This window comes from Strix aluco, chromosome 2 (assembly GCF_031877795.1).
Source record: "Strix aluco isolate bStrAlu1 chromosome 2, bStrAlu1.hap1, whole genome shotgun sequence".
NCBI lineage: Eukaryota > Metazoa > Chordata > Aves > Strigiformes > Strigidae > Strix > Strix aluco.
The window spans coordinates 43,751,753-43,868,929 of NC_133932.1; the positions used below are offsets into that span (position 1 = coordinate 43,751,753).

The window sequence follows — 117,177 nt, forward strand, 5'->3', positions numbered from 1 at the left end:
GTAGCATGGAGTGCTTGGATAACATTTAAAAATGGTGTAAAGGGAGAACATGTCTAGCAAGTTGAGGTGTAAAATATGCTACATGCAACCAGATGGCTGCACAGACTTGTCTGAAATTGCAGGAGACACCACTTTCTTCTGTGACTGTAAGAACCTGTCAGCAAGGTCTCGTGCTGTGTAATAGCTATCGCAGGGCTTGGCTGCAGAGTTTAGAAGTCACTAAGCAGGTGACTGAGCTGAACAGGAGACCCATGGTATACTAAACTGTAGCTTTTTCAAGGCTTTTTGCACTTTTAAAAATTTTTTTCCTATGCTGCTGCTTTTAATGCCCCCCCCCCCTTTTTTTTTTCTCTGCTGCTGCTATTAAAAGTTTTGTTTCCTTTTTTTTTTTTTTTTTAAGAACCTGTTACCTGTAGTGTACATACAGAAGTACTGTGCTGTGTATGGGTGTCTTGTACACATCAGAAACTTTATTTGTAGCTATTCCAGCTACTGCCCACATGATCATTGCTTTCTCAAACATGTTTCACCATCAAAGAAGAACAGCTGAACAATAGGTCCAAAAGCACTGTATGCACTTGAGAATGCTTGAGAAAATACCCATTAAATCATTAAGCAACAAGTTTTTTCAGCCTTGAAAATCAGAATTGGCAGTCTTGAAAACACACGTCTTCTTGTTTGGATCCCTGAACCGTGAATTTGAAGATGTGAAACTGAGAGTGTTCAAAGCAGCCAAGCAATGGCTCACATGCCAGGTGCGGGACTTGGTTTGACTCCGTCCTTGTCATCCCCTGCAGCTGGGGTGGGGGTGGCGCTCAGAAATCCAGGTGATTCCTTCCCAGTTCTCTGCTTTCCTAAAGAGGAACGGCTGCTCTTCAGCTGCCTGCATTATCTCTTGGACAAGACGTTTAGGCTTGTATTCGGAAACTTGAAAGATGCTGGTGTGCAAAGGAGATTTCCTCTTGTAAAGAGCAATCTTTCCCCGTCACCCTTCCCACCCCCCGCCTCATTTCAGGGACTAGCTGCAGCCAGGATAAGCTGTCTCCTAATAGCAAGCATTATGCTAGAACGCTTTATTGTTTAATAGCATTAAGCTTTATCAGTGTGAATTGGCTCCCAAATGCTTATGGCTGCCTAGACCCTCCAGCAGTCATTATGAATAATAGGAGGATAAAGGCAGTTAATTGAGGGAAATCCCCTCACACAGACAAAGAAAATAGATTTCTATGAAATTGCCAGCATGGGAGGGCAGTGCAAACTTCCCTAAGGTAAAACTTGACTCTGATTCTACCACAGTGCTGAAATATTTCCCAAGAAGCAAAGGGATTTGCTTTAGTGTAGCTGACATCAGAAGCTGGGCTGTCCTTCCCAGACTCCAAATAGAAAGAGAGATCCAGTCTTTAGACTTGCATTGAACGACTCCCGCCTGCTTGGGAGTTAGAAATTTTCCTTGTTAAAAATGAAATGTACTCCTCGCGGGTCAGCTTCTGAGTTGCTGATGCTCTGCTTGTTGAGTGTGTCAGCTAGGCCTTCAGGTCCACAGAGAAAAACACCTATTCTGGAGCTGTTAGGAAAATGAAAATATGGTCAGAAACTAGGTATGGAGCAGCTGGATGTTCTTTATGTAAATCAATCTTATATTCTGTATGTGCAACTTTTTTTCTCAATTACAGGAACTAAAGTAGAGCTGGATGTCTATCCTTTAAAACTTATAACCCCTTAAAATTTGCAAGGCACTTACTGCTGCTTCTAAAACAAATGGTGGACTAAATCTCAGCTCAGCAGAAGTCAGTGAAGACAGGTTTAATGACCTCAGTGGAATCAAGGAAGTTGAGCTTCAAAGAGCTTAGAGCACAAATTCTTGAAAGGAACTGCTCTGTTTTTTTTCCTACTAATTTTGGGTGCTCAGCTAAAGGTCGTCCATATTCAGGTTTTGGTTTTTGAGGTAGAAAGTATTTTTGGAGGTATTTAGACATCACCTGATATTCTTACCTACTTCAGCTGGAATGATGGGGTATGTTTTTCCTAAAACTTCTGCTAGTAATTAGACACTCCATGAAATACCTCAATTGTTAGAAAAAACCCACTCCTCAAACTTTATCAGCCAAAGGAATAAGATTGTGCTATTATGGCATTTAGATGGAGGAAGTCCATAGATGCTATCAACTTATACAAGTTTACCCAGGATGCTTCCCCGCAATAGTTTTGAACTCATTTTCCCAGTTAGGTCTTCCATACAGGGTTTTCTGTTTAAGGCCTGTAATCACATCTTTCTCTTCCTCATGATGCACTACAAAGTGAGTGGCCTGTGGGAAATGAAACACAAAGGACAGCATAAAGTCAGTTAGATATGGCAGCATTATGTCCTGTTTAAAAAATTATAATGTCAGTACACACTGAATTATTTCCAAATTGAGAATATGGAATTTATGGTGTTTAGCAAGGAAAGCTAACATTGGTAAAGTCCTGACTATCCGTGTCTGTCTCTTCCTTTTCCCCAGACTGGGTGATATCAAGAGTTAAAGCTTGAAGAATTGAACACAGCAGTTAATTGCATTTCTTTTGCAGTGAACTGGTTTACTCTAAGAACTGTAAAATAAAGCTGTAAATTAAAACAAAACTTCCCCTTCAGGTAGAATAATACAACTCCCTTGACCTTAATGAAGTCCTGCCAGTTTGATCTCTCGAAGGTTTGATCCATATGAGGAAGTCTTGTCCACTCTCCCCGTGTAACTTTTGCCTAGACCAGCTAAGCTAAGTAAAGGCAGGAAGAGAAGATGTGGTTAAGGGCATAAGTTCAGGCCTTGCAGAGTTCTGCAGCACTTTTAGATGAGAAAAAAGTTACAGGTAACTTTCTCCCCAAGCAAAAATTGTGTGACTTTTCTTATTTCCCTCCTGTTTTTCCCACTGCGTGCGTGATGACTTCCTACCTTGCTCCTACCCCTCCCTGTTTGTCTAGCTGAGCTACGGCACTTTAGGCACATGGTGAATTTTGCAATGGTGAGATATAAGTAAAATAAAACATCACTAAAAGTAACAGAGTGGGCACCTTTCCGGACTCAACCACACATTCACAGGTGGCTCATGGAAGAGCTGCTCCTTTGTAATCCCACAGTGACCTATATGTGTGGGACCAGATAGAGAACTCATGAGAGTCCTGAAACAAATATTCTGCCATCACTCAAACTTTGTGCATTAACTTCTCCAGTCCTAAATGCCATTAATTATGCTTTAAGCAGTATTAGCTGTCTTAGAGATACTTGCAAGGTCAGCTGAGGTTGCTGCTGTGAGGAAAGACTGCTTCCCAGAGTACACAGACAGAGTAAACCAGAAAGGAAGTCAGAGAGCACATTAGCAGCTGATCCCATGTAACTTCTGATGGATAATACCTGTCTGCATTTAAAACCTCTGAGAGCCAGACAGAGGCCCAGGATAAAGACCATTTTTTGAATGTTTATCAAAACATAACAGACTTGCTAACATTGACCTCAGCGCATACCGAAGCAATATTTTCCACCATGTTGTTACCTGAGATTCATCCCAGCCTGTAAGGTAGATGTTATAGCTGAGAAACTCTGCGTTATTCCTCTCCTGCATTTGAGCCTCCAGAGACTGCAAGAGGTCAGCAAACCATTCAAAGGCATGAGTATCCCTGCAAAGCCAGTAAAAATAAATCTGGAAGAGACAAGAGTGAGCTGTCAGGGGACATAGGCATTTATGGTTTCTGGTTTTATGTCTGCAGATAGAATGAGGATTGTAGAGTTCTTGTAGAAATTGCCCTGACCACTTGAGTAGATGGGTAGGCTGGTATCAAAGCTATGCAAGAATTTTGATGCTGGAAGGGTTGTGAAGCAGAATGAGTGACTGCAAGAACAAGGAAGCATCTATTTCTCTTCCACCAGCAGGTTACATTTTTTAGTTCATTATGTTTCCCCACTTACATCCTTGTAAAACAGTTTGTTAGGACATAAATTAATGATTTAGAGGTGGACTCTATCTCCCCTGTCTGCTGTCAGGCAAGGTAAATTAAAACAGGTAACAAAACCAGTTCTGTTCTCTGAGTATAACCATAACTGCAGAGTGTGACCCCACACGTATGCACAGGGAGTTTCCAGGGGCAGGAGGGGAGAGGAGGATGGTAGCAGTGCTTTTCCACTGACATAAAGTTGCTCCCTCTGTGCTTAGGCGAGGAATGCAATGTTTGCATGGGCTGTATTAGTGCCTTGGACTTTGTGTTTCTCATGCAGATTGAACAACATCTCCATTGCAAGTGGAAACCCCCAGGGCCACAGTCAGGATTTGCGTGTGTGATTTTGCTCATAGACATCTCCTTTTGTTATGTTTTCACTTTTGACCCTCCTGCTTCCCTGCCTTCTAGTATTGTGAGGTAACTGGACTCTTCTCGTAGGACTCACACATGTCTGCAGCCAGATCACCTTTGCTGGACCTGTTTTGTTTTGGGTTGTTGGCCCTTGAACAATTACATGGGTTCTAGAAAAGAGGACACATACCTTCTTGAGTTTTAGGTTGGTCGCATCATGGCAGTATTTGTACCAGACAGACTTGAGTACAGATGCAAAGGGGGTAACCCCTATTCCAGCTCCAACAAGCATAACAGTTTCATAACTGAATACGTCCTCGCTCGCTGTTCCAAAGGGGCCATCCACAGCTATCCTGAAATTGAAAGTACACTTAATAAAGCAATAGTGAGTATTCATTAACACCATTTAAAATCACAATAAAAAGGTATTTGTCTGCTACAATGCACATCTGGACTGAATACTAGTCAGCAAAAGAAGAGGTGGGGTTGATAGGAAGAAACTGCAAAGAACCATTTAAGGCCCACATCTGATAGAAGTAGTTAAGGATTGTATCACAGGTGCCACCAAACTGGTTGAGTAAAACTCAAACCTTCAGAGGTGTTAGTTGACTTTATCATGGAGACTCTTTGTACATACTTGGGCAACTTCCATGCCTCCTGGAATTCTTGCTTATCACATCCGCAGGCGTTGAACAAGCCCTCTGTCCAGTCTCCTACAATACGGACGTGAATGCTGAAGTAATCTTCTTCTGGAGCAGAGGTTAATGTAAATGGATGCCATTCCAGTTTAGACACTGCTGGACATTTGACAAAAATGTATTGCCCGACCTCCATCTTGAAGCCCTTCTTCATCATCTGGAGCTCAATTGTCTTGAAGGGATGAATGACCACCTACAGTGAGAGGGACAAGGGAAAAAAGGGAAAAGGAAAAGGCTGTCTTCACTGTTCACTGGATGTATCTACATTCTCCATCACTAACATCATCCTCTGCTATGAGAGCAAGGCAAGCAGGTGAAACTTTGTTCCCAGCAGAACTGGGAGTGAGAAACAGCACCTGACAGCCAGATGAAAGACTGCAGAAGATGCTGAATTTTTGGTTGGTATTTCTTCACACCATGTTTGTAGTCACTCCAAAAGGGACAGGTCAGACCAGCGCATCTTGTAACACATCACCAGATCTATGTGTGCACATAGTTAATTCCAGATGCGCCTTACACAGCGGCACAGAGCACAGTGTTAATGGATCTGACCGTATATATAGGGGCAAAACCATAGGGCTATCATACAGATAGGGAATTGGATAGATAGTACCACTGGAAACTGATGTTTTTGTGTTATATCTGGGTGAGACCTATAATATGGGCATTTGCATTCTGCCTGTCTTTAGCCAAGAATAAATAGAAGCAATATTCTAGAAGCAAGGCTAGTATTTCCGTCACTATGATTTTTTAATCCTAAAGTTGTCTGCCAAGGTTATTTTCATTTTTCAGGAGAGATTTGCAAGAGGGAGAATCAAGTCTCTATCTATTAATGTAGGTTTTTAATAATAGTGCTTAGGATTGTGGAAGAAATTTTCTGCCAACACAGAACTAAGCAGATGCCATAGACATATGGTGTAGAAATGGCTCAGAGATATTTTGGTTAAATTACCAAAAAGCACACTAGTATATGGGAGCCTTCCAACATGTCAGCATCGTGCCAGAGCACAGTAGAAACATCTAACGTCATCCCCCAAACCCTGCTATGATTTGAACAGGGTCTGTCCACAAGATGCAGCACAGTGTCATGGGAGGAAATTACACCAGGAATTTTATAAGTTTGAGCTTAGTGCCATGCTGATTGGGCTGTCAGACTTTCAGAACTAGCGTTAATATCTCTGCTACACAACATGAGGAATGGAAGCTCAACATTAGCTTTGGCTGCACAAGATAGGCACCTCCTAACTCTCCTTTTCAGGCGTCATTTGTTCTGCTGAAAAATCAGAATTCCTAAATATCTGGGTAGTTTTAAAAACAAAGATTTTGTATCTTATATTACTCTGAAGGCAGTGAAATTTCTACATTGTGGAATTTTTCACTCAATACAAAGAAAATTAATTTCTCTTTCCTAAGATTCAGTCCTGTGCCTTAGCTAACTTCCTCCTCTTGCTCTCTTCTAGAGTCAGGCTACATTTAGGTATTAGAGGTTAGCATTACAATAGCAGCCAGAACATTCTTTTCACTGATAACACTGCCTGTTGTGTAGGAGCCGCTGGCTTTGCTGCATCATTTGGAAAAATTGGTAATGTTTTGCCTGGTGTTAAGCGTAGTGTCAACACATACCTTTGTGATAACAACCTTCTGCTGTGACCTCCAAAACCGCACCAGCCTCTCACACAGGTACAAAAACATGGGACCTACTACCCACTTCCATGTCTGTAAACAGAATAAAATGAGAAGTCAGATGATGAAGATGGCAACTTAAATTAAGTCAAGTCCTGGAAATGCTATGAGCAGACGTGAAATTCAAGTAATCTAGGTTCTTTATCAACCAGAGTAGAGAACCCTTAAGAGATACGACATTTTCAAAATTACTTATGGTCACAAAGGGAATTTCTTTATCTATTGAGAGTTGCAGCTGGCTTTTTTGTTGCTACTAGAGTTTCAGCAAGGTATTTTCCTAAGAGGGATTTTGCCTCTGTCTAAAAGTTAAGGTAACTAAGTGAAATGTGAAGTAAAGCTCTGAATGTATTATTGACTCAGGTCTGTATTACTGCAGAAGAAGATGTGGTTTTTGTTAACAGATCAGTCTGAAATGTGAACAAACAACCAGACTGGTTAATCAATAAAAGCTGAAGTTTCAACGCCACATTTCCAGAGACATTAATTTTCTGTTAATGATCATTAGTCTATTAATAATGTGTAACTATTTATTGTGTGGATTATAGCACTTCTAGAAATCCCCAAAAGTCACAAAATACATTTTGAGTAAACAGTTCTCAGATACAATTTGCTCTTTTGCTTTGCCTGTTAATTGTGCTCATTTTATGGCACACTGGAAGTGGGTTGTCTGTCCGTCTGTAGTCCATTTCTGTTTATAATCCATTGTGTCAAAATCTGTTGCTTTATGTAAAGAAGGCTGCTACTGAAGAGCTTTGGGGGTTACATAGCTGCTTTTCTACAGCAAGTGCATACGTTATTTAACAAAAAGAGTAAACTCTAAACATTTTAAATTGGATTTATGCTCAAGACAACTGTTCTTACCATAGGAGGATTCCCTGAAAACTGAGGGATTGGGCAAGAACCCTTCTTCCCCCAGTGAGTGAAGTTCTTGTAGCAAATCTCTGGATCATGTTCAGCCAGACTCTCAGCTGTCTGCCCCCGTACAATACGCCTTGAAAAAAATAAAAATCATTAAGGCAATGAAATGAAAATGAATGTATCTGTCCCTTATTGTTATTCTATTTATGTACTGTATTTATGTGGAGTTGTGGACTTCTGCAGTGCTACAGCTTTGATACAGCTTTACCTTTCTAATCAACCCACAAATTTGCTATTAAAGTGATAAAAATGGGGAGGAAGGTTTGTGGGAGAAAATACTGACTACAAGACTAGGCAAGGAACTGAGAAGTATGTCCGTTACCATTTTCAGGATGTGGTCACAGTAGGAAAGCTTCATTCTTTTCAGAGGTATCCTACCTTTTTCTTCAGTAAAAACAAAACCTGGAGTGGGCAAAGTAATCAGTTTCCTAGTGACCAGTACAGAAATTATTTCTGTTGTTTACCTTAGAAATTTGGAGACCCCTTTCCAACATACATTCTTCCTTTGACCCTTCCTCTCTCTCTGAAGCTGTGGAGCAGCTGTTCAGTTGGTGCGAATGAGCACAGACACTTCTGACGCAAAGCAGCTATGGCAGCTATACCAGCTTGCGTCAGCTGATCTGGCTCTATATTCTTGCTTGGTTAGGATTTGTTGTTGTAGCTGTTGTTTGTTTTATTATAGAGAAGTCTGACTGCTCCAGTTCAGCTGTATTTCCAGTGGCAGAGCTAGGGCTGAATGACAGTTTCAGTTTTGAGGGGGAGAAATATGTTCTGATCTTGTACATGATTTTCTGCCTCTGGAGTTATCCTCAGAGGTGTGTGAGAGTCCCAAAAATGTTGGTAATTAAGAGGCTAAGGGTCATAGTAGAAAAATGCAGATTGAGATCTGACTTTCCCTAGATACAGTCTGATTCCGATTAGGCTGTTCAGTTTTATGCTGATATGATTCTGTTGACATCTTCTTCCCATGACTTCTCCTTCTGCTTTTCTAGCTCAGTTGCTGTTAACTAGACTACATTTCTGATGTTTCAAAAAAACATGGTATCCAAGTCATATGTATGCCTAGCTTTAAATGACAGTTTATCAGAGGATTATTAGAAAGCCTGTGCACAGTCTTGAAAGTTAAAAGATTGCACTGCTCATAAATATTACTAATGAACCTCTTCCTGATGAAAGGTTTGATTAACATCCTGTCTGCAAAATAAAGGGAAGGAACGATACTGTCCCAGGAGCATCACGAGTTGCAATTTGCAGGAACATCACCAGTTGCATTTTACTTCCCCACTAATGACAATGGGCTCAGCTGAGCTGCACTCTGGGATGAGTTATGGGAACAGGAGCAGCCCATTTCCTGTCACTCCTCACCCCGTTGCTTAAGGGAAAATGGGCCTGGGGCTTTGGCCTTGCCCTGTGCTCCATTCAAGGTCTGACAATGCCAGTACCCTGTACAAGAGAAAGAAAGGACTTACTTTCTCTTACTACTCAGGGTAGATGCTCTTCCAGTACTGTAATTAAGCTTTCAATAGTACAGCCTTATAATTACTTCTTTTTCGGCTGAAAGGTTTACTTTAGCTTCCAAAGCAGGGTGATCTGCATCTCTGTACTCTCTCCTCTTTACATTTACTGTGATGGAAAGTTTGGGACATTTGTCTGTGACATACAGCTCATGCACAAAAAACAGTGCTACAAAAGTGTTGTAACAGCTTGTAACAGACAAGAATCTGCCCCTTCGATTCTATTAATTGTCTTTGGTTCAGTTTTCTGTATATACATATATGTATGCATGTATATATACATATGTATGACACACAGCCTTCTGTCTCCTGAGATAAACTGACATCTATGCCTCTCTCTAACATGTTACTTTGAGACTGTGAGATCATACTTACTCCATAACATCCACCTTTTCACATCTAAGATGTCTTTCTTGAGTGTAAAAAGCCTGTCCAATATTTTTTAGTGTATTAGTATGACTCAAAATGTCATTCTTGCCTTTAAGACCAAATAAGTGAGGCCAGAAAGCATCCTTCCCTTTACAGATAATAATATTCCTGTGTTTATCTCCTTTCAAAGGACATCTGAACTTCTCTGACAACCATGTTCCACCACACTGTTGCCCAGACTTTTGTCTTTTCAGTACAGTGCAATTAAAATGGTGGAAGTATAACTGAACATCCAAGTGAAAAAAGTCAACTTTTATGAAATATATGTTCCTCACTGACCTCTAGAAAGAGCAGTGCTTGCTTTCTGGTAGTATTATGTCATAATTACTGGCAAGTTTGGACATTTTGTCAGTAACTATAGAATATTTGCTGCAAGAAACACAAACCACTTGTTTTCCTTCAACAGATTTTGCTCAAACCTTCTTGTTTTTGAAGTTGGAATGGACAAATACACTGGTGGCGATTGTCATCTGCCTTCTATTTTTGTTCTTCCTGTTGTGGTCTCAATTCTGTCTTTTTTCTGGCACTACTGGACTGAGAGGAAGTGTTTTTGAATAGTCATCTTTGCTGGGCATTTTTAAAGCCCACTTTCTAGTGCACCTAGAATTTCCTTTAAAATGGACAATATAGTATAATGATGAACTACGAAATATGGCTTGGATACTTCAGCCTTTTTTTCCTTTATGCATCTGTTCTGTGGTTTTATAAAATGGAGCTAAAGTTCGTTTTTCTAAGTGCTAAAATTGTGTTTGCATAGTGCTAGAATTGTTTCATTAGACTTTTCAGCTATTTCAGAAGGTATGGAATAAGCCAACAGTAGAAAAAGATGTTTGGCATTTGGAAGGTACAAAAACTTACATTTGCCTATATTTGAGCTGCAACTGCTAAAGATCTATTCTGAAATGCTGCTGATATTAAAAGTTAATCCCAGTCTGAAAGATAAATCTGTGTTATTATAGTTTTTGTTTGGCCAACAAAATCCTGGGCTCTATATAATTTTTATGGTGCAGTCTCCTTACATGCGTGTGTGTGATGCAATTCCTTCTAGGAGAGAAAGATAAATTAACAGAAACAAGAACCTTAGAAAAGAGCTTTCCCATTAAAATAGCAGAAGTTGAGTATCAGTGAATTTAGGTATGCCAGAATCACGTAAAGCCTCATGCGTGTGAATAGCCTGTTGCATGTATCAGTGAGAACCTTTTGGCTCTCAGAGCCTGTATTGGCCCAACATTACCATCAAAAATCACTGCTGCTTAGTGACTTAAGTCCCTACATTTATGTGTGTAGAAGGCTTTTAAGGTACAGTAGTTATCATGTACTGTTAAGTGCGAATACTCACCCAGCACCATGAATGACAAGGCCAATAAAGAAGATGACAAAGAGGTGGTGGGTGTACCAAAATACTTCAAAATATGACCTTCGGATGGTTTTGGTGGATGACGTGATGATTAGTATGAGGGCCAGCGTGATGATAACACCAGTGAGACCAGCCAAGTACGTGAAAGCCACATACAGGCCCCCCACAGGATTCTGTGAAATAATTGCACATGTTAGTCTAAGGAAGGGGTTGCATCAAAGCAGAGCCAGCTGAACCATCAGTCCATCTCACTCACCAAATCCTTTACCTTGCTGTAAGTCTTTAAGTCACCCTCTATGAACTTGCATGCCAACAATGCCAAAATCCCACCCCATTTTTGTTGCACTGCAGATTTACTTGTACTAAAGTAAGTGGAAGTAGAAAGAAAGGGGTTTCCACCGATTCACAGACCAAACATTTTTTCTTACTCTGTCACTGCTCAGCAGTATGGGCTTGGGGAAATTGAACACTTTTGCACAGCTCTGTTGTTACAACCATATTTAGGGAGCTAAATGAAAGCTCTCCTTTCCAGTGGCATTGTGCGGCTGTGGGTCTCATAACACATATGGAGGTCGGATGCTTGGTGTTTCTGAGGAAAGGGGAAGTTCCTTATTCTGTTGTGGTTTTTTTAACCAGAGTTAAGGAGCCCAAGTTCAAAACTTTTGCCTTGATTTCTGTGTGCCTTTCTGTATGCCATGTTTACCTTAGTCAGAAGACTTCTTTACAGGGTATTTGCTTTTATGTAATGTTTTAAAACTACTTTGAATTCCTGAGGTGAAAAAGTTTATACTACCAAAATTCAGCATCAATATTACTGACAAATATAGAAGAATGAATTGTGCAAAGTTTTGCTGCAAGATGGTCCAAACCCAGATTGTGCACACCAGAAACAGGCACTCTGCTCAGATTGTCTTATATGGTCATCTAAACAAAAGTAATACTGATTTTTCACAGCCTGATGTCACTTACCCCAATAGATTTTCTGAAAAAGTTGACATAGCTTTCATTTGGGTTATCACCAAGGCTAGAAAGCACAGCTGCCAGAGTTCCTTTCTCTTCAACACGGGCTTCCACACTCCACTCTACATTGAATAAGTGTGCGATGGTGTGAATTGCTAGGAGTAACAGGAAAGAAAGAATCAGGATTAAGCACAGGAAAAGTACTCAGTGGTTTTGGGTAACATTTTAAACACTGTAACATTTGTCAACTGCAGTTTAAGACCTTAGCCACCTTCACCCTCCTCATCACAATTTCAGATCGCTGATATGTTTTACTCTTAAAGCTTTACCATCTGAAGTTTACATCTTTTTGAATGGGGGAAGGAAGGAAGTAAAGGGAAGAAGTTTCCAGCACATCTTTGTTCAACAAAGGCTTTCAGCAATTCAAGTGGGAGAGCAGTACCCTAATTTTATACCTGGGAAACTGAAGCATGGAATGGCTTAAATTATTGGTCAGAGACCATCCAGGATTTCTGTAGAAGAGCCAAAAAGTTAATCTGTATGTCTTTGGTGTCACATTTGCTAGCGCTGCTTTGCTCTGCTGTATTGCTAATAATCACTAATAATGTTCTTGCTGAGCTGGATGCATCCCATAAACCTCATACAGCTGAGGTGATTCACACTATTTCTACTACACATTACTGCAGGGGTAAGCTGTACAACACTTCTTAAAATTTTCCCTTTTTTTATTACCAGATACTTACTCACTTTCAAAACAGGGCCTCATGGGTACAGATCTCGCACCCCTGAACAATTCGACTCTGCTGCAGACCTCCTCTGTTACGTTAATTGCATCACCCTGCTCCTTTTCGATGAAGTGATAATGAGATTTCAGCCACAGCTTAGGAGGGGAACCTGCTCAGGTCAAGCAATCTACTGATACAAAGACTGTTCTAGGATATATGATTTGTAAGGTACTTGCATTGAGAAGTAATAAATTTGATGGGGGGAAAAAAAGATAAAACCCCCTTAGTTTAGAAAATGAGAGCTCAAATATGAAAACATTTCTATTGCCTGTCCAAGCTTTTTATATCCTTTTCTTTCATCATTTCTATTATTTGTTTCAGACATGCCAGCTAAGAAATAAGTCTAAGCAAGAATTAAAGCCAGGGTATCTGATTCTCAGGGCACTGATAAACACCCTTTATTAACCAGTGTCACAAATGGTGCTAACGGTCCAAGAGAAAGGTATCTTACTTATTGATATTTTGCTGTCTGCCAGTTGCAGAATAATATTTGGAAAATGATTTAAGCCTTGGCCCATGGTGACTCCTTTAGGTTAATGAAATCAGGTCTACTGCTCATATCCTTAAGAACTTGAATCCCACCTGAATACTGTGTAAAATGCATGAGAAAGCAATAAACAAAGAAACGTCTGAGCACCAACCAGTATGAAGGGCGATCATCCATGCCACCATTTTGTGAAAGGTGAGGTTCCTGTCCAGCTGTCGTCTGACACGGGTAGAGCAGCACTTTGGGTTTGAAGCAAAAAGTATTTGTGATGTCTATGCACACTTATTTAAATGCAGGTAAAAAACCAGAGGCCTGAGCACAACAATTAATGGCATTGCTGGTAAAGATTTAGAATTCCTAAATATAGACAAAAATATTTCCCCCATACTTCAGAATACAGTAATAACAGATTATGTTTAAACACGTCCCATTGAAACAAAGTATTTGATAATGAGAAAAAAGCTTAGCATCCACTATGGCAGAAGTATATATCTTATCTGTGTTAAATTTAAATTGTACATTATGAACAGGAGGGATCACACTCGGCCATGGCAGGTTGACTGTTTTGTTAGAGTCTCAAATTGCCACCTAGCATCAGGATTCTACATGGTTCACACTGTAGAAATGGACTGTAAAGCTTGGGTGTAACTGTCTCAGGGAGCTTCCACCCCAAACATGCTAGTCACTTATGGTCAGTAATATGAAGTGATTCCTTCTCCAAAAAGCTGGGTGTACTTGCCTGGCATTTACTTACAACTTCTTGTTGGAGTTACCCAAAGAGAAAAAGAAAAGAAAATCTCTGCTGATACAAACTGAAGAACTTGGTTGTTGAAGAAAACGGAATAATATTTTCATTAAGAATGATGACAGGTTCCTAAGAGGCCCCATCTGAATTGTGGTGTGGTCAGTGGGAGTTTTCCTATAACTTCCAAGTTCCTGTAAAGCTAGCATTTGCTGTCTCCACACAGCAGAAAGCATAATTATCCTGTATTGTGTCTTTATATTGCTTTTGCTGTCTGGCAAAGGGAAGAAAACACTATGCAAACTAACACAAACATTTCCTCACAAGAAGTATGTAGATGTTTCCCACAACAAATTAAGAAGGACCAAAATATTCTCCCAGCTGTTTGCCAGACATTAACTTTGTAGATGGCAGGGTAAGGTAAAGTATCTTCTCAGCAGATAGCGTGAAGCTGATCACCCCACCCATCCAGGAGTGAAACAGAAGAAGGGATGATGAAACACCAGAACAATTTAATTTCTGATTTGTTCTTTACTTAGTAGAGATACCAGCAGTGGCCTTAGTCTTCCATACCAGTCCATTTCTAAATATCTCATGAGTATGAACTGTACAGATAAATAGATAAGCAGGAAACAGTTCTTCAGTTATTCTTCAGCTGTGATACATTGATTAAAGGGCAAATTCTAACACACTGGGGCTCTTGCAATGACTTCAGTAGACTGTAACAACACCCAGGAGAAATTTGGCCTTCTCTGTATCGTTTATCCTGAGACATAATTAAAAAGATTGTAGAATAAACTGTAGCATAGTGAGAAAATGCCATCTCTGCTTCACTGCCTTGATCTTTCTGTTTAAGAAGCAGAAGGCCAAGCAATGGCAAAATGCCGTAGCTAGATTCAGTAGTGAGGCTCATTAACAACAGCGGTGAATACAGCAATAAAGGGCATGCAAAGATGATACAGCTGTTCTTTCAATTAATAACAAATAACTTTGTAGTGTGTGATTTCTGGGTGGCAGGATGTAAAGGGCAAGAGTTGCCAGCATATTCCTATTGAACAGTGGGTTTGAACAATTCTCCCCCTCTCCTTAACCCCAGTGACATTGCTGTTGGAAAAGTCACTACCCTTTTGGTAAGTTATGTGACATTTTAAAATCCTGATTTTTCTTAAGAGATCCTCACAGGTGTTATGTGCAGAGCATGGCTAATTAGAGACAACAGCAGAACAAGCATAAGCAGCTGTACCCCTGCACTAAGGCCAACACAGCCCTGACACTACCACTGGCACACTGGGGTGTGCATGTTTTGCTTAAGATATAGAATTACCTCCTTCCTGAATATAGCTTTGTTGCAAAAAGCAACAGAAGTTAAACAAGCTCCAGCTGTCTGACAGTCCTATTTTATGTCCCTCCCTCACCTCCTTGCTCATCCTCAGAGCCCTTTGCTTCCTCATACAGCCTAGCACTATCAGCAAGATAGCAAGCTGCAGGCAGGCAGCAGAAATGGAGCTGTAGCTCTCTGCACGGTTCTCACTTGCAAGTTGGATGTAGCCTGAGTGGGACTGTATCGCAGTGCCCAAGGCAGAAGGACTTACTCTGTAGCTTGGACACAGAGATAAGAGGGACAGCTTTATTGGGATCCTGGTTAGAAAAGTCAAGCTGTAGATGATAGGAGATGAGCAATTCAAGACAAGTAGCATAAAGTCCTGACTGGAAAACAGTTCTCTGATTCCTTGGAATCAGTTTTTAGCCTTCCAGTACTCTCTCCAAAAGTGTCTTCAGCTCTTTCATTGCTTTGACCTCAGAAGACCTCTGCCTAACCTACTTTCTGCTCGACCTCTGGGGAAACTATTCCAGACCTCATGAAGGCCTTGTATGATCAAGGGTTCATTGATATTTTCCAGTTGCATTCATCCAATAGCAACATCAATTCTTACTAAATTTATGTTCATTATTGACTTCTGCATCCTGGGGACTCAGCTCTGAATTTTGGCAGATACTAGTTGATCTTTCTCAGGGTGGGGAAAGAACAGCTTTAACCCTAGTTTTACTTACTATTCCTTTTCCTTTTACATACATGGGGGGTACAGCTGTCTGCTTTTGTAGCATCCCAGAATCTGAAGGGGTATAGCACAAGACTGAAAGCTGGTCTGTGTAGTTCCAACTTTATATTCCTAAGTGTTATGCCTTTAAAAGGCCAGGGCACTGGCCTTAGTCCTAAATGTAATTTAGGAGCTTGATGTAGCAGACACATCTCGTTTATTCAGCCACGCTGACTGTCAGGATATATGTACTGTACTGGATATATGTAGGAGGTACAGCCTGGCTTGTCTCTGATTATTTTCTTACTACTGTGTATCCCACTCTCTTCTCCTATGAAGGACTCTTGAAACACTGCATCTACTTTATGGCTTCCTCTTTTGCTCTGCTTTTTCAGCCCCCTCAGGCTGTCTCATTTTCGTGAAAGAATTTATACTAGATTTACAGATGAAAACCAACTTCTGTGAACTGGTTTTGTTGACCATGTGTATATTAAAGAGGTTAGAAAAAAAGGAGGAATCATCATATATTTAGAAGGAGAGATCATGAGCTTGAGAAGAATATTGCTTTTTCACTGCGCCATGGCATGCATTGTCTGCATGATTTCTGCTGTAACAGCCAGAGATCTAGATTTCAGCAGCGTGATACAGTTAGTACTATCATAAGAAGCCTCTCCAGCTGTCACGTAGAATCAGCTGCCCTTTTCTTAGTGGTGGTTCCTTGGTGCTGTATGTAACATTTGCATTTGGGAGCTAGAAATGGTGAAAACTCCTGTTAACTATTTCATCCTGAGATGGAAACACAGCTCAGACAAGAAAGAATGTAATTTATGAACCAGCTGAAAAAAGTCCCTTTCTGAAAGTCTGTGAAAGACTACCTTTACTTTAAGAACTGAACATGCAAAGACAGAAGACGTGGGCTAATATCTCCTGCTATAAATGGGTGTTGCACCAGTGACAAATAAAGCAAATATGTGTAAGCACCAGCTAGGGTTGCTGCCAGCCAGAGGGACTTTACATCCAGGGCAGCATGATGTCCAGGAGGCAAGCAAAAAGGGAAGACTCAAAGAAGACTAATTCAAGGCTAAACCTCTCAACAGAGCTCTAGACACACCATTGGCATATAGTCCTGAGTCTTGCTCATAGCAAAACTCCAGGCTTATCTACTTCTTAAAAGAGGACATCCTCAAAGTACAGTATACTTGGGGAACTTGGACAAAGTTGCTTGGTATATTTGCAAGGCTGCTTGGTTTAGTGTCTTTCATAAATTTTGAAATTCTTTCTTCATCTTACCGCACTTGATCCTCTGAGGAAGGAGAGCAAGTTTCGACATACTGGCAGCAGAATCAGCATGCAATTGAAATTCAGACAAGCTGCAGGGGCCCTTGCCAGAGCCAAAGCACGCTGTAATTGAAGAGATGCTGTTATTAAATGCATTACATAAGACATTATCCAAGACAAGGATAGGCACAGATTTCATTTATGTATTATATCACAACTTTTCATGAGTGTGAGCTCTAGAGTTAATTAACAATGTTCACATTTCAGAGTAGTCAGACACATATGCAGGCAGAACACATTCCTCCAGATAGACACCTTCTATTTCCAGTTTTGAAATAATATGGCTGCGCAAAAAGCTCCCTGTTATGTCTGACGTGGACAAGCACAGATGCAAGTGTAAGCCATTAGTAGAGTTTTCTGTCCCAAGGCTGTAAAGAAAGTCTCACTGCTGTGGTTTCAGTTGGCTGAGGCCTTATGGTAGACAGAAGGCCAGCTTATGAGGGAAGTGGTTTTATGATCTCTGTTGTCAGTAAAAAGAGTCTAGGGAAATGTTTTGCCTCATCTTTTAGGAATATGTTCCCTTAATGTTGTTCTTCACATTCTGAATGATTTCAGATTTTTGAACAGACTGTTTGAAAGGAAGGAATAATGAACATATTAATCCAAACACAATGAAGGGAAGGAAAAGTTAATGTTTGCTCTCCTCGCACTGACTGGGACTCTTTCTGGTTTCAAATCAGTTACTGACTTGGGGTTACACTGAACTTTAGTTATCTAAGCACAGGTCTCTGTGACTTCAAAGGCAACTGCACCAGGTTTGCAAAGGCCAGAATTTGATCCATAGATCTGAAGCTGTATGCAGAATAGGATTTCATGATTTGTTGAATTAAACCATGGCTTTACAAACCTTTTACAAAGTGCTGTGTTCTGTAATTTGAAGCTTAGACTGATTTTTAAGTCTGTGATCAGGCTTCTAGAATATGTGAACAAATTAATTTTCCCTGTCAATTGGTCATGACCCATGGTAGCTTTGGAAGCAAATTTGTAGTAGGACACATAATGCTGCATTAACCAGTTGGATTACATTGAATAGCCCAGGGTCCAGGGTCACTTCACTACTTAACTGCTATTCACATGCTTGATGACTATATGACTGATGATTGCTTTTCAGAGCTAATAGCTTTGTAAACTTTTCATGCTATGAAAAATAATTACAAGGGGAAATGACTGCACAATAGTTCAATGGCAATACTTTATTCCTCTTTGGTTAATAAAGCAGCCACAATTCACGTTCACTTTAATTACCAGGAGCATAATAGTTACCTGAAAGCATCTTTAGAATGGGATCTCTCTATTTTGAGTAGCAGCTTTCTATTCAGAAGCACTGGACATCTGTCTGCATTCAGTTACCTGTTTGCACATGACTGTTAATTCCTACGTGAACCTGCTGCTCCAGACACTTGATCCTGTTTCAATCAAATAAAACAAGGGAAAAATGTTCTGTGCTCTGTCTATGCCAAGATAATACATGTTTTGTACTTACGCCAAGGAGTACTCTGGTGTAGAAGAATTTTGGTGGGACATCATATACAAGATAGTACCACCAAAAGAGGAAGACATTTAATCCCAGCCACACAAGCTGAAAGAGAAAGAAACAGGAAGCTTTACAGTTTGTTGTTAGATATCATACATCTGAATTTATACAGTTCAGAGAATGGTCAGTTAGTTCATTGTGCTCCTGTTTGCATGGAGAGGCATACTGCAGGGTATAAAGTGTTCAGCAGGGGTGATGATTGACATTTTTCTGGTGGAAATGGGCTCTGATGTGTGCACACAGGAGTACAGGAGTGGCAATAAACCAAAATACAGCAATGGGTAGCTGAAAATTTTGCATCGCTTAAGGGGTTTAGCCATGATTATATAAGGACCATCGTATTACAGCTGTTTAGCTAAGTCTGTGAGTCTAGTTGAATCTCCGAACATCATTAAAGGTTAGGGCCTCTTCCAAATGGCAGTTCCTCAGACATACTAACCTATGTAAGAGGAAGACTTAAGAGCTGTGCCAAAAGATGAAGAAGCTTGAGATCTAAGTATAGATGGCCTAAATAACATGTAGGGCCTAACTGAGTAGGAGGCTCTGAAGGTCTGAAATCAGCAGGAAATATTCAACACAGCTAGTTTGGTAGTGGTTACACTACCCAAAACTGGGCTTCTTTGTAGCTGTACTGCAGTATTCTCTCACACTTGCACATCCTATGGTGCAGGTTTCTTTAGGGAAAGAGAAGTTATTAGCCCTTCTCAAAGCTATCTAAAGCAGCTACAAGCCCATCCAGCCAAAGAGATCATAGTGAATCTGGACATTTGCCCTCCTGGAGCTGGTCGACTGATTTCACATCCCATAGTGAAACCAATCTGTATCAGTGCACCCTCAGCCTAAGATTTACTAGGTGGTGCATGAAAACAGAGGAGAGAAAGTCTGAGAACTGGGAGAAAACCCAGTCTCTGGTTATAAGTTAAGGATGCCAGAAACTGTGACATTACAATCCCTCACCCCTCCTAACCCATACGTTTTGCTAGTTCTTTGGCCCAGCTGACAGTGTGAAAAACTTGGGATTAGTTTAGATCTTGAAAATGTCTGATCCTTGTGGCATAAATACAGGGAAATGAAGGGATTTCCATCAGGGTAAGGTAGTATATGGGAAATCCCCCATTCCTCATTAAAAAACCAAGCACATCTCAGGATTAAATGCTTCAGATATGTGTTTAAAGTGAGAGTGTGCCACTCCCATGTACAGTAGCCTGACAGCATGTCCAGAAGACCTATATGTTTGTCATGACCCTTGACGGTCTCTCACAGTTCTTCTTGGTGTTGACCCACAAGGAACATGGACCCTTTGAGAAGCACTGTGACACCCTCTGGGAACTTGGGTTGAGTGGCAGAGTTAGCAGCCATCCGTGCTCTTTAGCTAGGGCCAGTGGAGGCAGCATAGGCTGGAGTTAAGGCTGGCATGTTTCTGTTTTGTTGAGGTACATCAATAGAAATTGTGGCTGTCCTGTTTCTATCAAGCACTGGACAACCCTGTACCTAGTCAGTGTACAGTATAGCTGTAGAGGACAATGCAGAACACTTTGTTAAGGCTTCCAGTGAACAGTCCTTTTAGCTGGTTTCTTTATCAGTGACTTTGTTAGTTTCCTTCCCTATTAGCTGCCCTTATTAAAGCTTTGAGGCTCTAAACCCAAATTCCTTATTTGAACAAAATAAGGGCTTCTTACTTAATTCTTTTAATATTTCTGTTCTGGTGGGAAAAAAAAAAAAAGCCAGAATTCACCTCTTGGCAGTTTCAACTTTCTTAAGTCACTGAAGGTAACAGCAAACAGTTACTCCTTTTCAATGTGCTGAAGTGCCAGGGTTATGTTCCTAAACTAGAGCTACACATCTTCAATGTAATATCTAAATATCAATTGTTCATAGCAGAAGAAACACCTTTTTGAATAAAGATGTTCACATTTCAGTCACCACAAATATGTAAGTTCTATGTCTTCTTTTTCTTCCTCTCAGTATTTACATCTACTAACCACACCTGGCAACAATACCTAAAGTGGTATTACATTTTGGTGTTGTATATGGTTATATATACATATATGTAAATTGTAAAATTGTATACCTATAGCTCTTTTATCACACTGAGAAGTGAAAACAAAAAGAAAACACTGAAATATTAACTTCTGTCTAAGTTTTCTCCAAGGAGGACTGCCCTCCTTTACTGCACTTTTAAATGCAACTGGGATTTTCAGTACTTTAATTTTTGCTCAGAATTAATTTAACCTACTTTCACAGCCACTTTGTGCAAGCTGTATACAAACTCAATTCAAGTACTAGTCGTCTTAATGAAGGATTAATGAATCTCTGCTCTAAATTCTGGAATCTGACACTAATACAAATTTTATATCATCAAGACACTGTGCTTTCAGTTACACCCACTTTTGTTTATAAAAGTGCAAGAAAGGGTAATTGCTTTCTCTGTTGAAGTGCACACAGTTAAGTGACATAATGTTTTCCTTAAGTCACTGTTGCATCCAAAAACCCCAGACACTTAAATATTTCTAACAAAGCAAATGAAAGTGAACATAAGATAATTTCTCAGTTGACAATGAAGCCTACAGCAATTGAGATACCAGACAGAGCTCCTTAAAAATTACTCTCTTGAAGCATTTCAGTGCACTTGCTGCCCTAGTTTCAGCATAATCAGATGCATCATTCACTGGCACAGTGAGATCTGCTTAGTACAACTTTCAGTAGAACTTTTTACTAGACACAAATCACAATAAAAATTGTACTTACAACGACGAAGATGGACAGTCCTTCATTCTCCACACAGTTACCCATGATTGCCTGAGACGAACGTGCACAACAGCCCTGTTCTTTCTGGGACAGTGTCTATGTCTTCTCTCATAAGGAAGTGAGAGCAGAAGCTTGCAGCAACCTGTTTCCTTTCTCATTCATTTAGGAAATGTTAATCATTGAATCATGTCCATAGTTCTGTTTCAAACATGTTTCTGCCATCTTTATATATAACTTTTCATGACTCAAATATATATAAACTGTTGAAATAATAGACTATTTTTTCCTTGTGACACAGGGAATAAAATAAATAACTGGTCAGGTTTTCTGTTAAAAAATGTATTGCCACTTTATATAACTTTCAGTGCTGAAATGTAATACAGAATGTACAGAACAGTTATCTCTTCCCAGCCTTGTCTTTTTTTACCATCTCAAGTCTGAGTTGCTGTTCCTGCTGATACTCTTTGATAAATAATCACTAGAATTATTTCTCTTCCAGTAATTCAATGTCCACAGAAGCTTCCAAATGTAATCTAACCCCCTGTTGTGTGGTACATCTGGGCCAAAACTGAGAACATATATCACTAGATAGGCTATTTTTCGTATTTTGCACTCCTGCAGAGTCCCCAGCCCCAGGAACCATGTCACTATATAAGAAAAAAATTTAAGTAAGCATTTTGCTTTTTGTGATTAGAGGCAAAAATATGGGAAATTGCCCAAATGTATTTGAGAGTTTATAAGACGGAGGATATTTATTCTGAGTGTATTTGTTTAAAAAAAAAAAAAAATTAAGGGCGTTTAATGATTTCTGAATGTTTTGCCTCTGTGGTGTCACAATTCCCAAACCTGCAATAAAGAGTGCAGAATGGTAGTTTGGAGGAAGCTTTGGGATTAAGAGAGACAATTCTTTGGCAAGGTCCAGGCCCTAGGGAGGAGCAAGGCATCCAGACCTGCCTCCAGCTGGCTCAGTCTCCTGTGTATTCCACCCACTGTGCCACAGAAATACAGCTCTCCTCCCAAAATGACTGACACAAACCTGTCTCCTTTCCAAAGAGGTTAAGTGTATGTACGTATGGTGTTCTTGAAAGATCTTTTCAGGCTTTAGAAAGTAGCAGAAAGGCAGTTTGAGTATTGGTATCTGTCTGCCAGAGCTGCGACACCCTGTTGGACCCTGCAGAATTTCACAGCTCTGAAAGCCCGAGCGAGCCCAGTGTAGCCTTGCACCATGCTAACAGCTTTACAGCACAGCAGCATTTTCCCAGGCCTGATCCTGCACCTACTGGAGTAAACAGCAAGCTTCTTACTGCATTTGCATGACTGAAGGTTGCTCTCCAGAGTAAATGCTGATCTGATCTACAACTGAGAGCAAGATGGTGAACTGCTAATGAGGGCAAGAGCTGGAGAGGTGGGATAAAACCTGTGTGACTCACATCCATCAGAAAAGTGACTCGGCACAGCCTACCTTACTCTGAACTCGCTTAGAAACTAGCTTTCTTAGGGCCTGATTCTGGCAGTGATGGGACACTTGGTCATGATATAAAACTGAGGATGAGGGGAGCCGGGGCAAATACCTGTGTTCTGGCTAGTGGCTCTCTTCCTGCCTCTACTTCCAACATACCACTGCCTTCATTAAATTTCTCCTGGAATACGGCCTTCATAAGGTGGCATAACTGGGACTTGAACAAAGATCCATTACAGAAGAAAAATCATACACTTCTACATTTTTTAAAAACAAGTTGACAAACACAGCTATCTGAATGATACAGGTGACTTCTCCATTATTATTCCTTCTTGAGATGTATAGAAGTAACAGCTCAAACGTAGCCCAGGGACAAACAGCAGTCCTTCACCTCCTCATGTAGGCAGGACTGGCAGTGTTTTAATCATCCTCCTCCACAGAAGCCTCCCAACCTTCAGTAACTGAAAACCAAAATGAAGTCTTCAAAACCTGTTAAATGGGGTTTGCAGCAACCTCGTTTGACAGGCTCTGTGATGGGCCAGGCTCTCACATGGTATCAGTCGCTTTGATGGCTGTTCCAAACAGATGTCAGCAGAGGGTCTGGTCTCCATATTTTTGTTTATGGAGGTAGCCTTTGGGAGCTAAACAGCTAGAGTGGTTGGGAAAGGAAAGGAGGGAGGCAGTTATGATATGTGGATGTCCATTCTTGCTGTGAAGCCTAGCCCATTCTCCCTGCCCAGAAATGTCAGTACTCTTTCTGCCTTTCTTTTCCCTCTAGTTTAGGCTGTTACTTACAGCTCCTCTGGGGTGAGCAAGTGTGGGCATCCAGGGGGCTCTGAGCTTTGGCAGCCCTGCCTTGCCTGGCAGCTCCTCAGGCACCAGAGCCACTGAAACATGGATTTACTGGCTCAGGAGGTTTCTGGCAGGCCAAAAACCCAGCAGGGGCTGATCTTAGATCAGTCACAACAGTTGCAAAGTCTGATGTCCTCTTACAGCCTGAATACAGGTCATGAATCAGAACATATGTCAGCAGCTCCCAGCCTAGCAGTTACCAAATGCACATAGCTGATCTCACTGCCTGAACTCCAAAGAAAGGGTAGGGGTGCTGCACCCTTCCACAGCTGGTGAGTTCTGGTGCTCCCTGATGTTTGTGATGAAACAACGCACAGCAAACTTTGCCTGGTTGGTGCAAGTGACAGGTGTGAGTAGAACTGGTATCAAAACCACCCATGCGTCACCCCTGATTAATTCTGGTGCTTGCACCTCCTGAACGAGTGAAACATCTTTGTTGTAATATTACAAAGACCAGCATGTTTTGTACTTTGGTCTAATTTGAAAAATCATTCCTGTACAAGAAAAGGCAACATTGGCAGCTGTGTATTAATTACATAAGAGTGGTAAAACTGGAGCATGGAAAAAATTAAACACTATCACATTTTCTGTTTCTAAAATTTCTTTCAAGCTAGCTGATTACGCACAGCACTTTTCATCCTTCTTTACACTGAAAAGTTCCGTGAACGGTGATCCTTTTGCAGCATGACAGTTTTGCAAAAGTATTCAGGTCTCAGGGTTATTCATTACCTTGCAGTAATTTTACTCCCTTGCTTAGGAATTAATTTAGTTCTTCTCCCGCTCTGTGCAACAATGTTCTGTGTATTCCTGCACAAATTTAGCGCCAGACAGTTGCAATGGCCCTAGGTGTTTCACACTTCACTCCTTAAGGGACAGTATAAAATTGTGCATCTATAAACCCCAAAAGAGAGAGTGATACAAAGAACAGAGTGAGAGACCCAGCTCCTGCACTACTGAGGATGTTGCTGAGCTGAGGTTGCTGAGCTCCTTCCCATGTAGCAGGAGGAAAGCCAAGGAGAGACCTTGATTAGCCTTTTATTTTGTAGGCTGAAATCTTTTATTTTCAATGCTGTGCAATCCTTGTTTACCAATCTTACCTTGATTCTACATCAAAGAAGCAGACAAGAGACTTGTCAAGCTCTTTTTCCTGAAGGGACTGCCTTCACACATAGCCTGAAGCTGTCACTGTATGCACCTGCCTTCACTCAAGGGAATGACAGTCTGAAACTTCTGTTCTTTCTGTTTTGTTTACAAAATAAATGGTTCCACACTGAGACGTGGGCAGAAAAGTGAATAGATGTGAGCCAGGGAAAAAATGTCAGTGAGACCCCAGTAAGGACTGGCAGATCCTTCTATGTCTTCGCTTCACACTACAACCCTCAGTGTAGGTCCCTGCTCCAGTACTTCCTCACGCTGCCTTTTGCAATGATCATGAGAGACCCACATGCTGTATTCAAAAAATCCATGTATGATCCAGGCCGTATTTGCCATATCATCATGGCTTGAAGTCAAACAGCACTGTCACAAAGCAGGCCAGAATGGCTGCGCACTGCTGTTATTGGAAGGAAGAGCCACCACCAGCAATGTACCCTGTCTAAGTATAGATAGAAATTTTATTATATTAAGCTGGCAGTAGTTTCCAGGTAGAGCCAGAGTAAAGTTAGGAAAGCATAACCTCCCATGCATAAAAGCAGTGGCCAAAATAACCTGACTTCATGTGGGACTGAGGGGGAGGGAGCCCAGCTTGCAGCCTTTCAGCAGGTACCAGGATGCATGATCTGCTAGTCTGGCTCTGGGACTGGAACGCAACTATCATCTACTTGCTTCTCCGTGTGTAGTAAGACTTCTCTTCCCATGGCTTCAGATCCACTACCTTTACACATGCCTGTGACAGCCCGGGGTAACTCTTCTCTGCCTGGAGAGAGGGACTTCACCAGAGGCAGCTGACCAGTCATTTTCCACTCAAGAAAACATCTCAAAAGATGTGAGAGGGAGCGCAGTTTTCTCCTATGCTCTTACTGTGCATCGCCTAGAAGACTTTCAACGCAGACCTAACAAACAGATTTCAGCAGACGAGCTGCAGCTAGGGGGAATTCGGTGGCTCACCAGGCCGTGACCGCCGGGAGGGCTGCATGCAGCGGCAGGCAATGCCACCCACTGGGCAGCGCGGGCCAGCCCAGGCGCAGCACCGCGGCCGGGGCCCCGCATCGCTCATGGGGTACAGCTCGCCCATTCTGTCCCAGACCTTCACACTGTATGCACCTGCCCTCGTGTCCACTTTTCTATTGCATCGCTGTTCGAAATCTCTTTCCTACTTTTCCCTCTTTCAGTGCTGGGCTGTCGAATCCCATTCCTAATTATCAGCTCACGATCACAGTCTGGGAAAGGACCTCCAGAGATTCATCATCCCACCTCCGTGCTTCCAAATAGGCTCCACTAGAGCTGTCACTCCTGACACATGTCTGCATCACCGCTTCCACAATTAGAAATGCGTGAGGTGCCTCACAGCCTGCTATAGCTGTGCTTTAGTAGCTCGTGACCGAGTGTGCTGTGTGGAGTCCATTTAAAAATGCATGAGAGGAGTGGTCTGCTCAGATGGTGTTAGGGGACTGGGCCAGGCATTGGGGAGTGAGACCTGTGTGGCTCTGCACCTATTGCCTTTTCCAGCAGTCTCTGGATCGATTCTGGCAGTTAATCTCCCATGCTTTTCTTTGGGAGAGACCTCATTGTTCTGCTCCCCAAAGGATCCTGGCGTTAGCATGCAGGGTCGTGGGCAGTCGTACGGGATGAGGCAGGTTTTCCTTAGGTGTCTGTTGGGGCACATTTTCATTCATTAGGCTACACGCAGTACTTCTACAGACCCTGGGCAGGCTGTGAAATTTTTCTAAATGAGAAGAAAAAAAGCCCACTGTCACTAAATGTTAAGTTTACATTTTGTATTAAATGTTAATTTACCATTCAGGGTTCTGCACTTCCATGGGGAAATATTTTAGGTGATAACAATTCAGAAACAAGAATGAAAGTTGCTGGTGTGAAACTTAGGCATAGTATCAGCACAGTGTCGATCCACTGGCCACCATGGCCTACAGTCTCCAGGCAGCAGCTTTTTTTCTAACTAAAAATGCTGCTTCCTCACTGTTTCCCTCAGGATCCTACCTCCCACTCACATGGCCCACTGCTGACTTTTGCAGCTATATGCTCCCTGATGGATCTGAAAATCTAGCAGACTTGACTCATCACAAGCCTTCTGGTGTTAAAGAGAGGCAAGCTGTCTTGTGCTAGCACTTCCCTATTGCTCCACATCCTTCCCCTGTCTCTCATCTTTGACTCTGAAAAACAATTTTTGAAAAAGAATGTCTTTTTACTGCATTTGCACAGTGGCTGGAGTTGGATCCATGACTTGACTGTCAGCATGTTGTGATATTATACAGGGAGGCAGCCTGGGAGCATACACCCAAAAGCCATCACTTCCCAGAACGGTCTGTAATCCCAGGTCTAAGCAAAACCTGCACCATGCCCTGATACAGCTTTATCCGTTGGCTAGCTGGGTGTCTTAGCATCTGTGTTACAGCAGCGGAAGAAATGGCTTCAATATAACTACACAGCCATGAAGTATTCCAGTATCCCCCTTCACACACAGGAACAGCTACCCACATGTGAACGCCTTAGTGCCTACACTCTAACTACACAGGCCTATATTACTCTTCATTGCTGCAGTTCGTCTTCTAAAATACAAACGAGTGCTGTGATATCTTTTTGCTGATTCTTCTCTCTCCCAGTCCTTAGCATGTGGGTGAGAGGGTGCCTGTCCACCACCAGACACCTGACAGATACAGCCTCTGGCTCAGTCCTGTTTGTACCAAGGACTTTTAGTTTTCAGCAGTATCAGCAGGGGAAACACTCAGGGATGATGCCATCTTCGATGGACATGTCTAAGCAAGGTAACATGATACAATGAACTGTGGTGCCAAGGAACAGGCTTTTGCTTAAAAATTATCCTTCAGTTAGATTACTAAAATGTGGTTCATCCCTGTGCCAAGACTCATCATGAAGCCTATATACTGCTAAATCATACTTAAAACCACCTCTTAATATAGAATCACACTGCTCCAGCCATGCAGTCACTGGATTTTTATGTCTCCCTTCACTCATTTGTCATGAGAAAGCTTTTTTACTTGTGGATTTGCCCTGAAAACTTGGACACTTGCCTGAGTGGCTTGCAAAGCCCTACCTGGCTCAAGTTACACTCAGGAGAAGCTTGGAGGCATCCATCCCTCTCTTTGGAAAACCCAATGAAGACACAAATGACACACAACCTGGGCTTTGAATAGGATGACTTTCTTCCAGGCTGAATTACCATTGGATCAATAGCTACAGAAGCCTCCCGCTGCAAGACTGTTTACAGCACTTTATGCATACGTACCTCCCTCCTTTCAGTAATATTTTTAGCACTTCCAGAGAAACCACTATTAAAACTGAAATTAAAATGAGTGGATTAGATTGGGGAATACAATTTCCACAGTATTATTTATTCATTCTCTCTCTTCCTTTTATGATCTTTAATGTAAGGTTTGATGGTTTAATGACATTCTATTTTCATTGCTCAAGCTTTCATGGGAGCAGCAATAGGCTGGAGATACCTCAATTCTTTCTCAGTTGGATTTAGAGATCCTTCTTCTGCATAGTTTTCTGCCAAAGCTAAGGGAACTGTGTCCACCTGGAATCAAAATTAGAGCTTTTGACTGCTAATTACAGTGACTTACAACACTTTCTTTTGTATTCTGGGACATAACCCCACCTCACCAAGACTTTCATTACCTGGCAGGGAGAGTCTGCCAAATCATACTCCAATCCTTTGCCAGTATTTTTTTTTTCCATACAAATATGCTCTTCCACATGCTAAAACTACCTTTAGCTTTCTAGTACACTGGAATTTCCCATGAATGAGTGATATGTTTAAAACCATAGACAGTTTGTAGTTTTTAATTTTAGATCTCCCATTAGTAAATCTTCCCTTTCCCTTGCCAATTTTTTTGTTTTCTTGCTTGAAGAGACAACTGCTCATTTGCTGTTGTACCATGGAAAAAACAGTGATGCATGGTTTATCAAGACAGCAGCTCAAACACATAAGCCTTTGATTGCTATAGGATAAGTGATTTATAGGTGTTTGCTAATGGATTCCTGCGTGGGGCCCTTGGTGGCTTCCATTTCATTTTGTACCAATGGTGAATTATGCTGAAGAGTCAGGTGTAATTGGCAGTTGAGTCATTTGATAACTTAGTGGTACAGCACTCTTTAGCCTTCCCTGAATTTGCCTTACTATCAATCTTTATGGCACAACATCAACATCATTACTGAGGTCCGTATTTCATGGCAAGGCGGAAGTAATTTTTCACTTCTTACATTCCTTGCCTGTTCCCATGCGATAACCTGTCTCCCCTGGAACGTCTTCACTTTCCTCTTACTCTGAAGTAGTTTAGTTCATTTCTGATGTACACAGTCAAATCACCACGAATAAGACTTAGTATGCAGTGTCTTAGGTTTCTCCAATTGACTGTACTTTTATCTTTCTGTAAAGAACAGACACTGATTTTTCAGGACATCACATCTTGTCAGCTGATGAAGCAGGAACCAGCCAGCTACCACAGTGTTAAAAATTCTCTGATATATTGCACAGGTCATTGTTTTTGTTTACATGCATAAGGAAGGTGGAATCAGCTAAACAAACTGCACATGACAGTAGTAATATTTCTGTTCTGACCATTAGTATGGAAATTACTTGTTTGTGCTGAGATGCAGAATCAAAACTGCAACACAATGTACATAATTAAGACTATGCTGGTATTAAAACAGACAAACAACAAAGATAATTTTTTCAAAAAATGAGGCTATGGCTAGATCAGGTAGACCTTCTTAGTTTCTGAGGCTGGGCACGCTGCCTGGCTGAACCCAGACTCCTTCCTGGGGTTTGCACCATGCACCTTAGAGAGCACCAGAGGATAAATCTAGGTGCACCCTCAATGCAACACATTTCTGAGATGCCCTACATATTTCTGTATAAAAAAAAAAAGTCACTGCAAAACTTATTTATTTTTCTCATGTGTTTTTTTGTTTTGTTTTGGTTTTTTTTCTCTCCTTGTTGCTTAAAAAAATAAGAGGGGGAGGGGAAAGCCCACAATAATACACACACACAATGAAAAAAATGTTTAAGAAACACCTGATCACTCTGCAGTTGTAAGGCTCCCTTGCTTTCCTTGTAGTTCCAAAGTTGATGCTATTCCTTTTTGAAAATTTCCTTTTCCATTCTATTTTTTAATTTAGACGTCAACTGCATGCTTTTGATTTACTGTACTGCCCACTATTATTAAAATTTTCAATGTGGCAACGAAGAAGTGACGCACTCCATGAGTTCAGTCCTTTTCATGGACATGCAACTTCGGCTCTAAAGAGCAGCCCTACTGAAAAAATGCAGCTGAGTATTTCACTGTGCCTTGTTTCTCCATTTGTGTTTAAAGTGACGACCATGAAGCAGCATAGAGGAAGGAGGAGTAGCTAGGACATATATTCTCAAGAACATAACTGGTGTTATGAGGGCCATCAACTGCAAGACTGAAGCAATTGCAAGCACCTCTCTTTCCTGTTAACTGCTGAGTTTAGCGCACACCTTACTACAACACAGGTTTACAAGAACTGCAAATCCATGCATAAAGACAACAAAAATGCAACACTGCTACCTTGTCTGTAAGGTGCTATGCTGCTGTTTTGATATTTAGCTCCCACTCTAGAAGCCAGATATGAATTAATCTTCACCTTGACTACCTCTGGCATCTCTCTCCATCTGAATATATCCCTGATCATCTTCCTGAAAGTAACTGGCTGATTAAAGCTCTGTACTGACAGGGCACATTAATAAGATGAACAGACTAGCTGATGAAAGAAATTTCAGAAGTTGAAATATGTAACATTTATTCCCTGTCACTTTGTTCTGTCAAAATAGGAACTTAAGCAATTATGAACTCACTGAAGACACAGAACGTGTGTTAAGACAGGCCGTTTCTAGTTCATTAAATCAGGTCTCACCTTCAGGGCCAAAAAGTTACAACTGTGATGCTATTCCAGAAGGATCTCAGAGCAAGCAACATCCAACTAAATAGCATCCATCCCCTGCTTAGAACCATTTACCCATTAATGCTAGTCTGTGGTTTGAAGCCTTTACACACAGAAGCATTCACATCTGAATTTCACACCTGAAAGGTGAAATCTGCACACCTGAATACAGACACTCATCATTTCTGTAAAACTTAATTTCAGTGGCAAGAGATTTTCCTTATGACTGTGAGAAATCCAAAAAATTATAAAACCATTCTTTTTTTCCAGGATATAAAGCTGTCATTCATTCAAGGGAGAGATTCAGTAAACTTTCGCATTGTCATTTTGAAGCACTTACCTTTCAATTTTACTCTAGTTTTGGGGTGAACCCAAGATCTAACAGTTTTATTATACTTATTTTTCTTGGTCAGTAAGAAATTACATAATCCTTAACACCTCTTACTTTTCAAGTCTTCTGTCTCCAGTGAATCAAACTTACCATCTCTGCCCAATTACCATATATTCATGTTTCTATGATGATTCCTGAGTGACTAGAGGCAGTCACTTCAACTACATCTTAAAATACAGGATTATAAATATTCACTATGTTTGGCTTGCAAATATCTCAGTTCAAAATCCTATTTTCTTTGGTACATGAGCCTTTCAAATAGGCAGGGAGTAATAGAAAATGGTTTATTTTTTTTAGACTAGATATTATCAGATGCTATGGGAAAAAATACAGGAACTACTGGGGAATTTAGAAAAAGCCCCCCATTTTTATTTTTTTTTTTTAATTAGATTGCAGTTTACCAACCCCAAGTATTTACCAGTTCTGAGTCAGGCTGCAAATGTCAGCAGATTGGCTTGCAAATAATTAATCTTTTTTTTAAAAAAAGGTTCATTTTAGTTGTCATGCATTTTTCAAGTCTAATAAAACCCTGTCCTTTATTAGAATTGTTAGAAACTTACTTTAAATAAGTTGTTCTGCAATCAGTGGAACAACACAGAAAGCATGATGTCCTGTAGAGTCCATACTGTATCCTTTAAACTGAAGTGACTCCTATTACCTCCCATGACTTTATGATGTCCTCCTCTTCCTCTTTCCCTCTGTATCTTTATCCCCACAACTTCTAGTCCTCTTTCATGCTAAGGGCAAGAGGTAGCAGGGGTGTAGATCCCCGAGTGATACACAGGTTTATAACACTTAAAGCATGCTGATTTGTTGGCTTGCTAAGTGGTCAGCAAGAAGGTCATGCTGAAACCTTTCTTATCAGTAGGACCATTTTATCAATTCTCATCTTTTCCTTCTGTAAGCTGACAGTCTTCACAAAGCTTGTATAAACTTGTTTTATCTCCTCAGATACCTGCCCTCAAAAAAATTGTTTTAATGTGTCCAACGAGTTCACTATGTATCGGGGAGAACAGGGCTGACAGAGAAACTGTGTGGTCACATAAGCTTTTCTTTAAGAAACCACATTGAAAACTGAATTTATCAACATTGTGCCTAAATCCGAAATTTTTCTCTAAGGTTTTAATCTATATTTGATTAAAAAAAAAGTGGATACTCATTTTAAAATCATCCCTTGAGACTAAAAATAAGATTAATTACTTTTTATGCTTTAGGGAGCACAGCTCTTACTAGCAGGTAGTGGTGTCCATTGCCACCAAGCCTTCTAAAATCCTTTCTCACTGTGACTCATTTAAGTGACACGCATGCATTACAACTTGTTACAATGTATCTATTTACAGCCATATTTTTAAATATGTACCTTATCTACATATATTTACAAACACTTAAACATGTCACAAAGTTTTTATGCATTCATGCCCCTTCACAGTAGTCCTCAGCATGGATGTTGCTGGCTACTCCCAAGGTCAGAGACAAGCACATGGTAAATCCAGATGAACATGAAACAAGTGTGCAGGAAAAAGTTATGAGATCTTTTATAAGGTAATAATTTATGATTCCCAATGTAAGTCAACTAAATATGCTCATGCTGATAATAAATAACCTGTACTGATCTTGTTTTGTGTAACATTTGTCTCTTAAACTGCCTGCCTCCTACAAAATTTTCTGCTGAGACTCCAGCCAGCTAAACAGCACTGTGAACACCACTGGTTGAAGGTAAGGAACTCCCAAATCAACCACAGATTATTCTTCTGTCAGGTCTGCTCAAAAACATTTCTTCTACTGCGTGGTAACAGATGATAGTGTGCTATGTAACCTTTACTTTGGATTTCTGAAAGCAGTGGACTAAGAACTGATACCAACACAATTTAAGGGAGTGTTTCAACATTTTAATTTGTGTTGTTTTACAAGTATAAAATAAAACCTATGTATCAGATCTTGCATACTCTTATACACATGAATAATCCTTATTGAGCAATCCTTTGTGCAAGTCAGGACTACTCAGGTACAGTTTTCAACGGTAGCCCTATACCCTTCCATTGAACACACACCTCTAACATTCACAGAGAGTAGAACTACAGTAAACTTGCAGCAAGAGATCAGTCATTCATACACATACATCCTTTGTAGCTAATACTGTCCTCTCAGTGCAGCCACTGGGTGTATTGATAACAACACTGTCTGGACTGTCATTATCCTGAGAAAAACTGCCTCTCCTAGCATTATAGCACACTTTAGAAAAATAAGCTTGTCTTTTAAAACAATGATCTTAACAGAATATCTTTGTCTCTTATGTCCCTCTCTCATACCCTCCTTCTACCAGCAATGGCAGCACAGCACAGATAGATCAAAACATACACTAGAGCAGTGATACTGTTAATCTGCACTCCATGCTGTGGTGACATGAGGCACAGCAAAAGCAACTGCCCTCATGTTCATGGAGTGTTTCAACTGTATTTGGTTAGTCTGCACAGCTAAGGCAAAACCGTATGACAGTAATATAACCCATACACGTCTTTCTTCTTTTTTCCCCTCCCTTCTCATAACAGTGATTTAAATATTCAGTTCCTTATGCATGCACTCCAGGAGACTGGTATAAAAATAGGAAGTAATATGGCACACTCTCTAAAATTATGCATATACAGCAGTCTTCATCACTGGTATGTGAAGTTAAATGGTACTCATGATGTATACATACTGGACTCCTGGCTGTGTAACTCTCCTACTGTTGACTTCACTGTAGCACAGACATTTCACTGGCTGAGGTTTGTGAAGTTTCCACTGTTTCCAAATGGCAAAATCACAACGATAACATCTCTTACAGTGTCCAAAGTCTGCTTTAAGGATTTGAGAGTGCTCTCTCTTTAGAGATGAAGTACTTCTACATATGAAGCCACTTTTTTTTTTCCCCAAAGACTTAACATTTCAGACCTAGGTACATCTGTAGATAGGCAACCACCATAATTCCCTGATCGTTGATGAGTATATCCAACTATACAGTCAGATACTGAGTTTTAGCTAAGAACACCTGAAAATTTGGCCCTGTGTGCTAAACTCTGCAGGTTTGGAAGCAAGGGTTACATTCTTTCTCTTCTAACTCACTACTGAAGAAAAAAAATCTGAAATACTCTTCGACATCTAGAAAAGTACAGAGAAATACTATACTGTACTTCTACATACAGAAATACAGAGAAATATTGTAGTGTCTTCAAGGAGTAACTTCACCATTCTGTGCTCTTCAGAGAGAGAAATTAGAACTGAGGTGTTTGGTGTCTTCCCCAGATATGTGAGGTACATTCCCATGGCAAGCTCAGGCCAAAATTACCCATTACCACCCACCAATAATTTAATGAGATCTACATACACATACCACACACAGATACATATTAAGCAAAATAAAAAAAAGTAAGTCCATTCTAAAACTGAGGTATGAAGACATTCACTTACAGTGCAGTAAAGAAAAAAAATAAAAACAGCTTAGCTCTTTGTGACATATCTCAGCTTAGCATTGCATGTAACATATTTCATTATAAATGACCTCAGACCTGAACTTGAGACACTTTTAAAACAACAATGCTGATGTCATCCCTACTGAAGAACTTCACATACTCCATGATGATAGGATGGAGGCTAAGCTTAGGACACTAGGAGATGCTTTGGGTCATGAATTATTTGTTTCCACTGATGGCCATAATGTGTAATACTCAAAAGAAATGCAAGGTGCTAAGCAAACAAAGCGCAAAAGGATTTCACTTAATTTTTGAAAATGCAGTTGGTTTTATGTATTTCCACTAAATTCTTGGGTGTTCATCTGCTAAAGTTTTCTCAGCAACTTGCAAAACAGAAACACTTTTGTTTGTGGTGTTACAGTGCATAGAAGAAAAAGTCAATGACTTCCATTTCTTCCTTCTGATTTCAAGCCTGTGATACTTCTGAGGTAAAGTTATCAGAGAATTTTGAACTACTGATATTAAACCAACCACAACATATCACAGCCTCAAAAAGAAGGACTCAGTGTCTTCTATCCCCACATAACAAGTCACTGAGTTGCCTGCTTGGTGTACTACCAACTCCCTGACAATCAGGGTAGTGCTTATCTCAACTGCAGCCATCTAAACGGGAGATGGATAGTCAAAACTAATCACCAAGGCATCTGGTTAACTCTGAGTAACACTGGTCTCCAGAGAATAACCTCATACCACCTGCCTTAGAGGACGTTTTAAGATGGGTTGAGTTACTTCCTGGAGATGTGCTCTGAAGAGCACCTACATGACTAGTTCACACTATGTGCCCAACTTCTAGATATTTAGAGTCAAAGTGAACACCACCCTAATACCAGAACATCACAAAGTATTAAATAAATTATGTCAGAAAAATTAGCTATTCCAGAACATCACAATTAATGTGTTAAATTTAATTCCCTTACTAACAAGCAGCAAATATGAAGGATAAAACAGTGCAAAGCCAATAACCCCTCTGTTCATTCTCAGTCCCATTTCAGTATTAGTGCTGGCTAATTGGCTGTTTCTTGGCAACCTAGACTACACTGCACTGTAGAAGTCCGATTCTGATACCACAGAGAGAAGTATTATCTTATTACACTGATTAGAGTATAAAAAAGTCTGCAATTTGATCAAAGCAGACCGCAGCTACAGTCAATATATAATCAAGGTCTATGCTCTGTTTCCATGCTAGGGTGGCATGCCATAATGACATCCTATCTGAAATAAAATGCATTTCCTTCCATCGTCAGATTTCCTGAGTAAGACGAGCATCAGGCCAGTTTTTGAACAATGTCTCCTATAATGATTTCAAAATAAGCAAGTGATAATAAACTTATGTGCAAAAAAACCCTCTGAAGTAGAAGTCTGCAAACAATGACTGCTCTCTTGTACACAAACACACACAGATACACATACTCATACACTAAGTTTTCCACAAAGGTAGGCTTGTCAGTCGTCATGCAGGGCTACACCTGCAAGAAAGAAATCCCATCCACAAGACACAATGTCCAAGATACACAAGGTCCCCAGCAGGTGACCTGCCACCTTCCCAAGGCACCTACTTGCTTCCAGTTGTACTAGGCATTGGAAGAAACACTTTGATGAGGATTCCCCTTTTGAGAATCTATTGTCTTGCTACTGCTCCATGCTTCGTCAGCATTTTCAGGAGATTTCACCTCTGCCTTGTCCGTCAGTACAGTCGATTTGGGAGGCTTGCAAATAAAGCAGAGGAACTTGAAACAGGACAGCAAACCTTCGGAAATGCTGGATGAGAAAAGCTTTTTGCACGGGTGGCAGAACTGGTAGAACACCAACATGAAGAGGACAGCCATGCAGTAACCTATCAGGAGTTGCAAGACCAACAGCGGGGCGCAGACATACAGGTAGATATCGGTTTTATAGATGTACCACATCAGCAGGAGGAATGCATTCTCGATGAACCGCAGCATGTAATACACAGTCAGTCGGTACCAATTTTGGGATTTGTTAATTAAGTCAGGATCATTGAGCTTCACCTGCACTGCTGACCAGCAGAACATGTTAATGCCAGCATACAGGAAGGTGAGAAGGCACAAGACGATGGTAGTGCCAACCCTGCTCAACGCCTTCTCTATGTTCTCAGGAAATGGGGACTTGCTTTGCCAGAAGAGAATCCAAGGGTAGAAGAAAAAACCAAAGAAATTCACTAGCACAACGGGGAGAGTCCAGATTTGAAGGACAGAACTGAAAAGGACCAACACTGTAACCCGAGTAGCAATCTCAAAGCTTCTCCACATAAATATGCAGAGATAGGCGGCTGGTTTCACACTGACATCATAATCATCATACTTAATCTTAATAGCCAGGATGTTGCAGCGTAAGGCGCCATATACAATCGACAGGAGAGAAAGGACCATAAAAATACCTACAAAGAGAAAAGACAAATCAGGACCTTCAGCTTAGCAGAAGTTAAAGACATTACATCAGAGTAGTGCAGATGTAGTCGTCTTCACAGTATTCCCTGAGTATTCCCAGCAAGGTAATAATGCCAAAAAAGCCATTCCTTGTACACACTTCTGGTCTTACTCTAACCCTACCTCCTATTTTGTTCCCCATTTGTTACTTTTCTGAGTACCTAGAAAGAAAAAAAGGCACTTAACAGTCACAAGTGTCTCTCCTTACTCTCCCCACTGAGGGCTGTTCATACATATACTGTCCTTGGTAATTATACAGCTCAGTCATAAGAGTATCCAAGTTGGTCTCAAACTCTCACAGTACTCCACAGGGCACAGGGGTGCTACTCCCTCTCTGTACGTATGAAAAACTACAAAACAGAAGCTGAAATTTTGGAGTAACTTGGGCATGCAGACACCTCAGTGCTTGTGAAGTTCTATGGCAAAGCAAATTGTCTAAGCTCACAGAAAAGCTCCTTGATGGAGCTCAGAATTGAAAGCCAAAGCAATTTAAACCCAGAACCATCTGCTCTTTCTCTGCCTGTGTAAACAGAGATTTGCTGTGTTTTCCTATATATCTATTTTCTTTATACACCTATCTGTATCATGCATTTAAAACACAATGCTCTTTTTAAAGATGTCTTTGAATTCCTATCAACTTTCAGTATCTCCCATCTACCCAGAGTCCCTCAAGTGAAGGTTTCATGGCCTTTAAATTCTGCAGAAAGTGAAGACAGAGGCCTGTTGTTACCTGGCTTCCCCTCCAGATGGAATAGGGGAAAAGCTTTCTGGTGATGCAGAAGGGATTCTTTTCTTGCCACATTTAGTAGGTACAAATGTACAAGAACCCTGGACGCATAGAATAAACAATCACTGAGAAGTACCTTGATATTCAGAAGTGCTAACTGCCCACGGTTTTGTTAGTATTTGCATACTTTCTTCACAATTTTTACCAACATACTTAATAGCTGATTTAGGGGACTAATTTTAGGCACCCCCAATCAACACTTCTAGTTTCAATCTTAGCATTTTGTCCACGCAAGGAAAACTTCGAATGCAAATGAGTCAAACACAGTAAAAATGAGTCAGTTTTTTCTTTTAGAATTTCAATGAAACTAACCAAGCTAACTGGTCATGCTACAGGGTTTTGTATTGCATCAGATAAAAATCAGAGTTGGAAATTCTTGATTACATCAATTACTTTTGCAATGCTTAGCAACCAGCGCTTTCTGCAGCCTTCAATTAGTTTATATGTCAATATCCTACAAATGAACTGGATTCCCTGCTTTGCTATTGCTATATAGCCATGACTATCAGGTTTTTTTCCTAATTAAAGTTATTAATTTTTAGGCATGACTTTGAAAGAAACAAGTGTATTTTAGGATCTCTAACAACTTTCTAACAGGATTTTTCTCTATCATGTTAGTTAACTTGTCTCCCACCTCAACATGCAAACACCTCTCAATTATTTTGGAAAATAATTAATCCTTTATATCTAATTTTCCAATAGCACTCAATAAGCTGAAAAACATTTGCCATTTTATATGATAATTCTGTACATGTCAGTTTGATGGCACATATATTCTCTGAAAATGGTTATATATTTGCTTGTTTAACATTTACATTTTAATAGGTGTTTTTAAACATCTTTCTTACAGCGTTGTACTTGATCTGAGAATTTTAAAAGGTTATGTCTTATAAAAATATTGGCTGAAAGCAGAAGAGCAAGCAAGTACAGTCAACAATACTGCTTGATATCCTGTGGCTCTTTATAAAATCTCTCCTGTAGTTTTGAGACAATTCTAGAACTGTGAAAGCACAAGTAAACTCCAGCAGCTAATGAAGCAAAAGAATATTCTGAGATAAAGAAACAAAAAAACCTACTCACTGGGGACAGCATGCTGCTGTCCTGGAACTCTGCTTCCTTTCTGCTTTGATAAGCAGAGACATTTATCTTATTGTCCACTTTAATTTTAGGGATTCTGTATTAATCTCAAACTTAGTCTTAAAAATTCAAGCCTTCCAAAGAGGCATTTCTCCATTGACAGAAACCAGGTCATGCTGACTCTGGTTTAATACAGTAGTCCGGTCCTGCTCCTTCCCCAGAAGCTCAGTACTGTCACCAACCTTCAGTTCAAACATCACTTTTAAGTCTGTGAGAAAGATGGTTTGAAGCAACCACAAAGGGAAATGTGGGAGGGTGAAATTATTGTTGCTTTTACTCATCCTGAGCAAGCAAAGAAGTGAAAATTTAAAAGGCAAAGTATCTTCCCCTGGAACAGTCCCAAATCCCCTAACAGTCCTTACAAAGGTGACATTTCATTTCTTCCTTTCTACTCCCAGAAGGCTGTACTTTTCTTACAAATCAGAGGTGCACACTCAGATTCATTCAGGAAGGCACTGTTTTTACTTTGTTATGGTTTTTTATTATGTCTTAAGTTTTTTCAAGACCTAGTCCTTCCCACTTCATAAATTGCTAAGAGAGTGAATTCTGCTCTAGATGAGCTACATCACAAACACCTGTTACTGAAATCTTACATTCAGCCAACAAATCATAAGTTATCTATTATATTTATCTACTATAGTTTTCTAAACTGATAATGAGAACCCTTGAAAAAAAAAAAAAAGGCACTTATTTTGTTACTTAGGGCAAGACACCTAGATATAATTTTTTTTGCCTTAAGATGTAATAGTTGTTTCTAAGTGTTGAAATTATTACTCAAATTATGTTGTTCAAACAAGAGAAGTATTCTGAGATTAATGAGTTGAAGAGAGGCAACTGTAGAAATATCTTAAGATATCTAGTGAGACCACCTACAGGGATGAACATTAGGAAAGTGACACTGCAAACACTAGTAAGTTGAAAAAAAAATCACAGAACCAACATTTCTATTCTTGAAGATGGCAGTCACTGCAAAGGCCTTTTTCAGCAGAATAATTTTATTTTTAAATGGTAGAAAAACTGCCTTTTGAGATTATTTTATCACTGTAAGCAACACTTGAAAAAGGTAACTTGACTGCTGTTAACAGGACAAAAATCTTTAAACTTACAAAAAGATCTGCATACTGAGAACTGGCCCTTTTGCAAGGGTAAGAGGCCACACCACACATCCCCTGCCTCCAGCTAGCTGTTTTTGTAATTAACACTAACTCAGGTCTTTTTAGCACCTCCTGACCTTACACCTCTCCAGGTGGTACTACCAAAGGGAACAGGTCTGGGTAGCTGCTCAACAGCGCGTAAGTGGACCCAAGCCTGATGTCAGACACCTCTTTTAAGCAAGGTTACAGCTGGCTCTAAGGCAAAGCATGATACAGAGATGCTGAAGCATTTAGTACAGGGCAAAGCCCAAATGCACAAGAGAGACCTTGGCATCTGTTCTGAGAGTGGCAATTAGAAAGTCAGACTGGGCATTTCATACAGTAACAAGTTAGGAACTTCTTCCCAGTAATGCTGTAACCAAATAAAGAGCTGAATGTCTCGAACCAGGACTCAGGTTAGGCTATTACATGTGGGTTTTCAGTGTTGCATTTCATCCAACAACATTTCTTTACATTTCACGCTAAACAGTCACCAAAACTTTATGTCTTTCATCACTAACCTAGGGGCTTTGTCCTGCTTTTGCAACTCTCTTTAGTTCTCTTGATCTTACATTCTTGGCAGACAGCGAAATGACAGTTTTGGAGAATGCCAGACATTGGCAAGAATTTGATCACCCAGAAGAAAAGCATCCAGAGAAATTAGTGAATGCCATGAAATACACAAGATGCAGCGAGGCTCTGGCTGACAAAGGGCTAGGCAAGGATGCACACTCTTTTCAGAACTGTTCAACTCAATACTGGAAGCAATAATGAGTTTCAAACAGATCTGAAAGGGACAAACCGTGCTAAGTAGCATGACAGTAAACAGCTCTAGGTTCCCAGGTGACACTGACCTCATTACCACTGACCAAGCAGAATTTACACAAAATAACAGACACGGTAGGGCAGGAATCCAGAAAAGTAAGAGACTGATGAGGAGAGAAGACAAAAAATGCAGAAATCAAAATACAAGAAGAAAGTGATAATTCTAACTGACACAAATGGAAAAAAGCGTGCACTTTGGAGGACCAGTGTCAAAAAATAGGGAAGACATCAGAAGTGTGGAAGAAGAGCTGGACTGGCTGTTAAATTACTCTGATGATGCTGCATGATCAAAAGGTTGAAGTCAGGTCCCTATACATGAGAATCCCCATATACACTTAACAACAAGAACTGTGCTATGCATCATTCCTATTTACTCTGGAAGCTGAATAATCCTGGTGGACAAAAGGCACTACTGCAGAAATAAGCTGGCTAAAGAGATCGCAGAAAGTTTCAATATTTCAGAAGGTGAAATACACACAAGAGGAATATGATTAGGACTTTTGTTTTTCTGATGAATGAGCTCTAATAGACATTGCCATTGTTCCTAAATCACTGATTAAGAAAAAAACACCAAAACAAATCAACATGTTTTCTTTTTCCTTTTCATTTCTATATTTTAGAATTACACCTGCTATGGAAAAGGCTTCTAGGAGACATGAAATAACTACTGCATTTGCTGATGGGTTCAGTGAACTCCCTGGTGAGCAAGCTTATCTCTGGTTGTTTAAGTGAAGCACCTCATGCATAGAAGGTCACTTACCAGCCTGTGATTCAGAATTTCTCAGCAACGACTGATAAAAGTCAGCAGTAATAGGGTGTTACAAATCACTACTAAATATGCAATTCTTTAATCATCTGGAACACAGCGCTTCTCCTTGGCAATCAGGACCAGTAAGGTCAACACCAGTAAATAGAAGAAATACAGTAAGGTGACCTTTCTCAAGCAAATGCCATCTGCAGTGAAGGGATTGGAAATTTTGCTAATTGCACTGCTCAGCAAAGGATTCAGCTGCTTTATTCTCATCCCATGTCACAGATGCCATAGTTATTTAAGAGCCTACCTTAGTGTGAAGTACTCAGAAACTGTCAGGAGCAACATCTTTCAAGTAGCTACTGCTATGACCTTAAACAAGTACTTTTGTGTAGACCTTAACCTGTTGTAATACCCTTATGTGCTGACTTGCCCTTTGGTATACTAAAGTTTTCCATTCCCTGAGTTGAGGGAGAACCTTGATGTTATTATAAAGGTTTCTCCAAAAATCTTAGTTGTTTACCTTGGTACACTGCCAACCAAGGTACCAGAACTAAAGAAAGCAATCAGATTCATAACATGTCACCCTAGCCTCAGCCTCCCTAGCTATGAAGCTGGTAAAGGTCCCTGGCCTCTCAGGGCCTTGGAGATATAACAAGAGCTATTTTGTATTTCAGTGGAAACACACCTCCAGTTCACACAGGTGCCAAAAGTCCTTTCTTAAACCTCAAAGCTGGTTGTCCTACAACCAGCTGGAGTAGGTTCTTCATTTAGCAGCTAGCCAGCAAATCAGGACTCTTTTTTTCAAGGAACTGGAGCACATCATGGATCAAGATGCGGAGACCCACGATAAGAGAGATGTGTCCTGGTAAGTCCATGTGGTGCATCGCTGCTTGGTGAAGGTTTAACAGCTTAGATCCAGAGATGAGATGGCCACATTTGCATACCAGCTTACTGAGTCCTGCCTTTTGATTCCAAATTCAGAGCCTGGCATGAGTTAAGACAGTTTATGTTCTCAGTCCATATTTGAAACTGCATTTCTGAAAGTACACCTTCCTTAATGCAGCACCGCAAAACATGCTCTGCACTGCACCACAAGGAATCTTCCAGAGTTTGCTCAAAACCCAAGATGGAACAGAGGTAAATTTTTTCTTTCCTCTTCATGGAGACATCTTAGTCCCTCCAGCTGCCTCCCTCTCATGCCATAACGGCCACTTATCAAATTAATGTTTTTTTATAACAACCCAAGTATGCTACAGGAAGCATCACAGTCTAAAACACAATAGTATAAACTTGTGAGCAACATCACCATCAAAAGCTGCCAGGGAGGTGAAACCCATTGCAATATGTTTGGTTCTGGCCCAAGGCAGCTACACCTGACTGCTGACCCTTCTCCTCTCCCTCCCCCAAAATATGGAGGTGATGACCACAGCTCTACCTACTTCTGGCAGCTGTGATCTCCTGCTGCAGGACACAGATGTAGAGCTGGAGCGTGAGCTGGGGTGCTGAGCCAAGGAACGCCTGGATCACAGATGCCCTGCTGAACGCAGACCTGTGTGTACACAGCTTGCCTTCAGCCTGGCCCACTTCCTTCTCAATTTCTTCCGAGTACCCATCCTTGGGCATCTGCCTCTTCTTCGTGATGCTGACATAGGGCTCTTCAACTCTGCCAGCACGGAAGTAAATGTAAAAGACTTCCACACACCTACAAGCAAATCAGTAAAGAGTAACAGGAAAAAATGAAAGAAAAGCATACGTCTTTCCATTCTTAGTATTTTAAGCCATTAGATACTAAGTCATTTGTTCACAGAGTAAAGCCTGTACATTTTCTCCTCTTGGTAAATTTGGAATATGACATGTTTCACCCTTTAAAACATGAACTACATGTGACTGGAGAGCAAGAATTGGGCAGTGTCCTTTGGGCTGCTTGTAGCACTCAGACACATAAGGTGGTTTAGCTGTTTCCTATGAGCTGCCCTTGCTCTCTGCTGTCCTATTGAAGTCCTTAAACTACCCATCCACTGCAATGTTCGTAGGCTCCCAACCCAGGACCCAAGTTGGAAGTGTTTCTTCAGATTCTCAAGTCTTTCTCTTGGTGTTATCCATACATCTGTAACATGTCAATAAAACCACTTCTCATACCTTTGCCTTAAACAATCTCAGGACATTGGAGAGAAGCTCAGGGTATGAGCGGGTACACACACCTCACACAGCTGGAGTCTAGCCCTTGCTTTACCAAGCAGTGGTCCCAAAACACAAGTAACAAGCCATTGCAGCAATAACAAGCAGTTTAGAGCCTCACAACTCTGGATATTAACATTTTTTTTCAGAAGACACAGAAATAGGAGTTTTACTCCTTACGTTTGCTTACGCTTATTGCATTGTTTAAGGAATATTAAACATAATCTTGCAAAAATATTCTAAATAAGAAGATGCAGTGTTTTCAGTTGCTGCAGCTTTTTGTACTTTAAACACAGGTGAACCAAACCCTCTTGTTTATATGGGTCTAACTTACAACAGACTAACTTCCAAAGAAAAAAATGGTGCCAGCACATACATTTCTATTCATAAATTACATATTGTAATACATGCTGCCTCTACTCATGCAAAAAGAATAATCCATACATTTGGGGGGGAATGAAAAAGGGCTAAAGGGGTTGGCAGCAGCAAATGCTGTAGCAATGAGAACAAGTTGGCTCCTTGAGCATTAAAGAAGATAATACAGCCTTAGACACTTTTATCAAAGGAAAGTTTCTGAAACTTCCTGCCTATGCCTATTTTTAGTTTGGCAAAAACTTTAGAAAAACTGTTCTAAGAGAGTTGCTTGGATATTAAGGGGTCAAGGGTGGGCTTAGGCATCAAGCAGGACCCAAATCACAAAGGGGAACAGTCAACCTTGTCTGGGAAGTAATAAGCAAGGATCTACTGAGGTACAGATGAAGTCAGAAGCTGAGGGGGAAGGGAGAGAAAAGAAACACTATTTCTGTCATATTGCATAGGGTCCTAAAAATACAGAGCCTGCTGTAGAAGAGTCCATACACAGCAGGACTATAAAGGATAGATGGCATTGATTACTAAAAAACCCCAAAAGCCCAAACCCAGTGCAGACACAATCTGTTTTCTCTTTTATGCCTAACACTGGTACAGGCTTCAAGAAGAAAAACAATCGCAGTGTGAGCAACAGGACTGCTGAGGGCTGGCTTCCAGCCCAGAGGAAAGCTCGGGAGAGAGAAACCCCCACTGCAAGGGTGACCTGTGGCACCAGCTCTGGCCACATCTCCTCCCATAGCTTGACACACACGGTATCTTCTTCTTGTGTAGGCATCATCCTCTGATGAGGACTAAGCTGTCTTCTTTCCTTCCATAGTGCCTGCTGGGGTTCATCTCCTCCACCTGGTTGCCTCTGTAGGTAATACCGGCTGGAATGCAGCGTCTCCAAGTCTCCGACAGGTCAGATTTGGCCAGTGAGTTTTTGTAATGTACAAATAAGGCTTATCTCCTATTTAAAAAGATCTCACAATCACAAAGCACAGAGCTATGCTTGTCTGAGACTTCGAATTCCCATTTCCTGTCCTCAGCCTGATTTTTTTCAGTTGCCCAGAGTCTAACACAGCCTTTCAGTGGAAAGCTCACAGACCAAAGTGTAAAGCACCACTGATAGAAACTGAAATAAAAGCATAGTGATTTTTGTTTTAATAAACTTCATTTTTTCCCATAACTGGACCACCAGCAAGTTTCACCTGCTCTAGATGGAGAGCAGTTTTAGGATCCTGTAGTACTATCCTTGATTCACTTGCCTTCAGCTACTATTATCACTAAAGCTATCTGAAGCGCCTGTTGCACTGGAGGCTCCATTCACAGTGGTGACTTTCTATCTTCCCCTTGTTAATCTTTTCAGTCCCTGCCAGTCTTGTTCCATGCGAAAGAATCCACACAGCCAAAAATAAAGTGTGAAAAATTAATAAAGCACAACAGCTTATGAAGCCAACAGAGATTCTGAAAACACAAACTGATTTTATTCCAAGAAAGATCCCAGAACATTTTTGTCTCTCTTAGTATTCACAGCCATCTATTCATCCTGAGCTGAGGGCAAGTCTGAGGCTATTATGGAAAATGAGATCTCAGCATAAGCCTCTGAACTCTTGGTGTGTGTGACTAGTAGCAGATATAGTTTAGGGACCCATCTAATGAATATGCAGTAATCCCATAAAAGAGATTGTAAGTGACTACTGAGTATAGCAAATATAATCAACAAAATGTTGGGTTTTGGAGCAAGCATTTGATTTGTATTTATTAGCTACGTATTAAGTAGCAGCATATTGTTTATGATGGGAAATTTTATATCCATACAGAAGAGCAAACACAGTGTGAAATGAATGGTCTGATGAGCAAACCTTAGGGCCAAAGGGGACTTTTACCAGTACAACAGAGTAATAAAAATGGTATGTGCAAGCACTCAGATTACATCAGTAATTATGCCCATCTTCTTCCAAGCCCTGCCCATCCTGTGCAAGAGTGTCTCTGGAGGTCATGCCTTCTGGGGCCAATAACAAATGTACTCAAGACTCTGGCTGACACCACTGCCCAGGCAACTGCTTCAAACAGGAGCAGACTGGCAGCTGATAGACTGGAAAGAAAGAGTACCAACTACATGTTTAAGTAATAGAGTGTAAGAGGGGCATAGGCACTTGAAGACCCACCCAGGTGAGAAGAGTTCAGAACAGCAATGAAGAATCAATTCAGATGACGTACCTAGGCCATGTTACAACTTTGTCTGTGAAGTGCATTCAGAAAGGTTGTCTTTAAATGAACTGGCTTGTTCTTTTCTAGTATGAAACAGAACTGAAAGACAATGCAAGAAGGCAATTGCTTCAAGCCAGTTTTCCTTCAAACACCACTACAGAACATGGAATTCCCCCGAAGCCCCAGTTGCTCACTGCTCATTGCTGCTCTGCTCTGGAGGAACAGGAATGGGAGATCCCAACTTCTGAACAAGCCATCTCCTGCAATGCAGTGATGTTTAGTGCCCTTTCAACAGGTACTCACATGGCATCAACAGCAGGCGGCTTGCAGCTGGCCGGTTTCACTGCAGGTAAAGCAATGACAGTCACAGTATGGGCTCTAAAGGAACTAAAATTACTTTGAAGAAAAAAAAAAAAATCAGACCTACTCTCTACAGTGAAAGTTAAAAGGTAAGAAAAAGATGGTGCTGCTTTCTCCCCTGCTGCCAGATCTTGGCAGAGAAGAGCTATACTTTTTCAAGGATCCTGATGGTGCCTACAAAGAGTGATTCAGCAGCAACACATTCATCTTCTACACAGTCAGTAGGAGGAATAATCCTATCCTTATATGCCTGTTAAGAACAAGACACCTCATTCCCTCTTTTAATCACGAATATGTGGGATTTAAATACAGGCAAAATAATGGTGGTGTGAAGAGGGAGCAGGCAATGAAAACAGGGAACTTCCCACAGCCAGCAAGCGCTCCAAGAGCAAACGCCTATTTGAGAGACCTATCCACACACACTGCAAAGTGCAAGCAGATTTCACTAATGACTCAATGTTTAGAAATTCCTTTTCTTTAGAGAAGTGTGCAAAAGACTTATCAGTCCTGCAGATTTACTTACCTGTGTCAGACAAAGATTTGTTCCTCACTCATTCTGCACTGACTTTCTGTTCATCGCATCTTGGACACCTAACACATCTGCTCAAGAATAAAGAAAAAAAAAAAAAAGCCTGAAGAAGGTCTAGGCATATTCTTCCCATCTGGAAAAGAGGGAGATGCATCAACAGTTGTAAAGTTTAGAGCTAGCAGAATCTCCCACAATAAGATCTGCCAGTGAAAGTCCTACACGGAAGAGAGGTTTTTAGACCTATGCTATTCTAAACTATAAAGCAGGTCACTAGGAAAGAGAGACTACCCACGAGAAACAATGCTTCTGCACAACGTGACTGAAACATTATCTGTACTGTTATAGTTTATTAGATTTCAAACTGTAGAATGAGGCATCCAAAACATGACTCCGATAATTTCGGCCTACAGGTGTTTTGTTTTGGGTTTGGTTTTTGGGTTTGTTTTGTTGAGTTGTGGGTTGGTTTTTTTGTTTGTTTGGTTTTTTTTTTCTTTTTTACTTTTACTTCCTGCAGCTCACAGAACCTAACTTTGGCTGTAACAGCAGCTCCTCTGGCAGTTTGATGCAGACTTCCTACTGCATCTGCTTTACTGCTGTCTGCATGGTACACACACACATGTAATTGTTTCTCCTTATGCCTTGAGAAACAAAGCCTGATCCCATTTAAAGAAAAAAAGTCTATTGTTTATATCCTTGTCCGATTAAAATCTGAGGAAAACAGTCATTAGTGTTCTATATAGGGGCCTGTTCTATTGGCTTTTGATTTTTTCACAAGAAAAGTTCATCATCCTGCAGACAGAGCCACCTCCTAATTGCATGTTCCTCATAAGGAAGAACCTGTAGGCCCACATTCAGCTAAGAGAGCACGAGGGACAGTAGCTTCAAAGACACCAGCAGTCACTTAGCTTTCCTCTCCATGAAGCTAGTATCAGAAGGAAGCACTGCCAAGTTCACACCAGTCCCCTCTGGATAAGCCACTTCAGTACTGCCTTCAGTAAATCAGATAGTGAGGAATCACCCCACCCAGCAGATGTGAGGTATAATACCACCCCCCCCCGGCCCCGCTCGTGACTGTAAGCCCCGACTGTTCAAGTCAGTTTGCTGGAAATCTGCACTCCTCACTTCAGCTCCTGACTTACTTGTTGCTTGCAGAATAGAAAAGGGCAAGCAAGTTAACAGGGGTTTCTCTGGCAACCTTCATGAAGAGCTATTTGCACTTGAACAAATCCGTAAGTGCAGAGCAGTATGCTAGCAAAAATACACCCAGTTATTATTTATCAGAATTGTAGCAGCACCTAAAACCTCAAGACAATGTCGCTGCTACAGGTGCTGTCCAAATGAACAGGGAACTAAGACACAGTCCTTGGCTCAGGAGTAGTTCATAATGAGCCAAAAAGCTCATCATGGTCCTCTCTAAAGAAAAGAAAAATGTATTAAATCTCTCATTGACATTGGCCATCATTTTAATTGTTTTTTTTGTGTAATCAATTACTTTATGTGGTAAAAGAATGTCCTTTTACAAAAAAAAAAAAAAAAAAGATAAAGTATCCAAATATATTTTCTAAGCATCCAGACAAATTAGTGCACTCACAAGAAGTGGCACTGACCTGAAATGCTGCAGGAATCCCCCCCAGTGTCCAGAAACCTGCAGTCACTTGGTTCCAGCCCAGTCTCTGCATAGTCTCCAGCATGTCTGCATCCTGGGGACCAGAGCCAGGCCACCAAGGGGGGGTAGGAACTTTACAAATTGCTCTGAGTTTGTAGAGAAACTTTTAGGGAGTGGGAGAAGGAATTTCAAGAGTGCATGTACTCTCCCAGTACAGCAAAAGTCCTCTCCAGGAAGAGGGATGCTTCCTAATTTTAGTGCTTCCAGTGGCAGCAGCAGGACAGCAAGTGACTCCTGAACAGGTGGAATGTGGGTGTTAGGGGAAGGTGGTGGTATGCAAGAAGGTTTTATATGAGAATGTACTTTTTTCCCTGTCACACAGAGGATTCAAAATAGGCTGGATCATTTGGCTTGCAAAGCTAAATACCCTCCTTCCCTGCCAAGATATTTCCATACCATTCCCCAAAATTTAAACTTAACATTTTAAGGGAAAAAGGAAGGGGAGAAAAATGTTTAGCTTTTAAGAGGATGAAGAAAACTCGCACAACGTACATGGGCTGTCTGTCAACCAGTGCACTGACATCTGAGTATTTGAGTCTGAGCAGAGAAACAGTAACTATCCTGTATCATGTCACAAACCCAGTAGAGATGGTTAAAAAGTTAGTGTTAGCTTTTTTAAAGCCAACCGAAGCAGACTGCCCTCTGTTGAAGCATGCTGTCTCACACAGCCTGAAGCCTCTTCAACATTTCATTCTGATGCCACAAGAGGACAGAGGCTGGGGCAGCTTTACTGTCTATGTGTCCTATTTGACCCAGCCCACCCTAAAAGGCTGTGCCAGTGAGACAGATGTAAGAGAGACCAAACTCAGGGGATGGAGCAAGGCGTCATACTGGGGAAGCAGACCACTAGCAGCAGGACTCTCTGGTGAAAAGGTTTGCCTAAAAGGATGGCACAAAATGGCTCCAGGGACAATGGTACTTTTCAGCTTAAATGGTAAAAGCCATAGTTAAGTGATGATACAGCCAAAAAATATTTTGCCTTCTAGCTATCACCTCAGACTCGTGTGTGTTCCTGTCCACACAGCATAGAAAGCCTCCTGTGCAAAGTAGGGAAACATAAGGTATTTCATGTGCTGAAAACACCTGAACTCTTACAGTGCAGATCTATACCTAATGGGAAGCAATCGGTTTCCTCCTCTGACAGATACAGTGATGTTTAGTGGCAGTGGCTAGGAAGGCAAGGAAGAGAAGAGAAGCCCTTTAACGTCTGTCTCAGAGAGATCACTACACCTGCCCACACTTCTGTACTGTATATCCTACAAACAAATCTATGTCTCTGAATCTAAAGAGAGGTTGCTTTCTATGAAACTTTTCCTCTTGATTTGTAGAGCCCTTCCAACCTTTAGCAGGCAATAAGTTTTTCAGGTGGCATGAATGTACTACGCCCTTTTTATTAGTAATTATAATTCCAGTTATCCTGTGTCTACAGAGAGGTTAACAAGCATCACTTAGCACTGCCCAAACCATGCCGTGGAGACTGTGGCACAGGGATGCTGCAACACTTCCAGAACATATTCAAACCCCCTGGGAATGCCAAGTTTGAAAATCTTTGAGAAAAGCAGAAATGCAGATCTAGTGACACACTCATACACTACAACATCATGGAGAGGAGCGGGCTTCTGTATGCCCACTAGTTTTACAGCAGCGGCTGCAGCTGGGAGCTCACCAACACAGCAGAACGTGTGTTCTGCACAAGACGAGACTTGTATTGTAAACACATAAAACTTGAGAAAGAAAAAGTGGAATCATGCTTGGGGGTTAAGGTCAAAGCAGAAATCTATGTCTCTTTCAGATAATTAGAAAGAAAATTGTCTAATTTGTTGTTGCTTACATCCTTTGTTTGCTTATTCCCATTTTGCAACTTGACATGACATTCCTTCCTTGTCTGACCTCAAGAAATTGATTTAGAATGACAACAGTCACGAAGATAATTTTTATTTTGATAGTTGCTTTCTCTTTGATTCCACTCTTATTTTCTAAAGAACGTGGAAGTATTTTGTTCTCAGCTTTTAGAAAAATCAGAGCTCTCCAAGAACTTAACTGTTAAGATATAACTTAAATCTCTTTAAAATATTAACAAACCAACCAAAAAATATCCATCCATGGTTATAGAGGAATTAAATGTTTCTGAAGTGTAAGATGTTTTGTCACATCCAAACTGTTCACACTTATTAGTGTGAACAAATCTTCCTTTTCCACACTGTCCAGGAATTTCAAAAAGCTGGGGATACTTCTCCTAGCCTCTACTACAGAGATACTGTATTTCATTCCCTTTCTTTTTAATGAAAAGATCTGAATGCAAGTTTAAAATCAAAGCCCCCAGCAAACATTTTGTCACGGGGCTGCACCATCTCTGTAACTTTTTATTTATCTGGCTTTTTTTTTTTTTTTTTTCCTCCTAAGGATATCTTCAGTCAGAAGTTGAAAAATCCCCAAAGCAGTTTGGGGCAAGAAGCTCACTTTCAGAAAGAGGAGACGGACTAAGCCGTTACTAGGATTTCCAAGATGCACGGATGGGATGGGTACTATCGCTGTTTTGAACTAGCGACTGGGTAGGTCCTCCCTGGAAGTAACCTCAGGGTGAGGCGTTACGGATAAGCCAGCAGTGAACAGACACAGACATTTCCAAAAAGCCACACAGCGAGGAGACAGACGAGCGCAGCGATCGCCTGCAGCCGGCGGGGCCGCACCGAGGGGCCCTGGCCGCCCCTCCCGCGACCAGCGCCCCGGCGGTGGGGCAGCGCCGCGCCCCGGGCATTTACCGAGGCAGTCACCGCTCCCGCTGCTTCAGAAATAAGACCGGGGAGGACCCGACACCGGCGTAGAGCAGCAGCCGCCGCCCGACACAAAGGCCGGGGCGCTCCGGGCGAGCACCGCGGCCGCCCCTCGGGCTCTCCCCGCGCCGGGCCGGGCCGGGCCGCTGGGGTGGGGACGGGAGGGTCGGGTCGGGTCGGGTCGGCGGGGGACGGGACTCACCGACCTGACGAGGGGCCCCAGCTGGAGGAGATGCAGCAGCAGCACCAGCGGGCGGTCGCGGCTCACGTCGCGGTGGATGAAGACCAGGCTGAGCTGCACCAGCGCGCAGGGCAGGAGGGCGAAGAGCAGCGTCAGCCACTGCCACATGCGGTCCCCCGCCGCGCGGTACGCCCCGCTCAGGCACAGCGCGGCCGCCGTCTCGGCCACGAAGAGGACGAGGGAGACGAGGACGGAGCCCGGGAATTTCATTGCCACCCGCGGGGCGCGTTTTCGCCGCGCTGCAGCCGCCCCGCCCCGGGCCGCCGAGGCGCGGCACGGCGCGGGTGCGGTGTGGCAGGGCGCCCGCTAGGGGGCGCCCGCTAAGGGGGAGCCGCCGGCGCAGCCGCCGGCCGCGCTCAGCACCGCCCCGCGGCTGCCTCCCGGGAGGGGCCCGGGGGTCGCGGTGGCCCGACACCCCCCGCCCCTCTCCCCGCCCGCTCGGCGCTGCCGCGGCTGGAGAGTCAATGGAGGAAGGGTCCCCGGTGGGCTGCACGGGGAGCGCCCCCTCGTCACGGCCCCTTTGGCTGTAAGGTACATAACCGAACTAAGGGGCGGGGGGGGCGGTGGTCGGTGGGAGGGTGGGGCTGCTCTTCAGGGCGACTTGGGCAGGCTGGAGGGATAGCCTGGAAGGAGGAGGCAAATTCCTGCACCTGGAGGAAAATAACTTTGTGCAACAATAAAGGCTGAGGGACAGCTGATCAAAAAGGAAAAAAAAAAAAATTAAAAAAAAGGGGGAAAAGGGGCTGTGAGTCCTGGTAAGCCTCCCCTGATGCACCTAGTTCAGAGCCCTCCTCACCAGATTAGCGAGCCTGCTGGCAGAGGGGCCCTTTTACCACTTTGTCAGGTGGATCTTACCCTGGCTTGTCAGGACTTTTCCTTCAAAGGCTCCTAGGATCACAAAATGCAAAGCCCTGCTGCGACACCAGCTGTTGGGCAGCAGCGTTTGCCTGCTGCCCCATGGCCCTTCCCCGGGAAGCAGGAGCCAGAAGACCACCCCGTGCCTTTCTCCCATGCCACCAGAGCTCCAGAGTCACTCTGGGTATGCACAGGGTCACCCTGGCAGTATCACTGATGCCCACATGGACAAGCAGTAAAAGGTAATAGCCCCAGGGTAGGACAAGTCTTTGCAGTCTCTCCACAACATCCTGAATCTGAGCACCTGCCAAGAAACAAAGTTCCTGAGGTACCCAGTCAGGTTGCCAGATGGTGCCTGTTTCCTGCACAGGGGGAGCCTCCAATCACAGCCCCTTCTCTTGGTGCAGGCACTTGGTTGGTGCTCAGCTGGCTCTGGTGATGACAGATCTTGTTTTTCCTTGCCTGTTCCCAGGTAATTGCAGCTCAGCATGTGGAGGTTAGCTACAGACCTGCCAGGAGCACAACAGGAAGGCAAGATACGGAGTTTGAGATGCTGTTAGCCTATTAATGGGATAACATGAAGGGCTACTTCTCCATGTCTGCTACTGGTCTTTAATGCAACTTAGGGCGTTACCAGATTTACACAAAAATGTCAGTAACACCTTGTTGAGGCCATTTCCTGAACTGCTGCACTGGCAAATCTGGAGTCCCATTGCTCACCTTTAGTTGAGCTCAGCTCAGGATGGCATTGTTATGGGTGGGCCAAGGTGAATTTAATGCTCTAGTGCTCTTCACTGGAAACGGAGGGGTCTTTCTGGAAAGAGAAGAGGCCACGTGTACTGAGATATAAGCAGTCTGAAAATAAACATGTCAGTGGGAAACTTTAATCTACAGGCCAAAAACAACCTGTATTTTCTTATCTTGTGGGAGACTACCATGAGGTAGCTTTACCTAATCGCTATGTGCAGCCTGGATGGTTTGTCTAATTCTAAAATGAATGATTTTACCTTTGATAACACAGTACCACTGAAAAGCTTTTGGAACCCTGAGTCATGACTGCTCCGGAAGGAAAAGTTGCCAGGACTGTGAAAGATAAGTACAGAAATAAGCAATCCAATGCAAAATCATACTGTTCAAGGTTGGGCTTTTATTTAAGGCAAAATATAATCACAGCTTTAATATTCATAATATGGATATACACTGAGTTTGTTCTGCCACTATGAAGCTTAGTACTATCACTGCTTTCAAAAAGCTATAAAATCTAGTTTCTATCATAATCTACAATACAAAACTAATACAATAAACACATTCTGAAAGATCACAGTGTTTAAAACATTAGAAGAGCAGGGGTCCTGCTTTTAAACAATAAGGTGCATTTCTAAAGAATCAAATCAACCTTGATTCTAAGGGCCTGTACCATATTATGGCTGCAAATGGCTATTACACTGAGAAACCAATCTAGGGTGCGGCACGTACTCAAGAAATGAACACCATATGCTGGAATATACTGAATAATCAAGTGTCACCAACTCAAACTAGACATGAAATAATGTAAGTTCCCTGTACTTTTTATTGGTATTGGCATTCATGTCTATTGCAGACATATTGAGGGAAAATGGGTATAAAACTGCTATCAAATAGGGCCCTGCATATGCAAACACCTGTGCTTTCCTCTTGCTATATGAACAAGCCTTAGCAATTCCATGGGACTTGTGTAAAGGAACGTCTGTAGTCTTGGGGTCCAGAATGATGCAGGTTTGCCCCTATTTTACACGTGGAAGGACCTAACCTTGCAGGCCTGAAATAAGGTGCAGATTCACCACTGATGTCAGCAGGTGGCATATCAGGACCTTAAAATGAGCGCAGGAGGCCAAATAGGTGGCAAAATCAGACCATTGTTAGAGAAAATCTTTCTTTTCTCATGTATGGTCATGGTAATGAAGACAGAAGCAGAGTTCAATTTCTGGTCAGACAGCCTTTCTATTCTCTATGAAGTAGAAATAAATGAACAGCATTTGTTTTCTATTCACTATGGCATATAATTGACTTCAGGTCTTCTTAGTAAAATTTTCTGGGGAGTATGCATGTATAGTCATGCAGTGCTGTTGCTGAATATCACTGTATTATAAAGTATCTTTTATTCAAATATTAAACCACTAGGCAAAAAGAATTAATAATTCAAAAGAATTTTGAATTAATTTTCTGCCATTCTAGTTGGTATTGCTGTACTTGACCTAAATGCCTCCACCTTCTCTTTGAGTTATGCAATGAACAAAGTCAAGGGACTCCCTTGTAAGTATTAAAAATAAATATGGCCTTATGTATTTTCAAGCAGATTGCTATTTATAAATTGACTTTTTTCAGAACATGATGTAAAATTTTAAATATACAGGGTATAGGATCATCAGTGACATGACAAATTAGTCAGGAGGTTTAATAACTCAAAGGCAGGTCGAAAAGTTGGTGCATGTTCGCTTCTTGGATCTATTTTTTTAAACTGCCTAAGCATCAATAGTGTACATCACTTCGTTCCATTAAATGATAGGAGTAGGCAGCAGGTTCAGCTACAGGCAACTCCTTCACAGGCAGACTTTTTTCAGCATATGATGACTTTGCTATAATGGCAATGAAGCGCTTGCTGTTCAAGGCAGCTAAAACCTGTACAGTGCACACTGTACCACTATCTGTGCAATGAAGCAAACTGTGCTATTCTCTTGGAAAATACTTATTCACATCCCTAAATTGCTGTATTGTTTTGTGGGCCCTGAGAATTTTTCATCTTATGGCTTTGAAGTATGCTGTTCCCTCAGTAATGTGATTTTTGGTCATTTTTTAATTTCTTTCAATTTAGCTTTCTGCTGCTTACTACTTAGTCCAGGACATATTTATATAAACTGAAATGTCTTCTCAGAGCAATCTGTACTGTGCTGTTAGCCAGTAATTGCTCATCAGCGTAGTTCTTCACAGGAAGATTACTCTTTAAAATCTGCAGGGCAATTCCTATTCCTGATATACTAATCTTCCTACAGATTAGAATATGCACTCATGCCAGTGAATATTTAAGGTATGTAGGAGAAGATTACCGCACCTGAGATTTATTTGGCAGACCTCGGAGATACACTCTGTCCATGGATCTTATGGGTCCAAGTAACAAGGATATATACTCAAAATGCATACATATGCTAAAATAGGTCACTGTTTGCATAAAACATGCAATATGTTGGCAGATGCTATAACTGTACATGCAGATAATGATGTAAATACAAAAATTTGATTCCTTACAAAAGTTTCCATTTGCACATATTGCACCTGTATACTTCTGAATACATTAGATACCTGCATTTCATTTTTCCACAGTATTTTAAAAACTAATCAGTAGTATTATCATATTTTCTACATGTCCATATAATTAGAACATCAAAGTGGCATTACTTAATTTCACAGAGTAGCAAAAAAGGTGACCACTTTACTTGCATTAGTTTGTGCACATTTCCCAGAACTATCTAAATGTGTATTTTGGGATGTTTAGCTATTTCACTTGTTTTTGATTGTCTTAATAGAATTGAGATACTAGAGAAGTGAACATGCTCCCTAGGAAGTCTCTCTTTGTTTTATTTAATGATATAAAACATCAGTGACAGTTGTTATACAGTATAATGAGTTTTCCTTAGCAGGTGGGAAATGGCAGAGCCAGTGAGAAGAGAGCATGTAATAATGTAATGCAAGTAAGTGGAACACCCCTCTTAAGCAAAATTAATCAATCTTATTTTCAAGCACAAAAGACCTGGGCTGCTGCTTCAGTCTTCTGAAGTTATTCATAGGCTGGGAAAGAAAGGCAGGGAAACTGAAGGAAACAACGATGCAAACAAAGCAGATATTGAAAGCAGTGTCCCAAGGCGAGTATGTTACGATGCTGAGAAGTTGCAAGTAGCAGAAAAAAATTAAGGTATATTTTTTAGAACTGTACTGTTAATGTATTGCATCTGGCTCTATGAAACCTGAGATCACTAAATCTGGACATACAGATCTAGTTTTCCTCAAAATTATTCTGTGACGTTAATCTATGGATGACCTACTGAAAGTCATGAATAATACACAGCTCCTTAAACTGATTTGTAATCTACAGATTTACTCACAAACAGCACCACACAAACACAGGTACATCACAAATAAGCACCAATATCCACACAATGCATCCTCTTTGCTTTAACAGCATAATCAGAAATACTATTACATCACTTAAATTCCTACTGCCTACACTTTAGAAACTAAACACCATCAAGAAACTAATGTGCAAACGTGACGTAGTAACTTGTGTTTTACACTTTGAAAGAGGCTTCTCAAGTTTCCAGTAACACAATCCTTTGTCACAACACCATGGCAGAATCTGTTTAGGAATACACTTTTTCAGTCTATCAGAGCCCAATTTGGGAGCAGGAGGAACCAGCATCCTGCTGAGAATGTCTAGCAAAGGTTGCGTGATTGATTTCCTGAAGCAGTAAGGAGGGAACACAAAGGACCTTATTTTTTTTATTACACTGAAAAGTGCTGATGGCTCTGCTCAGGTTGCTTTCCTGTCAATGTCTTAAAAGCAACAAATAAAGGTTGCAACAGCATGTACATTAACAGCATATATAGTACAAAGGAAAAAAAAACGCAGGTAAGACAATTAAGGGGAGGAAATAGATGAACAAAACCTGCTCATTTAATCATTGGCATTTTCAGAAGAGCCCTGGGGGTATATTTACACCATGTTCGGAAGCTGTGACTACAGCATGTCTGTCGGCCACCTTAAACTGGCTAGGTCAGGTAAGAAAAGCCACAAAGCTCTAAGAATGAACTCAAACTGACATGTCTAATGAAACAGATGAATAATTATGTTCCAATAATTTACAAGATATATCCCATGAGACTGAATGTTTATGTTACTGATCTTAAGTGTCAGTAAACAGAGTTTGCATGCTGCCCTTGCTGAAGTCAGTGCCAAAGTCGTGTAACTTGCAGGGAGATGTTTGGGACTTAGATTTTGAAAACTGTGTGGTTGCATGGGTCTTCCCAGTGTTGAATGGACTAACTCTTACTCATAACTATTTTTTTCCTCACAGGATTAGTATCAAATGAAGCCAAACACATGGCTTCATATATGGAGAATGGTTGCAGAGAGATTTGTTTTGCAGGTGCTGTTGAACCCAACACAGAGCAGATCAGAGTCTCCTCTGAATGTAAATCAAAAGGAATTAATTCTACAAAGAGACACAGAGCGAAAACCACTAGAAAACTGACAGGGAATTCTTGATGTATATTTCCTGCCATTTATGAAGAATTACATTAAAAGATAAATGCAAACATGACTGTCAGAAGTTAATCATCATAAAATGGAGTGATTTTATCTACTGCTAGTATGGTAAATTTTAACATACACGTGGTATATGTTACAATATCAGCATTCCTGACTTGGTCAGGATCTAAGTTACTGTAGAGATTTATTGTGCTCTAGATTTATTGAGGTTTCGGAAAGTTCTTCAAGAATCTCCTGAGAAATAACTAACTGGAAACAATTAAATGTTGTGGCGCACTGATAATTAAAAAGTAGGCACTGGGGACAAAATCAAAAGGTCATGACTACTATTCTGATATGCGCAGATTCTGTTAAGGCTTAAGTTTGGAGTTGCTTGGGTTTTTTTGACAGTGTAGTTATCAAACCACTAGGCATTTTTGTTTTATGTTTGCATCTTTAAATAAAAGGGTTGGCAATAAATGTAGGATTGCAACAGCTTGAGTCTAGGTCATGGCAGAACCTATTTCTCTGTCTTACAGTAAGAAAAAAATACAGTTACAGTAGCTATCTAAAAGCTATGGCACAAATGTTGTTACTTACATGTTTTAGCTGAGTGACATCACCCTACATTAAAAATTGAGACTGAAAAGCTATTGACCACAGGGAAAAAGTGGACAGGCCAAGTTTTACCTTCCTTAAACATGTTTAAAAATATTCCAGTTATGAAAGTATTAGACACCCGCATTACAGGAAGCAACTAGAAAAGAATCCTAATAGACTTAGGATCTTCACTACTGACAACTGACTTTGCTCTGATCTCACAGTGAGCATTGCAACCTGGCTGGGCAGAGCACGCACACATCTCCACTGAGTTTTTGATTTAGCCTCCTATGTATACCTCCCTGTGAAATACATACCCCTATGTGTACACATCTCACTTCTCAGAGTAACACAGTAAGTGACATTTTCTTAAAAGACCTTTTATCCCACAAATAATAAACATGTATCAACTGTATATTGAATTTTAACATTTCCATTCACCAAAAAATCCCTAAATTCTTGACAAACTGATAGACTGCATTGCTGTATTCACCAGTGAAATATGGTTACTTCTATGATTAAGTAATTAATTAGAGCTGCACAGTGCAAAACAGAATAGCAGAAATCCTAATCTGCAGCTCATAATTATGCAAGCCATCTCATTAAAATAACAGTGGCAAGAGTAGGAATAGGATTACTATATTAAAATGTGGAAGGACTGCAAGACCTGGCTCCAACTTATAGCCTGATCAAGACCCACTGAAATTAAATAGAAACTTTAATCCATTAGGCATTAAAAATAAAGAAATTGTAATCTCCTCCAGCTGAGAATGCAGGAAGAGAGACTGCATTGTTTGGCAGTGCACGTAGGTCAGCTTTTTCACCCTAACTGCAATTTTTGACATACTGGTCTTCCCAATCTGTCTTTAAAGGTAATTGCATTACATTATTCCCATATAAATAAAAATAAATAAATAGTAAGTATATTTTAAATAGTATTGATTTTATATTTTTTTTAGTACAAATCTACGTTAGCATTTTCTTTAGCTTTCAAGTACCATGTCATACATATAATACATATAAAACAGCATATAACTGCAATCTTAAGTGCTAGTGCAACTAGTGTTGAGCAACCCACTTATTTCTATAGCTACAGATCATTTGGGCATATACATTATTTTGTTAACCAGGAAAAGAAGCATTTTTGAGTTTTGTTATCGGTTTTTCTTAAGATCAGTGTGCCATCCAAGGTTTCACATTCAGATTGCAGGGTTTGTAGTGAACAAGTCATCAAGGAAAATAGATTTTCCATTCTCTGAAATATGTATGTTATTGTTCAGGAATGTTGCTAAAAATAATTAATCTGTAAAGGAAGCTTTTGCATCACTGAAAAATACTTATCTTGTAATGCTGTACCATGAAAAAAACATCTGCCTGCTGTATCTTTGCTATAGAACTTTTTGATACAAGTCTTGTCCGTGGCTTCACTCATCTTCCCTGTGACAGGGAAAGTACTGACAAGAAGTGACACGGTTGCAGTAAATCAGTAAGGACACCAGCTCCTCACCACAGACTGAGCTCTGAAAGGAAGGGTCAAATTCAGTTCTCATTTACACACATGAAACCCCACTAGCTGAAATGAACCTGTGAAACTACAGGCTGAATATACAGCTATCTACATAACGATCATTATATGCATACGAAGATGAAAGAGCTCCAAGATACAGGTATTTCTAATACATGTTACTAGAACTAGTAGATGTGGTTTAGGTAAAAAATCCCAGATTTTGCCTTTGTGAAGCGTAGTGACATGTCTACAACACCCTCCCCAATAAGTCCATCGCTGCATGAAGATTTGTTTTTGCAGGTCTCTTTTTAAAACCTACTGGATGCATCACTGTTTCTTCTTTGCATGTCCCTGTAATTCTAGCTTGCCTTTTTTTTTCCCCTGTGTAACCACCAAATTAAAAGTTTAATAATGCCTCTTTCTCTCTCACTTGAGTAATTAGATTTTGCTTTGTATTAGAGCTAAATATCTACCCTATCCGATTCAATCACTTTCCCCATGTTTTTTGTCATTGACCCATTTTTTTTGACCACACACTTCCCTCCCAAAGCCCCAGTGTATTTTCTTTTTCACCTGACTCGCACCTACATTAAGGCTAGCATTAGTGGTACCACTGGCTTGTTTTGTAAATAGCCTCTCTCGACAAATAAGTGAAACTGCAGTGCCCTCTCCCCTCGCCACTAGGATGTGGCCCTGGAGAATGTTGCTCTCTAGACAAAGACACTGAAGAGAGGAAACTCAGCTTGGTTGGGCTGCAGCAAGTCAGTCAGGAAACACACAGTTCCCGAGAAGCCTTCATACAGACTATATACACTTTCTAACGCCCGGGAACCAGCCTTAAATTCTTCTGTAAATAAGAACTCCGCAAACCTAAGAAACAGGAAAAAGAAAAAAAGTTTGTTATTATTTGGTGTCCCTGGATGTTTACTTACTTGTTGTTCAAAAGCATCATTTTAATAACATTCAATGATTAAAAAAGTAGAATGTTCATTATTTAACCTTAAGTGCAGATTTTACACTCTGATTTCCACAATAAACTGAGGTCCATGAGATCTAGAAAAGCTGAACCTTTGTGAACTGTACATGTGTTATGCCTCTTTGAGAGCTATAAACTTTTTCTGATTTCTATGAGACCTATTATTAAAGAAATACTTTCTAATAACTTTTATCTTGCTTGTTATTTCAGCAGGATGCAAGCAATGTTTTACATTCATGCAACAAATTCTGTAATGCTGAAATAACTACAGAAATAAAATGTCTCACTTCAAAGCAAACAGCTGAAAATAGGTCACCCTAATTTCTATACATCTTCCCCTCATTATTTTATGCTGTAAAGAAAATGGTAACAATCATTGAATACTATGTTTTCAAACATGTACAGTAAAATACAGAAATATAATTAAAGATAATTGCAGCATTGTGACAGAATTTTCAGTGGACCATGCTTGCTTGCATCAGGACAAAATGCTGGACTAGCTAAGCTGAACAGCACAATGTCAAACTGGCTAAAGCTGGGAATGATAAACTTAAAAAACTGTAAAATAACAGCAAAGCAGGTCCTATACTTAATTTCCACTTGTAGTAGTAAGGGATAGCGTTAAATGCTCTGAAAATCAGAACAAATTACATTTTACTCTGCTCCTGGACGCAACTTGGCTTGTTTCTGACCTCATGTCAGGATGAGACCTGGATGTGTGCCATTCCTCTCCCTCCACCCTGGTCCCCTCTGCAGGAGCACAGACTCTGGGGCAGGGAGGGAGGGGGCCCGGGAGAACCTGCTGCAGGGAGCCTAGAAGCAGGACTGCAGGGCTCCTCCCAGAGCACGCCTGCCCCACAACCCGCAGGCAGAATTGTACCTGAGGCTTAAACACTCAGGTTACAGCCAAGAGTGGTGATCGCAGACTCTGAGCAGCTTTATAAATAGTTCTGAAACCTTCCGGTATTACCCTGAATCCAGAAAGGTAGGAATGCTAACCTTTGTGCCCTGTATATGTATTTTGAGTTTCCAGTGAGCCTATACAGCAGCAGAAACACGTAAGCACTACCAGCCACTCCATGGCATATTCCAGGTCCCTTCTTCAACAGGCCTTTCCGCCAAGTTAGCTCTCCACAGCGGATACAAGTGTCCAGATATTGAGGCTTCTTGGAAACCAGGTAAGCTTTGGCAAACAGATATGCAATGCCTAGGAAAACAGCAGTGAGATTGTCTTTTGTAATAGGTAGGCCAAGGCTTTTGTAGAACACATAAGAAAATAAAGATTAATACACTTAAAAAATGCAGTCTCATGCTCTACACGTCAACATTACATACCTATATGCTACATATGAAGGGCAGAGGATCTGGTATGCTAAAAAACATACGCTAAGATGCACTTATCCACTGCCTGTGACAACACCACTTTTAATCTTTTCAGGGTTTATTCTAACATTCCCAGTCTTTTATCTATTTAAAAAAGTAGTCAAATTTTTGCCTTTAAAATAGTAAACTCTTAGCACTGTCATCTATTGGTTTCAAATCCCCATTCTCCTCACCTATTTACACTGACAGAAACAAAAGGATGGGCAAGATAATTTCTTACATTGGCAACAGATACAATTTTTTACTGAATGAGAAAAAGAAACTTGCCTTTTTTTTTTTTTTTTTTTTTCCAGTGGGGCCCATGCTGCTTTACAGAATCGCAGAATTGTCTACGTTGGAAAAGATCCTGAAGATCATCCAGTCCAACCATTAACCTAACATTGACAGTTCCCAACTACACCATATCCCTAAGCGCTGTGTCGGCTCTACTCTTAAACACCTCCAGGGATGGGGACTCCACCACCTCCCTGGGCAGCCCATTCCAATGTCTAACAACCCGTTCTGTAAAGAAATGCTTCCTAATATCTAGTCTAAACCTTCCCTGGTGCAACTCGAGGCCATTACCTCTTGTCCTATCGCTTATTACTTGGTTAAAGAGACTCATCCCCAGCTCTCTGCAACCTCCTTTCAGGTAGCTGTAGAGGGCGATGAGGTCTCCCCTCAGCCTCCTCTTCTCCAGACTAACAACCCCAGTTCCCTCAGCCGCTCCTCGTACGACCTGTGCTCCAGACCCTTCACCAGCTTCGTTGCCCTTCTCTGGACACGCTCGAGTCATTCAATGTCCTTTTTGTAGTGAGAGGCCCAAAAGTGAACACAGTAATCGAAGTGCGGCCTCACCAGTGCCGAGTACAGGGGTAAGATCACTTCCCTGTCCCTGCTGGCCACACTAGTGCTGATACAAGCCAGCATGCCATTGGCCTTCATGGCCACCTGGGCACATTGCTGGCATGTTCAGCTGGCTAAATATGGGATTTTCTGAGGAAGAACAATAGCAATTAATGAATTTGCATATCTGTAAATGTCTCCTTAAGTAACTTTAGGAGACATTTGGGATGCCCTTTGGGATTCTGTCACTTTGGTCGAGTCTCACAGCCTATGTCTCCACTAACAGTTAAACCACTCTTAAGATACTGAAACGAAGAGGGCAGGTTTCATCACTACGCCAGCCATGCTGTAGATGTATTTTTTATCTCTTAAAAATAAAAAAGGTTGGTAAGCAAAAGATGTTTTCACTTCACTTCATTAGACTGTTGAGAGCAAGAATCCTGCTCCTTAATCATACCAACAAAAAGCACATTTAAGGGATGTTAATTACAATGTACTTTTGGTAATTTAAATAGCACACTTTTAAAGCAATCCATCAATGCTCATGGGCATTCTTTAATAAAAGCAACTTTTTCTGTAACATTCTATGTTCATGTTACCAAGCCAATATGACTAGTTAGCAATAAAATTCTGCCTGGGGGCAAAAAAGCAATTTCAATATACAGCATTACTTGCCAAAATTGCTAAGGTATAGTATTAGATTCTGAACTGACACACATCAGCCTTACCTCATGAAGCCAAACTAAGGATTGATTCTCTTTTTTGCTGAAAAGCAGTTTTATATGGCTGACTTTCAGAAAAAATGTCTCTTGCTAGTACAAACTCCCCTTCACATGAAAAGACTTCGGTCAAGTTTATGCATTATCCATGTAGTAAGTGCAGCTTAAACTATGATTCTGATGGGGGTGGGGGGAAAGCTATTCTGAAGGACTTCCCAAACTCACACGTGTGACTGCATCTGTGTTCTTTTGCATACTATTTCTCTGTCCAGCAATATGCTGACTCAGCTGTACCATTCCTTGAGGCCTTGTCACAAAAGGGAGCAAGAGCAGAAAACATACAGTTCAGGATCACCAGAATTCTTTCAGCTGTGATCACCTATGCTTTTAAGGCAGAATATATGCCTATCCTTCCAGCTTCTCAGCAATAAATAAAACAGTCTTAACTGGAATAAAAAGCCTAAATTGTTTGCCTGCATCTCATAAAACATCAAAATTGGTCAAATTTAACCTGAGATTATCTTCTACATGGAACCATCTAACGTGGAAAAGCAATGTGATCAACATCTGGCTATTCATAGCACCAATGAGAAAAGAACCTGGAGCTCCATGACACCAGTGTACAAGCTCATTCTCCCGCTCGATTGTCTCTCCCAGCTCAGGAGGCCAGTTGCTGTTCTGTTCTTGGTCCATAAGAAAATCAACGCTCTGCCACACAAGCTCCTGATCTGCTGGCTGCAGGTACTCGTAATAGGAAAGCAACATCTGAAGTATTGATGAAAGCCCATGTGCTGCACCTGTAAAGAACAGAAACAGTCAAATTCAAGGGTAGGTTTAGGTCCTACCTCCATCTCACAGCAACTCTCCCTCAGGACTGATTTCCTTGTCAAGTGCATGGCTCTTTCATCTTCCTTATGCATATTACAATAGTGCCTGGAATAAAAGCTTTCTAGGTGCATGACACTATGATTTGTTACTACTTCTGTCATTTCCAGTTCCCCTAGCTATGCAAAAATTCGTATTTTTTTTTTCTGCTCTCACTCTGATATGACTGAAACTCAGTGCGTGAAGTTAAACTGAACCTAAACTGAATACCGTTTCAAGACGTTATTCTTCTTGACACACTACCAAATCTAGACCATTATTCTGAAGTCTTTGTGGAACTCAAATTGAAACTGGACCATATATGGTATTCCCAGCTACTGACAGTGTAAGTCAGCTAAAACCTGCATTTCAGTGCAGGAACTGTCTGTACCTGCCAGGGTCTGTGGAGCAGCACCACTCAGTGACTTCTCCCTCTGCTCCCCTGCCAGAGAATTCACTAACATCTGCAAACCAATCTCAGTCTTTCTGCAGTGGGATATTGTGCCTTGGGGACTCCACTAGGGACCTGCTCACTGACCCCTTACCACTGCTCCAGATGAGCTCCAACTAAGCTGCTCACAATGGGCAGGAGCCAAGCATATGCTTGAGGTGCACTGCTACAGCCAAAAATGCTCTGCAAGTCCTCACGCGGCACCAACAGCTTACAAATAACATCTGACAGTTCTCTCTGGTAACCTTCTCTACACAGGTACCACACCTCACTGCCTCCATCTGGCAAGGGCGGATTTAGCAGGGCAGAAAGGAAAAGAGGGAAGGAAGCTGCTGCCTGCTGCTCCCCTGGTGCAGCATAGGCTCCTCTTGCATTCGCCAGTGCTAGGCAGCATCAGTCCTTCCCTCCAGCTCCTCAGTCCCACTTAGCAGTTGCAGGAGGATGGATGATCCCACCTCAGTCAGGAGAAATCCCACATGTAGGTTTTATATATTTTATTTCTGAAGCATCTACTGGCTCAGATTCACTTTCAAAGTAGTTGGTGTGTTTTACTCACCAAGATACTCTGTTCCATAGTAGGAATACATGAGTGGGAATGGTTTTCTCTTCTTCACTGCATACTGCTTTCCTGATTCTAGTATGGCCAGGCAAATTGATTTTATTTGTGCTGAGGTCAGCACCTAAACAGAAGAATCAAAACAAACATCAAGTCTATTACAATAATCTTATTTTTTAGACATTTTTCAAGATGCTGCTTTTTTTGCTGGTGCACAAGACAAAGTACTGCCTTGAGTCTTATGAGCATGCCAGAATGTACATCATTATTAAGAGTTCCTTACATAAAACCAAATTTACATAATGTTTCTCAAAAACAGTTTCATCCCATTTCAGGAAAGTGAATGTCAAGTATTTAGCTGCACAGATGTGGTGAAAAGAGGTCCCCTAAGAGCTCCTGCCTTTCCTGCCCAGAGATCCATCAGTCTGATGGAAGCTGACAAGAAGTACCAGGAGAGCTGTAGAACAACAGCCTCCAGACTGGAGGAACAGACATTAGGAGAAGACAAAGGAAAACAGACCTATAGAAGAAGTAAATGTTACAGGCTTTATTGAGACATACTGAGCTAGACAGATTTTTCTTGGACAATATAAAAGAGGAAGCAAGGACGAGGGTACTAAATTTTATTGAAAATCAATACTACATACGGGGGTTCAGAAACATCTTAGTAAAAGAATCAGGCCTTCTTACTTGAATAAAATGCTAAGAAAAATGAAGTCCAAGACAGTTTCCAAGGAGAGAGGCTAGGTATGTTTATGGGACTTTCAGCATCATGACAGGTCAACACTGCCTTTAATGCAGTGCTAAGAAATGACTAATGCCTTACTCTTAGTGGTGTCAAATGTAAGTAAGATTGACAAATCATGTATTCACCAGACACAAACTTTTCCAAGTTACTGACCTAAGGCATTCAGTGAGGAATTGGGTTTACAGGTTTTAACTACAGCTCCGACGCCATGCAATTCACTGCAATCATCTACAATTTCCTCTGTGTCAGCCAAATCTGTCTGTACATTACTGACCAATACATAGGTCATTAAAATAATTTAGTTTAAGTAGTGCTTTGGCTTTAGGGGAAAGCCTGTATGGCAGCTGTACTTTGCAAAAATATATTTCAACTTATGAAAAGAGAACAGAAAAAATGCAAAATGAGGCAGAAAAAAGAAAAAGGCTGTAGAAATAGCCTTGATGAGATAAATAGTAATCCTAAAACTAACTGGAATATCAAGATATTGTCACTAAAATGTTTCTGCTATAATTTGTATTATCATAGGATTTACAATTACTTCTTCAAGTTTAAAAAATATTGTTAGCATTAAGTGAGGAGGCAACATCTGTTATAAATTATATTCTCTCATTTGGCATGTAAAAGATGCTACAGATAATTAATGTCACTTAAAACTTGACTGGAAACTAATGGCTGAAAAATCTTGTTGGTTTATCTTACCTTGCTGCCTGATAACAAGGCATTTTATTAAAGTTGCTCCAAATGACTATGAAATTTGTACAATCTGGAGAACAACCTACTTGTGATCTTGATTACTGTTCTTTAATGTTACTGCAGAAGTAAATAAGCCCTTAACATCTGGAGACTTCACTCATTTCCAGTCATTTTTAAATGAATTGTTTTAGCTTCACTGAATTTCAGAAACGGTTTAAATCCTAAGCAAATGAGGTGAGCAGAGACATGGTGAGACACACTGCATTCTCTCCAGAGCTCTCATTTTACCATCTTGCAGTTGGGGTCCTAGTCCTCCAAATTCTATACTTTGTAAAAGGATTAGCAAGGTAACCCTTTAAAAATAAATGTGAAGGATAAGATCTCCTAGTTGTAATTCTGGAAGGCAAAGGCATGCTGGTTAGAAAAATCATGATCAGTTCATTTTCTGTATGTAATTGTTCCTTTACTTAATAAATCAACTGGCTTTCAATACAACCCATGTTTTGCTAAGCTTATTGTTATCTTCAGTGTGTTTAATTTTTAAATTGAATAACTATTTTAAAATGTTGATTGTGTATTTTAAATGGATTTAAACTTCTACCTAAATCCAGCCTTGCACAATGCTGCATAAAGATGTATAGCAAGAAATGCATTGCTCACCATTTTTTAATATAAAGTAAGTATAAAAAGCCAAACATTTAAGCAGTATGATTACTTAAGTGTATACACAGTATACCCTTTTGGCTGGCATAACGAAATATGCTAATGAATATCACCTCTTTTTCAGAATGCAAAAAAAGCCCACATGCAAAGCCAGATGAAAAATGATTGTTTAAAATCATAATTAGAATGGATGATAGGAATCAACCCATCCTGACCCACGTCCACATTACCAAAGAAAATACAAAAGAAAATAACCTGCATATCCTGAAAGCAACATTCTCTCTGGCCACTCGGACAGACCTTAAGGCCTGCTTAAGGCAGGTAGGAGATGTGTCCTAATAGCTAAATAAATTTTTGTGCTGACTGCAAATATCTCTTATTGAGTGCTTCAATCCACTGCCATTGTAGGGCTTCTGCCTCTGTTTTCCAACACATTTAAATATGATTTGTATTTGTATTTGCTCCTTATTCTAGAAAATGGTTGACTAGAACAGAAACCCTCACTTACCATCATTAGTAGTGGCCTTCAAAAGGCTGAATGATCAGAAATCACACTTGAGATCTCCATTGGCTTGCTACTTTTTTTTTCAACCAATTCTGTTTTAAAACCTCAGATGTCTTTCACCTTGACAAGAAATAAAATCTATGGCTAGTCTCTGTATACTCCTTCTCAATACCTTTAATAAAACAGCTAAAAACTTATGATCAAAATGACAATCATAAAATAAATTAATCATAACCACAGACGGTGTAGCCGTGGTTCTACAGAGTTCATTTTCATTTCAGTGTAGTCGCAACGCCTCCTTGTCCCTGGGAATTACTGAAGCAATATGTTTAATTAGGGACAGCAAAGAAACAGACTGATCATCCCAAAGGCTTTGAAAGGATAAATCGCATATTGATATCACATCCTCTGGTGAAAGATGTCAGATGCTTTGATGAAGAATAAAGCCAATATGAGAATATGCTACCCAGAAGAAAATTTCATGCTTGAGGTAGCTGCATTTTTTTGACAAACTTCTTGAATGTCATTTAATATGAGCTGGCTACACAGTAGGTAAAATTATTCTTTATTATGTCAGTACTTAGCCAAAAGATGACTAACACTAAGAGATATATTGCTGATGGTTTAGTATTTCAGCTAAGTCTTTTTGTATTTTTAAAGACACCACAACCTATCCTATCACATTTGAAGTGTTCATTTTAGTCTCCTCACTAGATCAAAGTTTGGAATACATGCATTCCAATTTCCCCTGCAATTTCTGTATCAACTGGCTGGTGGAGTTCTTTATTTTCTGTTTTAAATAATTGCTGTGTGCTGTTAAATAACCATTCCACTCACACTTGTGACACCTGCATTCCATATACCTTTTACTTTAGGCACAAGACTTAAGCAGCACTATAATACTTAGTATTTGTACTACTGCCTGTGCCTAGGAGCCCTACTTACAGTAAAAAAGCTACTGTGATTGTTTCTCAAGTCTCTCCACTTTTCTCTTGTGCCACTGCAGACAATATGCCTTCTCCCATTAAGGCCCTCCACAAATTTGTGGATTCTGTAAGGAAGGTACTTTATTCAGTAAATCCCTGTCAAAAAGTCAGCAATCTACAGCAATCACAGAACATTGTCCTTTTTGTTGTTAGCAGTCTTTCTCAGACTGAGATTGTTTAGTTGAAAGTAATTAATTTCACAACTCCTTTTAATCTACTAAGAGATTTAATGGTTGGACTAGATGATCTTCAAGGTCTTTTCCAACCTAGATGATTCTGTGATTCTGAGAGATTGCATAATATATTGGTCATGACAATGCTAGGCCCTAGATATGTGTTTCAAAAATTGCAGACAGGTATCTTGACCTTGAGGATTAGGCAGAAAGAAGTAGGACTAACTCTTTGCTTCTGATTACAATAACATTTTCAGCACTCCATCATTCCTCTGAATGCTTGCTAGAGGCCTTTTGGCTGCCTTGTGAAAACCACTGCTACATAAAACTGCATACTGTATTGAGTATATTTGAGGGCTGTAAGCCTTTAATTCTTTCAAAAGATCTGTATTTATTTTCTTAGAGCTCTCTCCTGTATGTAAGTAATAGAAGGTATTACTGAAAGCCAAGTACCATTATCTTTTTATAGATGCATCAGTACTTTTAAGAGGTAATAGCTACACTTACATTATTATGGAAAAAGCCTTCTTCTATGCATGTAAAAAAATTTAATATGCATCTAACCCATCAAACCTCTGTCACACTTCTAAAAAGCCATTTACATGAATTTGATCATATACTTTTTCTGATGCTGTAGAAAGTGTCAAAAATAAGCTGAAAAAAATGGGTCAGTCTGCAAGCAACCGAACAGGAGCTTTGCCATTAGTCTCCTATGGTGGAAGCCCAGCAGAGGGAGCTTGTGAATTAGTTATAATACTCAAAAATGCTGTCAAAGAAGATACACATGTCTGTGTTCAGCAGGACAGCTGACTCAAGCAGAAAGATGCTGGAGCCAACCTGGTAATTTAATGATACCTTACTGCACTGCATGATGTTTAAGCTCACTCTTTAAGCTTGATCTTTTTCTACCAAAGACAGGGGCTGGGATTGTTCAGGGACCTTTCTGTGCAATGTCATGGCCAGTTTTTTCTTCTTTCAGATGATGATAACATCTGAAGCCAGGGAAGAGTAGCAGGTACAAAGACAGAGGGGTCTGCCTCCCCCTAGTGTTATTGCAGTTTGACAGATGTACCTCTCCTGCAACACAGTTGGAAACCCAGCTCCAAGCGTACAGCTGTTTGCTCTCCTTACAAGCAGCGTCATGTACACCCTTCTTTTAAGAAAGAAACATTTTTTTAAAATGTCCTGAAAACTCTGTTCAAGTAATCAGATTAGTTCCTGAAGTACTACTGACACTGTTGCTAGTGCAGTATGTTTCATCCTGTAACAGCACCATGAATAGTACTTTCTAGCACGCATACTTTCCCAAATTTCTCATATTAACACAACTACATGACAGTGTGTGTAGACTCTGCAAAACTACTAATACAATTGTGTCAGTTCACTGGAAAATGGTACTTGACTGCAATCTTGAGTAAAACAGGCTTTCCCACAGATCCCATTGGTATTGCTTGTTTGTAACATGAAAATTTGGGGTTTTTTTGGGGCTTGCTCTTTGCCTCAGCAGCATGGAAACAGCAATGCCACTCCTATCCTGTTTTCATGGGACACTAACTATGAGTCCAATCAGAAACTGAAGGCATTTATTCCTAATGAATCAGATTACTTGTAAATAAGACAATACAGCACTTTTGTTATTGCTAATGGAGTACAAAATTTCCACGGGTCTCACTTGCCAGTACTGTATAGCACTAAATCCCCAAAATTCTGCTGTTAAACCTGTCCTTCAGAAGGGGAAAATTTCAGACATGGCTGCAAACGTCTTACAGAAAAGGATGGAGCACAACTGTTACTGTAGCTAGGAGGCTGGCTGAGAGCAGCTGGTGCTGCTACACAGTTGGTCAAATGCAACCAGCATCTCTATCCATTGTGTCTCAACTTAAACACTGGAGAGTTTCAAAGAAAAAACAGCAATTGGCCTTTCTTCAGGCTCCCCCTATCCTGGGTCAGTGAAGAGAGAGAGAACACGAGTTTCTCCAGTTATACTCTGTGCCTCTTTCCTATCTATCTCCCCCCCAGTTAAAGACAGGCCTCAACATCTCTCATGCAGCTGCACCAGGGTCTGGCTGGATACAGCTATCAAGTTCTAATATAGCAGTTCTCCTAGGTCTTGGGAGACCCTCTTTACTTGAAGAAAGCCAGGAAGCACAAGCCCCCTCTCTCTGCTGCTGGAGAAGCAGGAAGGGTGTCAAGGAACATCTCTAAGAGCAGAGCAGTTCAGACAACCAACATGACTTAGGAGGTATCAGTCTGTGTCTTTAGAGCTTAGAGGCTGTTCAGCTGAATGTGGCTGGTCAACAGCAAAGACAGCAGGGAATTGCTCAGGGGTAAAAGTCCCATCACAGATGTGAAGTACCCTGGGATGCACTACTGTGTTACAGCTTTCAAATGGCAGCCATCTGCACCCCAGCTGCATGCTCTCTTCTGCCTAGTAGAGGGTTAGTTAACACAGAGCACAGAGAGCCAACAATTTAATTTCAAGCATCTCTCCCTAGAATTGCACCCAAATCCAAGAGTATGAATTGAAAAGCATGTTTAAAAACAGTAAAAATATAAGATTTGCAAATTAACCGAGAAACAAACCCTGTGCTGCTTGGAGAGGCTTTTTTCTACATTACAGAATTCTACCCCAATTTTTTTCAACAAACAAGTAAAATTCTTCTTTTTTCCTTTATTATTATTATTCATCAGCCTCATAATACATGGCTGAGCCATTCTGGGGGCACAGACCCTGAGAACTGGCCAAAATGGATGTATCAGTGATCACCTTTCTGCAACCAAATCCTTGTTTGGAGCTCCTGTGTGTCAACCACTTCTCCACCAGACATCGGAGCAGTATATCACAGCTGCAAATGAGCACTGCACCGATACTGCTTTCCTTCCATCTATGGTCCCCGCACAGGTAGGAGGAAGATTATTCATGTAAAAACTTCATCAGTGGGAAATCCTTTGACTGCTTAGTCTCAGTCAAAAAGTACATCAGTACATGAGTACTGCAGTTAGCTTATGCCAAAACTGCAGCACGGAGCTGTCATTTCCTGATGGGAGATCTATCCTTCTGCACTCTAGATATGTGTCCCTGACAATACTGTTATGATGATAAACATCTTCCAAGCTTTCCACTCTGGTTGGGTAACAGGCAGCCCAGTGTGTTGTAGCTGTCCTGCCCCAGGATCCCATCCTATTTTTTATACCGGTAACCAAGGAACATCTGCTCTGCCCATGTATTTTGGATCAGCTTACTTCCCCTTAACAGCGGGTCTGCTAGTTCACTGGAAGTGAATCCATGCCTTCATCTGTTCCACAGACGCTTCTTCTTGTAGCAAAGCTGCCCCAGTGCTTGAACTGATTGATGCCTGCAACCTATGCAGAGGCATAAGAAGGGCTATGCATTTGTCCAGCTCCAGAGCAGCAGGAAACAGGATTCAGGAAACAGCCTTTGCAAAAGATAAAAACTCCGTAACATGGATGAGAGAGCCTCCCCAAACATTACAGCAACCGTGCCAATGCCTTTAGTTTGAACTCAAAAATGATACAAGTCCAGTTTAATTGGGCACCACCATTTGCTACTGGGAACTTAGGCAGACTGCTTCTTGGAAAAATGAATTTGTTAGTGTTTGTACACATCTGCAGGTCAACATGAGATGGGCAGAACTTGATCTCGAGTCAGTCAGTAAAGGCTAATATTTTTCACAGGGAAGCTGACCAAGGCTTAGAGTTCTACAAATGAAAATGGCAGCTGCATCTAGAAACTAAAGTTGATGGGCCATATTTTAAGATGTCCTGAACGTCTCCAGAAAGAACTGGACACTTCCACTCCTTCATTCCTTTACTTCATCTGGAAAGGAGAGCACTCAGCATCTGACAGGGCACTGATCTAATAAAATGTAATGTGTTTATTTCTGAGGGGTATACATGTGCAAAGAGAAATGTTTATGCTAGTACCTCTAATGATCATGAATTGTACTGCTGTCAAGTTCATAAAGACATAGTTAATTTTGAAGATGCCACTAAATACAGAAGTGAAATCAGGCACTGGAAAGCACTGTTGCAAGGAGTAAGAGGAAACAAGGACATCTCTGGTTCACCTCCAAAGTTGAAGCTCTGAGAAATTTAGTCCAGTTTTCTATGGGAAACTCGTAATACCTGTAAAGTTCTTTTAAACTGATGTTTGGTTAAGAAAGACAAAGAGACAAGAGCACTGTGTATCACTTCATACACCTGACTTAACAAAACTTTACTGCTGTAGTGATCTCTTCCTGTAGAGGCTACGTGCCTGGTGGCTGGCTAGCTCTTGTACTCATCTGGGCTGGGAAGGGTCAGCTTGGTGCTACATTGCAAAAGGTGCCACAAAACAGAGATGGGTTGGTGTAAGTGGCCCTGGGAGAGAGGGAAAGCGGTTAAGAGAGAGAAAGAGAGAGGTTAAAGAGTGAAAGAGCTCCTGGGCCCCATAGGCTATGTTAACTAGCTGTGTCTGAAGAGAATCGTCTACATCCAAATTCAGTGTGGTACTGACCTGGAGAAAACAGTCAGCAGTTTGAATATAGCATATCTGGATGATTAAATGTTTTTCTACTGCACCCTTCACTGAGGCCTCTCTCTGACCAAATTACTGCACAGAACCTGTATGGTCAAACAACCTTTTATCTATTTCCAGCTTATTGTAAGTACCATTTTTATGTTGCAATTGTATAGAATATTAAAGCTTCACTTGTTTCAACAACAGTAAATATGTTGTTCATGTGAGATCACCAAAAAAGATGACTAAAACTGAAAGATTTCAGTGAAAACAACTATGTAATACAATAAATAAATAGTATAGGATGGGGACAGAGAAAGACTGATTGCTAGTTCCTTGAGAATATCTCTAAGGATGTTCATAGTTCAATTCATCTTAAGTAATACCGTCACCTTAATCACTCAGAGTGATGGAGAAGAGCCTTTTCAGTCTCAGGCAGTACTTACTTTTTTCAATTTGTCAAAGTCGTTTTACCTATTAGATCATTCATACTGCTTTTAATATAAAAGTCCTCACTGACCTGAATGGGTCTTGCTTTGGGAGGTGTCACTCCTGGCAAGTATTATATAAGAAATGCAGGAAGTTTTACCAGTTGGTGTAATATCTAACACAGATATAAAAATAGAGCAATTTCATGACCCCCAGGAATGGAGTCCAATAATTCACTTAGTAACCAGGTTGATAAACCAGAGTTTCTATGCCATGTGATTATTCTTATAAATTCTTGTTATTTCATGTCTTGTCAATAACACCATGGGGCTGGCTCATAGTCTGTTGAGACTGATAATAATTTTGTCTGTGGTAGTCTTTAAAGACTGAGACTACGTGAATATGGCTTGACAAAGCAAAATGCTGACCTTGCTTGCAGAAGCTTAGTAGAGAAACCTAACAGATAGAGCTGACCAAACATTTAACTCTTCAAGGATTGATCCTACTCTCATTTTAGTCAGTTTGGAAGGAAGCCACTAGCAGATGCATTCTCATTCATTGCTCTACACCAATGTGGAGTGAATGACTTACAATAGAAATATTTAGGCTTTTTCATCACTTTTTCTTGAATTCAAGGCAATGTACAACTCTACGCCTCTATTCAATGAAGCCACATTTATAAGCAGTAGTCTTCCCTGGAACTCCTGGAAGAATTTTACTTCATGTCAACAAATATTCTCAAGGAGATTGTTTCCTGTGACAAGCTGGGCAATATACCATCTTCCAAATCTAAATGAAAGAGGATTAAAAATTTCAGTTGAGGTATGAGTCAGCACTTCTCTGAAGCTAGAATTCCAAATAATGGTTTATATTTTGTGTTGCAGCAGAGCTTTACACTCTTGCTGTAAAGCTTCCTTGTTACTGCAAATACACTGTTTGAGGAACTAGAAACCTATCAATAAAATGAAAGATTACAGTTTATGCACCCTGTGTATACACCTTTTGTACTGGACAGAACTATGTGATCTCACTTGATACTCAGTTTAACAGGAATTCCTTTGCCTTTCAAGCTGTTATGCTAGGTCATGGTTCACAGATGTAGCTGTGACTGTAGGACACAGCTCAAATTTCCACTGTTTTCCTGGGGGAACTGTCTTCTGTCAGGACTACAGGATTGGGTCTGGAGTACACCTGTCGAAAACATTTTACCATTTTTCAACTAATCAAATATTACAGTGTAAGTAATTGTACATCCATTTACTTATATATATGAAGCGGATTGCTGGGTATCATAACTTATTTGTTCCTCCTTTTTTTGGCTTCCTCAGTGTTTTGTTTAGCATTGTTCACATGACTGCAACTCACAAAATATGCTGGATACAACTGAAACACAGGAAGACAGAGACTTCATTCTATACATCATTAAGCTGCCCTACGTTTCTTTTCCTCTTTATGTTAAAGATACTGAATTCCTCATCTTTCATCATCATCATCATCACCATTGATGGTTGAACTGGATGATCTTCAAGGTCTTTTCCAACCTAGACAATTCTGTGATTCTGTGATCTAGACCTCTTATCTTCCCCATGCAACAATTCCCACTCTACTTACAATGCCTTTAGGGCTGTTTTCTGAGTGTTCATACTTCCTCCCTCTATACAAGTGAACATACTACATTCACAGGCTTAGCGAACTAAGTAAGAAAACAGACACACCTCCTCAAAGCTTCATGGCAGAAGTGTCAGAAACAAAAAAAAAAAAAAAAAAAAAAAGATGGGGGACGACACTGGCTGAGAGGAGAGGCCAAGGCAGAGCATCCATTTTGCGCTCTTCTACCTAAACCCAAAATATTTCACTCCCACCTCGGAACCAACAGTACCAAATGCTAATGAATTCTGCTACAGAAAGTAGCATTTGGAAAACTGTCCACAAAAGACTTTATAGCTGGTTATTGTGCTAAATTTGCAGATATTAACTACGGAAGCACAGAAAAGCAAAATGCTATTCTTTTCTTCATCTGTTTCAAATAAAGGTTCAAGAAAGAGAACACAGTCACTGCCAGTGTTAGAGGCTCCCAACCGCCATGTTTTCAATGTTGTGGGTTTTTTCCCTATTTAAAACCAATAAAAGCTTAGTTTTACATCTTAAAATGCTACATAGGGATGCACGAAATGCCCTGATAGTGGCTGTATAATACATGTACAGTTCTAACAGTTCAGTACCTTAGAGGAGTCCTTGACCTCCTCAAAATTTTTCACTTATGGAAGAGAAGGACCTAAACTGTATGTGACAATTTGCATAGTGCTGTGAACAGCTCAGTGAAAATCTCTGCTTAGTGTATTGCAGCACTGTAGAAAGCAAACAAAAAGTGTCAGGATGCATAAGAGTAATACTGAAATGGTTATTAAAAAGCTACTTTAGCAGTCATTGCTTTGTTCTTTCTTCTGATATTTCTCCAGGTCTGTTCTCCCAGTAACAAAATAAAATAAATAAAATAAAAAATCAAACAGAAACAGGTATTCTACAGAGAAGTAAGAGATTCTCGTAACAAGTTAAGCTAAAAAGACCGCAACATTTATTTTCTGGACAGAAGATAATTAATGTGATAAAGAACACAAAAAGTTATTTTATCTTGTAATCTAAGAACAAAACGATAGCTTATGAAAAGCAGCAAGTTTAAAGACAAAATATCTCTGTTCACTCGAAACTCAAGTAAGTTAGATAATTTATTTTTGCAAAATCTAGCTGAGTCCACCTGCATTGTGGAATTTTAACAAACAAACTGAATCTCTCTATAATTAAGGTGAGAATTTTTAAAAAAGATTTTTGGGTTAACTGCCAGAAGTGTCCTGCCACTCTAACTGAATTAAATTACAGTTCTTCAGAGCCTGTGCTGTTTAAATTAGTATTTTATCACCTTTTAACTCATCAAATATTACAATGTAAGAACATCTATTCCTGACAAGATGTTGCAAGGTCAAGTCATACAATCAACTCCCAGAACTCAGCCCACCAATTCTGGAAGAAATATAAACCCTTGTGCTTCAGAGCATAAAGCCAGTCCTTAAAAAATGCCGGTTAGGCATGTCACAGACAACACATTTCAAAATTACCTTCCACCGACATTTGTGCAGCTACTCTGAGTCAACTTGTACTGGTACAAGATATTAAACAAGATGGAGCATCAGAAACAAATGTTGAAGAAGAAAGATTTGTTTGTATACTACCGTGTTCCTCACCGCAAGAGAGTGGAAGCATTAAACTGTTCAGACAATGTTCATGTTGTGCTGCACGTAACACAGTTTGAAAACTGTCACTCAAAGCTGTTTTGCAGTTAGTGTGTCACTGAACACACAGTTTATTTCTGTGCTTATACTTTGGGTGACAAAGAAACAGAGTGACTTTGGAGTTGAGTTTGGGGCACTTCCCTCCAGGTCCTGCTCTGAAGAAGATTTCAGTATTTTATGTAAGGAGTTTCAATCAGAACTGCAATAAGAGACTTGCTCTGGCCATCAGCACTCTCAGTTTAGAGGCATCAGCTTAAATTCTTGCACTATGCCAGAAAAAGAAGGGATGTGAATTTGAATTACCAGGTTAGCGATGAAATCTCAAGGTTATTGCACATAAAAAGGAAGAGACTATGACCCCCACTTGGACTGTAATTTGCTCAGAGCCAAATTTGGTCTTAAAATGCGTAAGGATGATGAGAGGTGAACACATTCTGCCCTTGCTAACGGGAAGAGACGTGATGCTTAGTCCACTTTTCCTCCACAGCAGGCCAGACCCTGCCTGGGGCTCTGTGAGAAGAGTACCTCCAGCAAACTGGGAGAGACTGCAACAGGGAGAGGAGCTAGGTGGGACGTGCTCCCCAGCCTCAGCTTTACAGCCTCCCTTGGAGGAGGTAGAGATGAGTTACAGCACGTGAGATGGAGTGCAAACTGCTACTACTGTGGGAAGCAAACTGGAAGTAGTTGCATAAACACCATGAAGAAAAGGGAGCACTGTAATTCTGTACCAGAGCTCCATGGATGGTAGAGTGATGCAGCCATTGGCTTATGAATTTGGTGTGGCTTATGTACCCCACAACGCAGCACTCTCAGGATTTGCGTGCCTATCAAAGGATGCCCAAAAGACTTTCAAGGGCATAAACTAGGTGCCTTGGAGATTTAGGCATATCCAACTTCAGTCACCAGCAGGGGAAAGTTCTGACCACAGAACTTTTGGGTCTTGGCATGAGGAGTGGGTTTTAGGCGATGGAAATGCCTGAAGAATCATAGAGAGTGAATCCATAATATCTCTGTTGGGTGGTACAGCTGCGTAGACAGTCCAAAATTTCATTAACTTTCTGGATGCCATGTTGGGTCAACATCTATCAGGACCGGTTATGACTTTTCATTTATATTAACTGTTCATTCCCATGCAGAATAAATGAAATGTAACGTTAATTTACATTAAAGTAAGCGTAGAACTCTGATGTGCTATCATGTTACATCCAGATGTATGAGCAGTGATGAAGCACTCATGCAGACAATATACTAACACTCATGTGAACTGAGTACACGAGTAACTCAGGCCCTGTCATGTGGAGCTTACTTGAATCTCAGTTTCTTCCTGAATAGAGGGTAAGTACTATAGATAATTCTCCCCAGATACATGTGCTTGTACTGCTAAAAATAAACCTCGTTTTAGCTCATTTTTTAATCTCTTCAGCTGCTTTCATACTTTCCCTCTGCCTGTGTATGGTATTTGGCACTTGTCTCAGTTTAAAAGCCAAAGCAATTCTTATCCAGTGAACTGCCTCTTCTGGATCATTAATGAAGATAATAAATAAGGACGGTTCCTACATCAGTCCTTTATTAGTAGTTATGAGTAGCTTTGCTTGTGGTCTTTCAGCCAATTCCAAATCCACAATGTCCCCATCCAAGCCAGCATGAATTAAGTTTTCAAGATTATCTTTGACACTGCATCAAAAGCCCTATTCAAATGTAAACAGGGTATTGGCTACTGCTCTTTCATCAGCCACTAATTTTATAATTCTGTTATTTACAACAAGTGATCTTGTTTGTCTTGGAGGACTTCTTTATTCTTCTAAGTCATGCTGCTTTATATGCATAGTGCTGTTATGCAGATATTTAGGAAGCATGTGACATCTAGGAGTATGTCTAAATATTTGCTGTTAAGGAACAAGGTGGCTACCTGTGAAATTAAATTGAGGTAAAGGACACAACAGCATCATTCACAGGCTAACAGAAGCATAAATTAGTCACTTTCAAGTAGCACCAGCACTGCTTTCAAGCAAAGGTAATTCTAGAGAACTCCATGCTGGCATCATGCCACTTTTACTTTGCGAGATGATCTGCAATTTGTGCCATGCCAATAAGTCACTGAACAGAAATATCATCTTAAGCCTCAAGAAGAATGCTGACAATGTAATGCATGAAAACCAGATGAAGGTGATCAAGTCCTCTGAGTCATGTGAATTTTACCCTACTCTTAGAGTGTGGTAGCAGTCTGTTGTAGTAAAAATCCTGACGATCTGTGTGTGGCTCCCAGATCCTCCCAGGCACATCAACAAAGACAGCTCTGAAGCAAAAGACAGTAACAAAAGAGTTTCCAGTAGCATACAGTGTCGTTAGCATAGCCTGGAAATATGCCCACAACTGCAAATACAATTCAAGTCATACTTCAGATACAGACAGTCACTTATAATTCAATACTGCCACATTTCAAGGGCAGAGTAAGAGTCATGAGATTAATTTGAGGAAGCGTGGGATACTGTGCTCTTTAAAATGTAGCTTACTTGGTAAATAATGGGATCATCATCTGTATTTTTGTCCCGGTTAAAAGACTGCCATTTGGTCCTATAATAAAATCAGAAAAGTGTTATCAATCTTCCCTTTGCGCTACTTATTCTCAGTTGTGACTGAGCATAAACCAAGCATGCTTTGGAAAAAAGAGACTGCTGTGCCAGAAGGAGCCATTCAGATTATTCTAAAAGAGTTCAAACCTCACACAGAAAGGAGGAAGAGGAGTAAGGGCCATGAGACAAATCATACCACCAGCACCACCAATAATAAACAAATACTCACTGCACTCAGCCATTACCTTGCATTTGAAGATCTCAAAGTGCTGTATAATTAACTAACAGGAATTACTATTACTTCATGCTACAGATTACATGGTGATGTCGCTGCCCTGGGAGCACTCAACGCCATGCTTCCCTTTTTTCTGGATTTGTCATTTTACATGACTGTTCTCTGCAGCCCTACAGGAAGAACTGCAAAGTGAGACAGGAGGGCCCATCCAGCTATTTCTGGACCTACAGATGACAAAATGTGTTTTTCAAGTCAAGCTTGTTAAGTCAAACTATATGTATTTAAAATTTTTTGCCAGATGCTCTTCCTACCTATTCTGTGTGCTTAATATTCTGATGCTCTTGGAATAAAGCAGCTTCACTTCAAGGGCTCAGAAGTCCTCTGATGTCTGTCTTGCAAAATTTGAAAAAGATCCCATAAAAAAAAAACACAGAAAAAAGAAAACCATGCTTGAGGGGTGTCCTGTGTATCTGCTGGAAGAATGTTTTATCACCTCTGGCCTATAACTCAGCTTTCAGAAAGAGGTTTCACCTTCTTCCCCTGCTGCATCCTTGGCTCCTCACACATAACGTGGGACAAGGAACTCCCTCCTCCACTGGTAAGCAGCAATCTGTGGTGTTTGATTAATATGGGCGCTTAGGAAATAATCTTCCCATAGCTCAGGGGGACAGGTACTTTTAGGGTATTTCTTGTCTTCCTTTAACTGTGGGGCATGGTCCACCTCTTATGATCATCCAGACATTTTCACTAACAGACGTTCAGTGCTGCAGGGGAGCAAGGCACTGAGAAGCCCTTGGGCTGCACCATGCTCTAAGACTGCTTTGTTTTTCTTAAAAAGCCAATTTTTACACTAAATCCATTCATATCCAGAACTTTCCCAGTTACCTGCAAAAGCCAGGAACAATTTTGTCAACCTTAATACTTAGCTACTGGGGGAAGATTTTGCCCTTCCTTGATACAGCAAAGCTTGACTAGGAGGGATGCAACCGGTGTTTAAGGCTCTGTGGCAGAGTGTGGTGCTGAATGACTCCTTTCAACACTTCTGGACTTCAGGCTCTTCCCTCCTTGCAACTGCAGGGTAAAAAAGGTGCAATTCTTTGCCTGTTCAAGGTACTAGGGGAAGTCAGAGGAGGTGGAATAGCACCATGAGCCTGCTTTTGGGGAATGAGGCAAACAGAGCAGGAATGACTGCAATTTCTGGCCCTCCACAGGTGCTTTCCATGTATTAAACTCAGGGATTGTTCAGCCTGGAGAAGAGAAGGCTCAGGCAAGATTTTATCAACGTGTATAAACACCTGATGGGAGAGAGTAGAGAAGACGGAGCCAGTCTCTTCTCAGCAGTGCCCAGTGACAGAACATTCTACTTAAACACAAAGAGAAAGCTTTTACTGTGAGGGTGGCCAAACACAGGAACAGGTTGCCCAGGGAGGCCTCAGAGTGGAGATATTCAAAACCAAGTGGACACGGCCCTGAACAACCTGCACTTGTGGACTCTGCTCTGTGCAGGGGGCTGGACCAGAAGATCTTCAGAGGTGCCTTCCAGCCTTGCCCATGCTTTGACTCTATGACTGAGACAAAGCCAAATATATTTGACTATGTCAATAGTCTGTTCAGACAGATGCTATAGATTTTACTCCTCTAGAGATCTTTAGATTCAGCTCTGCGTTTGACTCAGCTTATCTGTGTGATTTTTTAAAAAATTATCTCACAATATTTGTTTTACCAAAATAAGCTAGCAGTCCCACAGTGCTTAGAGAACAAAAACAAAAATAGGACAAATGCATTCATACTATAGCTCTGTCTACATTTTGTCTTCTGGATGTGTAGCAGTTATATACACGTTATTCCCAGGTATTTTTGCTGGCATAATAAAAAATGTTTATGTACAAAAATGGCAGCCTGGCATAAAAGAGCTTATGATTGATTCAGCTCTGCAAGACCAAGAACAAACAAATCAATATTTATTTAAAGAGCCTGAAGTTTGTTTTGCTGTGCTACTACTAAGAATTTTCCCCAAGTTCATAATTGACCAACTTATGTCTGATCAAATTTAAACAGCTACATGTGGAATGTGTATCTTGGGGTCCCTTGCTATTGTAACTATAATTTTGACTAATTAATCACTGGCTTAGCCTTAGAAAACTAAATCAATTAAGTATAACATTATCCATTTCACAGATGGCAAGTAAAAATACCTAGAGATCAGGAGTTAACTTTACAAAGGGATGAAGCACCTTAGTGAAAATGGCACGCTCGAAGTCCTATGAACATCTATGGCAAGGCTGATTCTCTCAATCCCTGCTTGCAGATTACTGCAAGACAATCTTTGCTTTTGTTAGGGCAGTTCCAGTAAGCCAAAAAAACACATTTGGTGATGCTGGATGTAGTCACAAGAAACTTTCATAAAAATAAAAGGACGGATTTGCATTGACTCATGCTGCTGGTGAATCCAAGAATATATAAAATGGCCCTCACTGAAGATCACAGAATTAGGGAGAGAGACAACACTGAGCTTTACCTTTACACTAGCAACAAAAGTAAATCACAAGAACAGAATAAGTTTATCCTTCAGACACCTCAGATTTCACTTATTCCTTGATTTCTACTGTGGACAAAATAACTGACTTAATATGATCCTCTCAAATATATTGCTCCAACTATACTTCCACAAAGGAACTTTTATCACTTCACAGATGTCCCCAAATATATAATCTGGTGTTACAACACAGAATAACATATTCCCAGTTTTAATCAGGGAACAAAGCAAAGGAGATTCTCTAGTTAGCATTAATTAAACAAAGCTCCTTCAGTTGAAGAAGCTTATCATTTTGCGTTATCACAGCACAGCTTCTGTGGTTCAATGATTCCCTGCCTTTACATGACCTCTACCTACTTCACTTTTTCAGAGGCTTTTCCTAATGAATACCTGTCCATGTAGCACTGGCCCACTAAACAACTGCTGGATAACAGCAGGTCATGAGGTGGATGTGAGTCAGTGTCACACTGGTGTGAGATGCAAACACCCTACTGAGCTGTATAAATAGAAACAAGACCTGGAAGAAACACAGTTATCTCTCTTGCTCAATTAGAAAGGCTTGTGCCAGAACCATGCGACTAACTTTCAGGAAAGGCTGGAGGGAGGTTGGCAGAGTGCAATGGGAATGTCTAGAGGCGTAAAAAACATGACACACACAGGAAGACTGGAAGGATTGTTTATTTAGAGAACAAAAGACTAAGGGTAGAAATTATAACAGTCTTGAGATATATGAAGAGCTTCTGTAAAGAGGAACACAACTTCTCACTACTTCTCAATGGACTGGACAAGAAATAGTCTTAAATTACGGCAAGATTCAGATTAGTCCTTAGGCTAGCCTTTCTAATAGGGAAGCTAACAAAACAGTGTCTCAGAAACCAAGGCAGACTACAGATCTTCCATCACTCGGGGGTATGAAGAGAGGCTGCCAGGGATGACACAGGCACAGATATGCCTGCCTGAGGGGCTAGACAGCAACCTGAATTACCTCACAAGGTCCCCACCAGTTCTTTGATTCTGGTAGCAATATCATTTGGTTGTCAGGACTGAGCAGGCAAACTGCAGAACACTGCCAGTATGGAATATGCAATACCCACCATTTTCCGATTCTGCACTGACCCACCAGTGGAGAGCTGCTTTGTCCTGTGCTGTTTCTAGCCCCATGCCCACACAGTCCTAAGAGCAGCTTCCATTTCCCTGACACTGAAATCTAAATTTGACCAGCACATCCCCAACCTATAATCCTCAGTTATTTTAACATTGTACCAATGAGGGAGTAGAAGTATTCTGTGAAGAAAAGGATTAGCCACACAAAGTAACTAAATGCCTTGGACACCTAGAAGGTGTATTTATCTGCCACATTTTTTTCCCCTGGGTCATTCAGTGCTATCTGACATCCATTCCATTTCACTCATGATCCACTGCTCTTCAACAAGAGATATTAAGCCATTAAAACGAGGAATTCAGGAATGCTGATCTGCTGCAAAAATAGATTTATGGTTCTGCTCTCAGACATCAAAATATACCAAGATGAGAGACACCAAATGACTCAGCAACAGCTTGGATTGCTATTGAGATACTTCTTGATCATGTTTGCCTAAAATGAAATCGCTATTTCAATTATTTTGCCTTGCTACTCCTAGAAAAATTAATCAGCTCACTAACCACCACTTGAAAATTATCCCACAACATAGATAAGAAATAATTGGTTTTGACACAGTGTTTTCATTGAGCTCTGTTGTAACGGAGTGGACAGAAGGTTACGCAACATCACTCAGTGCTTAATCTCATGCTTGTCAATAGTCAAAGAACTGCACTACAGACACAGACAAAGAGCCATTTTGACAGACTGTCTTATCAAAAAATGGTGACCTGATTATATATATCAAATTCTGATTTTTTAAAAAGGGGATGGAATAGAAAAGTTGGCTGACAAACAAAACTGCCACGTACAGCAAATGCCTTACACCATGCTGTGACGGGATGCTCCCACAGCAGCAGAGTGGGACCATGGACTTACCCATTTTAATTGCCTCCCTGATCATCTCTTCAGAGCTCATCCACTGCTTGGAGGCGAGGCTGAAGACAGCAGTTTACTGGCTGAGTAAACTGCTCTGCAGTCTTTATACACCCTGTCAATAGGGTGGTAGGGATTTTAAGACTGTCCAGTTGAATTAACAGAGAGAAGCAGGGTCTATTGATTTAATGGAGGAGAGAAGAAAGAAGATGCTTTCTATATTTGGGCCCTGCTAGTAGTGGTGCATAGTTGTGCTATGATTTACGTACAAATCTAATGTTCTAATGATGTGTATTAAATGACTACAGAGAAACTTAAGGCTTAATTTTATCCGTCCATTTCAGTGCTGTAAAGTGCTGAGGATGTTATGCTTTCATTGGTAATTGTTGTTAGCCTCGTGCCCTTCCTCTCAGGAGCAGCTCAGCCTTTCACATTTCTGCTTCTTTAGCCAGGTACCAAAGTAAGGTTTACTAACAGCATTACAGTTTAGGTTACATACTAATTTATAGTATTATATGCATATAATAGGAAAATGTCAGTGTCAGAAGAAGTACATCAATGTTCATGAAAATGCCCACATTTGCTTCCAGACATCAAGTAGTTATCTCCTAAAAGAAAATATGGAATGTAAGACGTAATGTTGTGCTCTGAATTTTCAAGCACTGAATGTGATGACAACTATTTTTGTAAGTGTATGAGCCTATGCAAAGCGAATATGGTGACAGAAGAGTGACAAACAAAAAACAAGCAGACAAAAATAGTAATTTTCCTCCAAGAAATGTAGTTTACTCCTCTGCTCGCTCCCTAATCTGTTTTCTCCCTGTCTCTACTCCTGTGTTGAACTTCTATCTTCTTTTAAATTGAGTTCATTAGCCATCAGATCCACACGAGTTTGACACAGAACCTGATTTTAGTTTTAAATTTCCCCTGCTCCAGGGTCTGCATTATTTCTTGCCTTTTCCCCTTCATCTTTTAATTCTGCTACCCCTCTGCAGCTTTCCATTTTTATATTTTTGCCAGCAACTTACTCTTGTTTTTTGGTAATTTTTTTGTTGGCTTTGTCTTTCTCCTCTCTGTTCGGCTTCTGTCAAACATCTTTTTTCCCCATGCCTGCCTGCTTCTCTGCCCTCACACACTCCACCATATCTGCATGTTCTACACATGCACTCCTTCCTTCTGCTGTGTCATCCAGTGTTAACTGTGATGTGTTAACACAGTTAACTGTGGCTTTTGGTCCTTTGTGAGAACCATGCCAAAAAATCACTATTAGCCTTTGTCACAGAGGAAAACATAAATGTCAAATATAGCTACCTGTAGAAACACAGTATTGTAATAAAGTTCTTTGACATATGTATAAAATACAACACAAAAATCTGAAGCAACAGAGTCAAAAAACTTCCTGCACTGTACCACCAAATCGACCACGAGTAACTCTGTGAAGAACAGTAGCTTCCATGTAAGCCCTGCACCTCTCTGTTGGAGAGATCCCCTGCTTCTCTGCTTCAAACACTCTGACAGCTCTGGATGCTTCCAGAGATTCAGTCACCAGATACACTCGGCAGGTCCAAAGAACTGCTCAGCACCTTTTCCACAAAAATGCCCTTGTTCCGATTCCTGCATTTTGTTCTGCAAATCTCATCTTCAAGTCAGAGGCAGCATGCCCTGCTCTGCAGAGAACAAAGACACTGCATTCAACACCTCTGCTTCTAGCAGGCTAAGCGACAAACTCCAAAGGGTGACCTAAAAGTTCTCCATGGTGATGATGAGGAAGATGACTGAACGGACAAGGTTTAAGACTTGACTTCCAATATGTGAAACTTAAAGGAGTTAGAAGAAGGATGGGAAAGTAGAAATCTATTCTGGATACAAGAGATGCCTCTGGATAAATATATTTCTTTTTTTTTGGTTAAAAACTGATATTTTAACATCAGTATTACTGCTTGGGCTGCTTTTCCAGCAAAAAGATACTGCTGTATAGGCAAACATTCTTCCAACAGCACAAAGCAGTACAGAGAACGACACTGCTTTTGTACAAAACTGTCTTTTTAGAAGACGATGGCAAATTAATACCACTCTTCAGCTATAAGCAGCTGAAATCCATATTTCTGCAACAGAATATATAATGTATGTAGCTAAACTTCTGTCAATCAAACCTCCAATCCTGGCAGGATCCACACCAAACTCTGTACTGCAGTGCTTTTTTACTGGCTGTTAAATAATACACTTGAAATTCAACACTTTCAACCCCATATTTTCTACTTTAACTCTCAACTTGATATTCAGTGCCCACTGTGTTGAACTGAATCCCAGCAGCCATTATCAAGACGTCCCCACCTCAGAATTTGAAGACTGTTTAAAATAAAAAAGATTCATGTTGCCCTGCTGAAGAGAAACAGAGAAGTTCTCAAATGTAAACCCAAACTATTTCAGAATGCTTTCCAAAAAAATCCAGATGCAAATAATTCCCTTTGTTTCACTGTTCACTTTAGAAAACTCCTATTTTCAGCTCCCAGTTTAAATTCATCAATTTAAGCAAATTAATGCAAAATCTAGCCCCAGTGTATGGTTTGGGAAACCGTGGCAAGAAGAATGTACATTTAAAAGAGGCAGGCTAGGATCAAAAGCTTTTTATCTTTACTGTTATCTCATTTTAATCCTCTGTGGCAAAAAATGACATCCTGGCTGTGTAGTGGCCTGTGTAAAATGAAATAATGAAATCAGTACAGCTCCAGCTAGCACTATGATATTTGACATTTCAAACACCACCACGTTTCAGATAAAGTGGCAAATTCTTCTACAGAGAGAAAGGACTTTAATGGGCATAGAGAAGGAATGAAATCTCACCTCAAAGGACAACCCTTCCCTTTCAGGTGCAAGTAAGATTAAAAGCCTAACATGGGGACTCTGTGCTACAGCACTTGGAGATGCATCTCTTCTGTGGGTATTTTGCAGATCTCCCTTTCTAAGATCAGTCGACTGAGGGTCTTTCATAAACACTATGTTCAGCATTAATGCATTTACATTCCACTTTAAAGAGCTGCAAATGAACATGTTCTAGGCAGGATTCAGGAAGCTCCTTCCTTTCATACTTTCTGAATTTTTTTCTAAGAGATTGAAAAAAATGTGGAGCAAAGTAACCTACTAGAGTCTTTAAACACCAGCTGGAGGGAAGATTCTAAGGAACAAGTAATATCATCTAGAGTTGTCTGAGGAGTTGAAAGAAAATAATTTTCATTTATTTATATCTTCTCTCCCATAATATTACTAAGTACACTGGCTGGACCTGTCAGGTCCCATGCACTGCAGACCAGTCTGTTCCACTGCCTTTTGAAGCCAGTCCTGCCTCACACTTCCCTTGCTGTGGCAGTCAGATCCCAGACATCACACAGCAGTGCTATTTCTGTTTTCCACATACCAGGTGAGGTTGGTCAGCTTGATTTGCAATCTTGTGAGGTCCAAGAGAGAAGAGGTTCCAGTGATAGACAGCAGCCAGGGTTAAGTATCATTTTTAGCCCTGGGGCTACACTCAGGAGTCCTGCTAGAAAGACCACTGGCCTTTCTGGCATCCCATAACAGAGTAACATCAGAATTGTTCCCTCCTTGTGACGGGACAACAACCTCAGAAACACACACCAAATCACAACGTCGCATTTGTTGGAAAAGGAAATTGAGATGCCCCTCTGCTATAGATACAGAAAGCTTAACCACATAGTGTCACAAAAGAGTTTAAGGTCTCTGCAGGCTCTCAAGACTCACTCCAGTGGCTCAGCCCCTGAGGGAACTGGTTTGGCCCTGTTACTGGCATAGTGTTCTGGTTCAGCTTCTCACCACTGCAACTGCAGGCAAGGGTCTCTTACGGTGTCCCCAGTGTCTTTCAAAACCACAGTCTCTAATGAAACTACAGCACCAGGCAGTCATGCAAGATGCTGCCCTGCCTCCTACGTGGTACACTGCTATCTGTCGCTGTCTTTTCTGCTGCAACCCAGAGCTAGCAGAAGTCAGTCAAGCCCATCGGTTCAGTCAGTTATTAAAAGAAAACCTGACCTGTGCTAGAAGGCAGTAACATCTTAGCAGATGGTGATGCAAGAAGCCACTTGAACTTCTGTACCTTTTTCTCCCTCATCTGACAGTTACATTGCCAGAAGGAAGTGCAACTACTGAGACACACCATGCTCCATCAACCACGAAATGTGACAGAAACATCACTGAGAAAAAATGAGAAGATAAAATACCATCCAACAGGATGGGACCACCATTTTAATGGTGTCTTACTACCATTTGCACAAGCAAATAGAGACTGAGTGAAGAGAATTAAAAGCAGGGCTGACAGATTCTCCCAAAAACACATGATGAACCAACACTGGAAGCATCAGAAAAAGAGGTACCCAAAGAAGACAGAACAGAAACAAAATTTCTCCCAAACCCTGAAAACACAGCAGTCAAGGACAGCTAAAGTACATGCACCTTGTTCATATGTACCTTATACAAATGATTCATTGTTTCTGCCAAAACAATATTTTACCCATCTCCACCCGGGAAGCACCGACTGCAATGTAATGGAAATTAAAGAAAGGATGAAAACAAACTTCTTTTCTAATGCATAGTGCATCATGAAAGTCAGATCCTGTTAAGCCTTGACTGTTGAAGTAATCCTTACTCATGCAAAAACTCTCAATTAATTCATCAGGGGAAAATGCTGCATTAGCCTAAAACTCTGAAAACCAGCTGAATGCAAATGCCTTCTTCACGTGAGGTCAATGTTATTCAACACACTGGGTGCTTCAGGACAGTCCATTAACTTTCAGAAGAACATGTGAAGCTTTAAAACACAGAGATTCTTTAGCAAGAAACTGAAGCATCAGGACACAGCAGCTAAGTTAAATTGGCATCTACTGAAATAAAACAGCCTCCTTCCTTCCCTGCCTGGAAAAGACAAAAACCAAACCCACGACATAAATTGTGAAATTTGCTCGAAAAGCCTTTCTTCAAGGACAAACAATGTCTTGTATATAGGTCACCATTTGACTTCTTCAGAGGACAAACCAACCATATGGGCAGCAGTGGCTGTATTTCAGTGTAAGGAATGGATTTCACTTTGTGCTGGAAATGTTTGCACAGCATCCTCAAAAAAAAAGAACGTGGGAAACAAGAAAACATGCTGCAATGAGTCATGTGAGACTGTGCACAATCAAATTACAGGATGTAGCGTTTTCCAGTGGTTCAAATCACAAGACATTGCTTCTATTTTGGGATGTACCTGGCTTACCATTTGACCTTGGGTAATAAATGACATGCACTCTCTCTGGGCATCCCTTTCTTCATTTGTAAAAAGATGCAGGGTCTGCTCTGGCAACGTACTCATTAAAATAATTCTGTATTAGGATGGGAACATTTATCAAAGGACCCAAATTTTGCACAAGCATGAGTACCCGTGGACTAGAAATCATTACTGTTTTCCTCATTGAGGAGCAAAATATTTTAATTAAAAGTTTTAATTTTTGTTAAAATTAAAAATTAGAGTTGGTTTTATTAATACTTAACAGTTTAGATTATTTTGATTTCTTTCTTGCACTATACATCTAAAATTACAATGCAGTGACAGAATATATACTACTATGGAAGGATGTTAGTTTACCAATGAAAACATCAGCAAGGGGACACAGAATATGTTTTATTGGCAAAATAAACCCCTCTATGATTGTAATTATAGATTACAATGGATTCCACAATAAGTGTATACCTCTGTTCATCTGTGGGGATGTTTAACTCTTTACAGCTGCGTGAAGTGTAATTTTTCAACAAGCAAGCAAACAGAGAGGAGAGCTTTCCCCCTCCTCACACTGTCTGTCAGAGGTGATTGCACCTACTCTCCACACTGTTCAGCGATTGCTCTCAATAGGGCGTAAGACAGATAATGGAATTAATGAAGCAGTAGAGTCCAGGGTGCCACCTCATTCAGCTGGTATGTCACAACACCATCATAAGCACTGACATGGGTACTAGATACACTCCCTCAGTGCAAACTGAACTATCAGGGATGGCTTTTTCCTCTGCGAGGAACCCATCCTTCAGGCTGGCACTGCTGCACAGTGCACATAGGATTGTGATGTGTCTACAAAACTTTCCTCTCATAGAAAATACTGTCAGAATGAAAAGATTGGTTATGTTATGGTTAAAAATAACATAAGCATTTTTATGGTTATGATTGTCAGACAATCCTATACAAAGAAACAGCTAGCACATATGGTATGCTACTTTGAATGCTTAGTGATGTAAGAATTTTTGTTCAAGGCAATCAAAACGCTCAACTGACTGAACATTCTTCTTGCCTTCTCTGAATACCCTGGAGCCTCCTGAGTCCTCCATTAAATGAACTTCCTTGGACTCTGATTGCAGTGACTGGTATTGGATGGGGCAGAGCCTCTTGTTTTCACATCTTTTATTTACTTGCAATAGTTGCTTCCTCTCCCAGGAGGAAAGCAAGCCAGAAGCATATGAACTTGCAAATCAGTGATTAACAGAGGAAACACAGATTGGACCTGACAAGAGGGACAGGAACTAAAAATCTAACAAATGCCTGCTCAGATATTGCACTGACCAGTAACGAACAGCACAGCAAACAGAACCAGTTGCACTATTATGCTGTAGTCACTGGAAGGTCTGAACTGTCAGCACTGACAATGACAATATCCTAGCGTAAAGTACCGACTGCTGAAACCAACAGCACGTTGAACCATAATCACATCTCATGCTTCCAGAAAAAAACAGCTTTCATTCATGAAAAGCAGCAAAATACATGGCCAGATTTCCAAGACTCCCAGCTGCTGTACACTGGGGTTAGTAAGACCAAGTGCCTCTGAAAATGTGGTTCCTTGCTTGCAAATTATAGCACAGCACCACTTACTATTGCAAGGTTCCTTACCCTGTTTCACCCAACACTATTCTTTTTCTTACCCACTTCATTTTACGGAAATATTCTTGAAAAGTCCGGGGTGGCTCCTGCCAAATAATTCACCACCTGGCAGCAAGCGCTGATGCTCCCGGCGTGCCGGGGAGCGCCCTGCGGCGGGGGGCAGCGCCCTGTTCCAGCAGCGGGACCGCACCCCGCGCCCCCCGGCGCTCCCTCTTGCAAGAGATGCGGCGTTTATTTAGGGGAGGAGCGCTGCGGGGAAACAGCGAGAAAGCCCCCCGGGAGCTCTGCCTGAAGCCCCCAAAGCGCAAGTTGGAAAAGGCGCTTTTAAATTTTTTTTTTCTTTTGGGGAGAGCCCCGGCACCAGTGCATCCTCCCCCCAACCGCGGACCAGAGGCGAGGAGGGCACAGCCCCGCCTCGGCGGCAGCAGCGCGGGGCGGGACGCGGAGCTGCCGGCCCGAGGGGCCGCCGCCAGCTCCCAGGGAACCCGACGACGGCCCCGACGGCGGAGTCGGTTCCCGCCGGTGTGGGGGGGGGGGGGGGAGGGAGGGTTGTGGTGGTGGGTGTGTGACCCGCCGCCCCCCGGCCCCTTACCTCCATGCCCAGCCGCTGCTTCAGCACCAGGGCGGCGCACAGGTAGCCGGCGCGGCCGACGAAGAGCTCGTCGGAGCCGCACTCGAGGAAGGAGAGCGGGGCGCAGACCTCGCTCAGCTCCCGGAACTTGCCGAGCGGCCGGGCGAAGTCGGGCAGCCCCAGGGCGCGGTAGACCAGCGCGGCCACCGCGTACACCCCGGCGCCGCCCAGCAGGAAGGCGGCGCGGGTGTCGGCGTCGGCCTCGCCGCCGCCCTCCTGGTAGCGCAGGCAGGCGTCCACGACGCGGCGGGCGGCCCGCAGGTAGGCCTCCCGCGACGGCGCGAACAGCGGGCACTGCGCGACGTGGTACAGCATGTAGGCCACGCCGGCCACGCCGCCGTACAGCCCGCCCTGGCAGCCGCGGGGGCCGCCCAGGGGCGGCAGCTCCCGCAGGATCCGCTCGATGGTGGCCGTCACCAACGGCACCGCCGCCTCCCTGTCCGGCGCCGCCGCCGGGCTGCCCGGGTAGTCATCGAAGCGGTTGGCGAAGCAGCGCTGGCTCTCCATGCCCCCGCCGGCGCGGCGCGGCGCTCTGCGCAGCGGGGAGCGGCGGGAGGGAGCTGCTGGGGGAGGGGGCGGGGGAGCGGGGAGGAGGGAGCGCGGGGAGGCGGGAGGCAGCGGGAGAAGCGGGAAAGGGGCGCCCCCGCCGACGCCCGCCGGCTGCCGGGGAGGGGGCGCGGCGGCGCCCGTGAGGGGCGGCGGGGCGGGCGGCCCCGGCCGAGCCGCCGGGAGGGGAGCGGAGCGGAGCGGGGGGGGGGGGGGGGGGGGGCGAGGGCGGCCGGTCGCCCCGGCAGCGCCGGGGACGGGTCTGCCCCAGCGCGGCCGCCGCTGCCCCCCTTAGCGCCCCGCCGGCGCTTGGCGAGCGCTGCCTGAGCGGCCGCTGAACCACCGGCGAGGTGGCTCTGACCGCCGCGGGTTTCCAGAGGGCTGAGCCGAGCCGCGGGGGAGGCCGGCCCGGTGCTGGTGTCCGGCCGGCTCGTCATGCCGGGGGGGGGGGGGCTTCCCCCCTTCCCACATCGAAGGCCCAGCCGCGCCTTCGCCCGACCCCCTCTGCAGACCCCGAGGAAAAGGGGTCTGTGGGGTTTTTCATCCTCGCCCGCCCGGCTGCTGCCGGAGGATCTGGCTCAGGGGTGATGAGTGCCGGGCCTGCGGGAGAGGTCCAGGGGCGGGAAGGGTGGTCGGAGGGCTGCTCCTGAGTTATTCCTGGCTGTGGAACAGCCCCTCGGGGGCTGCTGCCGCCAGAGCTGAAGGAGAGAGCCAAATCCTAACGAGGGCAGCCCGAGGCCAATTTACATGGAAAGCTAAGCAAGTCCCCGGCAGACAAGCAATGGCACAAGGCCACCTTTGGCCCCTTTCCTTCATCTATGAGCCAAGCAGAGCTTATGAGGAACAGAAAATTTAGGCCACTGAATAGATTCCTAGTTAAAGGAAAAAGAAAAAACAGAAGGAAAATCTTGAGGCAGATACTAGAGCAACTCTTACATAATACAAATACACAGTTGTCACATCTGCCCTGATGATGTGAACTTGTGCCGCATAAGTGCATTTACCATCAAAGGTCCATGACTTACAGTCACCTGGTGGTCTCTGGTACTTTCTCTGGAGATGCAGCCTCCGTAATTGAGGGCCTCCCCAAAGGAAGGTGGAAGGAGGAGCTTGCTGGAGGCTCCAGCCAGTAGCCAGCAGCTGGAACAGGACTAGCAAGAGCCAGAGCACAGTCCTTTGGACATTGAAAGACGTTTCTAGAGTTGTGGCTGGCTTCTCTGCTTCATGCTGGCTTCTTGTTTCAGCCCTCTTCCTGCCTCCCCCTCAAAGTACCTTCAACTGTGCAGCTCCTCATCTGCACTTTCACACCCACTTTTCATTTCAACTCACCTGTCCTTTTTCTTTCCTTCTTTCTGGGTTTATGATCTGCTCAGAGATGTTTGCTTCCACCCTCTGATTTTGGGTTCTACACTTTCCATCAGTGCATTTTTGCCGTGTTTATGTACACCCACTAGTCTGTGTTTGTACAGTGTTCCTTAAAGCCCCATTTTCTGTCTTATTCACAACTGTACCATATGTTGTTTCCAGCATACAGATCTTGACGATCTAGAGCATTGAGAATATGAAAGTGCCCTGCCAATGGATAGGACATCTCATTCATACATTATTTTCTGTCATAACTGGCTTCTGTTGGCCCGTTGATAGGGTTCAGGGTGTAGATAAGGATTTTCCAGCATAATTTCTGTTGGTTGTAGAGAAGTGGATTCCCTAAGTGCTCTTTTAAGTGAAAATCTGAGAGTTTTATTTTTCATTCTGACACCATTCCACATTTTGCGGATGCTTGTTTCATGTTTTCAATCTTTTTTTTCAAATTAAAAGGGCTGGTATTTTCCCGCAGTCTTCTGGGGTGGGAGGTGTCTCAGACACAGTCTTCCCATTGATGTGAAGGTATCCTCTCACTGGAGGTGTTTGTCTCCCTGCACTGAAAGTAACCGAGCGAGCAACCTTGGTGCAGGCATCTCTTTTTGAGAACCTCAGCAAGGGGAAATGGATCTCTGCGTTTTAGCAGCAAAGGATTTAAGAAAAATACAGGCTTTATAAGAAAATCAGTTGGGTTAGCCACACTTTTCTGTATGAGGGTCAAATCAGACTGCTACAATATTTTTCAAAAAGGAGTCAGTAATGACATGCCAAAAAGGAACACCTTCCCTGTTCTGGAGAGTCTTTTGACAAAGTAAAGAGCGCTTAGCCACTGTAGGGTTAGCAGATGTCATACAGCAATCAAGCAAGAAATGAGGATGACAGTTTCTGCTGTACTTCTTCCATGTAAGAGTATTAAAAACACCAAAGCCAAAAGGAGAGCTACATTAAAATTACACATATGCTCTTATAGCTGTAAAAAAATGTCATAAACTGTTTGTGTTTTCATGTACAAAAGTTTCATGCTTTTAAACAGGATGTGTTCTGTATCTTTTTCACTCAACCAAGCACAGATGATACAAATGGAAGAGGAGTAGGGGTGATTCATAGATGTAGATCATGTGTCTCTCATCAGATCATCCTTTGAGGTTTGCCCCCCTCTTGGGTCTCAGTGTAAGTGTGGGCCTCCGGTATATGGCTTCAGCATGAGAAAAATGTGAATTCTCCCCTCTCGCCCCTCTGCACTGCTGCAGCTCCCTGGTTTCTGCTCCCTGGGCATGCCTTTCCTCCTCTTTGGCTCTGTAAATCTGATGCAGCAAGCCAAGGAGCAGGAAGAAAATGACAGATTATAGAAGGAAAGGATATGATACTGGTGTGGTGGGTGGATGTAATGGTGAAGGAGGGAGCTGAAGCCTCAAAGCTGTTTCTTCTGTTCTAGTAAATCCATCATTATAGAACACATATTCTGGAGATACGCTTGCTGCATATTGATAAAATGTAGAACCATGGAATAATTCAGGTTGGGAGGTCATCTCATCCAACCCGTGCTCAAAGTAGGGCTAACTACTTATTGGTGTACTTGTTCATGTATGCTTGTTCACTTCTACTTGTTTATTTATATATTCCTTCAGGGAATCTGTGCCGTCTGATATTTCCAACAGAGCACAGTAGTCTCTCCTCAGTTGCAGTGTAAGGACCGGAGGCTTCTAACAAATGTCTTACGGGTTAGTCTGTCATTTGTCTTCAATACTTTTCACTGATGTAACAATTTAGTGCGCTTTCAGGATTTTTGGATACCCACATGGTTGCCAGTTTTGTTCTTACCCAGTATTCCACATGTCTCCTGAGCCAAAGGTGAAACACTGGACTCCCCAAACACAGGCTGAGAGCTTCAGTAACAGAAGTGTGTTTAGTGGTGTGAACACATTAGCAGGGTTGTGCGAGAAGGTCTTCAGGATGGTTTGAGCACACCGACTGTTAAATTCAAAATTAGTTCCCACTCTACCTGTTAAAATCAGCCATCTTTACCCCTTACTGCCCAGTGCTGCTCTTCCCTCCCCAGAGGACTTTGCCACTGCAGGTCGGCTTTGCAGCTACCTCCTCTCCCTGCCTGTTTGGGCTTTGTCCTGGGAATGCACACTCCTAAACAAGTGGCTCTGGGGTTTACAGCATCACCTCTATCCCTGCCCTGTCATCGGGTTCACGTTTGGTAGGCAGCTGGCCTTTGGACATTTGGCAGAAGGGAATGAATTAGGCAGCACTGTTCCATGACCACATTAGAAAAGAAGTACTTGTATTCCTGGTATGTCCTTCTTCTATCTTCCCTGCCGTGGATTCACGAAGAGGAGATTATCACTGTGCACTGCAGAGACCATGCTAGTAGCCAAAATACGGAGGAGTCTGACCAGGAGTCACGCTGCGAAGGCAGCCCCAAGGATTTCATAGCACTGTCATTCGGTAGCCACATCACCTCAGCAGTCTCTGGTGGCTCGGTATATTCTGTTTCTTACCATAAGTGTTTTTTTCATTTCTCAGGTTGAGCTATCCTGTCCTGTATGGACTCCACTTAAAAAGCTACACAAAAGGTTTTGTGTTTTTTGTTCCATGATGTTAAACTGACAAAGTGATATGAGGACCTCTTTTGAAAAACAAGTGCTTCTTGGCATTGTGCTATGGAATCTTTTTTCCTGTCAACCTTTTATTCTGTTACTTGTGTATAGTTGATAATACAAACTGCGTGACAGAAGTGATGTAAGTTTTAGTGCATGTATTGCTGTTTAATCACAAGGAACATTACACATCAGAAGATAAAGCATGTTATTTCACAGAGATTATGTTAAATATTATGTCAGATATTTAAATTCTCCTACCTCATTTGAATTCCAATAGGTATACAATGACTGTTTTTGTGCTCTTATGCAGCAGACCTACACCCTGAGACTTGCATGTATTTGTTGTTAATCAAGCTGGTCTGTGAGCAGTGGAACTAATAAGGTCTGGTATCTGACTGATTTGTTTTCTGCTTGCCATTATCACCTTCCTATTCCCAGGCCTCTCCCGTGTTGCATTTCTCACGTTGGTCTCTGCATCCCAGCCATCCTCTTCCCATTTGGTGGGAAGCATGTGCTGCGGATGGCTTGGGGGACTTGGCAGATGTCTGTGGCTGGTGGGTGGGATTGAGTTACAATTGGCCCATGGTAAGGGACTGCACTGAATTGCTTTTTGGTCCAAGAGCACACTGAATTTCTGTCCACTGCTCAGCTTCATGAAACTTAGGAATTGAACAGGGGTTCAGTTTCTTTGAGACTCTGTCTTTATTACCAAATTTAGTTTAAATTGGCCAACAGATTCAAAATTATGGGGATAATGGGAAATGTCATGCATGATCATGCAAACCTTGCTTCCTTAAGAAACAAGGCTACAAAGTCTTCAGGTGATGGTGGTTTTTTGTTGTTTTTTTTTTTTCCTTCTGGTGAGGATACACAGTGAACAACTTAAAGGTTCTTGTAACAAGATACTGAAAGTGTGGGTACTCATTGCCTACAGAATTGATTCTGCTTACAGAATATCACATCTTCCATTTGGAGGGGTGGGTTAATTTTGGTAAGAGTTTCAGCTTAGATAAAAACATAGCAGCTGTTATGAAGTCTCTGAAGAGAGTATTACATCTTTCAGTATCTCTGTGTAGACTTATTTGTGATGGGTGAATCACCGTTCAGCTGTTGACAAATGTCAGGGCTTTCTGCAGAGCAGGAGGTTTGAAATTATGAGTTTTGGCTTAACTGGTAAAAATCTAACTTCAAAATAGCATTACCTTGACCCCTATCCTGAGCTTTTTCCATAGGCATTGTTATTCCTAGTGTTCCTTCCCTTGGCTTGAACCTACTCAAACTAACAGGATGGTGGAGCTCTTTTCTGCAGACATGGCTGTCACAATCCACAGTTTCTTTGTTCAGCAGATTATGTCAATTTTTTTACATTCAAGGTGATTTCTAATGAACCGTGAATACTCTTACATGCTTAGAGAGCCATAGTTCATCTGCAGTTCTCTGCATGGTTCTGACATTGTCTGGTTGGAATAAGGAAGCAAAAGATCCCACTGTGCACTCCACTGTTAATAATAAAACAAAATAGTTATTTTTGTCTTACTAATTAGTCTGTCAGTACAACATATGTTGTAAATTCTAAATTTCCTTGAGTGCATCTTTTCTACAGTTGATGTCAGTGTGATATCCAAGATTTTAATTGTAACATTTTTGTCGCATCTGGAATTTGGAAGCATTTCAAAGTACAGGAACAAAAATCAATATCTGAAATCAAGTAGTGTTTTTTACCTGAAGGCAGCTAACGTTTTTATCCACGATGTTTTACTTGAATTTTCTTCTCTGTACATTTTGCTATTGCCTTTGTGCTAGCTCATCTCAGTAATTGCTGTGATGGAAATGTTAGACTTTTATTAACGAATCATGCTTCTACTTGCCAGGGCAGTGACCTCACCCAGTGGGCCTCATCCCACAGCACCTGCAGGCGACGAAGAGAGCTGGGGGCTATTGCAGCCCTAGGAATTTCAGGCTATGAGACTAATTCTGATAAGAAAATGTCCTGGGGTCTTAAATATAACGAATGATGATAATGATAATAATGGTTTTATGTCCTTGAGGAAAGATGGCACCTCCGGAAACAAGTTACCCTTTGATGATATGCTAGGAAGTTAGATATGTGCTAATATGGATGGAAAATTTCCAAGTTCTGAATCATCAAAACTAGTGCAGCATTTGACCTTTTTTTAAAATTTCTGTCTTGGCCATGCATATTGACCAGGTCTAAATCTCTTAGCTTGACATATTTGAGACATTCATAGTGCCAGGTGATATGCTGTGTGTTACAAGATACGTACACACGCACAGTCACACCATAGAAATACAACATTGTCCAGAAACAAAACCTCTTTCAGGTGGTTTGTTGGGGGTTTTTTTGTGTGTTTTTTCATTTGTTTGTTTTGTTGCGGGTTTTTTTGGTCAAACTAACAAAACTGTAAGACAAGGCTGAGTTTACAAAAATGAAAACTTCAATATGAGACTTTTTCTGAGAACTTTCTATCCTGGCTATTTTTAGCATAACCTAAGGAGTAAAGTAGCCTAGGTTAGGGAACGCTGAGTTATGCAAAATTGCACGGGTCCAGCTTTGTGCAAGTGAGAGCAGCCTGGTCTAGACGCTTTCATGAATCTGCAGAATATTGACTTCGCTCCATGGGATGCTGATCAATTATCCCTTACAACTGCAGACCTAGGAAAACATAAAATAACCTGACTTTGCATGTATAGTTATTGTCCACTCAAAGAATGGAACTGATGGCTTAATTTAAGACATTGAAAATGAATGAGGTTGATACTCAAGAAAACTGCAGTCTCCTCAGGAACTTTTTTGGACTGACACATTTTAAATCACAATCCTTGATATATTCACAGGATGACAGAATGGCTGTGGTTGGAAGGGACCTCTGGAGGTCTTCTGGTCCAACTCCCCTTCTCAAGCAGGGTCACCTGAGCCAGTTGCCCAGGACCATGTCCAGAAGACTTTTGACTATCTGAGCATGGAGACTTCACAACCTCCCGGGGCAGCCTGTGCCAGTGCTCGTCACCCTCACAGTAAAAAAGTGTTTCCTGATGTACAGACAGAACCTCCTGTGTTTCAGTTTGTGCCCTTTGCCTCTTGTCCTGTCACTGGGAACCACCAAGAAGATCCTGGCTCTGTCCTCTTTGCGCTCTCCCTTCAGGTATTTATATACTCTGATGAGATCCCTCCCTGAACCTTCTCTTCTCCAGAATGAGCAGTCCCAGCTCTATCAGCCTTTCCTCATGAGAGATGCGCCAGGCCTTTTGTAATCTTAGTGACCCTTCACTGGACTCTCTCCAGTAGCTCCATATCTGTCTTGTACTGGGGACCCCAGAACTAGACACGGCACTTCAGTACTATTCTTGGTCTACTAAATTTAAGAGTCCATAAAAGCTTGTTTGTTTTTTATGCAGATGTTGCAACTGAACTGAAAATAGGTCTCAGAAGAGAAAATAACTAAGGAGGCCAAAGTTTTTAATTCTTAGGAATCCTGAAACAATGCATGGAGCACTTTTTTTTTTAAATACAGTGATAATGTTTTCTTGGGAAAGTGCCAAGAACATTTCAAAATCAATTTCTGTTCACATTCACTTACAGCTCTTGTACTGTACACCGTCTGTCTTCATTTCATTGCTATATGTTAGTCTGATGGGATGCATAGAAGCTGTGATAGACTGCTAGATGAAGATTCATCTGTAGCAGTTTATGCTATTTTCCTTGTTCAGCATCCAAGGGGGGATAACAGAAATGTGAAATATACTCTGTTTGTTCAGGGTTTTTTTAGCAGGAACAAGCTTTATTAGTAGTTTGAAGTTATAAATTAAAATAATATGAAGTATTGTTATTGGACTTCGAACAAAAATATTTTGATTTATTTTTGCACCCTCAAATCTGTAAGCTATGATCCAGGAAATGTTTACACTTGGGATTTATCTTACAGATGTGAATAGTCCCTCACTGCTCTCAGTAAATATTGTTTGCAAGATCATGGTCTAAGATTGTTTCAGAATGCCTTTAAGGATTTTTGTTTTTCTAGTCTTCAGTTTGCAAATGCCTGTCTTAAAAAAAGCTAGAGGATATATAAAAATAATTCACAGCTTCATGAATTATGCAGGGAGACATTCTAGTTCCCTGTTGATAAGACAAAATGTTCAGGTACTAAGATATAAATTTGGATGGGATAGTACAAAATTAGGCTCTGATTCAGTAAACCATATGGGTCAGAAGTATTGCTCATATACTTGATATAAAGCACATGCTCGAGTGGATCAGACCTATGCTGCTTTGGCACAGGATTTACCCCTTCCAGTGTTCTGTAAATTGAGATTTCTCTGAAGTAGGCAGAATTAAGGCTGTTTAAAGGACATTTTAAACCACATAAGACTTCACAAAGTCACACTAGTGAATGACAGAAAAAAACGCACCGCCTTTCCACATGGTTATTTTAAGTTTTCTGTGTAAGCCAGATGATTCAAGTTCTTTAATGAAAAAGGCGATGTAGATAAAGGAAATGATATATATGTAATATTTATACACAAACTTTCATTATATATATGTATGCATAATCTCATGTTTCAAATTTGAAAATAAAACTTGCTCTGGTGAGTTTGAAAATAATTTTAAAATGGAACCATTCCTCTCTATGATTATTACCTTTATTCTTGCACCTCATTAAAAACAAACGAATCCAGTTATACCTACTCATTTACTGCTTGGTTTATTTGCTGGTTTCCACACTGCTGTTGTTAAAATCAACCTTTTTTGTGTCACCTCATTGCTTTCAGCACTTGTACAAAGAACAACCTCGAGACTACTTTTTAGAATCACAACTAGTTTAGAAGAATTTGCCTGTGTTTGCCACCTTCTCTTGCTGCCTCTCCTTTGCTGTTCCCCTCTGTCAGAGTCAAATTATGAAACAAAGCCATCAGCTCTCCGGAATCAGGCATTAATACACAGTTTGATGAGAAGCCTCTCCTTTGAAAAGGATGCTGGGCTCAGTCATCAGAAGTCACTGCAGTAAAAACTTTGTGCTTAGAAGTGCAGCTGCTGATGCTGGCAGGTCTGGACTGGCTGGCTTTCTGGATGCCCCACATTTGGACGCTTGTTCTTCAATGCATAGTGACTTTCACAGATGTCAGTGCTTGTTACCTACTGTGGAGAAATTAAACCTCTGCATGTTAGCCAATGTACAAACTGTTCCCTCTTTTTAATGTCACTTTGCCTTCCAGCATAGGAGGGCTCAGAGGCACACGCTGGGGTACTCAATCACATTTTACCATATTTGACTTTAGATTTAGGTATTGTTGCATTCAGGAGATGGATTTAAGTTTCAAATATTTCTTCTTATTAGAGCAAACCTATCTCAGCAGGAAATCAGACTGATATTTTAAATGGGCTTGTCTCGCATTTGCATTGAGGTCCTGGACTCCCATTTACATCAAGGTCCTACGCTTGCGTAATGTTTCCTGAAGCTGCATCTGGATCAGCCTTGGCTGTCACTCCAGTTGCTTTTCACTGCTTGGGCAGATATAGAAGATGGAAAACCAGTACATCCAATGTCATTATGCACAGGAATTTTCCACTGGCATCCTCCCCACTGTTGCCACAGAGGGAGTTTCTGGGTGAGAGGGGACATGTTCCAAGCATTTTATGGCCCAGTGGTGACCTCTTCCTAAAACAGCACCTAAAGACCATTAGCTTCTGGAACAACGTAATGAACCTCCTACTCCTCCCACCCAGATATCTTCAGCACACACGTCCTGGGGAGCGTGGGCACTCCCTGCTCACTGGCAGGCGGCAAGTGGACTGTGAAAGGAGTTCTGTGGCACTCAGGCAACAATTTGCTGCCAACGTGTTATGTCCTTGGATCCCTGTTCTTCACCTTATGGCCCACAGGCGTGACTGTTAAATGTACAAGGTCAGGAACAGAGGTTTACATGTATTATCTGTAAAATTATTAGTTAATTCATTGTAGGTCCCGCTCTAACCCTTGACTGAAAATGAAGGTTTCTGAAAAGCTGTCTCTGCCTCCAACATGCTGCAGAAAAAAGACAAGTACTGTAGAAGGTGACTTGCTGGGTGCAATTTCTTCCTTCACCAAAACCTCTCCCTACCTTACTTTGTTAAAAGTTTACCCTCTTTGGTGCTTGCCTTGAAGGCCCAGAAAGCTCATGTTTTTCTTCTCCCACAGAGTAAGATCCCACACACAGGGTGAGGAGGCACTCTGATCACGGGGCAGAGATGGTACAGGAGCCAGGAAAGTGTGCTGTGAAGTGACGCTCTCTCACTTAGTCCATTTCTCCTCCCTTGTCCTCTAGGCTGGAGAAATAAGGGATAGCAGCTGGAGCTGGCTGCTTCTGGGGTGTAGGTTTGATGAAAGTAAGAAGGAAGAAATGGTAAAGCATGGCAGACAAGTGAGATGTAGCCATAGCCAGAGAAAGTGTGACTTGAGCCAAGCGTATTACTGTCACTCTCAGTGTGTGAGACTTGACTGGTCTTTCATATCAGAGGCTCAAGGGTCATGTGTGGTTTTGGAGCCTGTCCCTTAGGGCAGCATAAGCAGGACTGAAGATTTGAAAAGTCGGTTTAGTTTAAATAAATTCAGAAGTTGCTTCATTCTTCCAGCACTTTCTCCTCTGTGTAGGTTGGGGTTGTCTGATGTTAGGAATTAGTAAGAGTAGTATCACTTCCAGCATGTGGCATAACTGAGATAAGAATTCATAAATGCATTTGGAATGAACAGCTCCATGTTACTGAAAATAAGATCAGTTATGTGATTAAAATGAATGCAATCAAATTTGAAGCTTCAGGCACTGCAGCTAAACAAACTGATCTCTCTAATCAGCAAACGATGTTCTTTTAAGGAACATTATAATTTAAAATGGAGAAACTACTTTAAAACTGTCTCCTCTAGTGAACAAATGACTATGCAGCAATATTTATATAGTCGTGTATATGACATCTTTTAAATGGAATTCATGAAGATTTTCTAATTGGACCTCAACAAAAACTTTGCACCTAAGAATTTGATACAAGGGAGACATCTGGTGAGACATCCCGGTAATGCCATGCCTCCGCACTGGCAGGCTCTCAGCAAGGGCAGCCGGGCTTAGCTCGCTCGGGACAGAATTCCTCGGTGGGCCTCAAACGTACCTGGGTATGAGACACATTGAAAAGTCTCGTGTCGTGTCATATCAAAAACCCGACTTCTCTGTTATAAATCGTCAGTTGAAGTATTGATAACATCGACCTCGAGGAATTACAGGGGAAGGGAAGGGAAGGGAAGGGAAGGGAAGGGAAGGGAAGGGAAGGGAAGGGAAGGGAAGGGAAGGGAAGGGAAGGGAAGGGAAGGGAAGGGAAGGGAAGGGAAGGGAAGGGAAGGGAAGGGAAGGGAAGGGAAGGGAAGGGAGAAGAAAGCAACAGAGAAAAAATTTCTGTGTGTCATATTTTATGCTTCTCTTTGACAGCTGCACACATAAACCATTTCTTATATTTTTTTACAAGCTCCCTGTTATTCTTTCCGTTGATACATTTTAATTAAAACACCAGTGATGTTATAGGGTAGTGACACTCTCCCAGAATTAAAGACACATACTGTATTTTGTTTAAAGACTGATGTGTCAAGTGCTCTTGGTTCTGTATACAGAATCTGGTTGTCTTGAAATTTGCTGTGTTTAATGGGAACAGAAATGAAAATGCATTTCACTTATTCTACGCTAATGCTTCTTTACTCTAAGTTAATGCTCATGCAATGAGGTAGAACATACACATGACTGGGCCAGGCTAATCCTATGACTGAGAAGATCTTGAAACACAGACTGCCCCTCAGGCCTGTCTGTTGGTGCACCCTGCTTTTGGAAAGAGTGGGCATGCTGGTGAAATCACTGAATGTGACTGTAAAGAGTCTTGGTCCCACTCCCAGCCCTTCTTTTCATTTGCAGAATAAAGAGAGAGGTGAATTGATCCTCTCTGGAAGAGCAGTTTACCTGTTCTATAAAGCACAGAGAACTGGGATGCCTGTTTTCAGAGCTGACATCCATGAAGATGTCCATGAGACTGTACTCAGGTCTCTCTATACATGAGACTAACAAAGTGTAAAACTTTAATAAAGATATGAAAAGCTAATAATACTTGATTTCCATGGCAGTTTAGTCCTGTAAGCATTTATTTGGAAGTGACATTTTTACTATAGCAAAACTCTGCCTGTTTTAACACATTTTTGAATGCACGTCCTTTGCTGTATGCCCCTATACAAACACAAAGGTGGAGTCAAAAAATAAAACTAGTCCTAAGTTTACTGTGGCATTTGTGTGAGAGACTAAGATAACTGGTTTTCCTTTTGTTTCATTTTCTACTTTTGAATTGCTGGAAACATTTTTGGTAACCACAGATAAGAAATACTGCAAGCACTATATTTTTTTGCACCCACAATCAGAAATTGAACAACTCAATGGAAATCCATCAGAACACCTTATTCTGTGCTGCAGACAAATCTGTTGTGAGATCTGATGTCCATATTCTATCATTTACCAGCAGTCCTTGTTAACCGGGGAGGTCCCAGTTGACTGGAGGTTAGCAAATGTGATGCTCCTATACAAGAAGGGCTGGAAGGAGGATCCAGGGAACTACAGGCCCATCAGTCTGACTTCAGTGCCAGGGAAGGTTATGGAGCAGGTCATCTTGCGTGTCATCATGCATCACATACAGGGCTGCCAGGTGATCAGGCCCAGTCAGCACAGGTTTATGAGAGGCAGGTCCTGCTTTACTAACCTGATCTCCTTTTATGACAAGGTGATGACCTGCTTAGTGGATGAGGGAAAGGCTGTGGATGTCATTTACCTGGACTTTAGTAAAGACTTTGACACCATTTACCATAATATTGTCCTTGAGAAACTGTACTCTGCTGGGTAAAAAACTGGCTGGATGGCCGAGCCCACAGAGTTGTGGTGAATTGAGTTAAATCCAGTGGGTGGCTGGTCACAAGTGGTGTTCCCCAGGGCTCAGTACTGGGGCCAGTTCTGTCTAATATCTTTATCAGTGATCTGGATGAGGGGGTGTGGTGGTTTGACCTTGGCTAAATGCCAGGTACCCACCAAGTCGCTCTATCACTTCCCCCCCCTTCCCCCTTTTTTTCTCAACAGGGCAAAGAGGGGGAAGAAAATAAGATAGAAAAAACCCCAACCCTTGTGGGTAAAATAAAAGCAGTTTTAATATAAGCAAAGCAAAACAAAGGTCCGTGCGCGGAAGCTAAAAAATAAATCAGATTTATTCTCTACTTCCCACGAACAGGCGATGTCGGGCCTTCTCAGGAAGCAGGGCTCCGAAACGCGTAGTGGTTGCCTCAGAGGACCAAGGGTGACCCCACCCCCTTCCTCCTTTCTCCCAGCTTTATACTGAGCAGACGTCATATGGTATGGAACATCCCTTTGATCAGTTCGGATCAGCTGTCCTGGTTGTGTCCCCTCCCAAGATCTTGCCCACCCCATCCCACTGTGGGGGGGAAATGTTGGAAAGAGCCTTGGTGCTGTGTAAGCACTACTCAGCAGTAGCCACAACACCAGTGTGCTATCAACACCCTGCCAGCTCCCAACATAAAACACAGCACCATGAGGGCTGCTACAGGGGAAAACCAATTCCGGCTCAGCCAGACCCAGTACAGGGGGTCAAGTGCACCCTCAGTAAGTTTGCAGGTGACACCAAGTTGGGTGGGAGTGTTGATCTTCTTGAGAGTAGGAAGGCTCTACAGAGGGATCTGGACAGACTGGGTCGATGGGCCGATGCCAGTTGTATGAGATTCAACAAGGCTCAGTGCCGGGTCCTGCACTTGGATCACAACAACCCCCAGTAGTGCTACAGGCTCGGGGAAGAGTGACTGGAAAGCTGCCCAGCAGAAAAGGAGCTAGGGGTGTTGGTCAACAGCCAGCTGAATATGAGCCAGCAGCATGCCCAGGTGGCCAAGAAGGCCAACAGCATCCTGGCTTGTATCAAAAATAGTGTGGCCAGCAGGACTAGGGAAGTGATCATTCTCCTGTACTCGGCACTGGTGAGGCCGCACCTCAAATACCATGTTCAGTTTTGGGCCCCTCACTACAAGAAAGACATTGAGGTGCTAGAGCGTGTCCAAAGAAGGGCGACAAAGCTGGTGAAGGGTCTAGAGTACAAGTCTTGTGAGGAGCGGCTGAGGGAGCTGGGGTTGTTTAGCCTGGAGAAAAGGAGGCTCAGGGGGGACCTTATCACTCTCTACAATTACCTGAAAAGAGGTTGTAGTGAGGTGGGTGTCGTCTCTTCTCCCAAGTAACAAGTAATACGACAAGAGAAAACAGCCTCAAGTTGCACCAGGGGAGGTTTTGATTGACTGTTATGAAAAATTTCTTCACCGAAAGGTCTGTCAAGCATTGAAACAGGCTGCCCAGGGAAGCGGTTGAGTCACCATCCTGGAGGTTTTTAAAAGACATGTAGATTTGGCACTTGGGAACATGGTTTAGTGTTGGACTTGACAGTGCTAGGTTAACAGTTGGACTTGATGATCTTTTCCAACATTAATGATTCTATGATTCTACTGCTGCAGTGTCATGTAATAATTAGGCTCAAGGTGAATCCTCACCTGAGGCTCATTTGGGAAGTCCAGTCATTTTCCATATTTCTTCTTACACATAAATCTCAAGTCAGAGAAAAAAAAATAAATTAAATAGACACCCTTATGGTCAGGCTCTGGCTGGGGTCACGCTCCGTTCAGCTGCCCTTCTGCCCACAAGATTTCAGTTCTCCCAGGCACCTGTGATGCTGCCCAACCTAAACTTTCCTTTCCTTGGAGCTCCGCCACTTGCACTGCTGCTTCACCCGGCTCTTCTGCTCTGCAGAGCTGTGAGCATTCATAAAATGTAGAGACATGTACTACCAAAGGTCCTCGCAACACTTATCATGTCATACACTAACTTAAATTTAGTCTCTGCTTTCTGCAGTCAGTGCTGATCCTGACAGATAAGGCTGGCCATGACATTAATACTCCATTATCTATCATAGACACAACAAAAATTTGCAAAAAATTATTAGTTCTATGTGTGGTCTTTTCATTGTAAGTGTCTAATAGCCCCTGCTGAAGAGAGCCTGCAGAGGGCTGCTGGTTAGTATTTCCTGAGTCTCATAAGTAATGTTTGAGACCACTCTCTTTTAAATGTGACATCAGAAAAAGACTAGCTTCATACTATACATGAATGATGTTTAACTTTCCAGTCATTACTGATTTTGTTGAGACAAGTGCAAAATTGGCACTTGTGGCTCTGCTGCATATTGAGTACTGAATGACAGCTTCTGCATGGCCACTGTTTGCTTCAGAAATTATATTTCATCATCAGTTGTCCAAAGAATGGAAAGAAGACTTTAAGGCTGTCAAATTCATCTTAAGGCTGTAGTATTGCCAGGATATGCAGAAAAACAAGGAGAAATGCCCTCAGAAAAAAATCTGCTCTCTTGCACTGCTCTTTCATCTTCCATTTTTTCCCTGCTATATGGTATTTTTGGTTTGTGTTTTCAAAGTGCCTGAAACAGTAGGTTTCAACCCCCTGCTTGTAGCTTCCTAGATTGTACTGCAGTGCACATAATAAAGATTGAATATTTGCTACTGGAATAAAAGTTACCTAATCAGGTGGCTAGGATACAGATTCACAAATCAGAGAAACTCATCTCAGTTCTTGCCTTAGCTAATGATCTACTGTGTGCCTTCAGTGTCTGTGGCAATTTCTCAGATATAGAGTAGGGAGAGTAGGACGTGTTTTTCATCATAAAGAGAAGAGCTGCTCAGGTGAAAAATATTCTGAAATATTACTGTGATTTTATTGTATTTTAAGTACCCGTGATAAAGAACACTCTAAATTAAAAGTGAAATATTATTGAGACATATACAAGTGAAATTTTATTTTTATTTGAATGTGTCTGGGCTTTGGTATTGAGCTTTTTCAAATAAGATATATAAATCTACCACTTTCACTTACATATTTAACCTTCATAATCTCATTGAATAATGACCGAACCAACCAAAGAATGGTATGTCATACTTATTTGCAAACTATCTTTTATGTGTTTATTGCAAGGAATGCAAAGTTTGAGAATGAGAACTATATATAAAATTTTATTCATTGCATTTGTCAAACACACACACATATGCACACTGGCCTTTTAAAATTTCTGGTGTTCTGAATAACCACAAGCAACAACCAATTTGGAAAATCAGAAAAAGGTAAACTTAAGAAGCAAGATAAAATCATAATTATCACATCTTTTATAATTATTTAACCACTCCAGAATAATTCCTTTCGACATTGTTCTCTTCACATCCTCAGAGAGTGCAACTCAGTTTTTCAGCTCACAGGCCTAAGCCCAATAGTCGTCATTATTTTTATTTTGCATAAGGGAGGTGAGTTAATATTTCTTCCAGATCGAGAATTCTGCATCATATGTGGAAAGTTGTCATGAACAATCAAATCATACAGCAGTATAAAATATATAACATAACCCACCTGAAAAATAAATTTTTTTTTCTATATTCCTATTCTCTTTTAATCAAAAGCTAGTTGAGAGTTTCTAACCACTCATGTTTTTCAAGTGATTGATTTCTCACTGAAGTGGCCAAACAATGAAAATACTGCAAGTCAACCCAACCTCCCCACTATTTTATGCCACTGAAAAATGAAATGTGATTTGCTTTCAGACACTTTTCATAACTTGATTAATAGAGCTCATGCAGATTTGGATCAATAGTTGCTCTCTCTCAAAGGACTGCTTACTCCCTGCCTTTGATTGTACGACCGTACAAAGCAAGGGCAAACATCATCATTGCTGCCTGTTCCTGGTGAAGTAAATCTCTTCACCTTTAGCACTGGCCAGAATTAGGGGCTAAGCATACCTATTGCATGGTCATTGCAGCACTGACCTGCTGACAGAACAAACAAGTTTGAGTCATTGTGTCCATTAATTTTTAAGTATTTTATATCAAATTGGCAGCTTCAGTGAGAGTTTTCAAGACCAAGTATTGCCGCATACAAGGAAGCACATGCACCTACCTCCTCAATAACATTCTCACTTGCTGCTAACCTTACAGCTCAAATTAAGGCCAGCTTCAAATTATCTGCCATGTGAACTGTGCCAAGTGAGCTCAAACTGCCTTTTCAGTTCATAAAATATTTATTAAGTCCCAGCTTGGACTGTAAAATACGAATGTTTGTTTATGTTCATAACATACCCTTTTCATTCTCTTAGATATGTATTAAGGAAATAGTTATACACTCACTCACAAGTACAGCTATATGATGAACTGTAGCTCTAAAAAAAAATTTAACTTCTCCACTTCATTCTGCTGGAAGCCCATTTGACACAACTATCATCTGTCTAATCCAAATGATAGCCATTACAAAAATGTTTCAAATTTTCACCCTGCCATAAATTCCTACCCTCTCCCTTCATATCCATCTCCCATGTGGGAAATTTAAGTTCCTCAACATTACCTTCTCCTGGCATTTGATATTCCATATTGGACAAGTATTTGAGGTAGGATCAATGCAATGCAATTCAGAACTAAAATGCTAATGGAACGAAGAGCTTTGGAGTCTCCCAGAGTATATATCCACTAAACTAGTTTAGAGAACTGGAGAGTGCTGAGATATACAACTTGAAACACAGGGAAGCTTAATGCATAGAAGAGTATTTTAGGAAACATTTGAGAAATTTTGCCTGTATTACTCTTGGGTTTTCTCTCTCCTTCTGATTTACAGACAAGGATTAATGAAAATTTTTACACTTTCAGAAATTAAAATATTCACCTCCCAAAACATTGTTAGTATATTCTGATAAATATTTAAAATATAGTTTTTCAGTAGAAAATAATATACATACATATCTATCCGTACTAGGTGTGTTTATATGTGTGTAAATTAGATAGTGTCCTGACATAATGCATAGGTTTATTTGCAAGATTTGGGATGAGCATGTCGTCTTTAGAGTCCAAACAACCGCTAATAAAATGCTCAGAATGCCTCATGCTAAGAAGCCTTAAGACAGAAGATCTGGGATGAATTTGCCTTGTACCCCCAGTGTTGTGACATGAACAATGACACAATGACAGACATTGCAATTTGAGTTGGAACTATACCCATCACTTTTAGAGAGAAAGAAGGCAGTGTGCTTTGTGAGGTGTTAAACTTTACTGTTTGGTCTTTATTGGCATCTGACTTACACAGTTCAATAATCTGCCATATGTCTTTGAATCAAGAGTAAGGTCCCGCTCTAGGTGAACCCAGTACTCACCACATGAGTGATAACAGGAGTAGTTACACGCTACTTTAAAAATTGTGTTACATGTTCTACTGGCATTACATTTGGATCATCTCAAATGAAGCTGCTTGCTACTGTAATTATCATACGATCTCTTTGTGTTGGATGTAAAGAACTGAGGAAGGGCTGCATCCTGTCTAAATAAAATAAAAACCCCATGTTTAACAACTAGTCTGTTGTGTTGCCTCTGTTGCTGATAAAGGCTATTTTAGTCACAACCAAAGAAGGATGATTTTTTAAAAGATAGGTAGGAATGAGAACCAGTTTGATTAAGAACTCTGGATATATCTGAAATGAAATGTCATGCCCTAGAACACCTTATACAAGGAGTAACAGTCATGTAGCAGTCATGAAAGTCTGAATCTCTCCAACTTTTCTATCCAAAGTGATGAGAAAGAAAGGAAAGGACAGATACTGGACATGCTGAATTCAAATGTATGGCCTGCTACCATTGCAAGAACCAAATTTATGTCCCAGTCAGGGAGCAGATGCCTGACTGGCAGAGAAACTCTGAAGAGGTATAACAGTCCATTGGAAAAATAAAGCACTTTTCTATGGGAAAGGGCAGAGTGGCTACAGCTGTCAGACACACTTTCAACAAACTGATGGAGAGCTCTGTATTCTTAAATTTCAACAAGTACTGTAGGATCATGCTTAAAGAATCTGCCTATGTGTCACAGTCACATTTATACATAATGTCAAAAAAGACCATTGGCCTTCATTCAGATCTAGTAGACTCCTTTCTGATCTTTATAAAGAGGTTTCATCCTAGGCAAGATCAGTATGCTCTCATCCCATGAGTCTTCCAGCCACAGTGCTGTGAGATGCAGGGACCTGGGGTTTAGATGAAGCCACCCTTCCCAAAATCCTGTTACAGGAAGTCCGTGACTTTCTACCTTTTCAAGTCGTAAGAAAATTGATCATAGGACATCCCTGATCGTAGAAAATTTTGTGAAGCTACTGTCTTGAACTGTTTGTACTGACTTGGACTGTATGTAAGAATGGTAACATGATGTGTAATTTGAGTGGTGGAGGGGTAGACTGCAGAAAACTGGACTGAGACATCACGCCCCAGATACAGAAGTTTGCTGCTTCTTAAAGTACTTCCCTTCTTGCTTGTAGAATTAGCATTGGCCATCATTGCCTTGATATGAAAAGAAGGGCTCACACACTTTCCAGACAGTCCACATCTCTAAAGCACCGATGCACAAACAAGCACTTCACTGGGCAGGAAACCCAGTTTTATAAGAATGAACAAATTCATACACTATATTCAAGCCTTGAGGCATCTGGTACAGATTGCCTCAGTCAGAGTTTTGTTTTGAAAGCATACTTCCTCCAGCTACTTAAAGGTTCATGCTACTTCAAGAGGGAATACAGTCAGGGAGGGGACTGTCAAAGTGGTTGACACTGAGAGTCTGCTGGTAGGTAATCCAAAGGGAATCCATTTTCTGAGAGAAAAGAGTCATTGATGTGAATTTCCTTCTTTCTGAGATGAGGAGGGCTGGTTGTCTAGCCCCTGTGCTAGAAGAGAAGCCAGTTGCTGCAGAAGTTGAAAATGGTGAGAAGAGTGTCCAAAAAAGTGTTGAGGAAGGTGAAAAAGTAGCACCTAAGAAACCAGACTGTAGTCTGTCTCCACGCGTTGCATTGTCCAACACTTCAGCTTCTGATATGGTTGATTCCAGAGTAGAAAGATACCTGGCTAATTAGTTGTTGAAAAGGATTGATAATGAAGATAGTGTGGAGAGAGAGAAAGACTGTATCCTTCAATATGCCTTCAGAGCTATTCTGTAGAATATGAAGGTACAAGAGACTGGTAGGTACAAACAAGTGGTCTCCAGCAACAGTGATGTCTAGTTGAACCTTGATATCTCAAGATTGTGTGAGGATGACTGGCTTCTGGACTGACCACACTAATAGATAAACATAGTGTGCATTGTTGTTTGTGCTTAGTGGTTCTAGATATTCTTAGAGATCAAATGGTAGCCTTTGACTTCTTGAACCACTTAGAGTCTCATCTTTTCTGGAACCAAAGATCTCAAGAAGATCCTCTGCTGCCTGCTGCTTTTCCCTTGGCAATCCCTATGCATACATTTTACCTTGACTGAAGAGACAAAGCACTGAATGTCAGTGACCATGGCATCAAGTTTCACTTGTAAGACACTCATGAATGTGACAGCTTGAATAAGGAAAAGATTAAGACCTTTACCTTGAGACAGATCATCAACAACTGCTGTCATTTAGATGAAGAGAGGTGTATAAAGGGTGAAAAGAACTCTGTATTTGAGGATTATAAATAAAAATATTTGCTATGTACAACCATTCACTTACTGTATCCTCTCTCTCCAGACTTCTCATATAAGGATTATTGGACAGCTGAGTCTTTTCCAAGGTTCCTGCTGTCACTTATCAGTCCAGGGTAAGCTGAATTTAAAAGAAAACCAATTTCAGATGCAGGGTGCCGTTCACATCTTGACTTAGGTGCTGCACAGGGTCCTCCAGATCAAGAAGATTGTTTCCATAATGTTTGGATTGACTGATTGATCTACTTGAAATAGTGCACATGGATATAAAATGAATGTTACATCATGCTTGAGTCCTAGCATAGGGCAATTTGAGGGCACCTACTATTTAAACTCGTAAGAGCCAAGGACTGTGTACCTTGGATGAACCTGCAAAGAAACCCATTCCTACCAAGGCAGAGAAGTAATAAGAAGGTCTGTTGTAGGAAGATGGCCCTAAGTGAGAGTGTGCACTTGCAGGGTCTGCTCTATCTTGGGTGCTGAGAAAATGTGACCTCCACAGTCTGCCCATGCTGTCTACCAAACAGTCTGCAAAAGAAGCTACAGCTAGAAGGATCAGTGTGGAGAAGAGGAAGGTATATATCATACAGCTGCCACGCCATAAACCATCTCAAAGGAACTTGAGATGCATCCCAGAGCATTTAATTTGAAGTTTTTTTGGTTATCGGTGCAAGATTTGGGGGAAACTGAAGAGAGATAGCCTGGATGTGAGGAGCAGTCTGGTCAGTCTCTCAGGGGTTGAAGAGGCTCTGGGAAAGAGCCTGGCCTGAGGCAAGGGCCCAAGTTTGCCTACCTGACTAGTGCCTCAGAGCCACATGGGGGACTAGCAGAGAGTTCCTCTGGTAAAATCCCTTTCAGCTGTCAGATCTTGTTCTGGCAGGCAGGAGAAGTTGAGAATAAAACTGGTGGTTTTAAAAAAAATTTTAAAAAAATCTAGATTGTCTTGAGAGATATAAAGTTCTCATTCAATGCTTGTTGATAAGACTCAGGGCTGAGGATGTGCCTGTGAAGTGCCCTGAAATCCAGAGAAGGAGATGCTTTAGTGGGTGAAAGAGAAGCCACATATTTCGTCTTTCATTTTCATCACATGTTAGAGACCAACCATGCCAGTCTGGAGGCAGTGATAAGGAAAGGGAGCTCACTCAAACCTCTTTATATGCTTCAAAGATAGAGATCTCATATCATGAAGGTGTCATTAGTGATGGAGAGCCACTTTCCTGGGCTGCTTTGCAGGTGATTGATGCCTCCTTTCTAGCCCTGGAGTTATGGATGGTAGAAATTCTGCAGTGTTGGTCCTCTCTTGTTTCCCTGTTAGCCACTACAGAAATTTCAGGAAATCATACTTCCCAGAAACATACTTTTCTCTGAGGCAATATAGTAGTGTATAGCATATCTGCCAGAAAGGGAAATCTCTCTCATGTAATCTGAACTCTACTGTATGTTTCTGAGGAGCCAATAGAAAGGAAAAAAGTCCAATTGTTAAATGAAAGCAAATAAGGATGAAAACAAGCTCAAAAAAGAGTGAGGTCTGTGTGAGGGCAGGACACAAAAAAGAAAAGAAAAAAGCCTCATTTGGCTGGTAGACAGGCAGTGATGAGTGTGCTCATCTATTATAATTATTATGCAACTAAACAGGAGGTACATCAGTAAGGATGTTGTTAGGGTTAAAAATCTTGTCTTGCATGTTTGGATATATGCACACCACAATTTGCATGCTCATATGGACAATCACTTGGAGGGAAAACACAATCTGCTATAATGCCTATCTGCTAGACAAAATGTGCATGATTAGTTCCATATGGCTTTTCTTTCTGAAACAGTAGAGCTCCAAAGTGAGGAAAGATTTCAAACAGGGGTGATGATATATTTCAAAATCCCAGTTCAATAATGCACTTACGGGCAAAATTGGCCTTCAGTGGGATTTAAACACACATTTGTGTGCTTTGCTGAATAGAGATGTCCTTAAACATCTGCTTAAATACATGTACATATTAAGATGTGATATTCTTTGGGTGGGCTTTGAATCAACTCCCAGGTGATTTGCTGACTGAGGCTTCAAAAGATGGTATATTCAGTCTACACAAAAAGAGTATGTTTTCTAATGTAACATTTTCCTTTACTGCTGAGCTGCATTATCAAGTAGAGAAGTACTAACGCTACTCCTCCTCACACAGTCACATTTAGGAGATAGATACACTACTTTACTTAATGGAAGAAGGTGCCTAGTCTTATATGTGCCTAGTCTTACAGTTGCAGAGGATACAGTCCTTTAGAGGACAAATCAGAAAATCCAGATGTTGCACTGCATTTTTACGTAACCCACCACTGATGACTTTCGAACAGCCCCTGACCTTTAGTTCCAGCTTTGAAAACCTTCTGGGTGAGCTTTTCTTTCTCCACACGCTGTACAAGGGAAATGATGCAGGCTAGTCTCCCAATTTAGATGTCTTAATTAGTTGCCTAAATGTAAGTGCTGTTAGTAAGCAATATGAATAATCTCTTTCAGACAGAATATTTTAGGGGAGATGGGCTCTAAAATCACTATTTGTCTTAAATGCAAGGAAGCAAAAAAAGCAGTCTGTCCAGCATGGCTGTTTGTTTTCAACAGTCAAGAGTATTTTAGCAGGTGTTCGGCAACAGGCTATAGGAGTTGTAATGTACAGCAGGCAGCATCTCTGTTATCAGCACCCGCCCTGCCATGCCATCTGCAAGGGTGACTTGGTGAGGTGACAGTCACTGTCCATCGAAGACAGGAAAATCACACATCCAAGTGAGAATGTCCAAAAGCCAAATTGTTGAGCACAGGGGAGTTTTAAACTAGTCAATCAGAAACACCAACAGAGCT

At 41.4% G+C, this 117,177-nt stretch overlaps 3 protein-coding genes and 1 long non-coding RNA gene across 6 annotated transcripts; 1 reads left to right on the forward strand and 3 right to left on the reverse strand.

Moving 5' to 3' along the window:
- Nucleotides 1–448: 448 nt before the first annotated feature.
- Nucleotides 449–52,333, reverse strand: CYBB (cytochrome b-245 beta chain). Of its 2 annotated transcripts, none has more exons than XM_074814579.1 (13): nt 52,230–52,333; nt 18,755–18,850; nt 17,224–17,334; nt 13,307–13,391; nt 11,890–12,035; nt 10,903–11,093; nt 7,564–7,693; nt 6,643–6,735; nt 4,959–5,212; nt 4,512–4,674; nt 3,529–3,675; nt 2,182–2,306; nt 449–1,564 (listed from the first exon to the last, which is right to left on the reverse strand). In XM_074814579.1, the coding sequence occupies exons 3-13, from the start codon at nt 17,281–17,283 to the stop codon at nt 1,438–1,440; spliced, it is 1,521 nt and encodes a 506-aa protein (XP_074670680.1). In that variant the 5' UTR covers nt 17,284–17,334; nt 18,755–18,850; nt 52,230–52,333; the 3' UTR covers nt 449–1,437. The 2 variants fall into 2 exon arrangements, with proteins under 2 accessions (XP_074670680.1, XP_074670679.1); XM_074814578.1 differs by lacking the exon at nt 52,230–52,333 and adding an exon at nt 21,554–21,816.
- Nucleotides 33,230–52,474, reverse strand: XK (X-linked Kx blood group antigen, Kell and VPS13A binding protein). Its single transcript, XM_074814580.1, has 3 exons — nt 52,230–52,474; nt 43,394–43,656; nt 33,230–37,269 (listed from the first exon to the last, which is right to left on the reverse strand). Exons 1-3 carry the CDS (start codon nt 52,472–52,474, stop codon nt 36,443–36,445), a joined length of 1,335 nt encoding a protein of 444 aa, XP_074670681.1. The 3' UTR covers nt 33,230–36,442.
- Nucleotides 52,475–54,246: 1,772 nt separating this feature from the next.
- Nucleotides 54,247–93,705, reverse strand: LANCL3 (LanC like family member 3). Its single transcript, XM_074814581.1, has 5 exons — nt 93,145–93,705; nt 66,279–66,402; nt 65,007–65,204; nt 62,480–62,687; nt 54,247–61,374 (listed from the first exon to the last, which is right to left on the reverse strand). The coding sequence occupies exons 1-5, from the start codon at nt 93,688–93,690 to the stop codon at nt 61,215–61,217; spliced, it is 1,236 nt and encodes a 411-aa protein (XP_074670682.1). The 5' UTR covers nt 93,691–93,705; the 3' UTR covers nt 54,247–61,214.
- LOC141919302 (uncharacterized) lies at nt 93,308–102,882 on the forward strand. Of its 2 annotated transcripts, XR_012621923.1 has the most exons (4): nt 93,308–93,444; nt 96,720–96,812; nt 100,557–100,864; nt 102,489–102,882. It is a non-coding gene; the product is annotated as an uncharacterized LOC141919302 (long non-coding RNA). The 2 variants fall into 2 exon arrangements; XR_012621924.1 differs by lacking the exon at nt 102,489–102,882 and having other exon boundaries at nt 100,557–102,398.
- Nucleotides 102,883–117,177: the final 14,295 nt, after the last annotated feature.

Coding starts and splice junctions, on each gene's coding strand:
- CYBB (XM_074814578.1), bottom strand. CDS start 21,598: ATGGGTAACTGTGTGGAGAATGAAGGACTGTCCATCTTCGTCGTT. Junction 17,335..18,754: donor ACACCAGAGTACTCCTTGGC/GTAAGTACAAAA, acceptor CTTCAATTACAG/CGTGCTTTGGCTCTGGCAAG. Junction 11,094..11,889: donor TTTTCAGAAAATCTATTGGG/GTAAGTGACATC, acceptor ATTATTTCACAG/AATCCTGTGGGGGGCCTGTA.
- XK (XM_074814580.1), bottom strand. CDS start 52,474: ATGAAATTCCCGGGCTCCGTCCTCGTCTCCCTCGTCCTCTTCGTGGCC. Junction 43,657..52,229: donor CAGCTGGGGCCCCTCGTCAG/GTCGGTGAGTCC, acceptor ATTTGCTTGTAG/GTGTGTGGAAGTCTTTTACA. Junction 37,270..43,393: donor GGAGATCACAGCTGCCAGAA/GTAGGTAGAGCT, acceptor TTCTCTTTGTAG/GTATTTTTATGGTCCTTTCT.
- LANCL3 (XM_074814581.1), bottom strand. CDS start 93,690: ATGGAGAGCCAGCGCTGCTTCGCCAACCGCTTCGATGACTACCCGGGC. Junction 65,205..66,278: donor CTATGGAACAGAGTATCTTG/GTGAGTAAAACA, acceptor TGTTCTTTACAG/GTGCAGCACATGGGCTTTCA. Junction 61,375..62,479: donor TACATATACAGGGCACAAAG/GTTAGCATTCCT, acceptor CCTGTTTCTTAG/GTTTGCGGAGTTCTTATTTA.